Source organism: Bos indicus x Bos taurus, chromosome 5 (assembly GCF_003369695.1).
Source record: "Bos indicus x Bos taurus breed Angus x Brahman F1 hybrid chromosome 5, Bos_hybrid_MaternalHap_v2.0, whole genome shotgun sequence".
In the NCBI taxonomy this organism is placed as follows: domain Eukaryota; kingdom Metazoa; phylum Chordata; class Mammalia; order Artiodactyla; family Bovidae; genus Bos; species Bos indicus x Bos taurus.
In genome coordinates, this window is record NC_040080.1 from 14606603 (window position 1) to 14749965 (window position 143363).

At 47.2% G+C, this 143363-nt stretch overlaps 2 protein-coding genes across 6 annotated transcripts; both read left to right on the plus strand.

Moving 5' to 3' along the window:
• The first annotated feature begins 4455 nt into the window (after positions 1-4455).
• GALNT8 (polypeptide N-acetylgalactosaminyltransferase 8) lies at positions 4456-58319 on the plus strand. The gene is made up of 15 exons (XM_027543393.1): positions 4456-4599; positions 4973-5022; positions 5604-5712; positions 6802-6947; positions 19028-19407; positions 27311-27611; positions 38255-38421; positions 41707-41890; positions 43237-43434; positions 44126-44240; positions 48564-48749; positions 50352-50489; positions 51567-51662; positions 52625-52792; positions 56914-58319. The coding sequence occupies exons 1-15, from the start codon at positions 4456-4458 to the stop codon at positions 57055-57057; spliced, it is 2526 nt and encodes an 841-aa protein (XP_027399194.1). The 3' UTR covers positions 57058-58319.
• Positions 58320-90806: 32487 nt separating this feature from the next.
• Positions 90807-127585, plus strand: KCNA6 (potassium voltage-gated channel subfamily A member 6). 5 transcript variants are annotated; one of them, XM_027541079.1, is made up of 4 exons: positions 90807-95611; positions 114939-115082; positions 115733-115855; positions 127169-127585. In XM_027541079.1, exon 1 carries the CDS (start codon positions 90898-90900, stop codon positions 92482-92484), a length of 1587 nt encoding a protein of 528 aa, XP_027396880.1. In that variant the 5' UTR covers positions 90807-90897; the 3' UTR covers positions 92485-95611; positions 114939-115082; positions 115733-115855; positions 127169-127585. The 5 variants fall into 5 exon arrangements, with proteins under 5 accessions (XP_027396880.1, XP_027396879.1, XP_027396881.1 ...); XM_027541078.1 differs by lacking the exon at positions 115733-115855; XM_027541080.1 differs by lacking the exon at positions 115733-115855 and having other exon boundaries at positions 90807-93559.
• The last annotated feature ends 15778 nt before the right edge of the window (positions 127586-143363 follow it).

Sequence of the window (143363 nt, forward strand, 5' to 3'; positions counted from 1 at the left end):
AAATAGGACAAAATCCCTAATAAAGTTTTTTCAAACATTTCCTTTCCTCCCCCCGCCCGCCCCCTCCCACCAAGAATAATCCCATCATGGCAACATTAAAGATGGCTTAGAGAAATCACAGCAATAGTTAATAATCATTAGCAATAGCTGTCCCAGAAGCACTCCACAGCCAGGCTGCCTCCCACAAGTCGTGGAAACAGTGTTACCAAACCTGGAGTCTCCTCCCCCGCAATGCAGTAAAGTCAATCTACTGACACCAGGTTGGGATGAAGGAAAAATCAGTGTTTACTGTAGGGCACCAAGCAAGCAGAATGGGCAACTCATGCTCAAAAGACCCAAAGTCCCTGATGGCTTTCAGAGGTGGGTTTCTTTTAATCAGTTAGTTTGTTGGGCACACCAGGAGGCATGCGGGATCTTAGTTCTCCGACCAGGGATCAAACTCATGCCCCCTGCCTTTGGAGCGCAGAGTCTTAACCACTGGACCACCAGGGAAGTCCTCAGTGAAGGGTTTTTAAAGGCATTATTTTGGGTGAGCCTTGCAGCTTGCAGTCTTTCTTTTGATTGGTTGCTGGAGAGTTGACAAGGTTATGTTTTGAGAATCTTAATCATCAGACGTCTGGTCCCAGCCAATCTGGGGTCACCGTGCTGGTGGTCCGCATGTGGTCAGCATCTTCCACCTGGGTGGGGGACAGCAGTCTCAGGGCAACTCAAAGATAGGTGTCAAGTGGCTATGTACATCCCTTGGGAAGGCACTAGGGCTCTGTTTTATCCTTGAACTATTGTTTAGGCTCTCATTACTTTTGTTGCTTCACAGCTTTTCCTTTGTTTCTGTGTCCCCTCACTTTCCTAATCAGTAACTGCTTGAGACTGCTCTCTGGAACTCAGAGAAGGCTTAGGAGACTGAAGCCTTTTTCCACAAACAAGAAACGGGACCCAGAGGGGCTTTGGTCCTGCGGAAGGCACCGGAGGGTCCTGCCTGGTTTCAGTAACAATGTCCACTCATTCCATCACACAGGAGGCCACGCACACCACCACCACCACCACCACCACCACCACAAAGCCGTGGAGTCCTTCTGAAGGAGGAAACAGACAGAACAGGTTCCATCTTGAAAGCGGGACTCCATCTTCGGCCGGTCTGTGGACTTTGAGCTATATGCCCTGTATCCATGGAAACGACATACAAACTGGAAAATCAAACCAACCCCGCCATGGAAGAGCCCCAGTGCTCGTTCCTAGACTGTCTGTCGCCTAAAAAAATATCCTAATTATCTGTGTAACCAAATAGAATAATAAATTCTATTTTTCTTATTGGGGTATGACCACAGGCCTATTGATAACTGTCCACTGTTAACTACCTAGGCTTAAGGCGTACGAATCACAGGTTAACTTTGTTTCTTTCTTTTCCTTTGTTCAGACTAGTTTCAGAGAATTTGGGGAGGTGGGTTTGAGCACATAAACTTAGGGTACATAAGGTTTTCACAAATGCTGGTCAGGGTCCTTGGCTAAGAGGAGACTCTGCCTTGGGCCCACGGTGTAATAAACTGCACTCCACTATCTGCATTTTCCTTCTGAGTGAGTTTGTTTCCCGGAACGCGTGGCTACAACATTTGGTGCACGGGCCAGGCAACTCCTCACTTTGAGGAGACAAGTCCCATTTGGGACTCCGAGGCCTTGTGGCTTGAATCTTGTAGAGGTGGGGAGGCTGCTCACCCTTCTGGAAGGATTCTGCTTCTCAACGCCAGACCTTTCATGTTTGCAGGTAGTGGATGGCAGCAGGGGAACTGAGCGCTCAGGTGAGGAAACCCACCGGGCAGTGTAGAAGAGGGGCCCTGATCACCCCTACAGGAGGGACTAGAAGGGGCACAGACTCACAAGAGCCTGGAATAGGCAGGTGGCAGCGATTGCTTGGTACACAGCTTGATGAGCTTGTTAGGGCTTAGGAAGGAAATTTGTGAATGTCATTCAGGAGGTGATGTCCATGCCATCTTGGGGAAAATTATTACCAAGCAATCGCCAGGGGATTTTTAGGAGAAGAAACTTGGTCTTTGTGTGCTCATATTCTGTTCTCTCCAAGGAAGTGTCCCATCTGCTGTGAAATTCTTGACCCCCTTGGAATTGTCAGGCTGGAAAGAGGGGGGATACGTAAGTGAGTACAAATTGGCTTTTCCGGAGATGGCCTGGGATGTGGGATAGTTAAGCCATCTGTGTTTTCATCTGCACCTGATCAAGCCTACCAAGGCAGAACGGACTTTATAAGTTAAGGGAGAAAGAGTCTTGGACCACGTGGTGTTCTGGTTTGGCCATGCTGACCGGCAGGTGAAGACATGCCGATCCCCCTTCTCCCTCTGGGATCTGGCAGGTGAGGCTCTTCTCACCCCAATTAGGAAGGAGGCGGAATGGCAATTTAAGTATTTCATTGAGTGGAAATATCAGAAGTACATAGGGTACTGAGAACTTCATAGACAGAGCAAAAAGGAAAAATAGAAGAAGGTCCAAGAAGGTAAGCAAGATGGGGGCAAGTGAATCTAAGGCAACTGTATTGGAGTGCATGATTAAAAAATTAAAGAAGGGATTTGGAGGAGACTATGGGGTGAAGATAAAGCCTAACAGCCTCCACATACTCTGAGAGGTCGAATGGCCCCCTATGGGAGTAGGATGGCCACCAGAGAACACCATGGACTTAAAAATAGTGGAAGCAGTCTATACAGTAGTCACAGGAGAGCCAGGACACCGGATCAATATCCATATATTGACTCATGGCTAGGGTTAGCTCAAGACCCTTGTACTTGGATAAGGTTCTATATCCAGAAGGTAAAGGGAAAAATATTAATGGCACAAAAATTGACTGATGATAAAAAAGGAAATTCTACAGGATTTGGATGGGGATGACCTGACCCCTCCCTGACTCAGGATAATGATGCACCTGCCTCCCAGTGCTCCACCAGGACCGGAGGCAGCATTAATGCCCAATCCAGGGCCAGGTAAATTTCCTGCAGCAGCCACTGCTCTTCCACCAGCTCTCCCAGAGTTCGTAGAGCCACCATTTCGGCAGGCTCTGATCCCAGCGATGGAGACCTCTGGTCACGCCCCCAGAATTCCACCTCAGCCGGACCTCCTAGATTGTATCCACGGCTCCTGGTGAGTACTGATGGGAAGAGGAGAGAAAACACAGGAATTAGAAGCTGTGCTCTGCCAAGGAAAAGGGGGAAAGAACCCCACTACAGATGCCCCTCAGAGAGCTACAACAGCTGCCAGTTCAGGACGCATGGGGCACTACTGTCCACCCCCTGTAGCCTATTATTACCAGCCATTTCCTCTATGGATATATTAAACTGGCAGAGACACGCTCCACTCTACTTGGGTGAGCCACAAGCCATGATTAGGCTAATGGAGACTATTTTTTGAACATACTTCCCTACATGGGATGACATAATCCAACTACTAGTCTCCCTTTTCATCACTGAGGAAAGATACAGGATCCTAACTGAGGCCAGAAAATGGTTAAGAGAAACGGCACCTTGGGGTACCGCAAACCCACAGCGCTGGGCAGAAATAGCCACCCCCGATGAGAGGCCCAGCTGGGACTGTAACACAGAAGAGAGGGGCCACCTGGAGAGATATCAGGTGGCTATTTTACAAGGTCTCAAGAGGGGGCCCGAAAAGCTATGAGTATCTCAAAACCCTCCCAAGTGATTCAAAGGGAAAGCGAATCACTCTCTGCTGCTGCTGCTGCTGCTAAGTCACTTCAGTTGTGTCCGACTCTGTGTGACCCCATAGATGGCAGCCCACCAGGCTTCCCCATCCCTGGGATTCTCCAGGCAAGAACACTGGAGTGGGTTGCCATTTCCTTCTCCAGTGCATGAAAGGAATCACTCTCTGAGTTCCATGAAAGACTGTTCGAGGCCTGTAGACTTTATATGCCAATAGATCTAGAGGCTGCTGGGTCTCAGATGGTGATAAATGCAGACTTTGTGTCTTAAGCCTACCCTGAAAATGTCAGATGGGGGGACACCAAGTGACTCATGAATTTTTATACATGCCTGAATGCCCAGTGCCTTTGTTGGGAAGAGACTTGCTGTCTAAATTGGAGGCACAAGTGACCTTTCCCCCCAACGAAAGACCTACTCTTTGAGTGGGCTCAACAACCTATTTACTCTTCCTCTCGGTAACCCCTCAAGATGAATGGAGGTTGCACGATTTCCTGGAAGGGAAACCAGACAGGCTAAACAGTCAAGAGAGTTAACTCAACAATTCCCTGAGGTCTGGGCAGAAGACAACCCCCCCAGGCTTGCAAAACAAGTCTCAATGCTAATAGAACTCAAACCCAGTACAATTATGTCAGTACCCGCTTTGGGCCTGCCAGACCTTGCTAAGCTGTTTATTCTTTACGTGACTGAAAAGGCCAAGGTGGCTATGGGAGTGATGTCCCAGACTTTGGGGACATGGGGCAGACCCATGGCTTATCTCCCGAAACGGCTGGACAGTGTTGCCACTGGGTGTCCAGGATGGTTACGGGCAGTTGCTGCAGTTGCCTTCCTGGTCCGGGAGGCAACCAAGCTGACTGTGGGCCAAGATTTGATCGTAGAAGTCCTGGATAAGGTCAACACTCTCCTAAGGGGACAGCCCCATAAATGGCTGTCAACATCCTGGATTACTCAATACCAGGGACGATTATGTGAGAACCCTTATGTTACTACTGAGCCTTGTCAGGCCCTGAATCCAGCCACTCTCCTTCCTGTGGGAGAAGGGGGGCCTTCACATGATTGCAAGGAAATATGCCCGCAGACCTGACTTGAGAGACCAGCCAATCCCAGACCCAGATTTGGTCCTGTACAGCAATGGCACCAGCCTGATGAAACAAGAACAAGGACTGTTGGGATATGCAGTAGTCATGGAAGAAAGCATCGTTGAGGCTAGCTCTCTGCCATCACACTGGTCCGCTCAACAGGCTGATCCATGTGCTCTAATCCAGGCTCTCCAGCTGTCAAAAGGCAAGAAGACAAACACTTACACAGACTCCAGGTATGCTTTTGCCACACTACAGGGCTCTGTATAAGGAGAGAGGCCTTTTGACAGCTAATGAAAATGATATTAAAAATAAGGAAGACATTAAGACCCTACTAGATGCTGCCTGGGAACCAGAAAGTGTTGTAGTCATGCACTGCCAAGGACATCAAAAAGAGGATACCCTCCCCAATTGGGATCGGGGAAACAGCCTGGCAGATAAGACCACTAAACAAGCAGCCGAGGGCTTGGGCTTGACAAGTGAAGCCCCTATTAAAGCTCTCATACTGGCGGAGCTGCCTGAGCTAACGCTGGACTCTCCAAAATACAATGAAGCCCAAAACCAACTAGCCAAAGCATAAGGGGCCATCAAGAGTAAAAAGGGATGGTGGGAATTGCCAAGTGGCAAATTATTGGTACTGGAGGAGCTGGCACCCACTCTGATAAACCAAACACGCCAAGCGACCCACCTAGGCCATGATAAACTGGAAGAGCTAATTCAAAAATATTTCTTGGTTCCCCGCATCTCTTCCCTATGCAGGACAGAATCTTAGAACTGCACTGCCTGCTCATACGATCAGTGCTGCCTCTTGGCACAGACAGAAACCTCCGGGGATTCAGCTGAAAAGCACGCTGCCTTTTGAACACCTGGAAGTGGACTTCACTGAAATGAAACCTCACCGACACTACCGTTACCTGCTGGTCATGGTATGTACATTCTCGGGATGGTTAGAAGCTTTTCCTACCTGGACTGAAAGAGCGTCAGAAGTAGCCCGGTGTCTGCTTAGGGAGATAGTTCCCAGATTTGGATGTCCACCAGCATTGGATCAGACAATGGCCTGGCTTTTGTAGCTGATTTAGTACAACAAGTAAACAAAACTTTAAACAGCAAGTGGAAATTACATACAGCATATAGGCCCCAGAGTTCTGGGAACCAACCGGACACTTAAAAGAGATATTCTCCAACTGGATCATAGAGACTGACTGTGGGGGGACTTGTTTCCAATGGCTCTGCTCAGACTCAGGATGACCCCACGGTCCCATGACTATTCTCCATATGAAACAGTGTATGGGAGGCCCCCTCCCATAATAAAACAGGTGTCAACAAATTTGCCTCAGGTAAGGGAGATGAGATTTCGCAGCAGATGGAACAACTGGGTAAGGTAATAAATCAGGTAACTAACTTTGTATAAGAAAGGGTGCTATTCCCCCTTGGGAACGAATTTGTGCCTGGGGGTCAGGTGTGGGTCGAGGAGTAGAAACATGACTCCTTGGCCCCACGTTGGAAGGGTCCATACACTGTTGTTCTAACCACCCCTATGGCAGTTCAAGTTGCAGCTGTCACTCCCTGGATCCACCACATGAGGATGAAGAGAACGTACCATGCAGACCCAGAAAATGCTGGGTGGACTGAGCAGAGGGACCCCACTGACCCTCAAGAGACTAAGATCATCCTTAAGAAGAAGGAAAAGAAGATCCTGGACGAGCCCCTTCAGGATGAAGCCACATAATCAACTCCTGCTGCTTGGCCTCATCAACGTGATTTTGAATTTAACTTCCATTTCCATTGAGGACAATGTTTTCATCTCATGGGCACATTCCTACGCGGACTTCCACAACACCTCCAACTACTGGGTACATGGGGCTATGCCTCTCTCTGTGACAGACGGACTTCCTTGGTGGGTGTCACCGCTCCACCAATGAGATTTTAAACCACTCTGCTCTTTTCTGGAATGACAAAAAGAGACTTTCCTTTCTCTTGTCAATCATAATCTCTCCTTGCTTTCTTGGTGTAAGCCAGACCTACAGTCAATAGACTTGGATCATTGGGTGACATTTGATGTAAACACCAGTTTCACAGAAGTAACAAAAGCCTATAGCTCATATTTAAAGAACAAAAAGGAAAAAATCTCCCTGACCAGCAAGGGAGGACAGGCCTCTAGGTATGTTGAACAATTTTACCAAGTCTGGGATGAATAGTTCTGGATGACCCCAGAAGAGGGTCAATTAATTACTCCCACCACTCTATTCTGGGAACAAAAAGAACAAACAGTAGGGTTTGGTGACCATGCATTAGACCCAAAAGAACTAAAATATAGGGGGTACCTATCCCCAGAACAATGGAAAAGAACATTTGAGGTCACATACCACCCCAACCAGCCCATCCATTGGCTAGGCTCTGATTGGAAATATAACCCTGGAATCCGCTGGGTGGCGCTCAATGGAACCCAATGGCTTTGTGGGCCTAACCTTTGGCCTTGGTTACCAATTGGCTGGGTAGGCCACTGCACACTGGGATTCACTTTTGCCCATGGCACCATAAAGCCTAACCCACAATAAGCCCTGGTAAATCTACCTTATTTACATGCTAGGTGGATAAGTCTGTGTTTCAATGGTATGAGTATCAGTTCAGTTCAGTTGCTCAGTTGTGTCCGACTCTTTGTGACCCTATGAATCGCAGCACGCCAGGCCTGCCTGTCCATCACCAACTCCCGGAGTTCACTCAGACTCACGTCCATGGACTCAGTGACGCCATCCAGCCATCTCATCCTCTGTCGTCCCCTTCTCCTCCTGCCTCCAATCCCTCCCAGCATCAGCCTCTTCTCCAATGAGTCAACTCTTCGCATGAGGTGGCCAAAGTACTGGAGTTTCAGCTTTAGCATCATTCCTTCCAAAGAAATCCCAGGGCTGATCTCCTTCAGAATGGACTGGTTGGATCTCCTTGCAGTCCAAGGGATTCTCAAGAGTCTTCTCCAACACCACAGTTCAAAAGCATCAATTCTTCGGCGCTCAGCCTTCTTCACAGTCCAACTCTCACATCCATACATGACCACAGGAAAAACCATAGCCTTCACTAGACAGACTTTTGTTGGCAAAGTAATGTCTCTGCTTTTGAATATGCTATCTAGGTTGGTCATAACTTTCCTTCCAAGGAGTAAGCGTCTTTTAATTTCATGGCTGCAGTCACCATCTGCAGTGATTTTGGAGCCCAGAAAAATAAATTCTGCCACTGTTTCCACTGTTTCCCCATCTATTTCCCATGAAGTAATGGGACCGGATGCCATGATCTTCATTTTCTGAATGTTGAGCTTTAAGCCAACTTTTTCACTCTCCACTTTCACTTTCATCAAGAGGCTTTTGAGTTCCTCTTCACTTTCTGCCATAAGGGTGGTGTCATCTGCATATCTGAGGTTATTGATATTTCTCCCGGCAATCTTGATTCCAGCTTGTGTTTCTTCCAGTCCAGCGTATCTCATGATGTAATCTGCATATAAGTTAAATAAGCAGGGTGACAATATACAGCCTTGATGTACTCCTTTTCCTATTTGGAACCAGTCTGTTGTTCCATGTCCAGTTCTAACTGTTGCTTCTTGACCTGCATACAAATTTCTCAAGAGGCAGATCAGGTGTTCTGGTATTCCCATCTCTCTCAGAATTTTCCACAGTTTATTGTGATCCACACAGTCAAAGGCTTTGGCATAGTCAATAAAGCAGAAATAGATGTTTTCTGGAACTCTCTTGCTTTTTCTATGATCCAGTGGATGTTGGCAATTTGATCTCTGGTTCCTCTGCCTTTTCTAAAACCAGCTTGAACATCAGGAAGTTCACGGTTCACATATTGCTGAAGCCTGGCTTGGAGAATTTATGAGTATATTGCTGCCTTATTCGTACCTTCTATAGGGACAACAGATATTACGATTAAAGTAGAGGCCTTGACTAATTTCACAAAACAGGCCCTCCTAGATAGTGATAAAGCCATCCAAATCTTAAATGAAGAACAAATCCAAATGAGAAAAGCCTTCAGTGTGGGAGACCGTAGTTTGATCCCTGAGTGGGGAAGATCCCCTGGAAAAGGAACTGGCAACCCATTCCAATATTCTCACCTGGAGAATCCCATGGACAGAGGAGCCTGGTGGGCTACAGTCTATAGGGTCGCAAAGAATTTGGACATGACTTAATGACTAAACAACAAGCAACAACAACTGGATCAGGAGAATAAGGCAAGGGCCCTGTGTATCATTCAGGCAGGAAAATAATACATGGAATATGCAGTGAAAGATTGAAAGGGGCAATTAAAGAAGGAAGAAAAACCTACAGATGTGGAGGAGAATGATGCCAAGATGTTCTAACAAGCGGTCTCCAGTAGACCAGAAAGCTCTCTGCTGAGCTGGACATTCGAAGGAAAGAGAGACAAGCCAAAGAGATGCGTGAAAGGAAATGAAACAAGGAAGAAGAGACTGCAGCTCAAGAAAATGATTTAAAAATCATTTTTAATCTTTTTTTTCCTTCACATTGGATAATTTCTATTGATAGGTCTGGAAATTTATGATCTTTTTTGTCTGAAGTTGCCAGTCTGCTATTAAGTCCACCTGGTAAATTTTTAATTTCAGATACTTATAAATTTCAATTCTAGGATTCTCATTTGGTTCCTTTTTAGAGTTTCTGCTTTTTTCATTGAGAGTTCACCACCTCTTCATTCATATGCCCATCTCTTTCTTTAAGTTCCTGGACATTTTTTATAATAGCCATTTTTAAGTCCTAATGTTTGAATGACCACATCTGAGTCTTCTTCTGTCGGTTTCTATTGACTTGTGTTTTAATTTTTTCTTCTTCTCCATATGTCCAGTAATCTGCAATTGTATCCTTGACTTTGTGAATGAATCCTTGTAAAGCATCTTGTTTGTGTTGTTTTCCTTTAAAGAATGTTGAGTTTTGTTCTGGCTGTCAATATACTGGAAACTTACCTTGATACTGTTGAGACTTGTTTTGGTCTCTGTTATGACCAACCTAGATAGCATACTGAAAAGCAGAGACATTACTTTGCCAACAAAGGTTCATCTAGTCAAGGCTATGGTTTTTCCAGTAATCATGTATGGATGTGAGAGTTGGACTGTGAAGAAAGCTGAGCGCCAAAGAATTGATGCTTTTGAACTGTGGTGTTGGAGAAGACTCTTGAGAGTCCCTTGGACTGCAAGGAGATCCAACCAGTCCATTCTGAAGGAGATCAACCCTGGGATTTCTTTGGAAGGAATGATGCTAAAGCTGAAACTCCAGTACTTTGGCCACCTCATGCAAAGGGTTGACTCATTGGAAAAGACTGATGCTGGGAGGGATTAGGGGCAAGAGGAGAAGGAGACGACAGAGGATGAGATGGCTGGATGGCGTCACTGAGTCTATGGACGTGAGTCTGAGTGAACTCCGGGAGTTGGTGATGGACAGGCAGGCCTGGCATGCTGCGATTCATGGGGTTGCAAAGAGTCGGACACGACTGAGTGACTGAACTGAACTGAACTGAACTGATAGTGGGTTTTCCAGAGAAAGCAATGGCAACCCACTCCAGTACTCTTGCCTGGAAAATTCCATGGACGGAGGAGCCTGGTAGGCTGCAGTCCATGGGATCCCTAGGAGTCGGACATGACTGAGTGACTTCACTTTCACTTTTCACTTTCACTTTCATGCATTGGAGAAGGAAATGCCAACCGACTCCAATGTTCTTGCCTGGAGAATCCCAGGGACAGGGGAACCTGGTGGGCTGCTGTCTCTGGGGTCACACAGAGTAGGACACGACTGAAGTGACTTAGCAGCAGCGGCAGCAGCATAGTGGGTTTTCAGTTCAGTTCAGTTCAGTTCAGTCACTCAGTCGTGTCTGAAGCTTTGTGACCCCATGAATCACAGCATGCCAGGCCTCCCTGTCCATCACCAACTCCTGGAGTTTACCCAAACTCATGTCCATTGAGTCAGTGATGCCATCCAACCATCTCATCCTCTGTCATCCCCTTCTCGTCCTGCCCTCAATCTTTCCCAGCATCAGGGTCTTTTCAAATGAGTCAGCTCTTTGCATCAGGTGGCCAAAGTATTGAAGTTTCAGCTTCAACATCAGTCCTTCCAATGAACACCCAGGACTGATCTCCTTTAGGTTGGACTGGTTGAATCTCCTTGCAGTCCAAAGGACTCTCAAGAGTCTTCTCCAACACCACAGTTCAAAAGCATCAATTCTTTGGCACTCAGCTTTCTTTACAGTCCAACTCTCACATCCATACATGACTACTGGAAAAACCATAGCCTTGACTAGACAGACCTTTGTTGACAAAGTTATGTCTCTGCTTTTGAATATGCTATCTAGGTTGGTCATAACTTTCCTTCCAAGGAGTAAGCATCTTTTAATTTCATGGCTGCTATCACCATCTGCAGTTATTCTGGAGCCCCCCAAAATAAAGTCAGCCACTGTTTCCACTGTTTTCCCATCTATTTGCCATGAAGTGATGGGATTAGAGTGTCCTATATCCTTGGGCATGGTTGTTACATGTAAGCAGTGGTTTTCCTACTGTCTTAGCAGAATACTCAGGGTGTTTTTACTAAGATGTCTCCTTTGTGACTCAACCAGAATTCCTGTATCTACCAAGGCTGTGTGATCTCTAGTATTTTTGTTATGCCTCACAGCTGTAGCAGTTTCCTAACTAGACCTTGTGGAGTTTCTCCCTGGGCTCATTCCCTTGTCTGGGAATCTGGAGGGACTCCTCAGAAATCTACCTCTTTCTATGTAGCTTCTTGAACTGTTTGGTTCCTTGCCTTGAAATTTAAAGATGCTTTAGTAACTCCCAAACTCTGCTCTCTGATTCTGCTTGGGGCTTACCATCCTGCCCCATGGTTGCAAAATTGTGTCCAGATTGGGAGATGGGGGTAAATGTAGGCCTCATCTCATATTTCCGTTCTTTGAGGGATCACAGTTCACTGGTGCCTACTGCCTGAAAACTGGTGTCTCATATATTTTGTTCAGTTTTATAGTCTTGTCAAGAGGGACAATCTGATTCCAAATACTCCATCATAGCTGGAAGCAGACACCGATTCCAGAATTTTTTTTTTTAAAGCATCATGGTGTTTTCTTATATGTTTTCAACCGCGTGTGTGTGCTCAGCTGGGTCTGACTCTTTGCGACCCTATGGACTGCAGCCCGCCAGACTTCTCTATCCATGGAATTTTCCAGGCAAGAATACTGGAGTGGGTCATCATTTCCTATTCCAGGGAATCTTCCTGACTCAGGGATCAAACACACATGTCTTTGTCTCCTGCATTGGCGGGTGGATGCTTTACCATTGAACCACCTGGGAAGCCCTTGTTTTCAGCTGAATCTTCAGTAAATTCAATGTAAGGTAGAGATACCACTTTCTCAAACCCAACAAACTAACCAGCACTTGTATGAAATTCCTAAATATCTTTTCCTAAGTGCTTCTTCCATTTTTTTTTCCAAATGGCTAGTTTCACCTTGAATTATTTAAAGTCTCACTAGAATGCCTAAATGAAACAGAAGCTGAGCTGTTGCTGGCAGATGGCAGCTGGTAACTAAGATAGTGCTTCAAATATCATCCATCAGATAACATTTGAAGAACTGAGTTTAAAGGTTTATGAAAGTGAATTACAAGGACAAGTCTGGGCTACATAAAACTTACATCTACTCTAGTTCTGATGATAATGGCCAAGACTTTCTTGCTAGGTCTCTGATGACACTCACAACCAGGTGTGATTAAAAAACAAAGAAAAAAGCCAGACATATTTTGGTTGTGAGTACAGATCCTCCCTTCTTGTGTTGCTTTGTTCTGTAATCTATACTGGTCCATTTTTCAGGCTATTTTTTTTTCCTTGGCCCAACTCTATTCTATGATAAGCACTCAGAACTGATGAATTAATTGCAAGGAATCCTGTTGCTCTGCTATTTCTCAAAGTTAAGTGTTTATCAATTGTATTGATTACACTGTTGGCTTTTCCTAATTATGTACAAATGCATTAGATTTTACAGTGCTAATTCTGCAGTGTGATTCTCTTTCCTCTGTTGTTCTGGTGGAAAAACTTGTCTAAGCCTCTTGATTATTGATGGGAAAGACCATCTTTAAAGTGAATTTCTTACTCTACAATTTTGCGCACCTTATGATTTTGAGGGGGGTGTGGAGGGAAGGGAATCATCTTATGATCTTCCAGTCCCACTCCTGGCTAAGCAACTGAAGTGAAAAACTCCTGCCTTGGAACTCTTGTTTCTGCATCACACATACACTTTACCATAATGACAAATATATACGCAACCAGTCCAGGAGGTCAGGAAGGACATTGGAACATGGATATCTGTGCAAAAGAAAAACTCTGCAGTTTATCTGTACTAATCCCCAAAACTACAGCATAAAAAATTGAAAGTGATAGTCCCTCAGTCATGTCCGACTCTTTGCAACCCCATAGACTGTAACAGTCCATGGAATTCTCCAGGCCAGAATACTGGAGTGGGTAGCCTTTCCCTTCTCCAGGGGATCTTCCCAACCCAGGGATCGAACCCAGGTCTCCTACATTGCAGGCGGATTCTTTACCAGCTGAGCCACAAGGGAAGCCCCATAGCGTAAAAAAGTATGATTAAAAAACTGAAACAAATACAACCTGACCTCCTGATTTTGTTTCCTTATCTGGGATATGGAGTAATAGTCCTCCCATCACAGGGTGATTATGAAGACCAGATGAGACCACGTGCATCCAGCGCCTACCACTGGCTGGCCCATAGAAGGTGCTCACAAGATATTTATTTTCTCTTTCCTTCCAACACATGCTCACAAGCCACAAATCAGCTTTTTCTTAGCCACTGTCATAAACCCTATTCCTCGTCAAGTGAATGAATCCTCTGAAATTACGCAGATATTTGTAACTGGTTAAGAAAGGGTACAGTTTAACCTATTGAGGACATACTCTCCTTTAATGATCATAGAATGAGCAGAAATTTTAGTGGTAAAGTATGGAAGGGGGCTGGAATTTCCTTCTAAGAAGTCAGCATTTATGATCGACAAAAGCAACCCGTTCTGAAATGTTTGCTGTCTGGCTGGAGGTTGTATGCAAGGGAAAGAAAAGACAGACATTATTTGTTGGGGGCCAAAGTGAGGCACTCCGCCCGTGGCAAAGGTCATGAGGAAGGAGGCTCGACATACGCAAAGGCGGGATCGAGCCTCAGGAGTCCCCCTGGAAATCCTCGAGCATCTACCCCCATAACCGGAGCCTGCCTACTTTACTACTTTGTGCTCATCTACACCTCTGACTTTACGGGGGGCTGTCCCCCACCACCTCTTTCCAAGAAGGAGTTAACTTAGAGCTCCAGTTAATAAAAAATCCTGGGCATGACAAGAGTGTTTTAACCTACAAACTCCTCTGAAGGTTCTCTAGCCTGCCTGACAGGCTTGACAGGCTTGTCCAGCCACATGTGATTGCTCACAGCCTCCCAACCGTGAGAGGCACGAGATGCTTTAAACCTTCTAAAAACAGGTTCCTTAGAAAAGTTAGAAAACTATTAGAATAAGTATAATGGGCTGATTAGAAATTGTATTGGTGAAGGGTTTTTCATTTGTTGAGCCAATGTTTGTTGCTAAGTCTCCATATCCCCTGCCCTTACACACATTAATGAATATATAGAAGAAATAAGTATTAACTTTTAATATTAATCACGTTAGACCTTAGGCTAAGTAAATTCTTTTCTTAATTAAAACCCATTACACCCTCACCCTATAGGAATGTAACTTTATTTGGGTGGCGTCTGTTTTAAGAATAATCACCCCTGGAGAAATAAGTGTCCTGGTTGACTGACTGCTGTCACAAGGAGAGGGTCATAAATTGTCAGCAGGCCCCCTGGCCAGAAGATGATGTAACACCCCTAAGACCTCTGTATACATTTGTATGAAGCACCTGACTTTAATAAAAGTCAGGACTGCTGACCCTGCGTGATTTTTGCATAACATTTTAGTGTATAAAAGTAGACCATGGAAAATAAAGAATTGGGATCAGTTCCTTGAAAGACTGGTCTCCCCATATCACTCTGGCTGAGTCTCCATCTGGAGCGCAGAACCCACCATGCTTACTAATTATGCCTGGGCTTCTAAGATCCGACCGGGGAGGCCTCAGTGTCTCCTCTCCTTCGGGAGAACGGAAGGACGCCTGTGGCCTACGTAAGTGGTGCAAACTTCTTGTCTTGAAGTTTTATTGGTCTCCCGCGTAAACCAAGCTACTCAGCCTCTTTTCTCCACTGAATTTTCCCACTGAGCTATCCTTATTCTATTACTCTTTATATCTTTAATTAATATCTAATTGAAGCTATTGTATCCTGACCCTCGCCGACGCCGTCCCCGCTTCGAACTCCCTGGATCAGCCGGGGCTGGACCCCGGCAATTATTAATGATTGAATCACCATTTTTTTCCCCAGGAGGATTTAAGACACTGTAATTGAAGGGAATGACAATGCACTCCAGTATTTTTGCCTGGAGAATTCCATGGACAGAGAAGCCTGGCGGGCTACAGTTCATGGGGTTGCAAAGAGTTGAACACGACTGAGCGACTAACAGACAGACAGAAACCATTTAAAATTTTTATTTATTTTACTTTCCAGTTAAAAAATTTCCATCTGGTTCTCCTTTATGTCTTCTATTTCTTTCCTGAGATTTTCTACTTCTTTGCTGAGACTTACTATTTTTTTCGTTTCTTTCAAGCACATTTGTTAACTGCTTGTCAAAGTACTTTTCTAATGGCTGCTTTAAAACCCTCATAAAACAGTTTCAACATCTGTGTCCTACTGCTGTTAATGTCTGTTGATTGCCTTTTCTCATTCAAGTTGAGATTTTCCTGGTTTTTGGTATGGCACATAATTTTTTTTTATTGCATCCTGGACATTTTGGTATTATATCATGAGATTCTGTATCTTGTTTAAATTTTCTGTTTTAGCAGGACTTTCTGACACTGCTCTGGTAGGCAAAGGGAGATGCCACTGCTTTATGACATGTGGGGTGAAAGTCTAGGCTTCCACTTGGCCTCCATTGACACCTGGGGGAGGGAGGCCTCATTATTGTTGTGGGGGAGGGAGGAAGCTCAGTTTCCCCTTGAGTTCTCTGCTGACACCACACTGGCTGAGAGAGGGAGGGGCACTTCAGTGCTGTTCTTACAGACATCACAGGGAACAAGGACAAAAGTTATGGCTCTCTGACACCATCCTGAAGGGGGATGGAAGGCGCCCCTTGTCACAGCTGGAGAAGGGGGTAGAAGTGAAGGCTTCCCGTGTGGTCTTTATTGATGACTGGTCCTGATGCAATGGGTTTTCAGGGGTGTTTGGCTGGAAAATGACAGTTTTTTTGTTGTCGTTGTTTTGGTTTTTTTTAAAAATTTGCTTACTTGGCTGCACTGGGTCTTAGTTGCAGCATGTGGGATCTTTAGTTGCACATCCTGTGGGGTCTAGTTCCCTGACCAGGGATTGAACCCGGGCCCCCTGAACTGGAAGTGCAGAGTCTCAGCCACTGGACCATCAGAGAAGTCCCTGGAGTAGGGCAGTTATTATTTGAAGGTTTTCTATCTTGCTAGACTTCTCCTTTGTGTATAGACAGCAGGCATTTCTCGGTGCTTTCATAGTCTTTGCCTGTTAACATGGACAGGTTGGCAACTTCTCAGTGTTCAGTCTAAGACCTCTCAGCTGAAAAGCGAACCCAGGGAACTCACTGCTGAGTTTTTCCTCAGGTCTCAAGATCTCTAGCTGGTCTGCTCTATTCTCTCCACCTTTTAGAGTCTAATGTACAGTGGCCAGAGCTTTTGGTTGTTCTTAATGGAGAGGACTGGTCCCAAATAGGAAAAGGAGTATGTCAAGGCTGTATATTGTCACCCTGTTTATTTAACTTATATGCAGAGTACATCATGAGAAACGCTGGGCTGGAAGAAGCACAAGCTGGAATCAAGATTGCCGGGAGAAATATCAATAACCTCAGATATGCAGATGACACCACCCTTATGGCAGAAAGTGAAGAGGAACTAAAAAGCCTCTTCATGAAAGTGAAAGAGGAGAGTGAAAAAGGTGGCTTAAAGCTCAACATTCAGAAAACGAAGATCATGGCATCTGGTCCCATCACTTCATGGGAAATAGATGGGGAAACAGTGGAAACAGTGGCAGAGTTTATTTTTTGGGGCTCCAAAATCACTGCAGATGGTGATTGCAGCCATGAAATTAAAAGAGGCTTACTCCTTGGAAGGAAAGTTATGACCAACCTAGATAGCATATTCAAAAGCAGAGACATAACTTTGCCAACAAAGGTCCGTCTAGTCAAGGCTATGGTTTTTCCAGTGGTCGTGTATGGATGTGAGAGTTGGACTGTGAAGAAAGCTGAGGGCCGAAGAGTTGATGCTTTTGAACTGTGGTGTTGGAGAAGACTCCTGAGAGTCCCTTGGACTGCAAGGAGATCCAACCAGTCCATTCTAAAGGAGATCAGTCATGGGTGTTCTTGGAAGGAATGATGCTAAAGCTGAAACTCCAGTACTTTGGCCACCTCATGCAAAGAGTTGACTCATTGGAAAAGACTCTGATGCTGGGAGGGATTGGAGGCAGGAGGAGAAGGGGACGACAGAGGATGAGATGGCTGGACCGCATCACCGACTCAATGGATGTGAATTTGAGTGAACTCCGGGAGTTGGTGATGGACAGGGAGACCTGATGTGCTGCAGTTCATGGAGTCACAAAGAGTCGGACATGGCTGCAACTGAACTGAACTGAATGGAGAGTAATAGAGACAAGTGGGTCCATTCTACGTTGCATCAGAAACGGAAGCAATCAGCCATTTCAAATTTCTTTTGACTCTAATTTGCATGTGAACGCAAGGGAAAAACTGATGAAAACAAAAGAACTGATTACTTTTCATTTGGTTCTTTCTCTTTCCACCTGCGTTTCCTAAAACTGTATGTCTTTGCTGTAATCCACATGTCTGCCTCAGCTCTCATCAGCATGTGCTGTGTCTGGGGACCTGGGACAGAGTGGATGATATTATGAAGCAATTCAACCCTTAATTGAGAATTTTGAACTTTGGGGCTCTGGGTAACTATTTTACTATTATTATTTTTTAAATATTTATTTATTTTATTTTTTTCTCTGCTGGGTCTTCATTGCTGCACGCAGGCTTTCTCTAGTTATGGCCAGCGGGGGCTTCTCATTCCAGTGGCTTCTCTTGTTGGGGAGCACAGACTCTAGGGCACTCAGATTTCAGTAGGTGAGGCTCGTGGGTTCTAGAGAGCAGGCTCAAGAGTAGTTGTGGCACACGGGCTTAATTGCTCTGAAGCTTGTGGGATTGTCCCTGACCGGGGATTGAACCTGTGTCCCCTGCATTCACAGGTGGATTCTTAACCACTGGACCACCAGGGAAGCCCTGGGGAACTATTTTAAATGTTAACCTGTGATGACGATAATCAGGTGATTTGTCCAAAGCATATAGTGGGTGCAAGGTGTGGGGCAGAAGAGTTACCGGAAGCTGAGGGTCAGGGGAGGCTAGCACCTCAGTGTGCAGAGCTGGGCAGTGACTAGTGAAGCAAGTCTGAGCCCTGGGGCTTACCCCAGTGGGCCCCCTCCAGCTCACTCATCTGCTTCTAGGTAGAACTCGCAGGAAGTTTTACAGAACTGACAACTGTTACAGACCTATAATTTTCAAGACTCTATGTGCAAGCGAGCTCAGTCACTCAATCGTGTCCAACTCTTTGTGACCCCATGGACTGTATCCCTCTAGGCTCCTCTGTCCATGTGACTCTCCAGGCAAGAATACTGGAGTGGGTTGCCATTTCCTCCTCCAGGGGATCTTCCCAACCCAGGGATCGAACCTGCATGTCCTGTGTCTCTGGCTATGGCAAGAGTGTTCTTTACCACTGAGCCACCGGCAAAAAAGACATCTCAGACACCATCCTTGCTCTCAAAAAGCACGTGGTCCAGAGACTTCTCACGCACTGGCTTCTTCCCTCCTACTGTTTCTTCTCTGCTACAGTCACAGGTCCAGACCTCACACGCCCTTTCGGAGAGTCTTCTAAGGGCTCCTACCAGAAAGAAGAAACATTCAGAAGCAAAATGAAATCAAACAAAACCAAGAGAGAAGAGCCTCCACTGGCTCCGGGAGCAAGCAGTAACCTGACTTCTGCATAAGGTGTGCCCAGGTGACTTGCCCATCCTTGGGCCGCTGCCATGACACATTCCGCATGCCTGACGCTGCCCGGGGAGAACCAGGCAGCCCGGTACGGCTTTCCTACTCAGAGAACATCTGGCTCAGTGGGCAGGGTATCCTCTATGCAGCCAGCACCGTCAGGGCTCAGCTCACTGTGATCCTCAGCTTGCCTGGGCAGTGACACTACCCTCAGCCCCCAGGGAGCAGCAGAGCCAGGGACAGAATAACATGCTCAGGAGAAATGTCCTCGGAGTCCTCAGCATCGGGCTGCTGCTGGTCTTCGCTCTCAATCTCCTCCTGATATTTTACACTAAGAGGATTGTACAGGAGTTGATCCTGGGGGATCGCCAGAATAAGCTGCATTTTGCTCCGTCTGAACTTAACTGGACAGTGATGGACAGACTCTCTCGACTAGAGGCGAATTTGCAGCATCTGAGTAAGTCGACGGCACTGACATGGAGGGGACAGTGTGTATGCCTGTCTGTGCCTGTGAGTATGTGCTTAGGGGCACAGAATAAAGAGGTGTGGAGGGGAAAAGGAGGGAGAATTAGTGGGAATCAGAGCCAGCAGCTGATGGAGGGAACAGGTTGTGTGTGTGTGTGTGTGTGTGTGTGTGTGTGTGTGTGTACCTCAGGGCGGGCACACACACCCTGGTGAAGTCTGTGCAGAAAGAGCCCCCTGGCTGATGTGCCCTACATGTCAACCTCTTTTTAAAATCGACTTATAGTTGGCATATGCTGCTGCTGCTTATTTGCTCAGTTGTGTCTGACTCTGTGCCACCCCCAAGGACTGTACCCTTCCAGGCTCCTCTGTCCATGGAAGTCTCCAGGCTAGAAGACTAGAGTGGGGTGCCATGCCCTCCTCCAGGGGATCTTCCCGACCCAGGGATAGCACCCATTTCTTCTGAGTCTCCTGCCTTGGCAGGCAGATTCTTTACCACTAGCACCACCTGGGAAGCCCAGTTGATGTTTAGTTTGGTTCAGTACAGTCACTCAGTCGTGCCCAACTCTTTGCGACCCCATGGACTGCAGCGCGCCAGGCCTCCCCGTCCATCACCAGCTCCCAGAGTTTACTCAAACTCATGTCCATTGAGTCAGTGATGCCATTCAACCATCTCATCCTCAGTCATCCCCTTCTCCTCCAGCTTTCAATCTTTCCCAACATCAGGGTCTTTTCAAATAAGTCATAAGATTACATTAATTTCATGTGTAGGACATAAGGGTTCAATATTTGTGTATTTCGCAAAATGATCACAAAATAAATCTGATTAACATTTGCTGTCTCACATAGTTCTACATTTTTTCCTTGGGATGAGGACTTTTGAGATTTACTCTGTCACCAGCTTTTAAACATACAATACAGCATTATTGACTATAGTTGCCACACTGTACATTACATATCCAGGATTTATTTATTTTATAACTGGGAGTGTGTAGCTTTTGCCCTTCTTTACACACTTTGCTCACCCCCCCACCCTGCCTCTAGCAACCACTAATCTGTTCCCTGTATCTTTAAAAAAAAAAAAAAAAAAAAAATATATATATATATATGACTGTACCACACCTTGCTTATGGCATATGAGATCTTTGAGAATCTTCTTTTAGTTGCAGCACGCAAACCTCTTAGTTGCAGTATGTGAAATCTAGCTCCCTGACTAAAGATCAAACCAGGGCCCCTTGCATTGGGAGTGTGGAGTCTTAGCCACCGGACTGCCAGGGAAGTCCCTGTTCTTTGCATCTATGAACTCATTTCCCCCCATTCTTATTCGATTCCACGCATAAGTGAGACCCAATAATATTTGTCTTTGGCTTTTTTCACTTAAGATGATGCCCTCAGGGTCCAGCACATTTTAACCTCTTCCCAGGAATTCTGGGGTTTGTTTTTGAAACTCACCATGAAACTCTACCTCCTGTGAATTTCTTGTATCTTGGCATCTGCTTCCAGTGAAGGCAGGACTCACGGGCTCCCGCTTGATAAGAATCTTGTGCTCATGCCCTGGGGGAGAGGGGTCTGGAATGTGAGAGCAGGGAATTGACTGCTCAGATGTGTGGCTGTGTGCCCGTGGAGCCTGGGTGGTGGGGAGTGTCTTTTTTTTTCGGTTTAATTAAAAAAAAAAAGGATTATTTAATTCTTTGGCTGCATTACGTCCCAGCTGCGGTGTGTAGCATCTCTGATCTACATCGCAGCATGCAAGGCCTTCAGTTACGCCATGTGATACCTTTTAGTCATGGCATGTGGAATCTAGTTTCCAGACTAGCGATCAAACCCAGGCCTCCTGTATTGGGAGTGCAGAGTCTTAGCCACTGGACCACCAGGAAATTTCCTCTTTTTAATTTTTTTAATTTTTAAATTTTTATAGAATTTTAAAGGTTATTTTTCATTTACATTTATTATAAAATATCGGCTATATTCCCCATATTGTACAGTACATACATGAGCTTATGTTACATCCAGTAACAATCTGTGCCTCCCCTTGCCCTACTCCTGTGTTGCTGGCAAACACTGGCAACCACTAGTCAATGGCACCCCACTCCAGTACTCTTGCCTGGAAAATCCCATGGATGGAGAAGCCTGGTGGGCTGCAGTCCATGGGGTTGCTAAGAGTCGGACATGACCGACTTCACTTTCACTTTTCACTTTCATGCATTGGAGAAGGAAATGGCAACCCACTCCAGTGTTCTTGTCTGGAGAATCCCAGGGACGGGGGAGCCAGGGGGCTGCCGTCTATGGGGTCGCACAGAGTTGGACACGACTGAAGCGACTTAGCAGCAGCAGCAGCAGCAGTGTGTTCTCTATATCTGTGAGTCTATTTCTCTTTTCTCTTTTGTTATATTCACTAGTCTATTGTATATATTTTTTCTAGATTCCACATATAAGTGATGTCATACAGTACTTGTCTTTTTCTGTCTGACTTATTTCACTTAACATAATAGCCTTGGGGAGTGTCTTTTTAAAAAAATAATTATGTTTACTAATTTTAGTTATTTTGGCTGCACTGGGTCTTTGTTGTTGCAGTTAGTCTTTCTCTAGTTGCGGAGAGTAGGGGCTACCCACTAGGTGCAGTGCGTAGGCTTTTCGTTGCAGTGGCTTCTCTTGTTGCAGAGCACGGGGTCTAGAACACCCAGGCTTCAGTAGTTTCCGCCCATGGGCTCCGTAGTTGCAGTACCTGGGCTCTAGAGCACAGCCTCAATAGTTGTGGTGCATGCATGGGCTTAGTTGATCCACTCCATGTGGAATCTTCCTGGACCAGGGATCGAACCCATGTCCCCCTGCATTGGCAGGAAGATTCTTAACCACTGGGCCACCAGGAAAGCCTACGGAGTGTCTTTTAAAAAACAAGAACTGAGCCTTGTCAGGGTTCAGGGTGAGACAGAGGGATAGATGGAAGGTCAGACAGGAAGAGGAAAAGGAAGGGTGGAAATCAGAGAAGGGGAGATATGGAGAGGGGACAAGAAAGGAGAAAAGAGATGAGCACAGAAAAGGAGCCCAGAGTGAAAATGTCGAGGACGGAGGGTGGAAGAATTGATACGGAGGAAAAAAGGGAAAATAGATGAGGGGAGAAGGAGGCATGAAGCATGGTTTCCATCCCCCATCACAAGACTCTTATGTTATTGTGGTTCAGATTTCTGGAAGGCAGTTTTCATAAAGTGAAAGTGTTAGTCACTCAGTCGTGTCCAACTCTTTGCAACCCCATAGACTGTAGCCCACAAGGATCCTCTGTCCATGGGATTCTCCAGGCAAGAATACTGGAGTGGGTTGCCATTTCCTTCTTCAAGGGATCTTCCCAACTCAGGGATTGAACCTGGGTCTCCTGCATTGCAGGCAGATTCTTTACCATCTAAGCCACCAGGGAAGCTTTCTTACGGGACGGTTCAGTTGATGAGTGTCTTGTGATGTGCTTTACCACTCTATGCCCTGGGCCTGGCACAGAGAAATTAAATAGATGAGTGAGTGACTGAGTGTAGGAAGGAGAGAACAGAAGACTCTGAGCCTGGGCTGAAGGGATGGGCAGCCAGGGATGAAGAGAAGGGTGATCCAGGGGAAAGAGTTAGAGACAACAGAGAAGATCGTCAGCTCCTGAGGCCCTGGCTTTGAGAGCCCTTGGCTGGTTTGCACGTTGACTGTGCAAACATTCCCAGGGCAATTTCACCACAGGATGTCTGTGTACCTTGGCCATCACTGTCACTCCTTGGCTGAACACGCAGACCACACCAGCTCTCTGGCTCACCCATCCTGTGTCAGCCTCCTCAGGCCTTAAAATAGCAGGAGTTCTGCCAAGAGCCTGGCTAGTCTTTCTTCCGGCTGGGACACAGTGTGCCCCGAGAAGCCATCCAGAGCCGTCAAGTTTATTTCCATCTCTCTGCACAACCGGTTCCTCCTTGGCTTGTTGTTCTCTGTGCTCTACACGTTCTATTCACTCTGAAATGACGTGGTGTCAGGGACTCCCTACCCGCTGAGGTGAATTTCAAAATGCTTTCTGGACCCCGTTTCCAGATCACAAACGCTTTTCTTTCCGGAAGGGCTTGCTGAAATGGAAAGCTGGTTCAATGACCCTCCTTCTGGTTGCTCTTTACCTCCGAAAAGACTGAAGAAAATCATGACAGTGAGGACACCTGAGCAAATAATGAAGTCTGTGAAGAGCCAAAGCAAACACATAATGATAATCATATCCTTATTGTGGGAGGGCTTAATAACTCTAAACCAATTTTCTGGAACTTCCCTGGGGGTTCTTAAAAGGCCCGATCAGAGCGACACACTTGGGTGTGTCCCCTTTGGGTCTTGGAGAGTTTTAGTGTAAGTCATGTGGGTGGTCTAGTAACACAGTCTCCGTCCCGCTGGGTTCTGTGCTTCCATCGTCAAAATTTCCCACTGACAGCAATGAATGAGAGTGGAAGATCAGATAACCCCCAGAGCAGAGTGTGAAAAGAGAAAATGTTAGTTGCTCAGTCATGTGCGACTCTTTTGCCACCCTGTGGACTATAGCTTGCCAGGCTCCTCTGTCCACCGGATCCTCCAGGCAAGAATACTGAAGTGGGCTGCCATTTCCCTCTCTAGGAGATCTTCTAGAACCAGGGACCGAACCCAGGTCTCCTGCATTGCAGGCAGACTCTGTACCATCTGAGCCACCAGGGAATCTCCAAAGAGGAGTATAAGGGAGTTTAAAGGCCCAAGGAATCCAAGGCCATCCTGTGATCCCCGTGCTTAGCATAGAAGAGTTTGAATCAAAATATGGTTTGATTTGGAATACTGTGAAAATCTTGCTCCCATTTTTATTTTCTGCCTGAGCAAATATGAGAGCTAGTCCCCAGGAGTCTTCTCTGAAATATCCTCCATTTATTTTTCTTTCCAGATTTGCTTTGACCATCCTCTTTCCATCTCATAGGCACTTCTGTGGTTGACTCTTCTCATTCACGGGCCAGGTTTAGGTCATCTTCCAAAAATACCCTCCCCCCACTTGTAAGGTTTCCCTGCATCCCTCTTAGGGGCTGGGCACCTAGCTGAAATTCTGCCCACATTTTGTACACCAAACCACACTCTGTGGTGTGGGGCTGCCTCTGCCCAGAGGGGTTCACACAATGGGACCATCCTCTCCTGAAGCTGGTACCCCAGGGTTGCAATCATCTGAAAAAGGGATTCTCTCTTCTAACTTGCAGAATGGTACTACATGAGCTAGAGGTGATCCCATCAATTTGGTTGGAGTTTAATGTGTGTAAGGGAGGACTGGGGCTTCCCTGGTGACTAGGTGATAAAGAATTGCCAACCAGTGCAGGAGACACAGGTTTGATCCCTGGGTTGGAAAGATCCCCTGGAGTAGGAAATGGCAACCCACTCCAGCATTCTTGCCTGGGAAATTTCATGGACAGAGGAGCCTGGTGGGCTATAGTCCATGGGGCTGAAAAGAGTCAAAATCAACTAAAGTGACTGAAAAACAACAAAGGGAGGATTGGTGGGAACTTAAGCAAGCCCCTCTGGTGGAGTGCCTTTGAATTGAAGCCACTGGATGGGTATTTTGGGGGGCTTTGAAGAGCTTTGGTGCTTTATGTCTTAAAGCAGAAAAAATTCTGCATGAGAGAGGCAAAGTGATAGGTAAGGAATTTATTAGAATAGGAATTGAGAGTCCCTTTATTAGAATAGAATTGAGAGTCACTGCAAGGAGATCAAGCCAGTCAATCCTAAAGGAAATCAACCTTGCATATTCATTGGAAGGACTGATGCTGAAGAAGCTCCAATACTTTGGCCACCTGATGTGAAGAATTGACTCATTGGAAAAGACCCTGATGCTGGGAAAGATTGAAGGCAGGAGGAGAAGAGGGTGACCGAGGATGAGATGGTTGGATGGCATCATTGACTCAATTGACACGAGTTTGAGGAAGCTCCGAGAAGCCTGGCATGCTACAATCCATGGGGTCCCAAAGAGTTGGACACGACTGAGCAAATGAAATGAACTGAGCTGAACTGATTAGAATAGGATGCTTGAGAGGCTTAAAGTGGGCAGGCCAGAGGGTGCTTCCGCAAGACCTTAGTGGGCTACAGTTTTATAATCAAAGGAAAAGTGGGGAGGGGGAGAAGACCTTCTTCCTCATTCTTGAGTAGATGTCATGTTTCCATCATCAGCCCCTTCTCCAGGTTGGGTAGCGGAGTTTTCTTGTCCCTCCATGGTCAAGCCAGGACTGTCATGGCACTATGGGAAAATTATTCCAGGTCTCAGCACAGTGAGTGCCTTTCACTTTGAAATGTCACCTTTCCATAAACTGTTGTTTCGATGTGTGGAGAGAGCACGTCCTAAGGATCATTAACTTGTTGAGCTCACTGGGCAGGATGTGGGGCTCATGCCACTGTTTCATCATCTGGGGGCATGTCTCATGCTTCTTTTGCTTGGGTTTGTGGCTAAGGAAGCCTGCTTGCTTCTGTGGTTAAGCAAACCTGCTTTCTTAAGTGACCATTAACTTACAGAGGTCTCCCATATTTTTTTTTCTACTTACACCCCGCTAGTGGGATTAACCATTTAATCACCTTCTTCGGTCCCTTTACTCTGTCCCTATCACCTTGATTAACGTTTTGGGGCTGAATGCTGAGGAGTATCATAGTCAATGTAGGACTGGGGAAATACTAATCAGTCAACTCTAGCCTTCATTCAATCGAAAGTTCCCAAGTATGGCTCCTGCCAGTGTCTCTGTCCCCAAAGTGACAGCACCCCCACCCCCAGGAAACTCTCTAAGACCAATGGGTAGGTCTGCCCAGGCTCCTATTAAATGACTGCTTTTGCTCTGGGTCCTGGTGTGCATGAGATTTTGTGTGTGTGTCCTATAAAAGTGAAATCTCTATTTCTCCCGGCCCTTTGGGACTTCAAAATTAAGCCTTTCTCGTCTTCAAAGCCAAATGCTATTGGGGCTCATTTTCCTGGTGTGGGACCCCTGGGCTGGGAAACCCTACATGCAGCTCAGAACTCTCACTCCTGGAGGAGAACCTCGGCAATATAATCATTCTCCAGTTTGGGGTCCTCCAATTTCTTTCTTTGGGTGTGCTGGGTCTTAGTTGCAGCACGTGGGATCTAGTTTCCTGACCACAGATCGAATCCAGGTCCCCTGGACCACCAGGGAGGTCTGTCCAGTTTTTTGACGCCTTTAGCTGTGGAAGATCTTTTCTGGTCTTTGTCACCCATGGTTGCTCTGCGGATGGTAGTGATGTTGGTGTGCTCGAGAGAGAGAGGGTAATCTCGGGCTCTTTGTATTCCACCATCTAGGGTGATCCCAAACGTCCTTCTGTTCCATTGAAGGAAGGAGTCAGAAGACTGTTGGAACAGCCCTTTACTTATCACGAAAGCCTGACTGTCCTCTTTCCTCAGCTGACACTTCCCTGCCAATCTCAACACACTCTCTCCCTCCTTACAGGCCTTGCCACAGCCATCCATTCACAGTCTCCATCTGACCCAAGTCCTGCTGTCACCTGGGCCCCTGCAGCACCCTGTGGTTAACCGATCCAATCCCTTAGCCTCCCCCTCTGTAAAGTCCTTTACCTGCCTCCTGCCTCACACTTTCACAGTGTGCTCTGGGCTTTGTCATCGTCCCAAACTGCTCCCCTCGAAAATGACAAATGCACACTATCTAGCCCTGACCACAACCTCAGGACCCTGGAGCAAGCTCATTCAACTTCTCCATAATGATACCATCTCTCCAGGTCTTCTCTTGCCAATGTCTACAACTTCTTGCACACTTTTTCTGTTGCACCCTCCTAAAAATCTGGGAAGAAAAACATTTCAAGGAAATGGGGATGAGAAAGTAACGCCCGGGTAGCTAACACCTGGCTGAGATGCTTTCTCCCCTGCCCTTCATTTGCAGAACAAACTATGAAGCTGGCTACAAAACAATCAGAAGATGGGATTTGCACGCTGGCAATGGTGAAAGACGAAAAGCTCTATCCTTTTCCAGATAGAGCTCACGCCAAGGAGGGTGGCTTCTTCAAGGAAAATCCCCACAAGGTTCTCTTCCCAGACTCAGAACTTTTCAAGAAGTGGGGTAGGGACCTTTCTGAGGCTCAGCAGAAAGAGGCTGAGGACCTCTTCCAGAAGTTTGGCTATAACGTGTACCTCAGTGACCGGTTGCCCCTGGATCGTACCCTCCCGGACACTCGCGATTCCAGGTAAGATGGACCAAGGCAGGCTTCCTAGGGACCTCAATGTAGCTTGAAGACAAGCTGTGGGAAGTGGCTTAGATGGTAAAGAATCTGCCTGTGATGCAGGAGACCCAGGTTCAATCCATGGGTCGGGAAGATCCCCTGGTAAAGGGAATGGCTATCCACTCCACTACTCTTGCCTGGAGAATTCCATGGACAGAGGAGCCTGGTGGGTTACTATCCATGGGGGTTGCAAAGAGTAGGATGCAACTGAGTGACTAACATTTTGAGAGCAGCAGAAGTCAAGGGTTGAAAAGAAGGGAGGGAGAGTGAGAAATTCGTGAGGAAGTGGGTCGGGGTGTAGAAAGTTCTGGAAGACTGACAGAGCAGAATTCTTGACTTTAATCCATTTTATAATGGCAGCTCTGAGACGATAACTGACTGATTTAAGTATTTACAGCCCCTCAGAGCTGAGCAGAGGTATCAGAGACACACAGATCCTTGAGAATTCTGATAGGATGGGTCTAACTCATAATTTTACAGATGAAGAAACCGAGGCTGAGAGAGAGAAACTTGGGCAAGTTGAAGGAAGTTAACAGTGCTACTCGTCTCCCTGATGTTTCTCTCCAAGTCTCTGCTTGGACCCGTCTTTATTTATTTAAACAAATATTTATTTATTTGGCTCTGCTGAGTTTTCCTTGTGGCATGCAGGACCTTTAGTTGCAACACGTGTGAACTAGTTCCCTGACCAGGGATCAAACCCCGGGGCCCCGCATTAGATGCACAGAGTCTTAGCCACGGGACCACCAGGGTCTTATTAACTTTAACTTAAAGAAACTTTCCTCTCTCCTTCTGTTTTCCCTTCCTATTTTTTCTTTCATTCTGCCTCTCCTTAGTAAGTTTTTTCTGCCTCCTTAATAAATTTTAAGAATAACAGTTTTTGAAGATAAATTCACATACCATACAATTTACTAAAGTGTATGATTTAATGATTTTTAGTTTATTCATCACCATTATCAATTTCAAAACATTTTCACCTCTTCCGAAAGAAAACCTACCCATCCTAACAGGCCCTCCCCATCTGCCTACAACTTCCTCATCCTTAGGAAACCACTAATCTGCTTTTTGTCCCCATGGACTTGCCTCTTCTGGACATTTTGTATAAATGGAATCGTATAACATGGAGTCTTCTGTATGTAGCATAATGTTTTCAAGTGTCATTCATGTTATAGCATTCATTACTACTTTATTTGTCAGTATTGTTCCTTTTATGGTAAAATAAAATTTCATTGTCCAGTTGTATACCACCTCTTCTCTATCTGTTTACCAGCTGATGGACATTTGGATTATTTCCGCTTTTTGACTACTATGAATAATTTTGGTTTGAACATTTATGTACAAGTTCTTGTGTGGACATGTGTCTTCATTTTTCTTGGTTATACCCCAGGAGTAGAATTGCTGGACCATATGATGACTCTATATTTAAACTTCCAAGGAACTGCCAGACTGTTTTCCAAAGTGGCTGCATCATTTTCTATTCCCTCTAGCAGCATATGAGAGTTTTGATTTTTTTTAACATACTTATCAAGGTTTGTTTTTGTTTTTGATCATAGCCATCCTAGTGAGTGTGAAAGTGCAAAGCACAAGTCACTCAGTCGTGTCTGACTCTTTGCCACCCCATGAATCGCAGCATGCCAGGCCTCCCTGTCCATCACCAACTCCCAGGGTTCACCCAGACTCATGTCCAGCAAGTCAGTGATGCCATCCAGCCATCTCATCCTCTGTCATCCCCTTCTCCTCCTGCCCCCAATCCCTCCCAGAATCAGAGTCTTTTCCAATGAGTCAACTCTTCGCATGAGGTGGCCAAAGTACTGGAGTTTCAGCTTTAGCATCATTCCTTCCAAAGAAATCCCAGGGCTGATCTCCTTCAGAATGGACTGGTTGGATCTCCTTGCAGTCCAAGGGACTCTCAAGAGTTTTCTCCAACACCACAGTTCAAAAGCATCAATTCTTCAGTGCTCAGCCTTCTTCACAGTCCAACTCTCACATCCATACATGACCACAGGAAAAACCATAGCCTTGACTAGACAAACCTTTGTTGGGAAAGTAATGTCTCTGCTTTTGAATATGCTATCTAGGTTGGTCATAACTTTCCTTCCAAGGAGTAAGCGTCTTTTAATTTCATGGCTGCAGTCACCATCTGTAGTGATTTTGGAGCCCCCCAAAATAAAGTCTGACACTGTTTCCACTGTTTCCCCATCTATTTCCCATGAAGTGATGGGACTGGATGCCATGATCTTCGTTTTCTGAATGTTGAGCTTTAAGCCAACTTTTTCACTCTCCTCTTTCACTTTCATCAAGAGGCTTTTTAGTTCCTCTTCACTTTCTGCCATAAGGGTGGTGTTATCTGCATATCTGAGGTTATTGATATTTCTCCCGGCAATCTTGATTCCAGCTTGTGCTTCTTCCAGCCCAGCGTTTCTCATGATGTACTCTGAGTATAAGTTAAATAAGCAGGGTGACAATACACAGCCTTGACATACTCCTTTTCCTATTTGGAACCGGTCTGTTGTTCCATGTCCAGTTCTAACTGTTGCTTCCTGCCTTGCCCCTTTCCAGGGGATTTTCCCAACCCAGGAATCAAATCCAGGTCTCCTGCATTGCAGGCGGATTCTTTACCAGCTGCGCCACAAGGGAAGCCAAGTGGTATACAAGTGTAGTTTTGATTTAAATTTCCCTGTTGTCTAGTTATGCTCAACATTTTTCATGTGTATACAGGCCATTTGTATATTTTCTTTGGAGAAATGCCCATTTAGACACTTTCTACTTTTAAGAAGGCAGTTGTCTTTTCATTATTGAGTTGCAAGTGTTTTTTTAATAGGAATTTGCCAATTTCACCTAAGTTTTTAAATTTGTGGGTGGATAGTTGTTTATAGTATTTCCTATTTCCTAATTTTACTTGTAACTTTTTTCTTTGACCCAATGACTATTTAAGAATGTGTTCTTTAATTTCCACCGATTTGTGAATTTCTAATATCTTTCTGTTTTCATCTCTCGTGCCACTTTGCTGTGATCAGAGAATCACACTTCGTATGAATTTAGTCTTTTAAAATTTATTGAGGGTTATTTTATGCTCTAGCACACAGCCCCTCCTGGAGAACGTTGCATGTACAGTTGAAAGCAACCTGCTGTTGTTGTGTGGACTGTTCTTACGGACACCACTAGGTCTCTCTCATTGGTTGCAATGTTGTTTAAGTCTTACATTTCCTTGTTTGTCCTTTTTTTTTTTAAAGACATTTCTGTATTTTATTTTTTTGGCTGTGGTGGGTCTTTGTTTTTGCACGCAGGCTTTCTCTAGTTGCAGTGAGCGGGGTCTGCTCTTCCTCGTGTTCGGGATTCTCCTTGCGGTGGCTTCCCTTGCTGTGGAGCACAGGCTCCAGGCACACGGGCTTCAGCAGTTGCAGCACGTGGGTTCAATAGTTTCAGCTTATGAGTTCTCGAGTGCTGGTTTCAGTAGTTGTGGCACGTACTTCATTGCTCCAAGGCACGTGAGGTCTTCCTGGAATAGGGATTGAACTGGTGTCCCTTGCATTGCAAGGTGGATTCCTAACCACTGGACTACCAGGAAAGCCCTCCTTGTTGATCTTGTGTTTAGTTGTTCTATGGGGCTTCCCTGGTGGCTCAGACAGTAAAGAATCTGCCTGCAATGCTGGAGACCTGGTCCGATCCCTGGGTCTGGAAGATCCCCTGGAGAAGCAAATGGCAACCCAGTCCAGGATTCTTGCCTGGAGAATCGCATGGACAGAGGACCCTGGCAGGCTGCAGTTCATGGGCTTGAAAAGAGGTGGCCACGACTGAGTGACTAACACTCTCCTTTCTACTCTCCTTGAAAGTAGGGTATTGAAATCGCCAGGGATTGATGCTGACTGGTCTGTTACTCCCTTCAGTCTGTCAGGCTTTGTTTCGTGCTTTTCGGCACTCTGTTGCTTGGAATATATGTTTAAAATTGGCATATCTTCCTGATGGTTATATCCTTTTATGGTTACAAAGTCTCTCCCTTTATAACTAGCAATGTCTTTATTTTACCATCTATTTTGTCTGATATTAGTATAACCTCTTTAACTTTTTATGGTTGCTGCTTGCTGATATATCCTTTACTTTCAACCTACTTGTATCTTTTGATCTAAAATGTTTCCTAAAGACAACATACAGTTGGACCTTTTTTAAAAAATGCAATCGGACAATATTTACCTTTTGACTGGATTGCTTAATTCACCCACAATCATTGTTTTATTGACATAGTCGGATTTACCTCTGGCATTCCATTTTTGTTTTGTAATGTCTCTCATGTTTTCCCTCTGTTCCTCCATTACTGCTTGTTTTTTACATTAAGTGGCTATTTTCTAGTGTAACAGTATAATTCTTTAAATAATTTTTCAGTATATTTTTATAGTTGTTTTCTTAATGGTTGTTCTAGGGCTTGTCACATGCATCTTAACTTATCAGAGTCTATTTAGACTTATTTGAGTGAGATATAGGAAGATTATATTTATAGCTCTATTCCCTCTTCCTCCTTTTTTCCTATTATTTTCATACATATTTCAAATTGTATGGCACAAACTCCAAAATATACTATTATAATTACATTACATAATTTTATGTCTATTAAAGAAGATGAGAAAAAAGGAGAGGAAGTATAAATTTACAGTGTGTTATATTTATCTTATTTACCATGTCTGATTCTCTGCACTTATTCCTGTAGATTCAATTTACCATCTGGTGTTATTTCCTCACTTCAATACAGTTTTTCTCCCATCCATTTCTTTTGTGCTGTTTTGTCAAGTATATTAAATTGCTATATGTTATAGTCCCAATAATACAATTACATACACTTTAAAAATACAATTGCTTTTAAAATTAGTTAAGAGAAGAAATATACTGTCTTTTCTGATTACACAGTTACCTTTACTGGTGCTCTTTGTTTTTGCCTGTGTGTGTATGTATGTGTATTTGCATTATGGCCCCAAATCATTTGCTTTTAGCCTAAAAAGACCCACAGACTTAGAGAATGGACTTAGGGTTACCAGATGGGAAGGAAAGAGGAAGAGAGAGTTAGGAAGTTTGGTCTTAACATGTATGTGCTACTATATTTAACATAGGTAACCAGCAAGGACCTACTGTATAGCACAGGGAATTCTGCTCAATATTATGTAACAATCTAAATGGGAAAATAATTTGAAAAATAAGAGATAACTGAATCACTTTACTGTATACGTGAAGTTATCACAACATTGTTAATCAACTACACTCCAATGTAAAACAAAAAGTTTAAAAATGTTAAAATAATAAAAAAAACAAGTATAAAAAAAAAACCACCTTGTATTTCTTTTAAAGTAGTCTGCTGCTGCTGCTGCTGTTGCTAAGTCGGTTCAGTCACGTCCGACTCTTTGCGACCCCATAGATGGCAGCCTACCAGAATCCCCCGTCCCTGGGATTCTCCAGGCAAGAACTCTGGAGTGGGTTGCCATTTCCTTCTCCAATGCATGAAAGTGAAAAGTGAAAGTGAAGTCGCTCAGTCGTGTCCGACTCTTAGCGACCCCATGGACTGCAGCCTACCGGGCTCCTCCATCCATGGGATTTTCCAGGTAAGAGTACTGGAGTGGGGTGCCAGTGCCTTAAAGAGGAAATAAAAGCAAGTAAACATTGAGAGAATTTGTTGGTAGACTACTTCCAACAAATTCTCTCAATGTTCACTTGCTTTTATTTCCTCTTCACATTTGAAAGGTGTAAGATGCTTTGTTGACAGTCTTTTTTCTTTGGACAATTTCAGTATGTTGTCCCACTACCTTCTATTTTTATTGTATTTGATGAGATGTCAATTCTTAATATTGTTGAGCGTCTCCTTGTATGTGGTGAGTCATTTTTCTCTGACTACTGTCAATATTTTATCTTTGGCTTTCGGTATTTGGACTAAGGTGTGTCTGGGTGTGCATCTCTGCATTTCTCCTACTTTCCTTGGAACCTGCCTCAGATTCATCATTTAAGTCTTTAGGTGTGTGGATAATATGCTGAGATCAGTGGGTAACTGACGCACTTGTGGAGCATTAAGGTTGAATTCTGTAGAGATTAAGTCATGAAACTGCTTGTTAGAAAGTATTAGTGTGGATGCAAACTGTGTCTGATTCAAGTACCCTTCTATTCTTGAATAACATGAGTCATGTCTGCTGCTTACAAATCAAATGAGCGCTCTTCCTTCCTGCTGACCATAAAAAAAATTCATGTGGCTCCGATGGATGGATTCCAGAACTAAGGCATCCTGGAAACCACCACACTTGGAGAACTATAGGAAGACCACTCCCTGGACTTTTAAAATTGTATTTTATTTACTATTTATTTCTGACTGTGCTGGGTCCTCACTGCTGCATGAGGGCTTTCTCTAATTGTGACCAGCTGGGACTATTCTTTGTTGAGCTGCGTGGGTTTCTCATTGCGATGGCTTCTCTTGTTGTGGAGCACAGGCTGCAGAGCACTGGCTCAGTAGCTGTGGCACATGGGCTTAATTGCTCTGCGGCATATAGAATCTTCCCCCATCAGGGATCAGACTGTGTCCCCTGCATTGGCAGATGGATTTCTATCCACTGGATCACCAAGAAAGTCCTCCTTGGATTTTCTCTGAGGAAGAAGTGATTTAGTGATTCAGAGCCATCACATAAATTATAAGATAATATGAGGACGGACCTTCTATGTCTGCTACTGCTGCTGCTAAGTCGCTTAGGTTGTGTCTGACTCTGTGCAAACCCATAGACGGCAGCCCACCAGCAAGATGCAAAGTGGTGGTCACTACTGGTTTCCCCAGTTTTTGGATGGTTGTCTGATACCAGAAACATGCCAGCCCTGGCATTCTCCAAGTGGTCACATCCTCCCTTTAACTTTCAGAGACCAGAGAAAGGCCATTCAGGGGAATCAATAAACTTTATTGAGTTTTAAGTAGATCCTGCATGCTCAGTTGCTTCTTTCGTGTCCAACTCTTTTCAAGTCCATGGACTGTAGCCCACCAAGCTCCTCTGTCCATAGGATTCTCCAGGCAAGAATACTGGAGTGGGTTGCCATTTCCTCTTCCAGGGGATCTTCCTGATCTAGGATCAAACCCATATCTCCTGTGTCTCATGTATTGGCAGGCAGATTCTGTACCACTGAGCCACCTGGGAAGCCCTAAGTACATATTAAGTTCCAATAAACAAACTCATGGAAAGGCAGGCCTTCAATAGTTAATCTTTAATAGGGAGTTCAGAAAAATGCCATGACCAGTTTAGTTAGAAAACTTGCAGGGCCCGGTACAAAATAAAAACGTGGGGCTTGTTATTTAAAAATTACTTAAAAATATTTCAAGATGGTGACAGCAAATTATCGAGTTAATTCACAAGTGTCAGGACCTGTGTGCTTGCACAAGTCACACACCCAGGAATCTGGCCTTGCTGCGCACCTAACTTGCCTCAGGAAATCCCGATGTATCAATAAGAAGATGTTTGGCAATTGTTGCATGGGTGCATATCAGTTTATTTACTTTCCACAACAGCGGTTTCTGGCAAAATTGTGATTTGCATACAACTTATCTTTCTAGTTCTAACATCTGGGATCTGGCTGTGGTAATAGTGGTAAAGAACCTGCCTGCCAGTGCAGGAGACATAAGAGACATGGGTTTGATCCCTAGGTCAGGAAGGTCCCCTGGAGAAGGGCATGGCAACCCACTCCAGTATTCTTTCCTGGAGAATTTCATAGACAGAGGAGCCTGGTGGGCTATAGTCCATAGGGTAGCAAAGAGTCAGACATGACTTAAGCGACTTCGCACACACTTATAGCTCTAACATCTAGAAATCGCTCACCTTATATACTTCTCTCTTTGTATCCTCCTGTTGCTAAGGGTGAGTGAGCACATGTGGATGTGCAGAGCTGTATCTGCCTCTCTGCGACGCCATGGACTGCAGCCTGCCAGGCCCCTCTGTCCATGGGATTCTCCAGGCAAGAATACTGGAGTAGGTTGTCATTTCCTCCTCCAGGGGATCTTTCTGACCCAGGGATTAAACCCACATCCCTTGCCTCTCCTGTTTGACTGGTGGATTCTTTACCACCAGGGAAGCCCACTAAGTGAGGGGCAATTGTAATTCTATACTGGAAGTATTTGCTAAAGATTAATTCTTCCAGCTGTTAACCAACCAATGAATATTTTTTAGTATATTTTACTGCACTATCCAATATGGTAGCGTCAGTCACATGTGGCTATTTAAATTAATTAAAATTGGATTAAATTAAAAAGCAGGTTTTTTTAGTTTACACAGCCTTGTCATAATGCTTACTAGCCACACGTGGCTAGTGTAGATCAGAATGAACAGCATATACAGAACATCTATATCATGGTAGGAACTGGTCAGAACTGGACCAGTTCTACTGGACAGAACTGGTCCACACATGCCAGTCAGGTGCTAGGAAACAAGGAGAAAGGAGAGATCCTTCTTGCAGACTTCTGTATGCTTTTCAGTGTTACTTGAAATTCCTTGCATGGCCTTTTGGAGTCCCTTGATGTGTCTCCAGAGTCAATCTCAATTACTCTGCATTTCATCTATGTTGGAGTGGCAAGAAAAAGGAGGAACTGATTTGGGGAGAAAAGCTTAGACTATGAAATTCCTCTTTTTAATTTTTTTTCCAACTTGTGTTTATTTATGTTTTACTTTTATGTTCTGTTTCCTGATTTCTCAAAGCCTTATAATGTTCCTTTTTGCCTTCCAAGAATTTGTTTTTTTGACAGTTCTGTAATCAGAGGAAATGTGTTCTAATTCTTAAAAAAAATTTTATTGGAGTACAGTTGTCTACAATGTTGTGTTTTGCTCTAGGCAAAGTGAATCAGCCATGAAGTGAAAATTGAAAGTGCTAGTCACTGAGTCATGTCTGAGTTTACCCCATTAGTTATGTTCACACCGTTGGTTATTAGGGAAATGGAAATCAAAGCGATGGTAAGACAATACTTCATACTCTTGGAAGGCTATCGTCCCAATGACAGATAATGCAAATATTGTCCAGAACATGGAGAAAAATTGAAGGCATCATTTATTATTGGTGGGAATGTAAAATGGTGCAGCCACTTTAGAAAACAGTATAGTAGTTCATCAAATTGTTCAATATAGAGTTACCACTTGACTTAACACTTTCACTCTTCAGTTCTGTTCACTTCAGTCACTCAGTCTCGTCCAACTCTTTGCGACCCCATAGACTGCAGCTTGCCAGGCTTCCCTGTCCTTCACCGACTCCTGGAGCTTGCTCAAACTCGCCCATTGAGTCGGTGATGCCATCCAACCATCTCATCCTCTGTTGTCCCCTTCTCCTCCTGCCTTCAGTCTTTCCCAGCATCATCACGGTCTTCTCTAATGAATCAGCTCTTCACATCAGGTGGCCAAAGTATTGGGAGCTTCAGCTTCAGCATCAGTCCTTCCAATGAATATTCAGGGTTGATTTCCTTCAGGATTGACTGATTTGATCTCCTTGCAGTCCAAGGGACTCTCAAGAGGATCCTTCTCCAAGGATCTTCACCTAGGGTTAAGTGTGTGTATAAGTAAAATAAAAACATGCCAACATAAACACTCATTCAAGAATTTTCATAGTGGCATTTTATAACAGCCAAAAAGTAGAAGCATGCTAAATGTCCGATATTGGATGAACAGATAAATATGTGACATATCCATGCAATGTAATATTATTTGACAATAGAAAGAAATGAAGTGCTGACATGTGGTACAACATTGATGAACTTTGAAAACATTATTCTAGGTGAACACAAAAGACCACATATTGTATGTTTCCATTTATACAGAAAGTCCAGAATGGGCAATTCTATAGAGATAAAAAGTAGATTAATCATTGCCTATGGCTGAGGGGGAATGGGACTGGGGAGAAATGAAGAAATACTGCTAGTGGATATGGGGTTTCTTTCTAGCATGATGAAACTGTCCCAAAATTAGATGGTGGTGATGGTTGCCCAACTCTGTGAATATTATTAAAAAACAATGCATTGTGCAGTTTTAAATGGGTGACTTTTATTGTGTGTGAAATATATCTTGATGAGGATGTTAAAAAAAAAAGTAAGCCAGTGCCTCACATATGGTAAGCATTTACTAAATGTAAGCTCTGACATTAAAACTTTATTACACACACACACACACAAAAATAAAAATAAAAAATAAAACGTGTGTCAAGCACACTTCTTCGGACAGTTTGCCACCTCTCTATAGTGGTGAGGTTGAGGCATGTGTCCAAATGATGGGAGGTCTGAGAACATGGGAAAGGGAGGCAGAAAGAGGACTTCTGGCAAAGAAGCTAGTTTGGGGCAGGGGAAGGAACAGGAATTCTTTGTGGGGCAGGTTGACTGTTCAAGGGGAAATGTCTACTGATGATTAATCAAAAAGAAATGAAGTTTATCCCCACAACAGGAGAACTTTGGACAAACAAATGCAAAATCTTTCTACTGTGATAAGCAACTGACAGTTTCCCTACCTAACAAGTTTGAGAGCTGGTGAACTGATTGAATTATTATAACATCCTATATAGTGAAGGGGGACTTCAGAGAACAATGTTTAAGTAATTAAAAGAGTGATATGGTTATTATAAAAGGTCTCTTACAGGTGCCATTGGAAGCAATATCCTTCACAGCTCCCATCTCTCAGCGTCATCCTCATATTCATGGATGAAGCTCTGTCTGTCATCCAGCGAGCCATCACCAGCATCATCCAGAGGACCCCCCCTCGACTGTTGAAGGAGATCATCTTAGTGGATGATTTTAGCTCACATGGTGAGCAACTTGATCAAGCAATAGTATAAAAAATGACTGTATATGGATTGTGCTAGGATAAAGGGGTTTTAGCTTAGCTTCCCAGGTGGCACTGTGGTAAAGAATCTGCCTGCCCACTCAGGAGATGCAGGAGATGCCCATGCAGGAGATGCAGGTTCTATCCCTGAGTCAGGAAGTTCCCCTGGAGGAGGGCATGGCAACCCACTCCAGTATTCTTGCCTGGAGAATCCCATGGACAGAGGAGCCTGGGGGATAACAGTCCATAGGGTTGCAAAGAGTCAGACACAACTGAGCATGCACACACCTACACACACACACACACACACACACACACACACATGAGGACAGAAAGTTGGATTTCTCATGGAGGGAAAAGAGAGGGACTGTTTATTGACTGTGCTGGGCACATTAATCTTCCCATAGTTGAGATAGGGGATGATCCTGTTGGTCACACAGAAGAAGAAACTAAGAGAGGTCACACAATGTGCTCCAATCACGTGGTGAATCTGCAGTCAGTCGGGCCCATGCACCATGAGGGAGACAGCAGGGAGAGAGGCGGGTCCAAAGGAAAACCCCAGATACCAGGAAGAGATTCAGAATCATCCCCTAGGAGGAAACCCCAATCTTCCTGGGTATTTAAGCCTGGAGAGAAGGGAGCTCTGGGTGCTGAGACTCTCCACAGTGGCTGGGTCTCTTGCTCAGGCCCTGCCCTCTCCCCCAACCTGGTCCAGTCCCCCCTGAGATGACACAGGAAGTGGAAGGCAGTGCACTTGAGTCTTCACTTTATGGAATCTCAGTTCCTCCCTAACAAGCTCTATCTCTTGAGTGACTTACTTCTCCACTAGTTTCCTTATCTGCAAAGCACGGATGTTGAGAATAATCATGATCTCATGGACTAGAGTGAGAATTAAAGAGGTAGTAATAGCAGTTAACATCATTTATTCTAAATACCTTATGTTCGTTAACTATTTGAAGCCAAAGAAAGTTCTAGGCTGTTCCAGACCCTATGTATAACACAACCTGCCCACTTGGGTCAGGAACCCATTTGTGTCTTCCAAGGGGATAATTTGTTTGGGAAGGCATGGCAGAGGGAACTGTTGGTCATTCTTTGACTGGTGTCATTAGGGCAGCAATCACCTTCTCTCTCAGTAACCATGGAAACAGCAGCCAGTTTGAGCCTGCACTGAATTATGTATTGTGTTAAAATCTTTTTTGTGTGTGTTAAATTGAGGAAAATGACCAGAAGTCTCTACCACATCAGCCACAGGAGAAGCTCACGTGACTTTAGGTGATGGCGATTCTCTCAGTTACTTCACGTCTCCAGTGTCGCCATCTGTAAAATAATAGTGCTTCCTCACAGGGCTGTTTGGGAATTAACACACGTAGAGTCCTCAGCCCAGGGCTTGTCCCTAGTAAATGTTACCTAGCGTAATTCTCCTTGTCCTCACCATCAATAGTAGTAAGATTGAAATGTTACACATTGACATAAGAGGTGTACCCACTTCCTTTGTCCCCTCTAGATATGAAGCTTAATTTGCATCAAGTTAAATATTTCAAAGGTCAATGGATTTAATCCAAGCTTTTCAAAAATGATAGGAATACATAGACATATTTTTTAAAACAGAGGAGAGAGAGAAGAAGAAACTGTGAACAGTGTGGAATAGTTAATCTTGTTTGTATATTTTGGAGATTGTTGTTCAATCATTCAGTTGTGTCTGACTCTTTGTGACCCCATGGATTGCAGCACACCAGGCTTCCCTGTCCATCACCATCTCCTGGAGCTTGCTCAAACTTTTGTCCATTGAGTTGGTGATGCCATCCAACCATCTCTTCCTCTGTCATCCCCTTCTTTTCCTGTGTTCAATCTTTCCTAGCATCAGAGTCTTTTCCAATGAGTTGGATCTTCACATCAGGTGCCCAAAATATTGTAGCTTCAGCCTCAGCATCAGTCCCTCCAGTAAATATTCAGGACTGATTTCCTTTAGGGTTGACTGGTTTGATCTCCTTGCAGTCCAAGGGACTCTCAAGAGTCTTCTCCATCACCACTGTTCAAAAGCATCAATTCTTTGGCACTCAGCCTTCTTTATTTGGGGGATAAACTTATTAGATAGAAGCTGAAAAGTAGATTCATCTGGGCATTCCATCCCAGTTGAGCCTCAGCAGGTCAAATAGGAATATCTAAAAGAAGATGAAACAATTTCAGTTGTTTATGTGCCCTCCGTAAAATCTTGAGAGTTTAGCGGTGAAGACGATGCTCCAGGCTGTATCTGCAATGTCTGTCCATCAGCAACCCTACGTTAGTTAGGTCAGGTGTGTCCCATTCATTAAAAAAAAACTTTTATTGGAGTATAATTGCTCTACAGTGTTGTGTTGGTTTCTACTGTACAGCAACATAAATCAGCTCTATCCCCTCTTTTTTGAATTTCATTCCCATGTAAGTCACCGCAGAGCACTGAGTTCCCTGACCCAGGGATCAAACTCCTGTCTGCTGCATTGCAGGCAGATTCTTTACTGTCTGAGCCACCAGGGAAGCCCCAGGTTCTCACTAGTTATCCATTTTACACATAGTGTCATAGTGCATATATGTCGATCCCAGTCTCCCAGTCTGTCTCACCCACACTTTCTCTCCTCGGTGTCCATGTGTGTTCTCTATCTGTGTCTCTATTTCTATTTTGCAAATAAGATCATCTATATCATTTTTCTAGATTCCACATTATGTGTTAATATGATATTTATTTTTCTCTTTCTGACTTACTTCATTCTGTGTAACAGTCTCTGGGTGCATCCATGTCTCTGCAAGTGACACAACTTCATTCTTCTTTATGGCTGAGTAATATTCCATTGTATATATGTACCACATCTTCTTTATCCATTCCTGTTGATGGACGTTTAGGTCACTCGCACATTCTGGCTATTGTAAATAGTGCTTCAGTGAACATTGGAGTGCATGTGTCTTTTCAAATTACGGTGTTCTCTGATCCCATTCATTCTTATAGTAATTTCTCAATACACTTAAAGTACCTGTAACAGTGCCCAACACAGCAGTTTTACTGTGCTAAGACAGTTTAACCTCAAGAGAAAGATTAGGAATGGGAACATTAATTCTGAGGATGGAAGGCAGAGGAGAAGTTGGTGTAGAGGAAAGACTATTTTCTCAGTCAAGGCTGTAGAACTGCCCACCCTATGCTGGAGGTAGTCCAACCATTACAGTATCCTAGAATAAAATTTCTGCACCGTGTTGATTATTGCACTCAGAATTTCTACAGGTGTGCCTTTGGTTGGCAGGAGAATTAAAGGCAGACTTGGATGAGAAGATTAAGCTTTACAACCAGAAGTGTCCAGGACTCCTGAAGATAGTACGACACACGGAGAGAAGAGGTCTGGCTGCAGCTCGCAACACCGGCAGGGAGGCGGCCATGGCTGATGTGGTTGCCATCTTGGACGCTCACATTGAAGTGAATGTTGGGTGGTAAGGCTCCAGGGGCTCCATGTGGGGAAGCGGAGAGAGGAGAAATTGTAAATACAATGAGTAGAGACGGGATATTGTGGAAGTAGGGAAAGTCAGAACTTAAGAAAAGGGAAGCTCCAAAAACAGGATGTTTCTATTCAAGGACTTTGGTTGCCTACAAGAAGTAGTCTAGAGAAAAAACAATAGGCTTGGAGTATTGACAACTGAATACAAACCCTGACTATGCCAGATATTTTGTGACTTTGAATGAGTCACAACTTAGGGCTTCCCTGGTGGCTCAGCGGTAAAGAATCTGCCTGCCAATGCTGGAGATGCAGGTTGGGTCCCTGGCTTGGGAAGATATCCTGGAGTAGGAGATGGCAACACACTCCAGTATTCTTGCCTGGATCCCCAAGGACAGAGGAGCCTTGTAGGTTACAGTCCATGGGGTTGCAAAAGAGTCGGACACAACTTAGCAACTAACAAACAAATTACTTTATCTGTAAAATGAAGAGACTCCATTCAGTTCAGTCGCTCAGTCATGTCCAACTCTTTGTGACCCCATGGACTGCAGCATGCCAGGCTTTCCTGTCCATCACCAACTTCCAGAGCTTGCTGAAACTCATGTCCATTGAGTCAGTGATGCCATCCAACCATCTCATCCTCTGTTGTCCCCTTCTCCTCCTGCCTTCAGTCTTTCCCAGCATCAGGGTCTTTTCCAATGAGTCAGTTCTTCACATCAGGTGGCCAAAGTATTGGAGCTTCAGCTTCAGCATCAGTCCTTCTAATGAGTGTTCAGAATTGATTTCCTTTAGGATTGCCTGGTTTGATCTCCTTGCAGTCCAAGGGACTCTCAAAAGTCTTCTCCAGCATCACAATTCAAAAGCATCAATTCTTCAGCACTCAGCTTTCTTTATGGTCCAACTCTTACATCCATGCATGAAGAGACTACCTTTTGGTAATTCTTAAGGTTTTCCCATGAAGTTACATGATACGAAGAGCTGTGTTACTCAAAGAATGTGGGGAATCAGATAGTAAAGAGATGTTATTTTGGAAGCAGGGAGACTCAAGAAGTAAGACAAATTCAGGCAGATACTGATAGCACTGCTCACAGTGGCTTGGGGTTGGTACTTGGGTACCCCAGTTTCAAATGTGCTCTTGACTGGGGTCAGCTGCCAGCAGCCCCAGCTATTTCTCAAACCTGCAGATTCTCAGAACTCTGGAGAGTTCTGCCTACTAGCCAGTGTGGCCTGAGTGAAGAAGGTGGTCAGGGTCAGGACAAGGGGATGGGATGGAGCAGCTTTGTCTGCTCACTTTGACTATTATCCTCAAATCCCACCTGGGTCTGTTACATACCCTTCTTGCAGGGCTGAGCCCATCTTGGCTCGGATTCAGGAAGACCGCACCGTGATCGTATCTCCTGTGTTTGACAACATTCTTTTTGACACCTTTGAACTGATTAAATATGCACTGGCGGTTGACGGGTTTAACTGGGAACTCTGGTGCCGCTATGATGCACTGCCGAAAGCCTGGGTTGATTTCCACGATGTCACTGCTCCTGTGAGGTCAGTCTGCATGAGCTCAGGAAACTTGATTAGTCTGGGGGAAGTCAGGGATGGATGGTCTGGGCTTTGTTTGTCCTTCGTGGTAGTCTTAGGAGTGGGGTGAGAGGAGCAGAGGAGTTGGGGTGAAGGACAGGATATAGAGAAAAAAAGAAGCAGATCTCATAACCGACAAGGACCTATTGTAGAGCACAAGGAACTCTGCTTGATGTTATGTGGAAGCCTGGATGGGAGCGGAGTTTGGGGAAGAATGGGTACATGTCTATGTATGGCTGAGTCCCTTCACTGTTCACGGGAAGCTATCACAATGTTGTTAATTGACTATACCCCAATACAAAATGAAAAGTTAAAAAAAGAGCTGATCCCAGAAAAGAAATCACAGATACTTTGGCTATTTAAGGAATTTTAAGCAAAATAAAGCAAAATGTATAATGTTTTAGAAAACATATCAGCCCCTTTAAGCATTTATCAGGCTATGAAGTAGGGATACCAAGATGGATTTCAATATAATCTGGGACAGGAAGGCTCCATGCACTTAGTTCAGTCTGAGGGTTTGGGGAAAGCCTTCAGGATAAGAAGAAGCTTTGGTAGAGAGAGTTCCAAAGGCTACATCATCACTGAGCTTGCTACCTGTCACCTTCATCCTGATGTTCTGCGTCCAGGGTGAGTGACTCTCTCGCCATGTGCTCCACAGAAGTCCTTCCATCATGGGCATCCTGGCTGCCAACAGGCTCTTCTTGGAAGAAATTGGCTCTCTGGATGGTGGGATGCTGACCTATGGAGGAGAGAATGTGGAACTTAGCCTGAGGGTAGGTATGTTTCCATTCTCATTATGGGACAAAGCAGAAGGGTAAGGTAGAGGACCTCTGGAACCTTGGAACAAGGATGGATGCCACTGGCTCAAGACGTGAACAAATTCTCATGTTTCCAGGTCACTAAGGAGAGGTTGTGGAACTTCTAGAGTGGAGCGTCTTGGTAGAGGTCTGTATAGTCTGGGAGATATTGCTGGAAAGATGGTGTCCCTATTTTCTTGAGGACTTCAGGCATTTTCCAAACATCCCCTGACATACACCAACTTTGGGGTGGGTGGTTCTCTGCAAGACCAGTCAGAAACTGGAATGGGCAGAGAGACCAGAGGATAAAGATGTGTGGGCAGCCAATCTGTCCCCCTGTGGACAGTCAAGCAGCTGACAGGATGACATGAGTTCATGTCCATTTTTTTTCATGGTCTGTTCCCCAGTTTTGTTGTTTAGTCCCTAAGTCAGGTCCAACTCTTTTGCACCTCCATGGACTGTAGCAACTAAACACTTGAGTGGACTGTAGCCCTTCTGGATCTTTTGTCCATGGGATTTTCCCAGGCAAGGATCCTGGAATGTGTTGCCATTTTCTTCTCCAGGAGATCTTCCTGACCCAGGGATCGAACCCTCATCTCCTGCATTGCAGGCAATTCGTTTCCCATGAGCCACCAGGGAAGCTCCAGTTTATTTCCCTCCTAAGGATGACAGTGCAGGTCAAACGTGATAAATAACTTGAAATGATTTATAAACGTGTGAGAATTAGAATCCTTGTTTGATTTCTGTGACAGAGGCCAAAATAACAGAGATTTAAATGAGATATAAATTAATTCCTGTAACAATTTGAACATGAGCAGTCTAGGATTCAGATGACAGTTCCAGTTTTCCCTGGTGGCCCAGCGGTAAAGAATCTACCTACAACCCAGGAGACCGCCTACAACGCAGGAGACGTGGGTTTGATCCCTGGGTTGGGAAGATCCCTGGAGTAGGAAGTGGCAACCCGCTCCAGTATTCTTGCCTGGGAAATCCTAAGGACAGAGGAGCCTGGCTAGCTACAGTCCATGGGGTCACATGAGTTGGACATGACTTAGTGACTAAATTACCACCAGCAGGGTGTTGGGAACCAAGTCTCCTCCATCTTATTGTTCTGATACACTCAACACCACATCTGTATTCTCATCGGTATGAAGAGAACAGCTTCTCAGGTGGCTCAGTGATAAAGAACTTGCCTACCAAAGCAGGAGATGTAAGAGACGCAGATTTGATCCCTGGGTCAGGAAGATCCCCTGGAGGAGAGCATGGCAACCCACTCCACTCATTCCAGGCTCCTTTGTCCATGGCATTCTCCAGGCAAGAATACTAGAGTGAGTTGCCGTACCCTCTGAAGAGTCATTCTTCCCCTTTCTTGATAAAACAGTTTACCTGCATTCAGCTTCCGTGGTTTGTGCGTGTGGCCATTTGTCCTTTCAAACCTCTAAGCATTTGCTAGGATGTACATTTCTCTAGGAACAGACCTTGGAGAACATCAGAGCTGCATGTGATGTTTTATTCTGACACCTAGAGGCCACAGCAGTGATGGTGCACCTGGATGTGTATAAATACAGAAGAGTTTTGGTCTGATGGGAGAGAAAGTACACCCACTCTGGTTCAGCACCCTGTGTATCCCTGGCACTGTGCCACAGCATCACAGAATCCTTCTGGCTTTGTCATTTCTTAGCTGGTAAGGTTGGGCCCATTACCTTAATAGGAATAATCATAATACCTATGTGGTGAGGGCTAACTTCCTGAAAAATGTCAGGATGGTTTGTGATGCAAAGTAAGCTACTATAATCAGAAACTTCCTGTTCCTTTTCGTGTGTTTCAGAGAAAGAGTGAGGGGGTGGAGGGTGGGTGTGTGGGGGGACATCTGGCAAGTGGGAATAAATTGAGACAGAAAAATCTGAAAGCTGTTGGTCTAGGATAACCCCTCCCAAGGTGTTTTAACTGAGCCACTGGACCTGTGATGTTCAGGGATTTGCAGACATGAGTGCGGTAGGTTGCTAACCGCTGCTGGAAGGGCTTCCCTGGAAGCTCAGACAGTAAAGAATCCTGCAATGCTGGAGACCTGTGCACAATTGCTGGATCGGGAAGATCCCCTAGAGGAGGGCATGGCAACCCACTCCAGTATTCTTGCCTGAATCCTCATGGACAGAGGTGCCTGGTGGTCTGCAGTCCATGGAGTCACCAAGAGCTGGACACGACTGAGCGACTAAGCATAGTAACTGGACCGGCTAGTGCTGGGGTCCAGCCCTGGCTGATCCAGGGTATTTGAAGGGGAGACGGCTTAGGCGACTATTTAAATATTCATCAAAGATATAAAGAGTAATAGAATAAGGATAGCTCAGTAGGAAAATTCAGTGGAGAAAAGAGGCTGAGTAGCTTGGTTTATGCGGGAGACCAATAAAACTTCAAGACAAGAAGCTTGCACCACTTACGTAGGCCGCAGGCGTCCTTCCATTCTCCCGAAGGAGAGGAGACACTGAGGCCTCCCGGGTCGGATCTTAGAAGCCCAGGCATAATTAGTAAGCATGGCGGGTTCTGTGCTCCAGATGGAGACTCAGCCAGAGTGAGAGAGAGAGAGAGAGAGACATGGGGAGACCAGTCTTTCGAGGAACTGATCCCAATTCTTTATTTTCCAGAGTCTGTTTTTATACACTGAGATGTTATACAAAAGTCACGCGGGGACAGCAGTCCTGACTTTTATTAAAGTCAGGTGCTTCATACAAATGTATACAGAGGTCTTAGGGGTGTTACATCATCTTCTGGCCAGGGGGGGGCCTGCTGACAATTTATGACCCTCTCCTTGTGACAGCGGTCAGTCAACCAGAACACTTTTTTCTCCAAGGGGGATTATTCTTAAAACAGACGCCACCCAAATAAAGTTACATTCCTATAGGGTGAGGGTGTAGTGGGTTTTAGTTAAGGAAAGAATTTACTTAGCCTAAGGTCTAACGTGATTAATATCAAAGGTTAATACTTATTTCTTCTATATATTCATTAATGTGTGTAAGGGCAGGGGATATGGAGACCTAGCAACAAACATTGGCTCAACAAATGAAAAACCCTTCACCAATACAATTTCTAATCAGCCCATTATACTTATACTAATAGTTTTCTAACTTTTCTAAGGAACCTGTTTTTAGAAGGTTTAAAGCATCTCGTGCCTCTCACGGTTGGGAGGCTGTGAGCAATCACATGTGGCTGGACAAGCCCATCAGGCAGGCTAGAGAACCTTCAGAGGAGTTTGTAGGTTGAAACACTCCTATCATGCCCAGGAATTATTGTTAACTGGAGCTCTAAGTTAACTCCCTCTCCGAAAGAGGTGGTGGGAGACAGCCCCCCATAAAATCAGAGGTGTAGGTGAGAGCACAAAGTAGTAAAGTAGGCAGGCTCTGGTTATGGGGGTAGATGCTCAAGGATTTCCAGGGGGACTCCTGAGGCTCGATCCCACCTTTGCGTATGTTGAGCCTCCTTCCTCATGACCTCTGCCATGGGCGGAGTACCTCACTCTGGCCCCCAACAGGCTAGTGTTTCCCAGAAAATGCAGCTCACTTGGACATCCATGAAGAGAACACACTCATCATTAGATGTATCTTCTACAGGGATGAAGTAGTAAATCTACATCTACTAGTTCTATCGTCTACTGGGACAAAGGCAGTATTTTTAAATATTTTAAGCCACATATTAGAATGTATGGACTGACAAGTATGTGTGTTTCCATCAGGATAAGAAGAAAGAATGTTAACGACTAGATCATAAGTCAGGGTATCTCTTGGTCAAGAATTACCTGTATTAGTTATCAATTGCAGTGTAACAAAATTATCACAAACTTAGTGGCTCAAAGCAAGATCCATTGATTATCTCACAGTTCCTGTGGGCCAGAGCCTACACCTGGTGGGATTCTGGAGCTTCTGAGCGATAAGGAGAGGAGCACTATTTTTTCAATGAATAGGTTGGGAGGCTCATAGAGACAGGTAGAAGGACTGAATTTACACTCTATTAAAAATTTTTTTTTTAATGTGGACCATTTTCTGTCTTTATTGAACTTTTTACAATATTGCTTCTGGTTTATGTTCTGGATTTTTGGTTACCAGGCATCTGGGATCTTAGTTCCCCGACCAGGGATCAAACCGTCACCCCCTGCAGTGGAAGCGTGGAGTCTTAACCACTGGACTGCCGGGGAAGTCCCTACACTCTTTAAAAAGTGGTTCTGAAGAGTGGTGTTCCCATCAACAGGCTGTGCTCTTACGTCTGTGTGTCCAGCTTGCCCGGGTGATTTTGTTTTTCCTTCCCTTGCAGGTGTGGCAATGTGGAGGTAAGATTGAGGTCTTGCCCTGCTCCCGAGTCGCCCACCTGGAGAGACACCACAAGCCCTACTCTTTAGACCTGAGAATTCCCTTGAAGCGGAACGCCCTGAGAGTGGCTGAAATCTGGATGGACGAGTACAAAGACATGGTCTACATGGCCTGGAACATACCTCTCCAGGTTCGTCCTGGATGGGACAGAAGCTGAGAAGGATGGAGGAGGAGGAAAGGGAGGTGGTCCTGGTGGGAATGGGAAGGGACAAGAGCCCAAGCTTAGGCTGCTCACGGCACGATGGGCCAATGAATCCAAGAGATGAGGCGTTGAGGCAAGGAATATGACTTTATTCACCAGAAGACGGCAAAGGAATGTCTCAAAGTAGCCATCTTATGCCGTCTGGATGTCCCGTTCTTTTATAGATCCGAGATGGAGGGGAGGAAGGTGAGGAAACAAAGTAAAGAGGCCATCAATCTTGCAAACATCTCCTAGGACTGCAAGCCTTAGGCAAGGAGTGTGTTAATTTCTTCCTTCCTGCCATCCACGGGTGGACAGGTTTCTCAACAGACGCACTTTAAGAGTCAGGCAGAGGGGCAGGATTCTCTGAGGCAGCCCATCAGGTGTGATTACAACCAGAGCAAGGGAAAGCAAGTCAAAGAAGCAGTTTCAGCCTGGAGTCAGAATTGGCTTCTCTCTGCAACAGGGCCACTCCAGCCCTAAAGACCTGAAGTCACGTCCTCCCTGTGAGGGCAATGGCATTCGCGTTTGTGTCCCAGGACTAAGTTTCTGGCACGCGTGGCTATCATCACGTAGCTCTGGCATAAGGTTTATTTTTTATTATTCTAAGTTTATCAATGAAGAGACGGACACACAGAGAATGGAAGGGGAAAAGCCGGTTAAAGTAAGAAGGTCCTAAGAGCAGAGATGGGATTCAAACCAAGGAAACTTCTAGATTCTGTGCTCTTCATCCATCATCTATACCAGGGGATTCCTCGTGGGGCAGGAGTGGACAAGGATTCACTGTCTTAAGAGAAAACGAACATGGCGGTGGGGTGAGGAATGGTGGTAGAAGGCCGTGTAATTCTACTGGACACACGTGAACAAGGAAAGCCTCCTTGGCTAAGGTCGCATGGTAGTCCCTGAGGCTGATGTGACATGCTGTCTCTGTCCCTGAGCTGCGGCTCTGGGTTCAAGCATCCTTCCACTTTGATTCCCCACAGATACCACTTCTAGGACATCTCCTTTAACCTCCCAGTCTTGCGGCCAGCATGCTCCTTTTGGGAGCCTTTCCTGGCCATCATGAGAACCATTTTGTGCCTGATTGATGTGCATATCATCTCAAACAGGAGCAGTCTGCATCAGCTTGCTACTGATGAGACATAAACCTGGATACGCAAGCCTTGAAAGTGCCTCTGAGACCAGCAGAAATTCCTAGGGGTCAAGCTTCTTCCAATTTCCCTGGAAAACTATACATGAGAAAGGTTATCTTACAGGGAATCAGGAAAATACTTGCTTCCCTCCTGCACTATCTGTTTCCCTGATGCCTTAGTGGTAAAGAACTTGCTGGCTAATGCAGGAGACACAGGTTCGATTCCTGGGTCAGGAAGATTCCCTGGAGGAGGAAATGGCAACCCACTCCAGTATTCTTGCCTGGGAAATCCTATAGACAGAGGAGCCTGGCGGGCTACAGTCCATGGGGTTGCACAGAGTCAGACACATCTGAGCACACCCACATGGTGGAGTCCAGGGTGTTACAGAGTGCAACCATGTTCCATGTTTTCTTTGCAGAACTCTGGAATCGATTTTGGAGACATTTCTTCCAGAATGGCACTCCGGAAGAAACTAAAATGCAAAACTTTTGACTGGTATCTGAAAAATATTTATCCTCTCCTGAAACCAGTCCGCAGCGTTGTGGCCTATGGAAGAGTACGTTTTATGAAACTGCATTGCAGGTTTTAAACATTTGCCTGTAAAAGATGAAGAGATCTGAGTCTCATGACTTTCCGAACAAGGGTTTTCAAAACCCATTCCCCCCATTCTCTTCCTACCCCCAACTCTCTCCTCCAACCCTCTTGGTTTTCTTTCCTCTCTCACTCTCCAGTCTCCTTTTCCTTCCCTCTGTCTCTGGTTCCTTAGCTTGTAAACATCAGCCCTTGCTCTGACCCTCACAGTTCCTCGATCCACCAGGGTGTGTGGCCTCACCCCTCTCAATGCGGATATAAGAGCCCTTCCTTTACCTCTGCTATAACGGTCTGAGGAGTGGATGTTCCTGTTGTAGCTACGAGTTCTGGGAAACAAACTCACTCAGAAGGACAATGCAGATAGTGGAGTGCAGTTTATTACACCGTGGGCCCAAGGCAGAGTCTCCTCTTAGCCAAGGACCCTGACCAGTTTTTGTGAAAACCTTACATACCCTAAGTGTATGTGCCCAAACCCCCCTCCCCAAATTCCCTGAAACTAGTCTGAACAAAGGAAAAGAAAGATACAATCAAAGTTAATCCGTGATCCGTATGCCTTAAGCCTAGGTAGCTAACAGTGGACAATTATCAATAAGCCTGTGGTCATACTCCAATAAGCATAATAGAATTTATGATTCTATTTGGTTACACAGATAATTAGGGTATTTTTTTTAGGCAATGGGGAGTCTAGGTACAAGCCGTGGGTCTCTTCCATCCGGGGGGTCTGGTTTTCCAGTTGGTATGTTGTTTCCATAGATACTGGGCATATAGCTCATATAAGTCCACAGTCTGGCCCAAGATGGAGTCCTGCTTTCAAGATGGAGCCTGTTCTGTCTCTTTCCTGCTTCATTCCCAGGAAGCGCATCACAGCAGAGTTTCGCTTTGGCATTTGTCTAGTGCTTAGAAAGTGGCTGCCAGGATCTCAAACCCTTGCCCCTTTTGGGTACTCTTGGAGTACTGGCAAAGGTGCAGGGCCCTGGGAGGGTCGGGGAACCTCCTTCTCTGGCTCTTTCCAACCGTGTTGCTGTGTGCTTTGCTCCCTCAGATGAAAAACACGTTGGATGAACGCGTCTGCCTGGACCAGGGAGCTGTTCCAGGCAACACCCCCATCATGCATTACTGCCATCAATACAATTCCCAGGTATCGTCCTGCTCCGGCCCCCTGGTCAGTCTGTTGTAGCTCAGCCCCTGGCAGGTTTGGACTTGGTGTTAGGTGATGGGGAGACAGGAGCTGAGTGGCCTGGGTAGTGGGTCAAGGAGAAGCCCAAACTTGTGCTTGTAACTCAGCCCTTCCGAGCTCACCTGAGAGGTCATTCCATCTCAGGTACAGGAAGCGTGCTTAGAAAGACTGCACTCTCTATGGCAATACCTTCACTGAAAACAACCTCCAATCCCTTCCCTTCCTCCTCCTCCCCTGCCCCCTGCCATCCTCTTGCTGCCCCTTGTATGTCTTGGAAGGTGGACAGGTGATGCTCCCTGTGGCTTCTTCCACAGAGAAGGAAACAGAGGGTTAGGGAAGAGAGAAGCTGAGTGGAAGCCCCTCCGTGGGGTAGGAGAGATCGGGGACCACGTGGAGGGCGCACCCAGGGGACTTTTTCCAGCTCTCATGTTACTTTGCATGTTGCCCTCACGGGAACCTTTTGAGGTCTGCAGGGTAGATAACATTGGGGAAAAAAAAAAAAACAAACCAGAGACACGAAAACAACCAGTTTGTCCAAGTTCACAGAGCAAGGTAGGGAGTGATTGAGCATTTGAAAGGTTTTCTGACAAGTCCTTAGCTGGGGTTTATAATGACCGCTTCTGAAGTTGAGTTGTGTTGCTTCTATTTTCCAAGATAAGCTCCCTCGTCCAGTAGGAAATGATTCTATTGGAGCCCTGTGGAAGGAAGCAGGCTAGTGTCTTTTTGTCATGCCTGGTCTTCTTTCTCGAATCAGCTGGGGATGGGGAAGAGAACAGAGGAGACTCCTTGTTACCCAGGAATGCTCAAGGATTCCTCCATGGTGACTGGGTGTCTAAGGGACCCAAGGCAGTCTTTATGTCCTCTGTGAGGTCAAGGGCATCCCTGACTGAGTGTCCATGGCAAATCCCTTTGTTCTCTTGCAGAACGTCTACTATCACGTAACTGGGGAATTCTATGTGGGACCACTGATTGCACAGAGAGACGCTGATGATCGCTGTCTGACAGACCCCGGTAAAGGGGAGAAGCCCACTTTAGAGCCATGTTCCAAGGCAGTCAAAGACAGACTGAACATACATTGGGATTTTAAACCGGTGAGTCACATGTTTTTGTTTCTTTTTAAGATAAATATATTAATGTATAGTCTGAGAGCTGGACCATAAAGAAGGCTGAGCGCTGAAGAATAGATACTTTTGAATTGTGATGCTGGAGAAGATAGCATCACTGATTCAGTAAGCATGAATTTGAGCAAACTCTGGGAGATAGTGGAGGACAGAGGAGCCTGATGTATTTCATTCTGTAGTCGCAACAACAACAACAACAAGGATGAAAAACAATATAGTCTGAGAAGTTCAGGTTTGATCTGGTAGTGTTTTTGAAAGACTAGTTTTGTGGCAGTGTGTAGGGAAAAGCCTAGAAATTTTTCTAGTCTGAGCATGAAACACTGGGCATAAAATACTGAGTGTGTTGACCCAAGTGGCATGGCCAAGGTAAAAAATATTGGAATCTGTTGTAACTTAATTCAGAGTTTGCCTTCTAATCCTAATTCGGTCTTCTTTAGCTATTCTGCTATCCTTTTTTGAGACTCAGTTTCTTCATCTTGATGATAATTTCTACTTTACAAATCTGTGGAGATGACTTAATGAGATGATGTGTGTAAATCAATTATGGTTCGTGGCTCATATAGAGGGTTCAACAATATTAGCTTTTGTGATCATCAGAGAGTCTGGGCTGAAAATCAACAGGAACTGAAGTAAAAGCTCTGATTTAACCTCATCGTCAGTTGACTAAGAACAGGGTAGAGGGAATGCTGCAGGAGTCACGTTGCAGTGGCTTGAGGGATGCGCCTGACCACGATCTATGTGTGAATCTACTATGTGGGGAGGCTACGTTCTTAAGCCACATTGACAGGAATGGGATGTCCTGAGGGAGGAGGGTAGGCAATGTTTTGTCGTGAGAGTATCTTTGAGCATCTTAGTGCTGTGTTAGGTTCACAGACATGGAGACATGAGACATGAGACAAGAGACAAGGACTTATCTAGCAATGAGTCTTAAAGCTAATAACCCCTTGAGGAATGCTATGGACTGTCTCCAGGAAAACATACATACATACCTAAAGCAGAGACATTACTTTGCCAACAAAGGTCCATATAGTCAAAGCTACGGTTTTTCCAGTAGTCATGTATGGATGTGAGAGTTGGACCATAAAGAAAGCTGAGCACCGAAGAATTGATGCTTTTGAAATGTGGTGTTGGAGAAGACTCTTGAGAGTCCCTTGGACTGCAAGGAGATCCAACCAGGCCATCCTAAAGGAAATTCTGAACGATGATGAAGCTGAAGCTCCAATACTTTGGCCACCTGATGTGAAGAGCTGATTCATTGGAAAAGACCCTGATGCTTTGAAAGATTGAAGGCAGGAGGAGAAGGGGAGCACGGAGGATGAGATGGATGGATGGCATCACCGATGTGATGGACACGAGTTTGAGCAAGCTCTGGAAATTGGTGATGGACAGGGAAGCCTGGTGTGTTGCAATCCATGGAGTCACAAAGAGTCGGACACAACTGAGCAACTCAACTGAACTGAACGTGCACAGTTTTTCAAGTATTTTGTTGAAGTCTTTTTTTTTTTTTTTTGGTCTGAGTTCATTAGAGATAATGGTCTGTATCAGGGTGATTTTTGTTGTTGTTTGGTCACCAAGTCATGTTTGACTCTTTTGAGACCCCCATGGAATGTAGCCCGTCAGGCTTCTGTGTCCTTGGGATTTCCCAGGCAAGAATACCGGAGTGTGTTGCCATTTCCTCCTCTAAGGGATCTTCCAAATCCAGGGTTCAAATCCACACCTCTTGCATTGGCAGATGGTTTCTTACACACTGAGCCTCCAAGGAAGCCTATACATTGTAATAACCAAGATTTATTGAGTATATATTTAAGTACCAAACATTGGAATAAACACTACCTAATTTAATTCTTACCCAAATCTTATAAGAGATGTATTACCATTTGCTCAACTTTATCTGTGAAGTAACTAAAGCACAAAGAAGTCAAACAACATCCCCCAGGTCACACAGCGTATCCAGGATTCAAACACAGAATCATATCCATTGTTTTTGCCTCACTGCTTGGGAAGTTTGATTCTTAAAGGGAGAAAAATACTGAGTGTTGGTTGAAAAAGATGGTAGAGTTAGGAGCTTTTTTTTCCTTCTCGAATATTAGAACATTTGGATATATTTAAAGTCAGTAGGAAAGGAATCTGCCAAGAGGGAGAAATAAGAGAAGGATGTTAGACAGGAAGGGTGTTTCTTCAGCATTAGGGATGGCTGGGCTCTGAGCACAGGGAGGCTGACAGCAGAGACAGAGACAGGGCAGTCCTCTGAGACCACCCCTGAGATTGCTCATGGCACTTGGGGTGGGGCTAGATTGGCTGGAAGCAAGGTCTTTTGACAAAGGAACAAATAAAGGCGTTTAGTGAAGGTGGTTGAGGGGTAAAAGTGTGTTGAGGAGGCCTGGGCGAGGAGCCCGCAGGAGTCAGCCAAGCTCTGAGGCCAGGCTGCTACAGGCACTTCTGGGGACAGGCTACTCGGTTAATGGACCCTCTCCAGGAGCACTCTGTGGTCCAGGAATGGGGCCCAGAGAATGGAGCGATGGGAGTGATGGAGGCAGTTGAAGAACGGGAGGGCAGCCCTGAATGACCGATGCTGGATGGATACACCCAGGGAGGTGTGGAGGTGGCCGAGAGAGACCCAGGTGGTGAGGGAGCAGTCAGGTGAGACTGGGGGAGCAGGGTCATTGGGGGCAGCCTGTGGTTGGAAGAGATGAGAGGCACGAATGCGGGGGTCAGAGAGGGAGCAGAGATTTGGACGTTCAGTTCAGTCCAGTTCAGTCGCTCAGTCGTGTCCAACTCTTTGCGACCCCATGAATCGCAGCATGCCAGGCCTCCCTATTCATCACCAACTCCTAGAGTCCACTCAAACCCATGTCCATTGAGTCAGTGATGCCATCCAACCATCTTATCCTCTGCCGTCCCCTTCTCCTCCTGCCCTAAATCTTTCCCAGCATAAGGGTCTTTTCCAATGAGTCAGCTCTTGGCATCGTAGAGAGCAGCAACCCATTCCAGGATTCTTGCCTGGAGAATCCTATGGACGGAGGAGCCTAGCGGGCTATAGTCCATAGGGTTGCAAAGAGTCAGACACGACTGAGCGACTAAACAGCAGCAGCTCTGCTTGGTGTCAAGGAAATACATGGGGAGGGGTAGGTCATGGATGGGGAGCAGTGAACTTCTCACCAGACATCTGCCTGGATGCTGTGAACTCTGAGGCTATAGGGAACTGTTTGACCCAGGCACTGAGGCAGATTCCTGCAAAGCAGTGGAGAGTGGGGTGGGGAGTAGAAAAGCTAGGAGAGGGGGACAGGACCAGGAGAGATGGCATGACCCTCAGTGTCAAGGTGAGCAGGTAAGGAGCAAAGAGGTTGGGGGTGATGAAGGTGGCACAAGGGGGCACAGAGTAGGACGCCGTCCCTCCCTCGGCCCCGTGAGGATGGGGAAAGCAACAGAGCTAAGATCTGTTGCACGTCTTCCCTGTCAGGCAGAGTTCAGTCAGTGTCAACCCTGGAATTGTCATCTGCCCACATCTCTCTCTCCATTAACGGAGCAAGCATTCAACCCAGACTCTTTGACTTTAAAGCCCTCAGTGTTTCCAGCAGTAAACCCTGGTGAAGCCCCCATAACAAGGGGGCAGAAACGGCCCCTCGGAGAAAGCAGGTGGAGAAAACAGGCTGAGATTCTTGAATGGGGCTTTTGCTCCTGTCCCACCAGAGAGCCTTGCTGGTGGGAGGGAGGGCCCGGATGAGTTTCATGAGCTCAGTGGTGAAGATGTAGAAAGGAGACCTAATAGAGGACCGTGGTTCTCCAGGCTGCAGGCTGCCTTGCCAGCTGTGCTGACCTGATGCTTCCAGCTCAGGAGGGGTGGAGGAGAACAGAGGAAACAGCCCGGCACTGTTCACTCCCGGGTCTGGGGTTAGCTCACTCGGGGGGGGAGGAGAGAAGGTTTTGGGTGATCTAACTCTGCGCTTGGCTTCCTGTCTCCTCTGGATGACTTGCCGAGGACTGAGGGAGCCCTCGGACTTGTATCGGAGCATGGCAGGCAGACTGGGAGCAGGCGAAGGGATGTTCTTCCAAGGTGTGTTTGTAATTTCACTCTTTCTCCTTCCATCCAGGGAAGAGCTGTTATCAACAGAATCACCAAGCGATGTTTGGAGATGAAGAAAGACATCTGGGGTGGCTACACGCTTGTTCTCCAGGCCTGCACCACGCAAGTGTGGACAATCCAGTACGCTGTCCGAAACTGGGGGTCAGACTGAGGTCCAGTGATGCTCAGAGAGCCTGGGTTCTTGCCACAGCTCCCAATGCTGCTCAAAACAGAGAAGGGGGAGAGAAAGTGCGTGTGTGTGTGTGTGTGTTTACACTGTAATTTCAGCTAGGACTATCCTGAAAGGTGCAAATCGACCAGTAATTTTTTTTTTAAAAGCCCTCCATCCATCCAGCCCCACACCCCATAGCAGGTTTCTTTGGATTACCCCGTCTCTGCCACAGGGGCTGAGGGTATGAGGGGACACATATAACTAGCCAGTCCTGCTCTGCTCAGTGCGTGAATATAGTGGAAAAATATCGAAGCCCTTAAGGGTCTTTCTCTAAGGAGCTTATCACATTTAATAGGCTTGATTACCTGCTTCCTGCTACTATCCCTGAAAATTACGGAGAAAATGAGGCTTGAAACAGAGGGGCGTCACTTATTGGGACACAAAGAAGGGATTGTAGGTAAATAACTAAAACCAGGGGGTCCTTCCTGCTGCCTGTTGGATAAATCCTTTCCTATAGGTGGTGAGTTAGGCGGATCCGTCTAGGGGTGTCAGCTTCCATGAGGACTTAGAAGCTGGTAGGAGTGGGCATCAGGGTGGGAGAGGAAGCAGAACGTGTGTGTGCTGTGTTGCTGGGTTTGCCTTTTAGGACATCCTTTCATCTTTTCACATCAGGGTTACTTGGGTGTGATTCTGGGAATCATCAGGCTTCCTTTAAGCATCGGGCAGACGAGACACTCATAATTTAGCACAGAATTAAGTCAGCTCAGGGTTTTTCAAGTAACTTTTTAGAAATGTACAAGTCATACATGTACAGCTTGATAAAATGTTTTCAGTGACCATACCCATATCAAGGACTAAAATGTTACCGCAATTAGAGAATTTACAATGAGAAATATGAAGAGGATACATGTTAAGCAAATGTATAACTTCCAGCTTCTGCCCAGCATTTTGAAAGGAAAATGCAATTCATAGCCAATCTTTTTCTTTTTTTTTTAAAGCATGTGCCCAATAGAAAAATGGGCAAAATTCACAATATTCTTAAAAGAAAAACTGTTTAACCTCACGCATAGGGCAATGCAACTTAAAACTGTACTGAAATCATTTTTCACTTAATGGTGAAAATTTTAAAGTATAATGGCACATTCTGGTTAGCGGGACTGGAAAAGCAGGCAATCTCATGCTTTGATGGTAGGGATGAAAACTGGTACAACGCTTTTCGGGGGGCTACCCTGGTGGCTCAGACGGTAAAGCGTCTGCCTGCAATGCAGGAGATCCGGGTTCGATTCCTGGGTCGGGAAGATCCCCTGGAGAAGGAAATGGAAATCCACTCCAGCACTCTTGCCTGGAAAATCCCATGGACAGAGGAGCCTGATAGGCTACAGTCCATGGGGTTGCAAAGAGTCGGACATGACTGAGTGAAGAAGCTTTGGCATTATCTAAAAATATTATATATGTATTTTCTATTTGTGCCACTAATTCCACCTGTAGAAATTCATAGCTCCAAAAACAAGAAAATATTTACATACAAAATAATTTCTTGCAGTGTTAATTGAAATCACAAAATGTTGGGGAAAAAACCCCATATACTCAAACATCGGAGAGTGGTCTACCCACTGGGGTGCAGCTATAAAAAAGTGTGAGGACCGGGTTTTGAATGGATAGTGATTTCCACTGCAAAAGGGGAAAAAGTGAAAGTGAAAGTCGCTCAGTCGTGTCCAACTCTTTGCAACCCCATGGACTATACAGTCCATGGAATTCAGCCTCTGAAGTTATGTGCCTTTTAGGCCAAGCTCCCCTGTCCTTCACTAACTCCCGGAGTTTGCTCAAACTCATTCCCATTGAGTTAATGGTGCCATCCATACATTTCATTCTCTATTGCCCCCTTCTTCGCCTGCCCTCAGTCTTTTGCAGTATCAGGGCCTTGGTCTTCTTCCCAAAACACAGAGCCTGATTCTATAATCTTGAGGGAATATCACTTAAACCCAAGCTGAGGGACATTCTTCAAAATAAATGGTCTTTATATTTTGTGCGTCAGTCATAAAAAACAATGACTGACTGAGGAACTGCCCCAGAGTAAAGGAGATTAAAGAGACAGGACAGGCCTCTCTTGTTTGCACCTCTTGCTGCTCTTGGATTCTGACACTTTTCCAAAGAGAGACGGGCCTGAGACTGTGGTCAGGTGTCCGGGCCTGATGGTCCCTTTTCTCCAGGTCCCAGGTGTCATCCACAGCAGCCTTGAGCATCCGGTGGTCTTTAGGACAAGCACCTTCCTCATCTGTGCAAAACCTGAGATAAAGGGCCGAGGGCTGGATCATAACAAACTGAGATTCTAGCAGTTCCAAAGTCAATCTCCTCCACAGTCCCTTTATTTTCCTTGCAATCCATTTTTTACAATAGGAAATGTGCTTTTAGCTAATTTCCTAATTATCTTTGGTGTGCTGGGTCCTCCTGCTGCCTGTGGGCTTTGCTCTCTAACTGCTGTGCGTACGCCTCTCGTCGCAGTAGCTTCTCTTGTTGCGGTTCGTGGTCTCCAGAGGGCAGGCTCAGTAGCTGTGGTGTACAGGCTTCGTTGCCCTGTGACATGTGGGATCTTCCCGACCCAGGGATTGAACCGGTGTTCCCTGCATTGCAAGGCAAATTCTTAACCATTAGACCACAAGGGAAGCCCCATAAAGTCCTTTTATAAAGATTAAGTGGAATAGAGTTAGGCCAGTAACGTCCTGGCAAAGACTGAAGGCGGGAGGAGAAGGGGACGACAGAGGATGAGATGGTTGGATGGCATCACTGACTCAATGGACATGAGTTTGAGTAAGCTCCGGAAGTCTGGCGGGCTCCCTGGGGTCACAAAGAGTCAGATACAACTGAGCAACTGAACTGAACTGAGTAACGTTCTGGTGAAAAATTATCACTAGAACTTGTGAATAAATCAACTTCTCCTGACTTTAAGTTGTTATAATTTAACAAACACAGTCCCCCCCAGCCCCCACAAACATTTTGACAAGTGTAGTTTCAAAGAGCAAACCTGTGTCAGGATTTCAAGTCTACTGTCCTTGAAACTATAAAAATCAAATCTCTCAATATTACCAGAAAGTTGTTTGGCCTTCCAAACAAAGAGCCTTAGGCAGAAACTCAGCTTTATGACAAGGAAGAAATAGGTGTAGTTTTCATTTTAATTGATATAAACCGTTGTGTCAGTATTTCCCTAATATTTTCCTTCTTTCTTTGACAAGTCATCACAGTTAAGTCAGGACATGTCTTTTCCAAGCACCTTGTCAGTTTTCTTCATTCTTTAAAGTTTCTTCACTGGCTACTAAATGAGGCTGGGGGCTGCTGTTTCCAATGTGTTTTCTATTGTTTAGTCGATAAGTTGTGTCCGACTCTATGTGGCCCCATGAACTATAGCCCATCAGGCTCCTCTGTCCATGGGATTCTCCAGGCAAGAATACTGGAGTCGGTTGCCATTTCCTTCTCAGAGGATCTTCCTGACCCAGGGATTGAACCTGGGTCTCCTGCATTGGCAGGCAGATTCTTTACCACGGAGCCACCAGGAAAGCCAATATGTTTTCTAGCCAAGGCTAAATTGAAGAAGACAGGCTTATGGGCTCCTGTTTTCACAGGTGATTTGTCCTGAGGTTGGACTGCAGCCCCAAGTCCCAGTTCCTCCCCCACCCCATCAAGCTACCTACTTCCCTTCCAGGGCCCTGCTGATGGCCCATCCCCACCAGACCTGCAGCTTATTTTGAGCTGCATGTGAGAATTCTTTACTTGAAAGAATTGCTTGGGAAATTTCTGTGTTTTTCCAAATTTCAAATTTCGAGGAAAACCAGTGGAGAAGTCAGGAAAACAAGAAAAAACTCTATTATTCTCCTTCAAGAATGAAAGCTTTGCAAGTAACACAGAGATGTTACTGATCTGAAGGAATCCACTGAAGTGCAGTGGAACATGAGTTCAGGAGACGCTGACACACAGAGTCCAAGGTCAAGGGTGATAGTTTTGGAAACCAGACAGGAACACCCAGAAGAGCAGTGATGATTAACCAGTCGATCTTCTAAGATATAGCTATAGCCATGTTGTAAGTGTGTGTCTGTGACCTGCCTGTCTCTAATGGTGAGTGATTGTTGTAGTAGTTATTATAAAATAGTTATTAAAAGTAGTTATTATAAAATAATAACTAATAAATTTTATTAATTTATTAATACATTTTGTATATTGTATGCTTTCCACAAATCTTATGAATGGTGTTCCAAGAAATAATAAATTTTGGAAGCAAAATTTAAATGGAAGTTTTAAAAAGAGCAATTTCAATGTATGATTCTGACTAGTGCTGTTAACTATTAATGTCTCACTGGGAAATCTGAATGTTACATTATAATACACCGTGATGTTTCCTGGTGTTTATTTTAAAGATTTTTTTTATATTGGACCATTTTTAAAGTCTTCATTGAATTTGTTACAATACTGCTTCTGTTTTATGTGTTTTGGCCAGAGGCATGTGGGCTCTTAGCTCTCCAATCACGGATCAAACCTGTACCCCATGCATTGGAAGGAGAAGTTCCAACTTACCAGGGCATCCTGCTGGTGTTTTCTAGTGTTTGAATATTTGCTATAGACTATAGTTTTCATAAATGCAACTAAAATTAATATTTCTTTGTATACAATTTTTTAGATATCCATGAGTAAATAATATAATTAATTTTAGAAATAATTAAAGAATAACTTGGGCTTCCCTGGTGGCTCAGATGGTAAAGAATCTGCCTGCAGTACAGGAGACTCAGGTTCCATGCCTGGGTCAGGAAGATCCCCCAGAGAAAGGCATGGCAACCCACTCCAGTATTCTTGTCTGGAGAATTCCATGGACAGAGGAACACGGTGGGCTGCAGCCCATGGGATTGCAAAGAGCAACTAACATGACTGAGGCACTAACAAACAATAACTTAAGATTTGGGGTGTTACTGAAAATTCCGCAAATTCTAATTTTTGTTCCTGAACCCTAAAGATAACACCTGTTGATAAACTATTGGGAATAATACCTTAACAGCGCTGGAGCCTCCCAGGTGGTTGCCCCTAATTTATTGTCCAGGGTTTCCATTAAATAGTCAATCAAATCACGTTTCTCAGGATTTCCTCTTACTAAATTGTCCTTTTTCTTTTTCACCAAATTTTTTTGGCCACATTTTTTAAAAAACCACTTCACTGAGGAGTGACTGATATGTACACATTTAATGCACACAGTTTAACGAGTCTGGGGACAATTGTCACCCGGGAACCCCTCCTTACTATCAAGAGCACAGATATCCATCACCTCCTAAAGTTTCCTTTGGCCATTATTATCATTATTAGCACACACACTGTAAGTGTTATCCTCTCAGGAAAATTTTAAGTGTAAAATATAGAATTATTGGTACTTCACTGGTGGTCCAGCAGTTAGGAATGGGTTTAATCCCTCGTGGAGGAACTAAGATCCCACATGCCCCCCAGAGTTTTTAAAAATGCAGAATGATTAGCCATAGACACTAAACTGTAGAGGAGATCCCCAGAGCTCACTCATCTTGCATCTTTACACCCATTGACCATCCTCTCCCTGTGTCCTCCTTCCTTGACCCATGGCACCCACCATTCTACTCTCTACCTCTATAAATTTAGTTAGTTTTAGAAAACTAACCTATGACATCTGAAACTAACTAACCTTCTATGACAGAGGATGAAGTGGTTGGATGGCATCACCGACTTGATGGACATGAGTCTAAACAAGCTTCAGAAGTTGGTGATGGACAGGGAAGCCTGGCGTGCTGCCGTCCATGGGGTCGCAGAGAATTGGACATGGCTGATGACCTAACAGCAGCAGCAGATTCTACATATAAATGAGATGATACAGTATTTGTCTTTTTGAGTCTGGCTTATCTCAGTTAGCATCATGTCCTCTAGGTCTAGCCATGTTGTCACACGTTTGCCAAACTTTCCAAAATGCCTTTGACAAAGCTACTTTCCCAGAAGCCTTTTCTTCTCGTGTCCATGTATCCCTGTGCTGTGGGCGGCCAGGGGAGCCATGACCCCATGGGGAGCAGCCTGGATATGGTGTCTGGTGGCTTCCCACGGGTGCACAGTGGTTCTCACAATTGTAACCATCTTAAGCAATTGGTTCCCTGTGACTTTTTAATCTTCCAGGGCTTCTCTCCAGGGCAGGAGAGTTTTGCTGAAGGCTGAATAAAGTCAAATGTATTTATACTTCCCCAGTTTCCTCTGATCCATGCGGGAAAGGGGAAAAATTTAGAAATATGGGTTACAACGACAGTGGCAAAAAAGGGGACTCTACATAAAGCTCTAGTATCATAATTTGGGGAACCCCTTTCTTCCAAAAGTCCCAGCCCCGGCCTTATGGAGGGATGCCTTCAATGGCTGCTGGAGTTTTTTGTCACTGACTGGTAGAAGGTGCAGGGGACATGTTATGGATTCTGTGAAGATGCCTCAGGATGGATGCTCCGCACTCTAAGCCATAAGTGTTAGTCACTTAGTCATGTCCAACTCTTTGAGATCCCATGGACTGTAGTCTGCCAGACTCCTCTGTCCATGGCATTCTCCAGTCAAGAATACTGGAGTGGGTAGCCATCCCCTTCTCCAGGGGATCTTCCTGACCCAGAGATCGAGCCCAAGTTTCCTGCATTGCAGGCAGATTCTTTACCATCTTAGCCACCAAGGAAGCCCACTCTAAGCATGGGTCCTGCCATCCTGATGATGGCTTATCTTCCACAACTGTAACCAGTTGCTGGTCCTGGGAGGGCTGCTGCTCTGGCAGCTGGCTACCTGCTGAGCCTGCCTTGCTCTGCTGGACTGGAACACTGCATCACTGGGAATTGCCCAGCATGGCTTAGGGAACAGGAGGATGGACTGAGGGGGCAGAAAAGAATTGACTTGGGGGCAAAAGGCATGGCCACTGCAAAGCCAGTTTGGGTGATGGAGGACCTGCGGGATGGATGTGGCTGTGTGGGCATCAACGGTACCTGCACGTCCTAGGGCAGCAGATCCTGTGGGGTGATGGAAGGTGCAGGGTGGGCAGGGACTAGTCTTGCCTCTAGTAGCTGCTGCAGGAGCCCCCACGGTGCTGAACAGCCCCAGGGAGCTCTGGCAGTGGCAGGTAGTAAAACACTGATAGCTAAGCCTGGGGATTGGCCAAGCAGGCACGTGTGAAAGTACCGGAAGAAGGGGGCCTCTGTGTGGCTGCCGCTGCTTCTGGTCCATTTCCTGCAGGGCAGCTCTGGCTTTCTCACTGTGCCTGAGGTTTCCCAATCTCCATCCTCAAATCTTAGGACCTTTGCTTCTGGGATGAACTCAGTTCTAGAGGAGCAGGAACTGGCTCAATTCATCAGTGGTGAATTTGCCCTTGTGCATCTTTCTGTTCAGTCTGGAGGGAGCAAGAGGGGACACTTTGCCCAACAGAACTTTAATCAGACAGGTTGTTTTCCGTAGAGGAGTTCTTTTTTTTTTTTTTTTTTTTCAGATCCTACCCCAGCCCTTAGGAGACTGAGAAGAGGTCTGCAAGGGGTAAGACCCCCAGCTATGAGACTCATGACTTTATGGCAAATAGATGGGGAAAAAATGGAAGCAGTGACAGATTTTATTTTCTTGGGCTTCAGACTCCCAGCAGATGGTGACTGCAGCCATGAAAGTAAAAGATGCGTGTTCCTTGGAAGGAAAGCTATGACATACCTAGACAGCATGGTAAAAAGCAGAGATATCACTTTGCTGACAAAAGTCCCTATAGTCAAAACTATGGTTTTTCCAATAGTCACGTATGGATGTGAGAGTTGGTCCATAAAGAAGGCTGAGCACCAAAAAACTGATGCTTTCAAATTATGGTGCTAGAGAAGACTTTTCAAAGTCCCCTGAACTGCAAAGAGAGCAAAGTCCTAAAGGAAATCAAGCCAGAATATTCATTGGAAGGACTGATGCTGAAGTTGAAGCGCCAATACTTTGGCCACCTGATGTGAGGAACTGACTCATTAGAAAAGACCCTGATGCTGGGAAAGATTGAGAAAGTGGCCACAGAGGATGGGATGGTTGGACGGCATCATCAACTCAATGCACACGAATCTGAGCAAACTCTGGGAGATAATGGAGGACAGAGGACCTGGTGTGCTGCAGTCCATGAAGCTGCAATGAGCTGGACAGGACTTAGTGAACAAACAACAGCAAAATGAGACTTACTTTCTCCCTTGAACTTTCTGGGATTGGGAAAGATTTCTTAAAAGTCTAATAAGAAAAATCCTTAAAAAGGGAAGGCATATCTTCTACCTCACCCTGTAGAACTCCCTGTAGCCAAGTTCTCTCAGGGAGAGAGAGAGAGAGAGACAGAGAGAGAGAGAGAAAGAGAGAGAGAGGTTCAGGAGTCCTGGGCTCTATCCAAAGCCTTAGCAGAAGTAGATCCACTGATATTGATCAGAACTATTTTCCAAGTGGGGACCAGTGGCCAACACCGCAGACCCCTGGCCATCTTGAGCTTTTCTAAACATCCCGCTTATGTCTGGAGGGAGGGCAGGGGTGTTGAAAAAATAAAAACAGTCCAGAATCTGTTCTGTCCAGAAGGCAAGGAAGGGAGGTTCTTAAAGAATCAGCCAAGTTCTCTGTGGGGTGGTGGCTGTGGTTGGGTTGGGCCTCTTTGGGCAAATAGACCAGCTGGCTGGTCACCAACTGAGTGCGATGTGGTCGAAACAGCAACCGTTCTGAAGTCCAGCTTGCCCGGGCCTGAGGTGGGAGTGGCCTGGCCGGTCCAGCAATGGAGAGACTTTGTCTCAGACATGCTTGGAATAAGTGCACCCCGTCGAGTTCTTTGCCAGGACTCTCATCTCTCTCCACTCCATCCTTGGATCCTTTTGGCTCCAGAGGTTCCTGCTTTTCTTGGCCAGAGGCCTCAGAGAGAGAGAGAGAGAGAGACAGAGAGAAAGAGAGGTGGGGGTTTGTAGGAGTCTTTTTATTATGGGCTCCTGGTTACAGGAATTCAAAAATCTGGCTGTGAATGCTTATTCCTGGCCAACTGTTGGCACCAACGTTATAACAAGGATCAACTTCAACCCTCCACCCGCTTTGAGTCAAATATGGAAAAACTCCATTTGGCAGTGCTTTCCCCTGACATAGCGGCACGAAGAGAGACAAACATCCCAAGTTTAAAAGGGGGAAGCTTTGGAGTCAATCAGGGGTTCTCTGGGACTCTTATTCTGATAAGTAAGACTTTCAACTCTGTCATCACTCCTGATATTTGTGATCAAAAATGACTTCTAGACTAGGAATGCAAATCAGCTCTGAAGCCACAGCTGGAATAAAAGAAAACAGTGTATTAAAAGTCCTTTTACAAGGCTTCCCCAGTGGCTCAGTGGCAAAGAATCCGCCTGCCAATGCAGGAGATGCAGGTTCGATCCCTGGGTAGGGAAGATCCCCAGGAGGAGGAAATGGTAACCCACTGCAGTAAGTCAGAAAGGGAGAGACAAATACCATATGATAACACTTATAGGTGGAATCTAAAATATGACACAAACAAACCTATCTATGAAACAGAAACAGATTCGCAGACAGAGAGAACAGACTCCTGGCTGTCAAGGGGGAGGGGAGCAGGAAGAGGGCTGGACTGGGGGTTTGTAATTAGCAGATGCAAAGTGTCGCATTCAGGACGGCCGGACAGGGTCCTACCGTATAGCACAGGGAACTGTATTCCAACCTCCTGGGGTAAGCCATAGTGGAAAAGAAGATTGATGAAAAAGAATGTATATAAAAGAGAAAAAGAAAAGAAACATCCTCCACCCTGCCTTCTCCTTCAGGGATGCATAGAGAAGCAAAAGGATAAATAATGCTGCTGATGCTGCTAAGTCGCTTCAGTCGTGTCTGACTCTGTGTGACCCCATAGACGGCAGCCCACCAGGCTCCCCCGTCCCTGGGATTCTCCAGGCAAGAACACTGGAGTGGGTTGCCATTGCCTTCTCCGAGGGATAAATAATACTCAGGTCTTATTTTTCATTGTAAGTATTTCCAAAACACACAAAGGAAAAACAAACAAACAAACAAGCCTACATCATTCAACCACTTTCAGGTAATAATTATACATTTCTCCTTATTTCCTTCTTGTCTTTTTTCTTTGAATCTATGTGTCTGAAGATATACATTTTCTAAAATTAGGATCATACTTTATACACAGGTGTAGCTTGAATTTTTAAATTTAATACTTTAAAGAAATCCAGACTTTTTCACTAGTTCATTATTTCTGAATATAGAGGAGACACTTGCTGAAAGACAGACATTTCTAGTACAGGCTTTAGAAGATGACTCTGTGGAATGATGGTGTGGGCGAATCTTTCAGATACAAGTTGTAGGTGGGACAGAGCACTTCCTCCGTCAACCAGGCCAGCACCGGAGCTGCTGCTCCAAGAGGAAGAAGGCAGAGGCAGGTGCGTTAGAAAGAAAGTTCTGTTCTCCTAGGTGTGTGTTCTCCTAGGACTGTTCTCGAGTGACTATAGACCCACAGGACTAAGTCTGGTCTGTAATGATGGAGTCAGCACCTCCCAGTTCAGTTCAGTTCAGTTGCTCAGTTGTGTCCGACTCTGCGACCCCATGAATCGCAGCATGCCAGGCCTCCCTGTCCATCACCAACTCCCGGAGTTCACTCAAACTCACGTCCACCGAGTCAGTGATGCCATCCAGCCATCTCATCCTCTGTCATCCCCTTCTCCTCCTGCCCCCAATCCCTCCCAGCATCAGGGTCCTTTCCAATGAGTCAACTCTTCGCATGAGGTGGCCAAAGTACTGGAGTTTCAGCTTTAGCATCATTCCTTCCAAAGAACACCCAGGGCTGATCTCCTTTAGAATGGACTGGTTGGATCTCCTTGCAGTCCAAGGGACTCTCAAGAGTCTTCTCCAACACCACAGTTCAAAAGTATCAATTCTTCGGCGCTCAGCTTTCTTCACAGTCCAACTCTCACATCCATACGTGACTACTGGAAAAACCATAGCCTTGACTAGATGGACTTTTGTTGACAAATGTCTCTGCTTTTGAATATGCCGTCTAGGTTGGTCATAACTTTCCTTCCAAGGAGTAAGCATCTTTTAATTTCATGGCTGCAATCACCATCTGCAGTGATTTTGGAGCCCCAAAAAATAAAGTCTGACATTGTTTCCACTGTTTCCCCATCTATTTCCCATGAAGTGATGGGACTGGATGCCATGATCTTCATTTTCTGAATGTTGAGCTTTAAGCCAACTTTTTCACTCTCCTCTTTCGCTTTCATCAAGAGGCTTTTTCATTCCTCTTTACTTTCTGCCATAAGGGTGGTATTATCTGCATATCTGAGGTTATTGATATTTCTCCCGGCAATCTTGATTCCAGCTTGTGCTTCTTCCAGCCCAGCATTTCTCATGATGTACTCTGCACAGAAGTTAAATAAGCAGGATGACAATATATAGCCTTGATGTACTCCTTTTCCTATTTGGAACCAGTCTGTTGTTCCATGTCCAGTTCTAACTGTTGCTTTCTGACCTGCACACAGATTTCTCAAGAGGCATGTCAGGTGGTCTGGTATTCCCATTTCTTTCAGAATTTTCCACAGTTTATTGTGATCCACACAGTCAAAGGCTTTGGCATAGTTAATAAAGCAGAAATAGATGTTTTTGTGGAACTCTCTTGCTTTTTCGATGATCCAGCAGATGTTGGCAATTTGATCTCTGGTTCCTCTGCCTTTTCTAAAACTAGCTTGAACATCTGGAAGTTCACAGTTCACGTATTGCTGAAGCGTGGCTTGGAGAATTTTGAGCATTATAGCGTGTGAGATGAGTGCAATTGTGAGGTAGTTTGAGCATTCTTTGGCATTGCCTTTCTTTGCACCTCCCAGCCGAGAGCAAAAGGAGCCCCCCACCTTGGAATATGCTCCTCAACCGAGATGACATTTATTGATCACCTACTAGGTGCTGGGCTCTGGGGGCTGTGCAAATGCTGTTCGTCATCCTCCAAACAACCTGACCACGTAAGCATTATGCCCACACTCTACAAAGGCAGAAAGTAAGTCTCTCAGAGATTAATATACCAGTTCATGATCACACAACTGGTGAATGGTCAGATGAGGACCATAAATGAGTTTCCAGGGTGTACCAGGATTGAAAACTATAGCCTTTGAAATAAACAAAAAACATAACTTCAAATCACTTTTGTTAAAACACACCTTTCCTCCAGACTCTATAAATGATATGTATTTATTGAAGAAACATTGCTACCAATCTCTTTCTTTTCTTTGGTCCCTTGGTTTGGAAAGTCTCTGCTTATCTGATTTTCCTTTCTGGGATTTATTTATTTTTTTTTTGAAGATTTTTTATTTTGATGTGTACCATTTTTAAAGTCTCTATTGAATTTGTTACAATGCTGCTTCTGATTAAGGTTTTGTTTTTCTGGCCATGAAGTATGTGGGATCTTAGTGCCCTGGCCAGGAATCAAACTTGTGTCCCCTGCATTGGAAGGTGGATTTTTAACCACTGGAACACCAGGGAAGTCGCCAGGATTATTTGTCTTAAGGTCCATTGATCACCTTAATTGTACTGTGCTGAGTAACATATCTTAGTGACTGGTTACAGGCATCAGGATGTGGAGACCACTGGAGGGGCCGTTATTCTACCTACTACCATGCCAAGTGGATTTATGTCAAGATTCTGCTTATTCAGCCATCTACTGTAATCTGACATGTGGGTGTGCAAAGACTGCTGTGAAGCACAAAACAGGAGCATCCCCCCAGACTGGAGAAAGAGAAGGCAGCTGGCCTGAGATTTAAGGGGGTGGGACGGGGCTGGGGGTCCATGCAAAACAAACAGAGTTTGCAAAGACCTGGGTGGGATGGTAGTTAAGACCGTCTACATTGCTGGAGCATAAGGTACTTCTCCATGCTCTGCCTGTGTTGTCCTTGAGGAGGGGGCCTGAGATGGACAGGTAAGAACGGGCAGATCTCGGGGGACCTTGGGTGCAGTTAAGGTGCTGGACTTCATGCTGTAGCCACGAGTAAGCCACTGAAGGGTTTCTGAGCAGAGCAGCAGTGGTGCTGATGTCCTGGCCAGGTATCACTACATTCCAGGGATTCTTCTGTGTGTGCTTGGGGCTTCCTTGGGTTCCTCCTGGGGCCCACACACACTCTACCTGTTTCTAAAATGAGCACAGTGCAGCCCTTTAGGACCCTCTTAACCCACATTCTGGGGCATTCCGGGTGGTGCTAGTGGTAAAGTGCCAAGGCAGGAGACAGAAGAGATGTGGGTTTGATCCCTAAATTGGGAAGATTACCTGGAGAAGGAAATGGCAACCCACTCCAGTACTCTTGCATGGAAAATCACATGGACAGAGGAGCCTGGCAAGCTATGGTCCATGGGGCCACAAAGAGCTGGACATGAATGAGGGATTGAGCACAACCCACCCTCTGGGTTAACCCTGGTGCCTGCTGTTGCTAAGGCTGCCACAAGGTCCTCAAAGGTGACTCTGCAGAATCTCTTCCCATATTATGTCCAGGACGAGGCTCTGATTACCTCCCTGCTTCCAGTGTCTTCCCCACCTCCCCCCACCCCAAGGGGCCATCTTCATTAAGGTCCTAATTAGGACAGCATCAATGAGCTGTAAATGCAGCTGTAGGAGACGATCGCTTGTCTCAGCAGATTTGTTGTTTCTCTGAGAGCAGGAGCAGAAGCGATGATGGAGCAGCTGTGGGATGGGGTGAAAGCACCAGTGTTAGTCAGAAAATCTGCCTGTGAATCCCAGCTCTGCCACTGAACAGCATCCGACAGTGAGCAAGTCACAGAAAGTCAGCTATAATTCAATTGCATAATCTTTAGAATGGGGGATGTATTAGCCCGTCAGGCCCCTCTGTTAATGGAATTCTCCAGGCAAGAATACTGGAGTGGGTAGCCATTTCCTTCTCCAGGGGATCTTCCCGACCCAGGGATCGAACCCACACCTCCTGCATTGCAGGCAGACTCTTTACTGTCTGAGCCACCAGGGAAGCCCTGTATTAGCCAGGGTAGGCTAACTGTGGTAACCAATGTTTACCTAGTAGTTTAACTCGATAAAAGTTTATGAATTACTCACACAACACCCACACAGGTGTTCTGCTTAGCTCTCCTCCACCTTGTGACTCAGGGACTCAGCCAGCCTCTACATTATGGCTCCCTCAACCCCTCCACCCTGCAGTCCTCGGCATCCTCCTTATCTGGTCAATAGATACGGGAAGGCGAGAGAGTGTTCAGGTTTGTGTGGTTCCATGGGCCAGCCTGGGAAGTGACCCACATCCTTTTTATCCACATTCCACTGGGCTGAACCCAGTCACATGGGTGTATCCACATAATTGCGAAGGAAGCTGGGAAATGTAGTCCAGTCGTGAACCTAGGATGAGAAGGAAACGGTTCACCGCACACTGGGTGAGTCTTTCCCCCATCTGACTCTATGGGCAAAATGTTCTAGAGTTAAATTGTTGATAGATCAGTGCCTCTAGCAGTGCCTTGGGCAGGTAAGGGTTGAATGTGGGGTTTTCCCCCATGAATTTTTATTGGAGTCTAGTTGTTTTACAATGTAGTTAGTTTGTGCTATAGTATACACTACTGTATAGTGAATTAGCTCTGCGTATACATACATGTGGGCTTCCCTGGTGGCTCAGAGGTTAGAGCGTCTGCCTGCAATGTGGGAGACCTGGGTTTGATCCCTGGGTCAGGAAGATCCCCTGGAGAATGAAATGGCAACCCACTCCAGTATTCTTGCCTGGAGAATCCCATGGACGGAGGAGTCTGGTGGTCTACAGTCCATGGGGTCGCAAAAGAGTCAGACACGACTGAGCGACTTCACTTTCACACACATACATTGGGGCTTCCCTGGTGGCTCAGTGGTAAAGAGTCCACCTGCCAGTGCAGAAGACACAGGTTCAATTCTTGGGTCAGGAAGCTCCCCTGGAGAAGGAAATGGCAACCCACTCCAGTATTCTTGCCTGGGAAACCCATGGACAGAGGAGCCTGGTGGGCTACAATCCACAGGGTTGCACAGAGTCAGACACAACTGAAGCGACTTAGCATGCACGCATGCATGAGTAGTGTATATATGTCAATCCCAATCTCCCAAGTCATCCTACTCCTCCACACTGTTACCTCCTGGCTGTCCATACGTTTGTTCTCTACGTCTGCGTCTCTATTTTTGCTTTGCAAATAAGATCACCTGTACCATTTTTCTAGATTCCACATATATGCATTAATGTATGCTATTTGTTTTTCTGAATGTGGTTTTTGTGCCCAGAAAAGTGTGTCTCTGAAGAAAACAAACACCCCAGGAAGGAAATGTAAACTGTGGGTTGTGAGAGCTCTCCTCCTTCATGGTTGCTTTAAATGTACCAGGAAACAAGATTCAGTAAGAAACAGTCCATTAGCAGCAGTAAAACATCCTTCAAAGGAAAACTGCATTAGCCTTGGCACCCTTAGGACAGAGATGCTGTCTGCCAGGAGATGCTTCTTCCTGTCTGCTCTGATGGCGTCAGAGTCCCTAGGCTTCTTCGGCTTCCTTTGCTGCTGCTTCTTCAATGACTTGCCCCCTTTCCCATCCTCAGACCGCTCCCCGACACCCACACTACTTCCCCTCATGGAGGATTAATAGGGGCTGACTCAGGAGTGATATACAGGAGATGGGTGGGTTACACTGGACCAAATAATTTAGAGGAATAAATAAGGCAACCTCAGTCATCAATGGCTCAGCAGGTAAGGAATCTGCCTGCAATGCAGGAAACACAGGAGACACACATTCAATTCCTGGGTGGGGAAGATATCCTGGAGAAGGAAACGGCATTGTATTCCAGTATTCTTGCCTGAGAAACCTCATGGACCGAGGAGCCTGGTGGGCTACAGTCCATGGGGTCACAAAGAGCTGGACATGACTGAGCGACTAAGCACTCAGTTATCAAAAGGAGAATGAAGTGGCATTTGGCCTAAGAGAAAGGTCCAGACTAATTCAGACGCTTGTGCAAGGGAATATGCACATCACTTGAACAGAAAGCAGAGGGACAGCTCATCCTAACGTCTTATAACAAAGTAAGACTGTTTCTTCCAAGTGCTAGGGCCCTAATGCCTTTCCAATCCCCCATCCTACTCAGCTCCCATGTCAGGATGGAAACTTAATTAGGAATGGAGGACCTTCCATCTCCCTTCCTGCCTATTTCAGGACTGCTGATTTTATTAGGGCAAGGATTTATTTTCTTAAGACATAAGGTGGAGATTATTTCCTCTCCCTTTCGTCAGTTCAAGCCCTACCTTGGAAAAAGCATCAGGAAGCAACCAAAAAGCGAGCATGCTGCTTTTACAGCCATCCCGGGGGACAGACGCGCCTCTACCAAGCGTCTGGTTGTTGAGAGCTGCAGCGAGCTCGGTAATGAACCCTGTGATCCGAAGGCTGGGGGCTGGCTGGGAGGGGCCTTCTAAGGATGCCTTGGGAAGCAAGTCTGTCTCTGAAGATGCCCAAGAAGAAGCCATCCAAAGAGAACTGCTGAGGGCTGTGGGGCAGGCTGTAGAGAGTGATGAATGCCTGTCGTTGGAAAGAAAGGACACGATGAGTTAAAGTGAAATGAGGCTTGTGGCTCAGGACTCAGAGCTCTTATCCAGCCTCGAGCTATTCTTGCTCTGCTGGGGGTGGGGAGAGGGCTGGAGGCTGCTTTTGCTTTAGAGGGAGGATGTGAAAGAGAAGAGAGGGTGCTGGGCTGGGGCTCAGGGGGCAGACTGGAGGTTAAGGCTCGCTCTGCCCAGGAGCCAGAGGAGAGCGGAGGAGGAGGAGCTGAAGAAGGCACCTGGTGGTGAGTAGAGAACCCAGGACTCAGGATTTCTCTCCTAGAGGCCCCAGGGTCCCTGTTCTAGGGGTGAGGACCAAAGAGAGATGATGGGTGAAGACACTGGGTGAAAGATCTCTGTCTGCTCTTCCCTTTGACTCTTCTCCTGGTGGTGGATCTCCTCTGGAAAGGGGGTCCCCATGTGTGTTGTTAAAAGCCTGGATTTGGGGACTTCTTTGGTGGTCCAGTGGGGTTTCGATGGGATCTCAGTGATAAAGAATCCACCTGCAAGGCAGGAGACACAGGAGACACAGGTTCGATCCCTGGGTTGGGAAGATCCCCTGGAGGAGGAAATGGCAATCCACTTCAGAATTCTTGCTTGGAGAATCCCATGGACAAGAGGGGCCTGATGGGCTACAGTTCATGCGGTTGCAAAGAATCAGGCATGACTGAGCATGCACACAGGTATTACACACTGGTGGTCCAGTGGCTAAGATTCCACTGCAGGGACTCTTAGTACTCTTGCCTGGCAAATCCCGTGGACAGGGGAGCCTGGTGGGCTGCAGTCCATCAGGTAGCTGGGAGTCGGACATGACTGAGCGACTTAACTTTTACTTTTCACGTTCATGCATTGGAGAAGGAAATGGAAACCCACTCCAGTGTTCTTGCCTGGAGAATCCCAGGGACGGGGGAGCCCGGTGGACTGCCATCTCTGGGGTTGCACAAAGTCGGACATGACTGAGGCGACTTAGCAGCAGCAGCAGGGAACTAGATCCTACATGCTACAGCTAAAAGATCCCTCGTGCTGTGACTTAAAAAAAAATCCTGCAACAAAGACCCGGTGCAGCCAAATAAATAAATAAATATTAAAATTTTTTTTTCTTAAAAAAGCCTAGGTTTAAATTCCAACTCAACCATTTGTCAACTTGGTGAACTTGGAGAAGTTTGTTAAACTCTCAGAACTTCAAAGAACAGTGAGGATTAAAAGAATAATGTATGTAAAACCCTGACAGTGTCTGGTTCTTAGCAATCACTTGTCAAAGTTAACTGATGGTGTGAAAAATTCTTAGTTTAATCAAGGAGATGAATATGGGAAAGACATCTCAGACAGTGTGATAGAGCTGTCCTCATGCAAATGGAAATCTGAAGGCATTTTTCATGAGGTTTGTCCCCATTTGGAGTTCAGAGACCTGGGTTCTAGTTATGGTGCGGCCACTGACAAGCTGTGCCACCTGGAGCCTTTCAAGAACAGGCCTTCTTGTTAGAAATCAGGAAGATGCTGAGGGTTTTCTTGGCTGCATGGGGTTCCATGGGAGTCATCAGAAAAACTGGAGACAACTCATGAAAGGCAAGCGTCTAGTCAAACATGAGGGGTCACAGGTGGGTGAGCTGGGAGCAGAGACAAGACGACTCGTGAGTGAGAGATGGAGGAGGAGAGAGAGAATGTACTAGAAGCTCGGGTAACCATAAGATTGTTCTGAGTCAGTCCTAGTGAGGTGGAGGAACCTAGAGCCTGTTACACAGAGTGAAGTAAGTCAGAAAGAGAACATCAAATATCGTATATTAACACACACATATATATAGAATCTAGAAAAATGGTATTGACAAACTTACTTACAGGGAAGGAATGGAAGCACAGATGCGGAGAAGAAACTTGTGGACACAGTAGGGGAGGGAGAGAGTGAGATGAATGCAGAAAGTAGCATCAACAAAGATACTGTATTAGGTTTAAGATGGATAGCTGGTGAGAAGTTGCTGTGCAGCACAGGGGGCCCAGCCTGGCATTCTATGATGACCTGGAAGGATAGGATGCAGGGAAGGGAGGGAGGTTCCAGAGGGAAGGGATATATGTACAATTATGGCTGATTCCCTTTTTTGTATTGGAGAAGGAAATGGCACCCCACTCCAGGATTCTTGCCTGGAGAATCCCATGGACAGAGGAATCTGGTGGGCTACAGTCCATAGGGTTGCAAACAGTCAGACACGACTGAGTGACTAACACCCTTTTTTTGTATGGCAGAAACCAACACAACACTGTAAACACTTTTTTAAAAAAGCAAAGAAAAAAAAGGATTTTTTTTTTTATGTCTGTGAGTCTGTTTCTGTTTTCTAGGTAAGTTCATTTTTTCCCTTTTTGAGATTCCACATATAAGCGATATCATATATTTGTCTGTCTCTGTTTGACTTATTTCACTTAGTGTGATAATCTCTAGGTCCATCCACGTTGCTGCAAGTGGCATTGTTTCATATTTTGTATGGCTGAGTCCTATTCCATTGTATATATGCACCTCATCTTTCTCCAGTCATCTGTGGATGGACACCTGAGTTGCTAGCAGTTGACATTTGTGAATCAGTATGAGTACCAGCACATTGCTGGCAGGAGGCCAGTGGAGAAACTCCTAGAGCTCTAAAGGGGTGAGAAAAAGTCATCAGATTTGGGGCATATTTTTAAAGCTTCCTCCTGTAATGAACTAGGGTGAGTGACCTTCTTGCTCTATCTCATTTCATCCTCACACTAGCTCAGAGCCAGCTTTAGCCCATAGAGAACATCATGCGCATTAGAGAAAGATGCCCCTTTCTCTGGAAGTGAGCAGCCAGGTCAGGGTGCCCCATAGGATGCCAGTTCATGACGATGTCCTTTTAACGCCATTGACACGGGTACTGTCAGGACTCCTAGTTCATAGATGAGAAGTAGGCAGTCCCTATTAGTTGAGTAACTTCCCTGGAGTGGGGGAGATGAGATTTAAACCCAATATACAACCTCACACCCCAAACAGAATCTTCATATCTGGGCTGTAATGTACCCAGACTGCAAGGGCAAGGAGGTAGAAGGAAGATGAAGAAACGAGGGCTACAGACTTCCATGGTAACGTTTATTCCTTGTGCCAACAGAAGGTAAGGTGAAAGGAACTACAGTTATGAAGTTTCTACTTGATGAAAAGTATCCCGTATGTCTTCACATTCATTAATTTGGGGGGGAAAAGACATTTTAGCTTCATTTTTTCCCCTTTGGTCAATGTTTCTTAAAAATTTTTTTTTATCTTTAGTTGGAGGACAATTGCTTTACAATGTTGTGCTAGTTTCTGGTGTACAACAAAGTGGATCAGCTGGAGGTGCACACCTACTCCCTCCCTCCCACCACACCCATCTCACCGCTCCAGCTGAGTACCGAGCTGCGCTCCCTGGGCTATACAGCACTTTGCACTGGTTCTCTACTTTCTACATGGTAGAGTATATATGTCAATGCTAATCCCCCAACACGTCTGCATGTCCATTCTCTATGTCTGCGTTGGTATACCTGCCCTGCCCCGGCTTATCAGTACCAATTTTCCAGACTCCATATATATGCATTAGCATGAGATTTTTCTCTTTCTGACTGACTTCACTCTGTAAAACAGGCTCTAGTTTCATCCATCTCAATTCAACTGACTCAAATTTGTTCCCTTTTACGGCCAAGTAATATTCCTCTCTATATAAGTACCACGTATAGATGAGAACACAGAGGCTCAGAGAGGCTGGGAAACGCATCCAGGGTCACACACTTGGAGGATGGCGTCTGGCCTGTGCTCCTTCCTCGTTATCTCCCTTGAGCTTGGGCCCTGCCAGTGGGCAAAGGAGCCTCCCCTCTTTCTCAGAAGATCAGAGGGCATCTGAATGGGGAGCAGGCCGCCCACTTCCTAATATTCTAGGGACTTGACATCAGGGCAGTTGTATGGAGATCATTTCTTTTTCCACTCATTCAATAAAGTATGAATGTCTATTATTTAGACAGTGACGTATGGGGGCTGCAGTCAGATCACGAAGGCTTCTCTCTGACCTTGTAAATTAGTCCACACCCTGCCTGGTTCCCCTTTACAATTCAGGGTGCAGGCCCCATATGCTCAGTCCCCACCCACCCAGGGTTCCAGGGGAATCTGGGGATGCCCGTGTGGTTTGATATTTCCCCAAGTGGGAATAGAATCTGGACATATGGAAGGTGGGCTTCCCTGGCAGTTCAGTGGTAAAGAATCCACCTGCCAAGCAGGAGATGCAGGTTTGATCCCTGGGTTGGGAAGATCCCCTGGAAAAGGAAATGGCAACCCACCTGAGTATTCTTACCTGGAGAACCCCAAGGGCAGTGGAGCCTGGCGGGCTTTAGTCCATGCGGTCATAGAGTCAGAAAGGACTTAGTAACTAAGCAACAAAATATGATAAGTATCAAAAGTTGCAACTTCCCTTTCCTGTTTCCATAATGTTGCTTTGCCCCTTCCTCTGCCAATTCCTGAGCAAATGACACTGAGAATACCTGAGAAATACACTGAGAAATTCTGAAAGCAGAATTTCCAGACAGTGGGGGCCCACCCTCCACCTCCCCTGCCCCCTCTGCATCCCCCATTCTCAACCTCCTTGTTTTTGACAAGAGAGCAGGAACCTGTTTTGTAAGGATGCAAGGCTCTTTCCTAGCCCGGGGCCCCTTCCTGGCTTAGGGAAGGACCAGAGGATTCTGCTGGACGTGTTTTTCATGGAAATGGAATTCAAATTGGAACCTTATGTGTTGCAGAGCAGGGCTAGAGTGTGGCCTGCACCAGCCAGACTCGGATTCCACAGGTCTGCTGACTCGGCTTAGCTGATCTGCAGCTTTCTCTCTAAAGGAGGGGCTTTCTGCCGGTGCTTTTCCTGCATGGACTCCCTTCTGGTGATGAGATGGTGAAATGTGATGCCTAGGGGTGAGTGAGTACGTGTGTGTGTGTGCGTGTGTGTGCATGTGCACACGTGTGCATGTGTGTGCAAGTGTGTGCCTACGTATGTTTGTGTGTGCGTGTGTGTTTGTGTGCATGCGTGTGTGTGTGTGTGTGTGACGAGAAAGTGCAGAGGGCTAGTCCCACGTTGAGGAAAGTTCTGGGCTCCCCTGGACTCTACCACCCCCCCTCACTCCCCAGGAGGTAATCTATTGTCACAACTCAGCTGGGTTGGAACCTCCGCTGTAAAACCTAATAGCTGAGCAACTCTCTGCAGGTTACGTGGCCTCTCTGAGGGGTTCAGTTATCTCTGTCTGCATGACAAGGCAGCTGACACCTAGTGTCTTCAAATATTGATTTGTTGTCATTATAGCTCATGATGCTGGGGCTCAGGAATCCAGAAAAGTCAGAGTGGCGTTGTTCTGTATCTGTTCTGTGGTGTCTGGGGTCTCAGCTGGGATGATGTGAATTACCGAGTCCCGAAACAGCTAGGGCTGCTTGAGGAGTCTCTCAGTCTCTTTAAACGTGTATGTGTGTGTGTATGTGTGTGTGTGAGGGTGTGTGTACACCTGTGTCTATACACCTATGTCTGTACATGCATGCGTGCTCAGTTGCTAAGTCGTGTCCAACTCTTTGCGACCCCATGGACTGCAGCATGCCAGGCTTCCTCTGTCCATGAGATTCTCCAGGCAAGAATACTGGACTGGGTTGCCATGCCCTCCTCCAGGGGATCTTCCTGATCCAAGAATCTAACTGGTGACTCCTGCATCTGCTGCATTGCTTCTCATTTACCCCCTGAGCCACCTGGGAAGCCTGTACACCTGTATGTATATACTTCCCCCTCCCCAGTTAGGTCGACTGTCCTGGGGGTTAGAGTCATGCTTATGACTATTTCATTCAACACTCTCAACCCAGCATGTAACACAGTACTGGTATACAGGAGACGCTCAATGATTATTTGTTGAATAGATGAATGACTGCCTCTTGGGTTACCAATGTGTATGACCAAGACAGGGGGCAATGACAAGATGAGTGAGCATGGTGACAGCCCTCTCAAGGAGCCACTTGTGCCCTCCCCACACAGAAACACTGCTCAGGTCACTCTGGACTAGGAGAATTCTATTTGACAGCTAATACAGCTTGAGGAGTCCAGGACTCACACATTCTCATCCATACTCTGTCTCATATAATTGAAAATGTGCACATTAACTAATCTAGTCTTTTTACATGAACAGGTTCTGGGAATAACTGAGAGACACAGAGTACTTTGAGATCTCGAGATGACAAATTAGTTGGGAAAATCCTCTACTGTAATTTGCTGTTAGTGTCAGATCCTTCTTCTTGTCCTCATGAGCATGTCCCCATGCGGAGTGGACCAGGCTTGCTCAGGAAGATGGGGGGAAGTGGCCTCTGGGTGTTGGGGGTGTCTGCCTTTTCTCTCACTGGCTCTGTGCACTGCAGCTGGTGATAAACATTCTCCTGGGCACCACCTCCGAGAATCAGGTCCCTGGCCAGCTGGGAGGGGTGCCTAGAGTCCACCTCTCCCCCCACTAAGGGAAGGACCTAGTGGGTGATGCCAGGGATCACGATGTGAGACTGGCATTGGGAAACCTCTCTCTACTGATGCTGTTGCTTTGGAAGAAAATGGAGTTCTTTCTACCTTCAGTGAACAAATGCCCAGAGACCCTCTAAAATGGTAACAGCCTAGGATTAGGAGCTCACAAGACAGAGAGTGAGGGTTGTAGAACCAGGGTTAGAATTTACCTTAGACCCCAAAGACCTCTCATATAAACCTCTCACTGTGCAAGCGAGGAAACTGAGGCCCGGTAAAGTGCAATGATGTGGGCTGAACACAGACACCCCGGATCTGGAAGTCAAGCTCCCCAACTTTGACTTCAGGGCTCAAGGCTCTGAATGTGACTGTTCTTTGCCAACTGTAAAGCACTGTGAGCAAGTGAGGGCCTTATTCATGATATTATGAACACGTGTTCCTTGGTCATTGGATGGGAAACATACATGGAGAGAAAGCAGCCATCACCCCTCCCTTTTCTCCCCTAAACTCCCTCTGCCACCTCCCACCAGCCTCCCCTCACCCCTTCTCTGGACTCTGACCCCCTTGCTGGTGTCCTGGCCTTGGGCCTGGGTGGGAGCAACACGTACATTTTAGAAAAGAGGGCGTGGAGGACGAAGGACATGCGTGAAGGCTGCTTGGCTGGCCTTCCAGGTCTTCAGAAGAAATTCATGAATCGTGGAGAAACCAGGCGAGCAGCATGACTCCCCTTCACTCTCCTCTCGTATGGCCCTTGAGGCCCCCAAGGCCCCCAACCTCCAGGTGTCCCGGAAGACCAGCACTATGGAGCGGGATTCTGGAATCCCTGCTCCCAGCCTGGCAGCCAGCATCCTGCCTCCACTGTGGTCAGAGCCTGGCTGCCTCTGGGAACTGTATATGGGTGGAAATGAGGTCCTCCCTACCCCAGGCCATCTCCAGGCTTCCTGAACCACTGAGAGCAGTGGGAGGAGGGATGAATAATTTAGTAAAAGGCTATCAAATATAATTTGTTCCTGGGAGTGAATTAGAGGCTGTAGTTAAAAAAAGAGAGAGGCTGCCATCGGTAGACTGAGAGTGTTGCATTATTCAGCCCCAGCTATTTCATTCCCTCGGGGAAGCGGACGAGCCAGAACATGAAAATCACACTCTTAGCTCCTCAGGAAAGGAAGCAGCACCTTGGAGGCCCAACTACATCTAACTGAGACTCACTGGGCAAGGGACAGTGGCTCTCTGCCTGCAGGGCGCTTGGGGGCTTTGTTGTTCATTCGCTAAGTTGCATCCGACTCTTTTCTACCCCATGGACTGCAGCACACGAGGCTTCCCTGTCCTTTACCTTCTCCCAGAGTGTGCTCAAATTCATGTCCATCGAGTCAGAGGTGCCATCCAACCATCTCATCCTCTGTCACTCTCTTCTCCTCCTGCCTTCAATCTTTCCTAGCATCAGGGTCTTTTCCAATGAGTTAGTTCTTCGCATCAGGTGGCCAAAGTATTGGAGCTTCAGCTTCAGCATCAGTCCTTCCAATGAATATTCAGAGTTGATTTCCTTTAGGATTGACTGGTTTGATCTCCTTGCAGTCCATGGGACTCTCAAGAGTCTTTTCCAGGACAATTCAAAAGCATCAATGCTTTGGCACTCTTTGGCACTCAGCCTTCTTTATGGTCCAGCTCTCACATCCATATATCCTTACACTTGGGGGGTGGGAGGCATATGTGCTTTGGAAGGAACCAGGCACCAGCCATCTGGCCTCCCCTACTGCTCCCATCTATCTGTTTGTATCTGAAAGAGAGAGAGGGGAGTGGTGGATGTTAGTGGGGTCTCCTCTTTCTGTAGAGTCCTCCCTAACTTCCTCCATCTCTTTCTCCAAAGCAGCTCTGTCGTTATCCAAGGGGAAGCCAAGCCCAGAAGAGAAAACAGGCTAAAAGTGCACACCGGACATTTCTGTTTCAATCTCTGTGTCCGACAGGCTGCCTTACAAAGTCTTTGTGACCTTGCCTCCCCACCCTGTTTTGGGACCTGTCCTCCTTGATAGACAGCCTTCTCTAATTTCTTCCTTTTTATTTTTTTATTCTCTTTCTTTCTTCCTTTACAAATTTTTTTTTGGTGGTGCTGCATAGTTTGTGGAATCTTAGTTCTCCGACCAAGGATCAAAACCATGCCCTGGGCAATGAAAGTGCTGAATCCTAACCACTAGACTGACAGGGAAGTCCCAATTTGTTCCTTTTTAGCTTCCTGCAAGTTCCTGACCCTGGGAAGACAATCAAAAATCATTTTACTTCTGTTTTGATGCAAAGCAATAGAATTTCCTTTGCCTTAAGCTCCCATCACAAACCGGCTCAGTTTCACCACTCTTAATTATAAAAATCCTTTCATTTGTCATTGGAACTAAAAGAACTTTTTACTCCATGGAGTCCCCAGTTAGCAAAATCAACTAGACAAACAACTCCTTTAACTGTGTCAAAGCTTCCAGATCTATCTCTTCAGGAACTTGAACCTCACTCCAGTGGAGGAAGAAGCAGGGAAATGTTTTCTCCATCTTTTCTGAGCATCCCCTCTGCAGGATGATATGGTGGAGGAAGAAATAGCTAACAACAAGAACACCAAGAACAAAAGGTTGGCCAAAATTAAGCTTTTGAAATGAATTTCATGATTTATGTTCAATGTTTTTCTTGTGGCCATAGAAAATAGAACATTAATGATCTCTGTTGGGCTTCCCTGGTGGCTCAGTGGTGAAGAATCCACCTGCCAATGCCGGGGACATAGGTTTGGTCCCTGGTCCAAGAGGATTTCACATGCCATGGGACAACTGAGCCCAGGTGCTCCGACTATTAAGCCTGTGCTCTGGAGCTCAGGAACCAGAACTACTGAGCCCACAAGCCACAGCTACTGAAGTCTGCTTGCCCTAGATCCCCTGCTTTGCAACAAAAGATACCACCACGATGAGAAGCTGGTGAACCATGGCTAGAGAAAAGCCTGTGTAGCAATGAAGACCCAGCGCAGCCAAAAAATAAAAATGATGTCTGTTGTATGTATCTCCAAGAAGGAAAACAGGTAGGTGAATGAGTCAGGAGAGGCTACGTTAAGCTGTAGTGATCAACATCCCACACCTCTCAGTGGGTTCCACTGAAGGATTACTTATTTCTCAGACTATGCACACTTCATTGGCATTCTCGGGGCCCAGGTTGATGGAGTGGCCACCTTCTCAAGCACTCAGGATTGTTATGGCAGAGGAGAAGACTCTCGGTATTTCAGTGCTGCAGGCCAGATAGGACATAGTCGGTCAGTTCAGTCGCTCAGTCATGTCCGACTCTGCGACCCCATGGACTGCAGCATGCCAGGCCTCCCTGTCCATCACCTACTCCTGGAGTTTACTCAAACTCATGTTCATTGAGTCAGTGATGCCATAGATGGAACACAAGTCACAGTGAATTGGCTGGAACTAGTCACGTGACCCCACCCTGCTGACCATGGACCAGGAAGGACACAACCCTACCATGCACTCAGAAGGTAAGAAGATGGAAATATTTGGTAAATAGCAGCAATGACTACCATTGTCTGCACTCCTGATAAAAAATGTTTGACCATCACAGGTGAAACACACGTACTTTCTAAGGGAGACAACGCAAAAGTCCTATCCAGTTCAGATATCAAGCTCAAAGTACAGGACCTCCAGTGATGGGCAGTAGTATTTGTGTTCAAAGGGACATGTTTGATATTAGCACATATATATGGAATCTAGAAAGATGAAACTGCTGAACCTATTTTCAGGGCAGCAATGGAGATGCAGACATAGAGAACAGACTTGTGAACACAGCGGGGGATGGAGAAAGAGGGACAAATTGAGAGAGAAGCATAAAACATATATATTCCCATATGTAAAATAGATAGCCAGTGGGAATTTGCTGCATGATGCAGGGCGCTCAAAGTAGGTGCCCTGTGACAACCCAGAGGGATGGGAGATGGGGTGGGAGGTGGGAGGGAGGTTCAGTAGGGAGGGGACATATGTATACTTATGTCTGATTCATGTTGATGTATGGCAGAGACCAACAGAATATTGTAAAGCAATTATCTTCCAATTAAAAATAAATGCATTTAGAAAAGGGACATGTTCTGGTCTCTAAATCAGATATGGACGTGGCTCCTCCTAGTTCAAAACTTCAGGGAAACAAAAAGATAGATTATCTTTCCCTCGTCTACAGCACAACAGACAAAGATTGATTTGGGGCTTCCCTGGTGGCTCAGATGGTAAAGAATCTGCCTGTAGTGCAGGAGACCTGGGTTGGATTCCCTGGGTAGGGAAGATCCCCTGGAGAAGGAAATGGCAACTCACTCCAGTATTTTATCAGGGAAATGCTATGGACAGAGGAGCCTGACGAGCTATAGTCAAGGGGGTCGCAAGGAGTCAGACACGACTGAGTGACTAACACACACACACACACACACGCACACACACAACCTTAATAAATATTCCCATTCAGAAAGGGGAGAGATGGAAGCAGTGCAGCCATCCCTGGACTGTGGTCGTGATGGTTCTAAACAGCTCTTCACAGAATGAGGTCCTCATGTGGCTGCTTGGGAGGGATTCCCAGGTCACTGTTCTTTGTCCCCCGACTTCTCCCCCCCTTTTCTCTGTCATCTTCCTTGGCCCTACCTGAGATGGGTGTTGCAAGTGATATGCCCCTTGGAGACAGAGCAGCTTTCTCTGCCTGCTTCTTGAACATAAAGATTTAGGACACTAAAGATTGTTGCACATCAATCAATTAAAAATAAATAAATATAATTTAAAAAAAAAGGCTGTTGCAAGTCTTGAACAGTCCTGCATAGGTTAGTCCAGATGGTGCTTCCCTTGGTGGCATGACTGGTGTAAATCATCTTAGACTTTCTCCTACCTGTCCAGGCAGCTCTCTGGAAATACAGCCATACATCCTGGGGCCAATAACCACATCCACAGTTCTTCTTGAAATGAACCTAACAGTGGATAATTTGAGCCTATTAGTTTCCTTTTTTTTAACAATTAAAAAAATTAAGTCTTTATTGAATTTGTTACAATATTGCTTATGTTGTTTATGTCCTGGTTTCTTGGCCATAGGGCATATGGGATCTTAGCTCCCAGACCAGGGATCGAACTTGCATCCTCTGCATTGGAAGGTGAAGTGTTAACCACTGGACCAGCAGGGAAGTCCCAGGTTTATCGGTTTTCAGTTGGAGCTTATACACCTCTAGCTTCTCCCCTTTACCCCACAAGTCACTTTGTCTAATTCAAATACTTATCTTTTGAAAGCCACAACTTTAATTAGACTTCTGTAAAACACCTTATTTTCTTCAGAGGTATTAGCAAGGGGCATAATTGTCTTATGCTTGATTTGTTCCATGAAGCAAGCCGGAATCCTAGTCAGCCCTTCTGGCACAGAAGTCTTTTAATTTTTATTTATTTCTGATTGACAAGCAGTTGCCTCCACCAACCCTGAAAATCCCCATGTTTCAGGACTCTTCTCTTGTCCGTCTCATCTCTGCTGGCCAATAGTAGCCACCATGTGATACTAACAATCTGGTTTCTAACTTCTTCACAGACATGCGAGTTTTTAGGTACATTATCTGCCTTCTAAGTTATCACCAGCAACGATTTTTCAAATATTTTTCCACTCATAACATAAATGGCCCATAACAGCCTCCAGTAAAGTGTCTTTATTGCCCATAACTTGGCCCCTGATTGTTATTGTGGCAGTTGTTCAGTTGTGTCCAATTCTTTGTGATACCATGGATTATAGCCCGCTGGGCTCCTCTGTCCATGGGATTCTCCAGGCAAGAATACTGGAGTGGATAGTCATTCTGTTCTCCAGGGGATCTTCCTGACCCAGGGATCAAACCAGGGTCTCCTGGATTGCAGACAATTTCTTTACTGTCTAAACCACCTCTGCTGCTGCTAAGTCACTTCAGTCGTGTCCGACTCTGTGCGACCCCATAGACGGCAGCCCACCAGGCTCCGCTGTCCCTGGGATTCTCCAGACAAGAACACTGGAGTGGGTTGCCATTTCCTTCTCCAATGCATGAAAGTGAAAAGTCAAAGTGAAGTTGCTCAGTCGTGTTCGACCCTTTGCGACCCCATGGACTGCAGCCTACCAGGCTTCTCTGTCCATGGGATTTTCCAGGCAACGTACCAGGCCATGAATTTTAGGTTTTGGTTATAGTAGTTTCTCAATTCTGGGTATTACAGTGAGTAAGTGTGGGTAGACCACATTAGGCCATGGTAACAAGTCCATCCCCAGATATCAGAGATCAGAACAACAAAAGATTTTTTCTTACGCTTCATCCCTGTTGCTTTGTCTGGGGGCCCTGTCTCAGGTCACCTCACTCTGGGACTCATCTCACTCTGCCAGAGCAGTCACCATCATGGATGATGCCAACCACGTGGCTATGATAAAGAAAGCTCTGGAACCTTTAATTAAATATTTTGGTTCAGAAATGGCACACATCGCTTCTGCTTACAGCTCATTGGTTAGAACTACTGGCCTGGTCCAACCATAAGTGAGGTAGAGTGTACAATTCCCCACCTTCCTGAAATGGAGAGAGTTGGAGACATTTGGAAAATATCACTGATGATGCCACAGTAGGGAAATGGGATGAAAAAGCAGGCTGCAAACTTGCAGAACTAACAAGTGCTCTTGGGATCCTCCCTGCATGATAAAATGCTCTTTATAGATTTATTTCTTGGCAGGGTTAGTCATCTCCTAGGGCTGTTGATTTGCACGACTCAGATGTCTAATGCATTCCTTTTCCAATATATAGCTTCACTCAGCTGAAAACTGTTAGATTTTTCTCTGGTGGATTCTGGAGCATCATTATCTCCATCACCAGTCTGTAGCTGATATCATCACCATCATCGTCAAAAACTTCACCTAAGCAGCTAATTATAAATGATCCTTATCTATAAGATGTATTTGCGTTTGTCCTTCCTCTTGTCACTTTGGTCCCAGGGAAAGCCCAGAGGGAGGGAAATGGTCATGGGACATGGTGTTAGACTTATTATTCCTGTCCTCAACAATCTACGGTGAAAAGCTACAGAGAGAGGTGATTCTTCTTAGGGAGAGTGTGTGTATACACACCTATAGACAGGTAGGAACTGAGGGAGCTGACCCCTTACCACTCTCCTTTCACGGAGGTCTGTGGCTGAAAGGGCAGTGGAGAGGCCCATTCATAGAGATTACTCAGAGAAGCAAGGCTAAGTCTCCCCAGAGGAAAACCATGAAGATCCCACTGCTGGGGTAACGACAGGCGCACATGTTCCTACACACACGCACACACACACACACCCATGACCTGTCTAGCTCACAGCTTTGGAACTTGTCTGCCCAGAATGATCTTCCCTGCTTGTAGCAAGTCTGGTTCTTTCTCTTCTTTGAATTCTCAGTTAAATCACTACCTCTTCAGAAGGAACTTTCCCAACCACCTGATGCTTCAAAGCAGAATTCCCAGGTTCGTGCCTAACTCAGCATCCAGTTTATTTTCTTCAGAGCCTTCAGTACAATATATAAATATCTTCTTTATTGTTTACTGTGAAAATTTTCTATCTAGAATGTCATATATTTATTGCAAGAAATAAAAGCAGACGGTCTGTCCAGGCTGCTCCTAAAACCCCAGCACCTGGCACATGATGAGCACCCAATAACTTCTCAATGCAAGATTAAATAAATGAATGATAGCGACCATCAGTGAAAACGTCTGGCTTTAGACAGAGTTAGGAAAGCCTATGCTGTCGTGAAATTGGGGCTCCGTGAATTCTGGAGAAATGTTCACTTGTGCAGTCTGAGGATGGGGTTATTCCTCTTGTCTTCCTTCACGTGGGAACTGGCACTTCTAAAGGTGTGATTTTACTCACCCTTTAATATCGGCTTGAGAGGAATGATCTAGAGAAAAGGGCTTTTCTGTGGCTAAGAAATGAGTCTCTTTCACACAAGAACTAAAAACAGAACTCTGATTCATGAACTTGCTAATGGGTTTTCCCTCGGGGGGAAACTTTCTGTGCACAGTGAAACCTCTCTTGGGGCAGAGCCTTCTGCCGCGTGTCAAGGGAACTATGGAGCTTCTCTCTGCCTGTAGCTTGGAAGCCTTAACCCAGGCGATACTCAAAGGTCTGTTCCCATCGCCATTTTAGACAGAATTCAGGTTCCTCCCCACATTTCTCCAAGGTTTGCTTGGAAGAGTGACTGACCTAGTGGACAACCTCGTGTGTAAAAATGGCAGTGATGAAAACAAACACACCAATGACTACTTCATGGTAAAAACTGATCACCAAAAACAAAGGGAATCGTGAGTAAGTCAGTTTACCACTCAGGAAAGAACTACAGATAATTGGACAGGGGTAAAAACAAGCAAAAAACCCCAGTACTTTCTGTGTTATACTTGTAGGTTTCCTTTTCTTTCTTGAAAGAAAAAAAAAAATTTAATGGAGCAACCTACTAGTGCAAAGTTTAAATTGATTAATGACAATAGCTTGTGAAAAAGAAAGATACTGACTGGGTGATATAATTGCGTTCTCGCCATTCACTGAAACACGCACGTTGGGAGAAGGGAGCAGAAACAACCAGGAATGAAATGGAAACACCTACCTGGAAGACGTGGTGAGCGACCAGACTAGAGAACTAAGACGCAGTGGTGCGGCCATCTGTCTCCTACTCTCTCATCACTTGACCTCTGCCCTACACATCTAGCACACTTGGTTCCCTACTCACCTTCCTCCCCAGCACCCTGCTGGGAATGAACCACTGTGGTTTTACAACACCGCGCTTTATGCAAAGAACTCTCACGCGAGTTTTGTGGTTTGAGAGTAGCTCCATGTACCCTTCCCATCATGATCATCCATGAACTCATACCAGTGCTCTAAGAGCACCAGGAGGTACTAAAAAAAAACCTTCTTGTTCTGGTTGTCAGCCAACTTACTTTTGGCGGTAGCCACCCCAAAAGGGGAAAACTGAGGCAGTGAGAAGCCAGCCATCAACCCTGCTGGGTAGGTAGGCAGTGTGAAATGATCAGACCCTAACCTGTCTGATCTAGTGATGGTCTCTGACTGAAATGGGTGGAAAACCATTCTTACCTCCTCCCTCCTGGAAACTCCCTACAACCAAATGGGGTCCCTCCCCAAATACTGCCAGGTGGGTCTTCCTTGTAACATTGCCCAGGAGCAGAGGCCATCTTTCTCACAAGATTGTGGGGGAGTGAATGAGATGGTGCAGGTGAGGTACCCAGAAGATGGTTGGCACATATTAGGTGCCCAGGAAGCACAGCTATTAGTTTAACTAACACGCCCTTCTCAGACACTCCAGATTCGTTCCCAGGGAGGCTGGGAGCTTATGAATTCCAGGATGTATAACGCTTCCTTAGATTATGCTACCTGTGAGATGCCAGCATCTTCTGGTTCTTTTTCCCCTGGGATTGCTGCCCAAGCTCCTTTGGAAAACCTCTGTTGGGAAAGGCAACAGGGGACCTCCCATCCTTTTCACTTTGCAATCCTAGAAGAAGGGCAGCCTCACCCGCCTTCCTCGGTTTGCAAAAAGACCCATGGGATTCTCTGGGGAGTAACACTCGAGTACAGTTTAAATTGGGAGCTCTCAGGACATCAAAACGTGCTTCCTTTATTTTTTAAGTAGAGACTGGAAAAAACTGGCAAATGGGTCTTTGTAAATTCAGAAGGAGAAAAGATGATTTGATTTTTTTTTTTTTTTTTTTGGTCATTCAGTTTCGGGGTGAGTGGAGGCACGGAGCTCTGCGCCGGATGGCGGGGCGGGGTGTTTTCTTATTGATGAAATGCACTGCGCAGGTCAACTCCGCAAACCGAAAAGGGAGAATCGGTTTGCGGGGGCGGGGGGGTGTGGCAGGGGGATAAGCGCCTGTTCAGAGGGCCGTGGATGCGGACGCGCTTAAGGGAGAGGCGTGCCAGGAGAGCGCGGGAAAGACTGCCGGAGAGGCTAGGGTGCTTCTGCTCGCCGCGCCCGGGCTCGCGCAGCCCCTGGCCGGGCGAGGGGTGTCATGCGGGAGTGGGGTGGGAGGGGGCAGCAGGCGGGGCCTGCCACGTCACTTGGAGAGAGTGTGTTGGGAAGGAAGGGCAGAGCGGAGAGCCGAGCCGCTGCAGTTGCGGCGGCTGCAGCGAAGGCTTGAGCGCTGGGGAGGTGGGTCCGCGCGCCCCGGCCTCCGGGGCGGCCCCAGGGCCCCTCTCGCAGGCCGGCGGCGCGGCTCGGAGGGAGGCGGTGGCGGCCGTGGCGGCGGGAACGGCGACCTTGGCCAGCGGAACGCGCAGTGGCCGTTGGGCGGAGGCCGAGCCCCGCCGGGCGTCTTGGCCGAGTCGGAGGGAGGCACATCTGGGGCACGAGTCCCAGCGGCGGCAGGGGGTCTGGAGCCGTGGGAGCTGGGACGTGTTGACACCCAGGGCGGACCCCCGCGTCGCGGAGCCCAGTCTGGGGCGGGGCGAGAGGGGCCAAGCCACGCGTCTTTTTCGGGCGTCCAGCTGCACACGCGCCAGGCTGCGGTTCCAGGTACTCCAAGCTCCATCTGGCATCCGGCGCGGATACCTGGAGGCGCGGGGCCGAACCCTCCACGCCCTGGTCGCCTCCCCAGACCTAGCCCGGCAGAGACCAGGGCTTCGGAACTCAGGGACCCGCCGCCGGGTCGGACTGCGAGCCCCACCCTACAAAGAGGGCGCCGCCGAGAGCTGGGAGGCGCCGCGGCGCCCGGGTGGTGGTCGTGTAGTGGGCGCCGTCCTAGCGGCGGGGAGCGCAGCGCGGAGGGGACATGCGATCGGAGAAATCCCTGACGCTGGCGGCGCCGGGGGAGGTCCGCGGGCCGGAGGGCGAGCAACAGGATGCGGGAGACTTCCCGGAGGCCGGCGGCGGTGGCGGCGGCTGCTGTAGTAGCGAGCGGCTGGTCATCAACATCTCGGGGCTGCGCTTCGAGACGCAGCTGCGCACCCTGTCGCTGTTCCCGGACACGCTCCTGGGGGACCCCGGCCGCCGCGTCCGCTTCTTCGACCCGCTGAGGAACGAGTACTTCTTCGACCGCAACCGGCCCAGCTTCGACGCCATCCTCTACTACTACCAGTCCGGGGGCCGGCTGCGCCGGCCGGTCAACGTCCCGCTGGACATTTTCCTGGAGGAGATCCGCTTCTACCAGCTGGGGGACGAGGCCCTGGCGGCCTTCCGCGAGGATGAGGGCTGCCTGCCCGAGGGTGGCGTGGACGAGAAGCCGCTGCCCTCCCAGCCCTTCCAGCGCCAGGTGTGGCTGCTCTTCGAGTACCCGGAGAGCTCGGGGCCCGCCCGGGGCATCGCCATCGTTTCCGTCCTGGTCATCCTCATCTCCATCGTCATCTTCTGCCTGGAGACGCTGCCCCAGTTCCGTGCAGACGGTCGAGGTGGAAGCAACGGTGGCGGCGTCTCCCCAGGGTCCAGGGGCAGTCAGGAGGAAGAGGAGGATGAAGGTGACTCCTATACCTTCCATCCTGGCATCGCCCCCGGGGGAATGGTGGCAGGGGGCTCATCCTCACTAAGTACTCTCGGGGGCTCCTTCTTTACCGACCCCTTCTTTCTGGTGGAGACGCTGTGCATCGTCTGGTTCACCTTCGAGCTGCTGGTGCGCTTCTCCGCCTGCCCTAGCAAGCCAGCCTTCTTCCGGAACATCATGAACATCATCGACCTGGTGGCCATCTTCCCCTACTTCATCACCCTGGGCACCGAGCTGGTGCAGCAGCAGGAGCAGCAGTCGGCCACTGGTGGGGGCGGCCAGAACGGGCAGCAGGCCATGTCCCTGGCCATCCTCAGAGTGATCCGCCTGGTCCGCGTGTTCCGCATCTTCAAGCTGTCACGCCACTCCAAGGGGCTGCAGATCCTGGGCAAGACGCTGCAGGCCTCCATGCGGGAGCTGGGCCTGCTCATCTTCTTCCTCTTCATCGGGGTCATCCTCTTCTCCAGCGCCGTCTATTTCGCGGAGGCTGACGACGACGATTCGCTCTTCCCCAGCATCCCAGATGCCTTCTGGTGGGCGGTGGTCACCATGACCACCGTAGGTTATGGGGACATGTACCCCATGACGGTGGGGGGCAAGATCGTGGGCTCGCTATGTGCCATCGCTGGGGTCCTCACCATCGCCCTGCCCGTGCCCGTCATCGTCTCTAACTTCAACTACTTCTACCACCGAGAGACAGAGCAGGAGGAGCAAGGGCAGTATACCCACGTCACTTGTGGGCAGCCTGCCCCGGACCTGAAGGCAGCTGACAGCGGACTTGGCAAGCCTGAATTCTCAGAGGCCACCCGGGAGCGGAGACCCAGCTACCTTCCCACACCACATCGAGGGTATGCAGAGAAAAGGATGCTCACTGAGGTTTGATGGATGCGGGCAGTGCCTGCATGGAAGGAAGACACCAAACACACCCTTCTGTAGGGACCCTTCTTATCCTCCACTACTCGCACCCCAGCTCCAGGTGACCTCCTGACTCCCTCACCCCACAGTGGTTGGTGCCAGGACCATACACCTGGACTGTCAGCCTTGTTACTTGACCCCTGCAGCATCCCAGGTTTCTCCATCTAAGTGACATTTTTGAAATTCTAATGGTGCCACCCATTCGTGCCCATCTTATGTCACGTGGATGAGATTTCCATCTGACCTTCCCTCGAGACTCTGATTTTTCACGTTTGGGACTTGTGATGTCTCTAGGAAGAGTGACGTCGACAGGCTGGAAACCAGGCATACCTGGGTCTTGTTTCTCCTTAGCATCCTTGGCTTTGGGGCATGCACCCTCCCATCGTAGCTTCTGGCCACATGCTAACTAGCCGAAGCCGGTGGACAGAAACAGTACTCATCCTGTTGTTTTCCTCCAGTGCCCTGTAAGGTCGGCTGGTCATTCTGCAGAGAAGCCTTAGGAGAGCCTTCAGTTGCACAGCCTGAACATATGTTATCTGTCTCTAATCTTGGATGCAATTAGAGAAACTACGATGACACTTGGCCATTTGGAGGACGTGAGAGGTCAGTCCTGGACCAAAAGGGCCAGTGGATTCTTCTAGCGTGACCTGGCACGACAGACGTTAGTCTCTGGTCTCCACTTAGCTTTCTCGACTCTGATTCCCCTGACTCTCTGGCTTCCAGGAAGGCTCCTCCTTCTCAGAGCCAAATACTCTGTCTGTTCAGGTGCCTTCCTGTGCAGAGGAACTGACAAAGGGGAACCACGGAGCTGCAAGAAATGGCCGAACGGAACCAAGTACCTGGCCTGACCACTTCTTAGAGAAGCAGTGTCCCTTAGACAGTGCCATCTCAGAGCGGTGGAGGAGTCTTTTTGCTGACAGCAAATTCCTTTCCCTCACTTCCCCCAGCCCTCTCTAGCCTTCCATCCTTCTTCCTGGGAATCTGACTTAGGTTTGCAGCTGAAGGCTTGCTAAAGCAGACTCCAGCTTAAATCTGCCGCCAGGTAAAAGCACACATTGGATGCTAGCGTGGGTTTCTGTTTGCATTTTGCGGGCAATGAGACAGGCGGTTTAGAGTAAGGAAGAAGCATTGTTCTTTTGCTGACAGCCTCACCGGTAGAGGGTTGTTTTTTTTTTTTTTTGCTGAGTCAGGTAAACATTGTCCTGCTCCAGCCCTGGAGATGCAGCTGTTGGCTGTCACCGGGGAGATGCCCGGTGGTGCCCCCACCTGGTCTGAGCCATCTTCTTCCATGGTGAACTGAATTGCTCTTCCTGTACCACCTGCCCACGTCCCCTTTTTCTCCTCTTTGCACTGCCATTCATTTGCTGCCTTGATCAACTGTGATGTACTGTTCTGAGCTCTCCTGGGTGCAGTTCAGAAACCGAAAGGACTGTTAACATGTTTTTAGTTTTATAATCTAGGCTTTAAGACTCCTTGATGAGATTTTTTTTTTTCTAAAGCTTTTCTCGAAGAGCCAACTTACGAGGTACAGCCTCTTGAGGGTTTTCTTGAGAGACACTGTGTCTGGATGTTGCCGCACTTTACAGGGTAACTTGGGGGCCACAGTTCCACTTTGTGCCTCGGTGTCCCCACCCATTTGATGGGAACATTGATGTCTGTCCCCCCACCCCCACTTCTTGGGGAATGGCCCAGGAACTCAGCTTGGATCCTGGGGGTGATGCTATGCAAATGCGTGAACTTCTGTAATGATTTCTAGCTCGTTACCCTGCTTCCCCCTGTCCTATAGGCCAAGCCTCCTCCCAGGGTTCCCGCTTTGGGTCCAAAGCCCACATCCAGGCCATTCTGGGTCCTTAGCTTTTTAAATCCCTCCCTCGCCTCTTGAACTGGGCCTTATTCTTTGCTTCTTCCCCTTCAGCAAGGAAGATGCTCTTTGGAGCGATTCAGTGGCATCCTTTTAGGGCCAGCACCATCTTGATTGGGAGTTTGGCTTCTCCAAATCTGAAATGCAGTAGAAAATGCTCATGATTCACACACCTGCTCTGAGGCTATGAAGTGCCAGTTTTCCACATCTGTTCTGGAATATTACTCCTGACAGTTCAGGGGGAGGGGGGAAGAGAAGGCCCACCCAGAGGCAAAAGGGATGCTCATGTTGAGAGTGAATGTTGAAACATGGATGTGTCATTCTCAGAATGGGAGTGTGTGTGTTTTCATCGTCCTCACCATTTCAAGTCAGAGCATGCCCGAGTGGAAAGGGTTTATGAAGAGCTGGGCTCTCCGGGGATTCTGGTTGCCGTAGCAACCTTCCAGACTGTTCTATCTTCTGATTTGGGCAGCCAGGGAGAACGAGAGACGATGTAGTCCCAGCTTCTGAAATGGGGACGCCTCTCACATAACGTTGTTTAGGGGCTGGCAGGGCTGGGACAGGGATGTGTGGCCTTTGGAAAATGAGGGTAAGCAGATCCCCAAAGCTTCCTATCTGGACCTTTCTTCCTGGTTTCCCCAGCCCATCACTGGAGCTATCTCATCTCACTCGAGTCTTCAGAAACTTGAATGCTAGGCAACTGCCAGTTAGACCATATTCTCTCTTTCGAAATGGCCTTGGAGGGGACTAGCTTCTCAAGAGGCAGCTGCTACTAGTTTTAGTCCATAATAGCACCATGGAGCACTCACGTCGGCCCCTCCCAGCTCTAAGACAGAGAGATGATGCTTCTTCCCAAGGAAATGTCTAGCTCCTGGGAGGGACCTCATAGATGGTTCTTCTTAAAGACATCCAAGACAAACTGGGAGGCTGTGACCTGACCTACTTCCTCTGATGGATTTCGCCAAGTGACCCCCTTTGACTCTGAGCCTCTTGATGTGGATTTTGTTCCCTGAGCACCGAGGGAATCTGTGCCCCATGTCGCCGTGACAGCTGGGGTGGCGTTTTCACAGCTGTCAGCAGAGGGGTTCAGGTCTTTGTTACACCTGACTTGGGCCGGCAGGAGCTCCCAGAGGTCTTCCTGGATCTGTCAGGCTCAGCTGAGACGTGGGGGGATTCCTTCTGCCTGAGAAGCCCCAGGAGAGAAGGGGACAGCTGGCCGTCTTTGCACCCGAGGTAGGTTCTGCTGCTGGGGAATTTCGTTCTGGCTCAGTCTTTCAGGTCAAATGAGAACAGGAGTGGGGAGGGGCAGAAAGGGGGCGGGAGAGCGTGCATCTGGGGAGAGTGAAGCCTTTGACTGTCTTTCCTAAGCAGCCTCCTCGCTCTCTCTCTTTCCGTGTGTTTCTGTCTCCATCTATATTACTCTCCTCTGTTTCTGCTTGCACACTGCTATCTCCCTTCACTCCCCCTTCTAAATCACCCCCCCTTTTCCTCTGCATTTTCCCCCCCTTCCTTCTTCTCTGCAGTCTCACTTGCTCTGCCTTGCTTTCTTCTCACCTTTCTGGCTTTCCCTCATCTGCCATTTGAACCTCTTCTTCCTTCTTTGTGCATCTTTCTCTCACTTTCTCGGGAGCTGGGAGCACCTTGGGGCATTTCAGTGGGGCTCACTCTTTGCATTCGAGGATGGCTGTGACCTTGGGTGTTTGCTCAGAAGGTTGTTCTCCAGCTGGTGGACTCTCTGTTTTCCTGCCAGTACAGCATCCTGTCCTAGTGTGCTCACCTCTGGGGGCAGAGTCCTGAGTTTCTGAAGCAAGATGAGATTGCTGTGGGTTTAGAAAACATCTCTGATGAAATTTCCTGAATCTGCAAGTAGAAAATAGAGAAGGCGGGTTGGAGAGAAGAAAGAGAACCTCATATATTTCAGATAAATATTTCGCTTGTGTAGCACTGGACTCTGCTCACTCTGGGTCCCCAACCTTGAGAAGCTTGCAGAAGAGTTCCGGACAATGCACTATAGATACAGTGAAATAAACACAGGAAAGAGGATGTAGGAGGAAAGCATAGAGTGGAATTAACCTAGAAAAAGCCTTAATTTAAGGCTGGCCTTCTGAATGCCCTGAATTCACTCAAAGGTTCTCAGAGCTGTCTCTCTCAAATCCTGAAAACAGAACAAAAGCAGAGTTCATAAATCCTAGTGGTGTGAAGTTCAGGGGACGACTCTCCTTAGAAAGATGGCTTGAGATTCACCAACCGGTCTATAAGGAGGCTTTTTCTTTGTGCATCTCTTTGCTGGAGGTCATGTAGACTGAGTCCCACGTGTATCAGGATATTAGGTTTTTGGAGGGTTGTTCAGTTGTGTCCGACCCTTTGCAACCCCATGAACTGCAGCATGCCAGGTCTCCCTGTCCTTCTCCGTCTCCTGGAATTTGCTCAAACTCATGCCCATGGAGTTGGTCATGCCATCCAACCATCTCATCTTCTGCTGCCCCCTTCTCCTTCTGCCTTCAGTCTTTCCCAGCATCAGGGTCTTTTCCAATGAGGGTAATGGACATTTTCTAAAAGAGGATTGCAGTGACAGTTGTACTTCATAAGTTAACTCACAAAAGTCACTGAATTGTTTTTTTTTTTTTTTTTGAGTGACATGAGGCTAATAACCCCAGAGTTTCATGTCTTGTCTGGGAGATGGTTTGGTTTTATGAATCTAGACGTTAAGCCTCTCTAAAGATGGACCAGATTGCATATTCGAGAAGGATGACAGTTTTTTTCTCTGCCGCATGGGGACACTTGAGAGCTTTCATGTTGCTCCCATCCAGTGCTAGGAACCATTTGTTTTGTTTTGAATTTTGACAATGAGACCATTGTGGGATTGACGTGCTCCTTTCTTTTGGCTCTGAAGACAGACTAAGCCATTTCTAGTCCATGTAGAGCCTGGGCAGCTTGTCTTGAACTAGGATAAACACGTTGGATGTGACTTGTGACAGCACAAAGACAATGAACTTGCCCCCGCCCCCCGCCCCCGCTCCTCCCCACCCACCCAAAGCTAAGGGGTTTATACTTCACTGGCAAAACCTCACAAACAAATGCAGAAAATTCCACCTCATCTCTGTTTCCCTGGAAACTCAGAGTTCCTTGAGAAATTACACAGGGGCCAAGGTGTTATTCTCCTGATCTGCTCCCCACCCTCCAGTGGCTGATCGGGTGTCGCAGGCTTATGGCTCATTCAGAAAACAGGAGAAGCGGGGGTGAGGGTCTTCCCTTAGCCAGTCCTCCTCTTGGAGTGCTCATCAGATGCCATTGCTCTCTGCTCTCACTTGCCTTCCCCTCACTGATCCCTTCCTTCCCCTCCCCGCCCTTGGTGCTTTTCCTTACGTGACACCTTCCAGTCCTGCTATTTATCATGCCTTCTCTCGGCTGGCAATGTTTTGTCCCCCGGCATCTCTCCATAAATGCCAAGATAGATTTCCAAGGAACGCGGTCCTCCTGGGACAATCTGGCTGGAACCTGCCGGGCCGGCTCTGATTGGTTCTGACTGTGAGTTATTGCCTGGGGAAGCAAAGTTTGGTCTAATTCTAGCTTGTCAGGGTCACTTAGGGAAGGAAAAGAAACCCATTCTTTAAACTGAAGGATTTCCTCTCTCACTCCCACTTGACGCCGGGCTGCCCCAGGGTACGAGGCTCTCTTGGGGCAGAATTGGGCTGGAGCTTGGGGCTTCTCCTGAGAGAGAGCCTCTAGATGCAAGCCACTGGGAATGAAGACAGATGGGCTCCTAGTTCCTGTGTTATCATGTCTCGTGATGAACCACTTTCCTGATCTGGGCCTGAGGTCCCTGCGGGGCTGGAGACGGTCATTTCTTTCCCCTCCCTTTGCTCTGAACTCCTAGAGAAGGGCATTCTTGCCACCTCTTTGTTCCATATATTAAAAAAACCTTTTTGTTGGAGACTACTTGATTTACAGTGTTGTGTTAATTTCAGGTGTACAGCAAAGTGACTCAGCTATGCCTATATGTATATCTACTCATTTTTTAAGATTCTTTTCCCACATAGGTCATTACGGAGTATTGAGCAGAGTGCCCTGTGCTATAAGTAGGTCCTTGTGAGTTATCTTGGTGCTCATCCCTAGGAAGGAGATGAAAACCTATCAGTGAGTACCTTGGAAAGGTTTTCTAGAATGAGTGACTGCTTCTTTTAGAACAAGAAAGAAAAAGAGGCAGACACCTCAATACTGGTATCTCACCTTGGCCATCCATACTGGTCTAACCTTGGCTATCAGCATTAGCTATTGGAGGCCTAGCCCTGGTGGAATTTATGACAATTAAAAAAATTATTTTATTGAAGTATAGTTGATTTACAGTGTGTTAATTTCTGCTGTACAGCAAAATGATCAGTTATACATATATAGACATCCTTTTTAATATTCTTTTTCATCATGGTTTATCTATGACTTTTTTTTTTTGAGCACGGCTCTGACCTCATCCTTGTTGCTATGGAGAGGGTTTTCCTTTCGTCTGTCACGCGCCCGGCGGACACTCTTTGCCTGGCCCTAGAAAATGTCTTGGAGCCTTAAGTGGCCTTCATCACAGGTGCAGGGAATGCAGACAGACCCTGTCTCTTTGGCGAGAGTGAAACCACCATCTCCAAGGAGCCTGCAGCCGAGCTGTCTACGGCGCTGCTATTTTTGACATGCCTGCTTGCTCCCAGGACCTGACAACCGCTGTCTCCAGGAGACAGACAAACCCTGCTTTTGGCAGCAGACATTTTCCTTTGGAAAAGAATACGGGAAGACAGTCCTGCAGCCGGGAGTGGTCGGTGCTGTGCCTTCCCGCTCCTCCAGGAGGCTGGCACCCGACCAGTGGGGTGGTGGGTCTGAGGCTGGGGCGGCACCGCCATCTGGGAATCCATCCTGCCCCGTGGGAGTAGTCCTAACAGGGATGAGAATGGCATCTTTCATTTAAGAAAGCATCTCAGTTCAGTGCTTTCAGACATCATGTCTTATAACAGAGGTTAGGAGCCTGGACTCTGGAGCCAGTTGGCTGGGTTCAGATCCCACCTCTGCCGCTCACCAGTTGGGTGATGTAAACCAAGTTCTGGAACCTTCTGTGCCTCAGTTTCCTTCTCTATAAAATAGAGGCATAAAGGGGACAATCTCATAGGGCTGTTTCGAGGATTAGATGAGTTGATATGAGTACCCTATTTATGTAACACCAAGTAACACTATGCACACAGTGTGATGTAAGCAAGCACCACACAGAGGTTGATATTATCAGTGCTGTTATCCTTCAACAACCAAATGCAATGGGAAGGCTAGGCATTGTTTTCCTCTTTGGCAGAGAAGGCAGTTGAGGCTCAGTGGGCAAGTTCAAGGGCACCTGGCTACTGAGTGGTCCACCGCCCTCAGGTGAGACGTGATGAGCAGAACCTAGGAAAAGTCCAATGGATATTCAGCAAGAAGAGAGAATGAATCATGGTTCCTGAATGTGCACATAGCTTTTTGTTTGGCCGCATCTCGAAGCATCCCTAGTTCCCCATCCAGGGATCAAACTTGCTCTTCCTGCATTGCAAGCATGGAATCTTAACCACTGGACCACCAGGGAAGTCCCAGGTTTTGTTTTTTAAACAAAATTTTTGGCTTCGCTGTGCAGTATGCAGGATCCCAGTTCTCTGACCAGGGATCAAAACCGAGCCCCGTGCATCACAAGGCAGATTTTTAACCACTGGACCATCAGGGAAGTTCCCGATAGGCTTTTATTTACTTGCCAGTTTGTCTTTTGACTGAAAATCCACAGGCTTCCCATGCTGTTTTCCTTCTGGGGCTCTGAAGGCGCAGAATTGCTCATGCATCTTTCTAGAGGGTCTTTCCTCACCCATCACTGTTCTCTTCCCCTCGTGTGTTAGCAGCCTGGGAGGGTGGGAGTGGCTCTCTTCTAGAGCCTTCCTCTAACACTTCCTTTGAATCCTCTTCTTTGGGACAAATGCAGGGTCTCACAGGTGACCCTCAGGACAGAACCCATAAGCTGGACCCTGGCTCAGAGTTTTTGTCTACACTTCTAGCGGCTTTCAAAATCCCACTTCCCTGGTCCTCACCCTCAGCGTCCTTTTTTGTCCCACCGTGTCCTTTCTCCTTTGCAGTGGAGTACTTGCTGACATTCCTTAGTTGTTTTCCACTGTTTTTTCCTCCTTTCAAGGGCTTCCGCAGTGGTGCTAGTGATAAAGAATCTGCCTACCAATGCCGGAGATGCAGGAGATATGGTTTCCATCCCTAGGTCGGGGAGATCCCCTGGAGAAGGGCGTGGCATCCCACTCCAGTATTCTTACCTGGAGAATCCCATGAACAGAGGAGCCTGGCGGGTTACAGCCAATGGGGTCACAAAGAGTTGGACATTACTGAGTGTCTGAGCAATTTCCTCCTTTCAGAGGGTACAGGAGACCCTAGGGTCGAAAGAAGCTGCTCCCCACCTCCTTTGGTTTTCTGGTCTTCTTCCACTGCGACTGAAGGGCAGCTGCTGGCTTGGGGGTCTCAGTTCCGGGCCAACAGCTGTACACATCCTTAGCTCATTCCTGAGGCCACTGCAGTGTCCCGCGGGGGACCTGGCCCCAGGCAGGAAATGGGACTGCCCTCCCCATCCTGAATTCAGAACTTCCTGGCTTCCTTGCTTTCAGAGTCAGAGAACTTAGGTCTGAACCATCTGTTAGCTGTACCTTGTTTAAATCTCTCCATGCTTCTGTTTACCATCTGCAAAATAAGGAAGCAAATTCCACTCAGCCCACCTGGTGGTTGCGAGGTTGCAAGCGAAAACATTTCCCAGGCCACACACTCTCAAGAGAGCCTGGCTCCCCACTCTGCCAGGCAGCCGATGGGGATTCAGTGACACTGATCGGCCACCCAGAGTGACCAGCCACCTGCACCTCAAAGAAAGGGCATCCCAGGTGATTTCATTTTCGTTCTCTGAAACCAACATTGAAATGAAATACAGCATAAAAAATAGACTCAGGATATAAACTTTTAAGCTTGAAGGCTCTTTTCTTAAAGGATTCATTGCAGAATCTCTAAATAAATTGTGCGTAAGACATGATTTAATATAGAGAGATTAAAAGATGCTTGCTCCTTGGAAGAAAAGCTGTGACAAACCTAGACAGTGTATTAAAGAGCAGAGACATCACCTTGCCAACAAAGGTCCTCATAGTCAAAGCCATGGTTTTTCCAATAGTCACGTACGGATGTGAGAATCGGACCATAAAGAAGGCTGAGTGCCAAAGAATGGTTGCTTTTGAACTGTAGTGCTGGAGAAGACTCTTGAGAGTCCTTTGGACAGGAAGGCGATCAAAGCAGCCAATCCTAAAGGAGATCAACCCTGAATATTCAATGGAAGGACTGATGCTGAAGCTGAAGCTCCAGTACTTTGGCCACCTGATGCAAAGAGCAGACTCACTGGAAAAGACCCTGATGCTGGGAAAGACTGAGGGCAGGAGGAGAAGGGAGTGACAGAGGATGAGATGGTTGAATGGCATCACCGATTCAATGGACATGAGTTTGAGCAAACTCAGGGAGATGATGAAGGACAGAGAAGCCTGGAGTGCTGCAGTCCATGGGGTCACAAAGGGTCAGACGTGGCTTAGCGACTGAACAAACAACAAAAATCACAGGACCAGAGTCAGACAGAGTAAAGTTTCCAGAGGCCATGGTAGCTGAGTCATAAATCAGACAGACACTCATCGGCTGCTTTAAGGCAATTTGGTATCCCTGGGAAGAGAGAAAAGTCTGGTGTGCTTGGGAAAAATCGTGTGGGCTATGAGGTTTGCTCTCTGCTGTAGGGGATGTGTCAGGCTTTTCAGGAGCTACATTGTGTGTGGTGAGCCCAGCTTCTCGTTCACTCCTAGACCTCAGGCAGTTGCCCTCTGCTCATTTGGAAGGGTGTTCCTTTACTGTTTTATTTTGTTTTTTAAAAGTTTTTTTTTTTTTTTGGATGTAGACCATTTTTAAAGTCTTTGCTGAATTTGTTACAATGTCGCTTCTGTTTTATGTTTTGGTATTTTGCCTTCATGGCATGTGAGATCTTAGTTCCCCGACCAGGGATTGAACCCGCGTCCCGCTGCACGAGAAGGTGAAATCTTAACCACTGGACTGCCAAGAAGTCCCCGTCTGAAGTCTGGGGGTGAATGGGAACCTGGGCTCCTCATGTACATGCCTTACTTTTTATTTTACTTTCAGTTCAGTTCAGTCGCTCAGTTGTGTCTGACTCTTTGCAACCCCGTGGACTGCAGTACGCCAGGCTTACCTGTCCATCACCAATTCCTGGAGCTTGCTCTAATTCATGTCCATCAAGTTGGTGGTGCCATCCAACCATCTCATCCTCTGTCACTCCCTTCACCTCCTGCCCTCAGTCTTTCCCAGCATCAAGGTCAGTTCTTCACATCAGGTGGCCAAAATATTGGAGTTTCAGCTTCAGCATCAGTCCTTCCAATGAATATTCAGGACTGATTTCCTTTAGGATGGACTGGTTTGATCTCCTTGCAGTCCAAGGGACTCTCAAGAGTCTTCTCCAACACCACAGTTCAAAAGCATCAATTCTTCGGCATTCAGCTTTCTTTATAGTCCAATGCTCATGTCCATATGTGACTACCGGAAAATCCATAGCTTTAACTAGATGGACCTTTACATCACTAGACATGGCAAAGTAATGTTTCTGCTATGCTGTCCAGGTTGGTCAGAGCTTTTCTTCCAAAGAGCAAGTGTCTTTTAATTTCATGGCTGCAATCACCATCTGCAGTGATTTTGGACCCCCCAAAATAAAATCTCTCACTGTTTCCACTGTTTCCCCAACTTTTTGCCATGAAGTGATGGGACTGGAGGCCACGATCTTTGTTTTTTGAATGTTGAGTTTTAAGCCAACTTTTTCACTCTCCCCTTTCACTTTCATCATGAGGCTCTTTAGTTCTTTGCTTTCTGCCATAAGGATGCTATCATCTGCATATCTGAGGTTATTGATATTTCTCACAGCAATCTTGATTCCAGCTTGTGCTTCATCTAGCCTGGGATTTCACGTGATGTACTCTGCATAGAAGTTAAATAAGCAGGGTGACAATACACAGCCTTGATGTACTCCTTTCCCAATTTGGAACCAGTCTGTTGTTCCATGTCCAGTTCTGTTGCTTCTTAACCTGCATACAGATTTCTCAGGAGGCAGGTAATATGGTCTGATGTTCCCATCTCTTGAGGAATTTTCCAGTTTTTTGCACACAGTCAAAGGCTTTGGCATAGTCAGTAAACAGAGGTAGATGTTTTCTGGAACTCTCTTGCTTTTTGGATGATCCAGCAGATGTTGGCAGTTTGATCTCTGGTTCCTCTGCTTTTTCTAAATCCAGCTTGAACATTTAGAATTTCATGGTTTACTTACTGTTGAAGCCTGGCTTGGAGAACTTTGAACATTGCTTTGCTAGCGTGTGAGATGAGTGCAATTGTGCGGTAGTTTAAGCATTCTTTGGCATTGCCTTTCTTTGGGATTGGAATGAAAACTGACCTTTTCCAGTCCTGTGGCCACTGCTGAGTTTTCCAAATTTGCTGGCATATTGAGTGCAGCACTTTCACAGCATCATCTTTTAGGATTTGGAATAGCTCAACTGGAATTCCATCACCTCCACTAGCTTTGTTCATAGTGATGCTTCCTAAGGCCCACTTCATTTTGCATTCCAGGATGTCTGGCTCTAGGTGAGTGATCACACCATCGTGGTTATCTGGGTCGTGAAGATCTTTTTTGTATTTTACTTTACTCTTTATTTTTTCTTTCCGCATCTGCACTGCCCTGGTACATGGTTTTACATATATGCAGGATTCCAAACAGCTGTCACAAAGCGCCTAACCTGAGATTTCACAGCTACTTCTGACCACATGTCCTAAATCAAAGATGATGGGACACTAAGAAATACTGGACACGACAGTTATGTCTTGGTAAAGCTGGAAAGAATAGAAATAAATAAACAAAACAGAAGAAATGTTGGAAGAGTTCACATGCAGTGTTGGATTTTTGTTTTCTTCTGAAGAATAATAGGTCTGGTCTCCTTGGGCTTGTGTTTCAGTTTTCTAACATTGGTCAGAAGCACTGAACACAGTCACTGCTTCAGAAGGGCGGAGTGATCCCTTTTTTTAAAAAAAATTATTATTTATTTGGCTGCACTGGGTCTTAGTTACGGCACGCAGGATCTTCAGTCTTTGTTGCAGCATGCAGTGTCTTGAGTTGAGGCATGTGGGATCTAGTTCCCTGACCAGGGATTGAACCCAGGCCCCCTGCACTGGGGGTGTGGAGTCTTAGTCACTGGACTAAGGCGCTCTTGCCCGGTGCCCATGGAGGCACTGTGCCTGTAGTGTTGGGCTTCTCTTGGGAGGAAGACCTCTTCCTACGTGTGCATTTGAACCCCGGGCTGGAACATCAGAGACTGAACCATGGTGCCCTGGCCTCCTCCATCTGGTGTGGCCGCTCTTGGGAGCCTTCCTGCGGGATCATGTTGGACTGAGTCACAGCAGACTGTAAGATCGGGGTGGGAGGAGGGTAGTTATCAGACACAGACAGTGGGAGGGAGTAGAAGTGAGGGCTGGCAGCTGGGGAGGAGACAGTCACAACTCCAGACGAGAGGTGTGGCTGCAGGGGAGCAGGGACCTCCCAGCAATCAAGAACACGCTCAGTTAATGTGCAAATATAATGTACAAATGTAACACCCTGGGGCTCTCTGCCATCACCTTTGTGTAGGTTCTCAGCACCCAATGTTAGAATTATTGCAATGTTAGTCGCTCAGTCATGTCTGAGTCCTTGTGACTCCATGGACTGTAGCCCACCAGGCTCCTCTGTCCATGGAATTCTCTAGGCCAAAATACTGGAGTGGGTAGCCATTTTCTTCCCTAGGGAATCTTCCCGACTTAGGGATCGAACCCAGGTCTCCTGCATTGCAGGCAGATTCTTTACCATCTAAGCCACAAGGGAAGCCTAGAATTATCGCAATAAGACCATTCAATTTGGGGAAAAAAGAACACCCTAAGTTACATGTTCTGTTCAATTATGTGGGCAAGGAGACAGCAATAAAGGGTTTCCATCAAAATGACTAGAATGAGAAAAAAGGAAAACTGTGGTGTTGGGATATTTCCCATTTGAGGATGACCTCCTGCATCTCTGATGTCAGATCACTAGGTGTCCCCCATGCCTGCCGGCTGGGAGCGGGAGAAAATTGAGAGAGGGCATTCCTAAAGTGGGACCATATGGCTTTCTTGGGTCATCACTTGTTCGCAGCCCGGACTCTGCATTTGTTGGCTGTCTGGAACATCATGACCCCGCTGTCAGCCCCAGACCCCTTCTTGTCCTTCTGAGATTATTCCCAGTGAGTTTTGGCTCCCAGGGGAACTCTTGTGTTTGTGAGATTTACTGGCCGAAAGTTAAATCATTGTAGAATTGGATCCATGTCCAACATATCGCCTTGGGAGGCAGATAAGAAAGTCTCCCTTTTTTCAGTGCTTTACGGGTAATTTCATTGCGATATTTCAGGGCTAGAATTCAAATGGAAAGTCTCAAAAGCAATTTGAGCTGCAATCAGCTCAAATTCCTCCGGATTCCAAGAGAGGTGAGGTCATCCCTTACCAGGGACAGCTTTCACTGCAGAAAACCCAAGTTGAAAAGAATTCTATAACCCTTCCTTCCATTCCCCCTAAAATATCTGCTGTTTCCAGGAGTGTGGAAAAAATGAAATCAGGTTGGACTTAAAGGAAATCCATCATGGGCCTTCCATCTTAATGCTTCTCTGCCTCACTTTTTCCAATAGGTGCACTTCTAAAAAGTTGCTGTTTTTGTTGTGTGAGTGTGTGTGTGTGTGTGTGTATAAAAATAATAAGATTCACTTTCTGTCAGAGGTGTTTTCAATGGTAAGGAGCCTTTTCGCATTAAAAAAATCACAGTATAGCTAAACTTACATGAGACTATTTGGTCTATAGAGAAAGGAACCTGGACTAGTTCGTGGCACGCTTTCTATGAATACCATCCTGATTTCCTTTCTCTAATGGCGGGTAAAGGGATACTCTCATATTAGAAAGATTTGAGAAAGAAAGAGCATCTCTATTTGTTGGCAGAAGCAGGGGATAGTTTTCAAAATGCATCTTCAAAAGTGGAAACTTGAGGAGACTCTGACCATTTTCATGTCTTTCTTACTGCATTTTGACTCTAGGTGCTGAACCTGCCAGGATTCCGACGTGTGCGAGTTTCGTCACTCAGTCCTGTCCGACTCTTTGTGACCTCATGAGCCTGCCAGGCTCAGGAAATGGCATTGCCATTTCCTCCTCCAGGGAACCTTCCTGATTCAGGGATTGAACCCACATCTCTTGGGTCTCGTGCGTTGGCAGACGGATTCTTTACCGCTGCGCCACCTGCAGCATTGCATTTTCCGTCCCTGAGGCAGTGTCAGGTGAGGCAGGATGGGAGATTTGAGGACACAGTTCTGAGCCCCTAGTTCCTCTGTAAGCCCAGTCGGAAGAGGTGATCTCAGCCAAGCCGGGAGTCAGCGCCCAGTGCTGCCACCCTCTGGCTCTGCCGCTGTGTGGCCTTGGGTGTGTTGGGAACCTCTCTGAGCCTTTTCTTCCCTGTAAAAACATCCCTCATGGTGGCCAGTGGAATGCACTGAGGCAGAGCTGACCCATGTGTCACACGGCCTGGCAAGCATCCAATCAGAGAGCAGTATTGTTTCCATGGTCTCTCTTTTCTTTCCCTGGTTCAGTGGGGTGTTGAGGCTTCAATCGGCAAGCGTCTGAAAACTGTCCAACCTTTCGGAATGGTGGAAACCACTCGGAGCTCTCATAAATTAGTCTTTTGGGAGATATGAGTATATATAATAGTTTCTCTCGCTGTGTAGATTTAGATTGGCTGACCACGATCCAGCTATTCAATCATCAGATACTTGACTGTCACAGAGGAGACTCATGGAAAGTGGTTTAATGCCCTTTTTGACTTGAAAACTACTTCCGGGCTAAAAATGCCAGCAGAAGAGAGTATCCAAGGATTCTAGTAAATCCCTTTGAAAAGGATGTAAGCAATGAGGCAACATATCCCCGGGAGCAGTGAGAGCCTCCAGCTCACTTAGGAATTAACTGAGCGTGAGAGTAAGCGAGTGTAGACAGATCTGGGGCTCAGCTGGTTACCTGCCTGGCTAGTGGGTCCAGGTGGGGTGCTACCTGGGGTGCCCAGCAGCTCATTGACGTGCCTTTTGTTATGTGTTTGGAGTCGATGTTCTTTGAAATTACAACACAAACTGGTGGAAAATATGATTCAATTTACAGAGAACGTATTTCTTTATATGCAGCATTTCAGGAATGTGTTTCATTTGCATGGAAGTCAGTTGAGCTCCATGGTAAATACGTAGAAAATAAGACAAAATGACGTGGAATAATTGAATAAGAAGAGACTTCCAGAAGTCAGGGAATCCAGTACTCCGCCTTGCACTTGAGTAAGCTCCTAATTATCCCAGGCCTCTTCTTCTTCTTTTTCATATTTATTTATTCGGTTGCACCTGGTCTTAGTTGCGGCACGTGGGATCTAGTTCCCTGACCAGGGATCGAACCTGGGCCCCCTGTATTGGGAGCCCAGAGTCTTAGCCACTGGACCACCAGGCAAGTCCCCCAGGCCTCTTCTGAGACTTCCCCAATGAGAATCCGTATCCTACACCCCTTCAAGGACGTGCATTTGGGCTTCACAGCCTTTGTTTTCGGGACTTTTCCCTCCTATGTCAGTTACACATCTCCTGTGGTATTTTAACTTCCTTGTGTTTTTTTCTTCTGCTGCAATGTATACTCAGCTGACCGCATTACCTAGAATAGCTCCTTCTGTCAGTTCCTCAAGGTGATCTGCAGAGCACCAGTCCAACATTCCCACGGGAACAGAATCTCTGGGCATGATGCCCGTTTCAGAAATGATGGTCCCAGTGGTTAAGAATCTGCCATGTGATGCAGGGAATGCAGGTCTGATCCCTGGTCAGAGAACTAAGATTCCACATGCCAAGAGACAGCTAAGCCTGCACGCCACGACTACTGAGCCTGAGTGCTCCGGCACCCACGAGCAGCAACTGGAGAGTTTGTGGGCCGCAACAAAAGATCCTTCACAAAACAAGGAAGATCCCAAGTGCTGCAACTAAGACCCAACCCAGCCAAATAAATTAAAAAAAAAAAAAGAAAAGAAAACAAGCACTGCCTCTGAGAGATACAGAGGCATATGTGCAGAAGATTAAAGCCTCTGAGAAGTCCTGCAACAAGTAAAGCTATTTCACTTCTCAAGTCAGTGCTGTTCAAAGTATTTTTTATTTTTAACTGCAGAAGCTCCACCTCTTTTTGGAGGGAACTTCTATTCATGTCCCACAAAAAAACCCTGCAATCCAAGGAATATTAATATATTTCGAGAAAGTCAAAGAGATCTGAAACTCACGGCAATGGATTTGAGTCCGTGAAACCTCAGCCCTTTAAATAAGGTCTTCTCAAATGGATCGTTGTAGACCTCCTTAGCAACCCTCTTCAAGTTTTCCACACTCCTCTTAAGTTTGTGCAGAGGCTTACAGAATCAGTGAGTTGATAAGGCTCTGAATAATGTGAAAGGAGACATTCCCTCCCCTGGTGACCTTTCTCTTAAGTAGAAGTCCTTGAGAAAAAGAACTGTAAGCGCTGTTCTTTGTTAGAGGTGAAGTTTATGTTCTGCTTTGCTTACAAGTGGACATACTTCAGATACACTTCGCCAGTGGATGACTGACTTCAGGGGTTGCCTTACGGTGCTAGCAGTTTGATTTCCATGCATGTTGTTAACCGAATCAGAGATTGCACGCATGTGTGCTAAGTCGCTTCAGTCGTGCCTGACTCTGTGCAACCTCACGGACTGTAGCCTGCCAGGCTCTTCTGTCCATGGGATTCTCCAGGCAGGAATACCAGAGTGGGTTGTCATTTCCTTCTCCAGGGAATCTTCCCGACCCAGGGATTGAACCCAGGCCTCCTGGGTCTCCTGAATTGCAGGCAGATTCTTTACCGCTGAGCCACTGGGGAAGTCCCTTTTGTGCTTGGAGACAAAAGGAGAGGATGTGGTTGCTCTTGACCTGCTGTTGCCTTTGTCTCGGCTCCTCTTCTGAACATCCTGGACCGTGAGGAGGAGCTTCTGATAACTGATGGTTTCATCTTTAAATCCACCAAGAGTCAGAACAAGTAGACTGTGGAAAAAGTGAGAATCACATTTAATTCTGGGTGTGTCACTGGCTTGCTGTGACCCTGAGCAGGTCGCCTGCCTGGCACTGGGCAGGTATTAACTGTCAGTATGATTCTGTCCCAGAATTTTCATCTGTACAGTGAGGTGGTTGCATTAGACAATTTTTGAGCTTTTGCTGGAAAATTCTGTGGGCGCTCAAGCCTATTCATTAAATGTACAGTTGGTTCCCTCGATCACTTGGCCAACTTTATTGCTTGACTTTTGCCACTAGATTGATCTTTTAAAGAGAGAGTGGGCGTTAACTTACAATTTCAACTTTACATAGAATCATTCAGTTTCAGAGGTTATCTACTCCAGTCTCTTATTTTACAAAGATCAGAACTTAACACTTAAAAAATACACTGAGTTGGTTATAGCAAAGTCTTGGAAGCGGTCATAGCTTTTTATATGATACCAAGTATGATAAATCCCTTTCCTCTGTTTCTCAGTTACTTTCCCTCTCTCTCCATCTTCCCTCCTCCCCCCTCCTCTCCATCTTTCCTCCTTCCCTCCCTCCCTTCCTTCTTGTTTTCTTAGATGAAGTCTTTCTTAGTCATTAAGTGATTTCCAGATCTTTTAAATCTCAGAGTAGCAAAATAAGCGTTCCTTGGTGTTGTCTGTGTCAGAACCTTGGCTTTATGACTGGAAAGACATGGGGTGTGGACGGACGCTTCTGTGTTAAGGAGAAGCAGGGAATGCAGACCAGCAGAGATGCTGATCTAGTATCCTCTTGGGTCTCTGGCTCCCCACTTGCAGAGGGAACCTGTAGAAAAGACAAAGCCAAGTAGGTACAGCTCTTTGGTGTCTTCAAAGTAGGGCTGACTCTTTCTGTTTCTGGGTAACCCCGAGGTCGGGTGTTGGCGTGTTTGCTGGGATGTTCCCGCTGGCCATGCAGTTTCTCTGATAGGAAGGTCTGTCCAGCTCTGCCCTTTCAGCTCAGTCCTGGGAGCTGGGGCTGCACTTCGGGACCAGGGTCCCTGTTGAGCTGGCTCCCAGTCCTGCCCAGCTCCCAGTCCTGGTGCTTCCTGGTGTTTGTGCATCATCTTTATCCCATTTTGCCTCGCTTCCTACTGCTGGTGCAGCCCGACAAGCAGCAGAGGCCTGGCCAGAGATAGAGAAAGCCCATGTGGACTCCGAGCACACTGAGCAAACGGCTTGAAACAAACAGTTTTATTTACTGACTTTAAAAGTTGTATCTGCTCATTATGAAAAACTAGTGCAATTTAGAAAAGCATAAGGAAGAAAATAAAAGTTCCCACAGTCCCATAACCAGAGACTTTCAGTGTTGGTATTTTGCTGGTGTTCCTTCCAGACCAGCTTTGTCTCTGCGTCTCTCTCCATTGAGACTCATTTTGTATTTCATTAAAAAAATAAGCTCCGTATTTTGTCTCTCATTTTCTCATGCAATTATCCCATAGATCCACCATCATTCTGGTAACCTACCGCTTACTGTGGGTCATTCTGGTTGTTTGCTGGCTTTTTGTTCTAAGTGATGCTACAGTGGACATTTTCCTCTATATAAGTGTTCACATTTATGATTCTCTCCTTAGGTTGTGCTCCTCCAAGAGTCAAGTACCATAGATAAATTGAGCAAATTATTTTCTATACCTCAGCTTCCTCACCTATCATAAAGCAGCAACAGAAACAACAACGAGTAAGAGCAGGAGACACTGCACCAGCGTGGCGGGTGCAGCCACATTTCTAAGAGCTTCGCCTGCACTGACTTGTTTGCTTTCCCAGCAGCACTGTGAGAATCTCCACCCCAGAGGACCACTGGTCCAAGTCTCACGGTCCAGGCATTCTAGCTGTAGCATCCTTGCTCTTAACTTCCCCGTGAGATGGGGAACAGTCCCCAGGTCTCTATCCAGTCCTAAGGTCATCTACCTCATTTATTTCTACATTAGCCGTGTTCCCAAGTAACATGGTTGCCTGGTGTGAGTTCCTGACTCCTTAAATCCTTGAATCCTCTTCACCCTGGCATTTGTGTGTTTAGTGGGATTGGTGTGTGTGTGTGTGTGTGTGTGTGTGTGTGCACGTACACACACTTACGTAATCTTAGGAATGGAGCAGAGCCAACAGAGAGAGTATGGGGCAGAAAAGCCTGGATATCTGTTGACAAAATAATGAAACACGGTTATTCGGTGTTATTCGTCAAGGATAACTCATCTCAGCCTCTATGGCTGGGAAACTGGTCACGTTAGAATTGGGCTGTCAGTCCAGTGGAGCAGGAATGGGGTGGGGAGCGCTGTCTAGCGCCACCCCGTCCCCAAAGCACATGTCTGTGTGTATTCCCTGAAGAGGGCACGTCCCCTCCCCGAGCGGCTCTGCCCAGAGCAAGGTGATGCCCGCAGGTGTGACTGTTCATCCTGCAAGGAAGAGGGGATCACAGACACGTCACAGAATGACGGTCCGGGCTGCCTCATCATGGTGTTCAACACAGAGACCCCTTGGCCTCCCAGAAACCCCGACGCAGGAGGTCTGGGGGAAGCTGAGGGTCTGCTTCTCTAAGACGTGTGTGCCGCATGACTGTCTTCAGGAAACCTGAGGAGATCTGAGGTGGTGGGTCTCCACCTTTCCAGTGCTTCAGAATCACCCTGAAGTGTTAGTCACTTCAGTCATGACCGACTCTTTTCGACCCCGTTGACTGTAGCCCGCCAGGCTCCTCTGTCCATGGGGATTCTCCAGGCAAGACTACTAGAGTGGGTTGCCATGCCCTCCTCCAGGGGATCTTCCCAACCCAGGGATTGAACCCAGGTCTCCCACGTTGCAGGCAGATTCTTTACCTTCTGAGCCACCAGGGAAGCCTGAATCACCCTGGGAGCTTTATTTTTAAAAGTACCGCTTTCTGCCCGCTTTGCTGTCTTAACACCTTCTCGCTTCTCCAGTTTGAACCACCGATCTAGGATGCAGTCAAGAAGCAACACTTAAAAAAACAGCTTCTCGAGAGACTGTAGGGTACAGCCGCATTTGGGGACCACTGGTCTGGGAGGTTCTGGCGCTCATGCTTTTATACCTTCACCTTTAAGTGCCCTTCACATTTTACAAAGCTCTATCGCAACAGGACATCACAACAGTTCACCGAGACCAGCAGAGCAGGCATTTTTATGACTTTCCTCGGCCCAGAGAGGTTGACTGAGTTGCCCGAAGTGGCACAGCTTCCCCACCAGTCAGAGCAGAGATTCCCTGCCCAGCCCCGGCCAGCCCCGCCCGACCCTTTGGGAAGGGGCAGCCTCTCTTCCCCTGAAGATCTTGCAGGATGGAATTATCTCAGCCCCCTTCTTGTGGAGCTTCCTTCTTTGCCTTCTCACCCACATCCCTTCTACCGCAGCCCTGCCTCCTCCTCAGAGAGCTCCTCGTGAAATGGTGCCAGACACCTCTTTTCCCCAAGCTCCACCCCCACGTAACAGATGGTGGCCCCAAGGACAAAAGGGTCTGACCCCCAGCCCCAGACCTAGCCATTCATGGCTGATCCTCTGCATTAGTGCCTGGCAGGAGCCAGCAGAGCCGCATCCAGCAGCAGCTGCCCGGGACTCCCTCTGCTTTTCCCCTGCTGTCACCTCCCATCTGAATTCTCCTTCCACCACCAAAGCTTCTCTCCTGCACCTACTCCCCTCCCACCACCCCCCGCCCCCAGGATAGCCTTCAGGCCCACCTGAGTCCTTCCTGTGAGCCCCTGCAGTGGCGGGTCTCCTCTCTGGACATCTGGGACAGACTGGTGCTTGACAACGTGGACCAGGTTGAGGAGGACAGAAGCAGGTACCTGTATACGCTCTTCTCTATCCATCCTCCACCCAGGAACCAGCTATTGGCTCACACTCTCCCCCGACTCAAAGCGACGACTTCTGCTTCTCTTTCCTCTTCCTTCCCTTGTTCAAACCTTTCCCCTCATGCAGGCAGGATCCTGGACCAGCTCCCAGGGACTGCAGGCTCCGTGTCAGAACCCTGCATCCTTGGTCCCTGGGATGCTGAGAGGGCGGAGGGGGTAGGGAGGAGGCGGGGTTTTGCGCTGCAGGCTGCGGAGCTGTCCCGGGAGGAGGTGCAGGTGCAGAGGCCCTGCTTCCCTTTACTTGCTCAGCATCCTTGTGACAGGTGACGGCACCCCCTGGCAGATACCAGCAGCGGCTGCAGCATCAGAGCAAGTTCCAACCCTGCCTCTCTGACTCGCGAGCCTTGAGGCCTTCTTTCTTCTTTGATGCTTTGTGTTCCTCAGCTATAACATGGAGAGCATCGTGCTTAAAAACTTGAACAAAACTGACTTTCTGGGCACAGAGAAGCAGGGCAGGGGATGGCAGCAGTCCTGGGAATCGGTAGGATGGAGGAAATGCCTTATTCAGTGTCTGGTACCCACTCATTCTTTTTTAACAGACATTTATAATGGGCCCACATGAGCCAAACCCTGGAGAATCAGGTGAGCAGGGCTTTAATATCTTGAGGAAGGAGTACGTGGCAGACATGAGTAGATAGCTGGCCACAGCACAGTGTGCTCAGCGGTGGAAGCTAGGGGGACAGGCTTTCCATGAAGCCCAGGTCCTGCCCTGTCGTTCCCTCTCATCACCCCTGAGCTCTGACTGTGTGTTGCTGTTGTTGTTCACTCAGTAGTGTCTGACTCTCTGCGACCCCATGGACTGCAGCACGCCAGGCTCCCCTGGCCTTCACCATCTTCCGGAGCCTGCTCAGACTCATGTCCACTGGTCGGTGACGCACAGGCAAACACTGATGCAGGAATCAAGGAACAACTTTATTAGCACCAAAGCAGCACTCAGATCCTGCAGCTCGGGGCGCCGGGGTAAAAGGCTGACTTGAAACTTGCCTGGGACTGCAGGCCAAGTGGGGAGGGACTCTTACTCCTTTCTACCTTGGAAGAAGCTTCCAGATCACATTGCAAAGGACAGAGAAGGAAGTTTGAACCACTTTTGCCCATGACCGTGATGGAGGGCTTCCCTTGTAGCTCAGCTGATAAAGAATCCGCCTGCAATGCAGGAGATCCTGGTTTGATTCCTGGGTTGGGAAGATCTGCTGGAGAAGGGATAAGCTACCCACTCCAGTATTCTTGTCCTTCCCTGGTGGCTCAGCTGGTAAAGAATCTTCCTGCAATGTGGGAGACCTGGGTTTGATCCCTGGGTTGGGAAGATCTCCTGGAGAAGGAGAAGGCTACCCACTCCAGGATTCTGGCCTGGAGAATTCCATAGACTGTATAGTCCATGGGGTCGCAAAGAGTTAGACACAACTGAATAATTTTCACTTTCATTTCATGATGCAAGGCTCAGGGGGTCCTGCTCTCTGGGGCTCACTTGGCCCCCCCGCCTTACCTCATGTCCACAGAAGGCTGCAGTGGTTCCAGAAATCATGACCTCATACCAGCATGTCCAAAAGCAGAAAGAGAAGAATGAGGAAACCAGAATCTGACCAGCTCTCTTAGAGGTGACTTGCAGAAGGAGGAGAGAGAGCAAGACTCTGAAAATTGCAGTAAGTCTACATTCCCAGCTGGTTTAATCCTTCCTTGGAAATCATATGCAAGATGCTTCTGGTAAGAAAGGTAGAGAATTCTCCCGGAGGCTGGAGGGAGTCAGGGGAGGTTTCCCAAAGAAATCAGTATATCAGCTGGGCCTTGCAAAATGAATAGGAGTTTTCAGGATTGAAAATTCTCAATAGAAGGAATAACTTGAGCAAAGGTTGTTTAGACTCTGCACAGGTTTGATCCCTGAGCTGGAAACTAAGATCTCACATGTTGCAAAAAAAAAAAAAAAAAAAAAGGTTCGGGAGAAAGAAAAGGAGGATGTGTTCAAGGAACTGGGAGCTAGGGACACATAGGGTGGGACAGAGTGTGCAGCAGAGGCTGGAGAGATAGGGTGGACTCAGGTGGTGACGAGCCGTGACACTGTTAGGGGCTGGATTCATTCTGACACCCGTGGGAGCAGCAGGAGCTGTCAGTCAGAGACAGGACCTGCTGAGATGCCTTTTGGGAATGATCCCTCTGGCTGAAGTGAGGACGGGAGTGGAAATGAGGCTCGAGACCCAGTGCTATGCAGTGGCCGGCATGGCACATTGTGAGGAAGGGTGGTGGGAGTGGTCCGCCAAGGTTTCATCACTGACATTGTTCATCATTGCTGGCACAGGTGACCTCTGGCCAGGTTCATTACTGTGGACAGGGCAGGCCTGTATTGCCCGTGCGAGGGCAGACTTGTCTTAATGCACTGCTCCTGGTGTGCCCCCGAAGGAAGGCTCCTCCAGGAATCCAGGTACATAGAGGAGGTTCTGGTCATGTGTGCCGGGAGCTCTTGGATGGACAGGCTGGGCACTGGCTCTGCGGTTCGGAGGTGGATTTGAAAAGAGCCTTTGTACTTGGGGTGCTGCGGCGCCAGGCTGCAGAAGCTGTCTGCCTCCAAGAGTTTCTTGAAGGTGGAAGCTGCCCATGTGTGTGTGCTTGGAGGGTGTGGAGTGGGAGTGGGGTGGGGGGAGTTGTCACCATCCTGCTGACCTCAGGGGCACAGGTCTCACAAACCCCATCTCCTCTGGCCATCCTGGCTCCCCTGGACCCTCTTTGGGAGCCCGAGAAGCCCTCCCTCCACTGCTGAGAGCCAGTGGGAAGGAACAGCCACTCTTTTGTCCCTGGAACTTTCTCCCTAAAAGAGTCAGGGCTGCCAGGAAATCATCAAGGGGAGGTGTTTGACAAGCAGGGTTATTCAGAAGGAAAAGCTTTGCCTGCCAGCCTCCATTCCCCAAGGCTTCCATAGGCGCCGACTCCCACCTTTGCTGCCTGGGGAGCTGTAGCATCATGCCATCCATGCCCGGGGTAGGGGGTGGGCGGCAGGGATTAATGTGAGTGCTCTCAGTGGGGAACTGAACCCGAGGAAAGCAAGACTGCTTCCCTTGACCTCCAATGGCTCTGTAGCCTAAATAAAATGTGATTCAATGTACCAGGTGACTTAGTTGCCTCTGAAAAGTGAAGAAATCTCCCTGCAATGCAGGAGACCTAGGTTCGATCCCTGGGTTGGGAAGATCCCCTGTAGAGAGGCATGACAACCAATCCACTCCAGTATTGTTGCCTGGAGAATTCCATGGACAGAGGAGCCTGGCGGTATACAGTCCATGGGGTCACAAAGAGTCGGACACAACTTAGCAGCTAACACCATGAAAAGCAGGGTACTTTATGTGTTTGCTCCTGGCCTGTCTGACTGTGAACACTCTATCTTTATGGATCTGTTGTACCTCAGTTTCTTGGAGTGAAGTTGGGTTACTGTGAGAAATAACAAACTAGATGGGATGCCATGTCCCTGGTAAATGCGCATGAACCATTTTGCTACATTTTCATATAATTATATGAAACAGAAGTGACTTATTGGAAATCTGGTGATAGCTCACGTCCAGCTTAGACAGTGTCCTTATAAAGTGGAAAATCTGCAGCTTTCCAGCTAATTTCACCAATGGAGTCAGCTTTGACTAATGCTTCAGAGGTTCAGTTCAGTTCAACTCAGTTCAGTCACTCAGTCATGTCCAACGCTTTGTGACCCCATGAATCGCAGCACGCCAGGCCTCCCTGTCCATCACCAACTCCCGGAGTTTACTCAAACTCATGTCCATTGAATCCGTGATGCTATCCAGCCTCTCATCCTCTGTCGTCCCCTTCTCCTTCTGCCCCCAATCCCTCCCAGCATCAGAGTCTTTTCCAGTGAGTCAACTCTTCTCATGAGGTGGCCAAAGTACTGGAGTTTCAGCTTTAGCATCAGTCCTTCCAATGAACACCCAGGGCTGATCTCCTTTAGGATGGACTGGTTGGATCTCCTTGCAGTCCAAGGGACTCTCAAGAGTCTCCTCCAACACCACAGTTCAAAAGCATCAATTCTTCAGCACTCAGCTTTCTTCACAGTCCAACTCTCACAGCCATACATGACCACAGGAAAAACCATAGCCTTGACTAGAAGGACCTTTGTTGGCAAAGTAATGTCTCTGCTTTTGAATATGCTATCTAGGTTGGTCATAACCTTCCTTCCAAGGAGTAAGCGTCTTTTAATTTCATGGCTGCAGTCACCGTCTGCAGTGATTTTGGAGCCTCCCGAAATAAAGTCTGACGCTTCGGAGGTTACACGATGCTAATGGGCATTTGGCATGACTCACGTGAGCCCCGAACCTGCTCTCAGATCTTGATTGCTGCTTGGAAATCAGAGGAACATGGTGGCACTGAGGGGACTTCCTCCATCCACTTTAGTTTTTAATTTTTTAAGCGTTTATTTTATTTTTGGCTGTGCTGGGTCGTCACTGCTGTGTGCTGCTTCCTCTAGTTGCAGAGAGTGGGGTCTGCTCTCTGTTGAGTTCACAGGCTTCTCATTGCGGTGGCTTCTCTTGTTGAAGAGCATGGGCCCTACGTGCGCGGGCTTCCGTAGTTGCAGAGCCTGCTGAGTGCAGGCTCAGTAGTTGTGGCTAACGAGCTGCGTTGCTTTGAGGTCTGCAGAATCGTCTCAGACCAGGGATGCAACCCACATACATTGCAAGGCAGATTCTTAACCGCTGGACCACTCGTGAAGCCTCTCCTCCCACTTTAAACAAGGCTCTGTTTGTGTGCTGTTCCTATGCTTGGCTTCTGTCAGGGCTATTTGTGGGAAGTAAGTTTCTCTTTTATTTTTTTTTTCTTTCTTTCTTTTTTTTTTTTTAACTCAACTGGTAGTACACCCAAGCCCAATAAAAGAATTATGTCTCTAGTGCGAGACTGGAATTTAGAATTCTAAGTCTAGACGGGATGGTAGCGTGGCATAGTGGTGGAATGTGGGGCCGGTGTTTCCTATTCTGTCCATCTAGCGGGGTGATTTGAGGGTAATTATCTAGCCTTGTCATGCCTCAGATTCTTCATCTGTGAAACAGAGAAAATAATGTCTATCTCAAAGGACGAGTGGGCTTATTCATGAGATAATGTATTTAAAATATCTTGAACACACCAAGTGATGAGCAAAGAATAGCTATTATTTTAATTGGGCTGCAGAACGTAGGTGTTAGTGATTCTATAATTAAATGGGTCCAGTTAGCTTTCTTTGGGTTACAAGAGACTAAAATGTCTGGCTCAAACTAGTTTATTCCAAAAGGGAAATCTACTACTCATAAATTCATTTAAAGTTGGGCTTTGGTTAGCAGAGATACCGTAGAATAGGCCAAAGCATGGACAGCTGTAGGGGTTGAATGACTCTGTTGGTGCTTTAGTCGCTAAGTCCTGTCCGACTCTTGTGACCCCATGGACTGTAGCCTCCCATGCTCTGCAGTTTATGGGATTTGCCAAGCAATAATGCTTATGTTCATGGGATTTCCACTTGTGTTCATGGGACTTCCTAGGCAAGGAGTGGGTTCCCATTTCCTTCTGTAGGAGATCTTCCCAACTCAGGGATCGAACCTGCGACTCTTGCATCTCCTGCATTGCAGGCGGATTCTTTCTGCTGAGCCTCCAGGGAAGCCTGAATGTAAGGCTTAGAGAGGACTTCTTTAGTAAGGCTCAAATTTTAACAAAATGAAAGTGCCAGAATGCCTAGATAATGTAATGCATAGCTCTAACTGCTGAAGTTTTGTAATGTATTGAAAAAAGCTGACTATGAGATATTTAGGCTGTCCTGAGGAGGCCAAAGCAAGAAGCAGGACAAAGTCATTAAATACAAGACACATCCTGTGTGTGCTGATGCATGTCAGCCTCCTCTTTAGGCTCAGGGTATATCTACCCATGAGATTCTATCTGTACCTATAAATGATGTTTTCAGTTAGTGCTATTAGACTCAATTAATTTCATTCTCGAAGGCAATGGCACCCCACTCCAGTACTCTTGCCTGGAAAATCCCATGGGCGGAGGAGCCTGGTAGGCTGCAGTCCATGGGGTCGTTAGGTGTCGGACATGACTGAACAACTTCACTTTCACTTTTAATTTTCATGCACTGGAGAAAGCAATGGCAATCCACTCCAGTGTTCTTGCCTGGGGAATCCTAGGGACAGGGCAGCCTGGTGGACTGCCGTCTTTGGGGTTGCACAGAGTCGGACACGACTGAAGCGACTTAGCAGCAGCAGCAGCATATCCATTAAGTTAACCAGAGCCTGTGCTGGAACATTCAAAATAAGTCTAAGGTCCATCGTATGTTAGTTGAAAATAATACAATTCTTTTGAAAAAAAGTGGGCTTCAGGTACAGTGTGATCCAGGAGACAGAGTTTTGTTTTTTTTTTTTTTTCATTTCTCTTAATGCAATTCTGCTGTTCATATGGACTGCAGATGGTGATATGATGGCCAGTAGCTCTAGGCATATATCCTTCCAGGTTCTAGTCCCATAAATAGAGTCTTTTATGGATCAGAAAAAAAATCCATGATCTGATTTTCATTGGTCAGAATTTCAACTCATTTTCTTATCTAATTGGACGTATCTGGGTCATATGCACACTCTTGGAGCCAAGGTTGGGGTCAGTTTTATTCAAAGCACATGGACTGAGTATACAGTGTGGAGACTGTTTTTCTAGAGGAAAGTTGGTGCTCCATGAGGAAGAGAAGGGATAACATAGATGTTGGGTAACTAAAAATATAAGCACCATCCTCCCCAAACAAACAAAAATAGTGACTATCTACTACATCCAGGTTCTTCTGTGCCTCTTTTAGGAAGAGAAAAATATCATAGCTTAGGTAAATCAACGCCAAAATGGGACAAGGAACAACCACGCACATGGGCTTGCTGCTTTAGCTTTTTAGATGATCAAAGAATGCTTTTGCATAATTCTTTTTTTAAAAGTTACTGGTACATTTCCCCCCAACTTGTAATAGCTTTACTATTTTATTCTGATTGTTAAGATAACATAGTTGACTCTTGAATGGACTTGAATGAAATGGGTCCACTTTTATGCAGATATTTTTTCAATAAATATGTGTACTCCAGTACACAGTTCGGGGCTGGTTGAATCTGAGAATACAGAGGGCTGACTGTAATGTTATAGTCAGATTTTTGATTTTGTGGAGAGTGGACACCCCACATTTCTTTGTTGTTCAAAGTTCGACTGTATATGCAAAGAGGTGTATATCGCAAAATAAAGGTCACCAATAATCCCACAGTCCAGAGGTAATTCCTGTCATCGTAGTATAATTATTCCAGATGATTTGTGTGTGTGTGTGTTTATATGTGTCTTGTACATGTAAAACACTTAGCTAAAAATAAAAAATGCTTTATTACCTTTTAAATTCAATTATATATTCTGGGCTTCCCTGGTGGCTCAGATGGTAAAGACTCTGCCTGCCAATGCAGGAGACCTGGATTCAATCCCTGGGTTTTGAAGACCCCCGGAGAAGGAAATGGCAACCCACTCCAGTATTCTTGCCTGGGAAATCCCATGGATGGAGGAGCCTGGTGGGCTACAGTCCATGGTGTCGCAAAGACTTGGATGTGACAACGACTAAACAACAACAATACATTCATGCATCTTTTTAAAAAATTAAAAAAAAATTTTTTTGGTCATGCTGTGCAGCATGTGGGATCTTAGTTCCCCAACCAGGGATGGAACCAGCACCCACTGACCTGGAAGGGTGAAGTCTTAACCACTGGACCACCAGGGAAGTCCTCTATAACATGTATCTTTAAAGATGCTTTCCTCTTACTGCTTTCAAAGTCTAAAGGAGTTCAGGCTTTTGAAAAACAACACAGGCAGCCTCTGCTTATGAATAGAATAGTACAGTTTGTCTGCTGAGCTCAAAAGCTTCAGAAAGAACTCAATTTAAAGATATATACCCTTCATAAATTGAATACTTATCTCTCAAAGCACCAGATCTCCTAAATCATCTTTTTGGCACACAAAAGCACCTTGTGGGGACATAAAGTGTGCACGTGGACATTTATGCACATGTACGTGTGCATAGAAAGCAGACTGGAGGTGTATTAACAGCAATAATAGTCATAGCTACCAGTTACTGAACACTGTGCTGAACAAAAATATTATCGTAAATCTTCACACTGTAAGGCAGCCTCCATGATTATTATTGCCACCCATCAGATGAGGCCACCACGTGAGTAACTGGGCTCAACCTGGATCTGTGTGACTCCAAAGGCAAAATGATTGTCTTAGTGGAAGGGATGTATGTGAAGTTGTTTCCTTTTATAATTTTCCTTTGTAGTTCCTCCATTGTTTAAAATGAGTATGTACGTTTTAGGATCAGAAAGGTTATTTCCACCTTGAAACATTATAGTGCGTGGTCAATGGATAGAGACTGGGACAAACAGAAGGAATCGCCAGCTCTATATGAGACTGTTTATGTCACCAACCAGCTTTGAGTTGGGGAGGGTGGCTGTTCACTAGATGGGGATTAAATGGGATCTTGTGTAGTTTGTATTTTGTTGCTAGTTATAATGTTCACATGCTCTTTAAAAAAAAAAAAAAAAAAACTTCTAAATTTATATTGGAGTATACTTGATTTAGGGCTTCCCCAGTGGTTCAGCCATAAAGAATCTGTCTGCAATGCAGGAGCCTCAGATGTGGGTTCGATTCCTGGGTCGGGAAGATCCCCTGGAGGAGGGCATGGCAACCCACTCTGGTATTCTTGCCTGGAGAATCCTGTGGTCAGAGGACCTGGTGAGCTACAGTCCATGGGGTCGCAGAGAGTCAGACACGACTGAAGCGACTTAGCATGCATGCACTGTTGATTTAAAAGCTGGTGATAGTTTCAGATGTACAGCAGAGTGATTCGGTTTTAGATTTTCCTGCTTAGGTTGTTACATAATACTGAACAGAGTTCCTTGTGCTATATATACAGTAGGTCCTTGTTGGTTTTCCATTTAAAACATACCAGTGTGTACATGTCAGTCCCAAACTCCCTAACTCTCCCTTCCCCCTACCCTTCCCTTCTGTAACTGCAAGTTCTCTAAGTCTGTGAGACTGTTTCTGTTTTGTCAATAAATTCATTTGTATCATTCCCTTTTAGCTTCCACATAGAAGCATTATCATAGGGTATTTCTCTTTCTCTGTCTGACTGGCTTCACTCAGGATAGCAAACTCTAGGTCCCTCTGGGTTGCTGCAAATGGCATTATTTCATTCTTTTTCATGGCTGACATATATATATATATATATCACATCTTCTTTATCCATTCCTCTGTCGATGGCCATTTAGGTTGCTTCCATGTCCTGGCCACACACTCTTAAAAATAATGGTGAACTCTAAGCCCTGGGGGAGTCCAGCAATCTCCTGGTCGGTGTCTGGAGGATGACGGAGCCCTCACTTTGCTGCAAGCCACATCTCTATCTCTCTGGGGATGCACAGGGTTTGGTGACATATCCCAGAGGAGCAGAAACTTTGATCAAGCTCAAAGTTTGAAGGGATGCCAAATTCCACATCACTCACAGATAGGCTGAGTGGTTGGAAGACAGTTGGTGAGTCTACCTCTGAAAACAAGTGATAAGACCAGTGAGTGTAGACATGAGATTGAAGTGGTCAGTGGTTCACACTGGGTCCAGCAAGAAGCTGAATCGTCCAGATTCTGGTCCTTGCCTTCCCCTGCCCATGTGGCATGGTCCATGTTCTTGAGAGTGCAGCCCGTTTGAAGATGTGACCCCCTCCCTGCCAACAGAAATTGCCAAGAGTTGATTTTAGGGGCAAAGGAAGGGGTGTTTGAAAAATACACGCATGAGAATTCTCAGATTTAGTTGTTCAACTGTGCTACATTGGAAACACAAGAATTTAAGACTCCCCTTGATTATTTTAGCTTGTGTCTGAAGGGGAGTTAAACCTGACAGCCTCACTCTTTAAAAGGAACTTTAAAGAATGTTTGATTTTTCATACAATTCTGAATAAGTAGGAAGAAATGGATGAATTAAAACTTGCTTTACTCAGCAAAGGGTTAAATTAATACTGAATTACCAGATAGTCCCTAATTGCACAGGAAGTGTGCGCAAATGGTGCTCAGCATTAGGTGTTCAAATTTAGAACCCTCAATGTTGGATCTTATGTTGGATTTGGAATTTTGTGTGTTAGCTGCAACGAACGGTCATTCTCACGGTGGCCTGGCTGTTGGCCAGTGTCACCGTCTTTTCTGTGTAGTCGTGTGCATGCAATAGTTCAGAACATGCCATTGCACGTTCTTCCTCTGTTTTAGAAAAATGAGGGGAACGCAGAAAAATTAAGAGCACCAAGCAAGGATGTTAGTAGAGCTGAGACAAGATAAGAATCATTAGATGTGCCGGAAGTGCTGTATCTTTAGCTTCAATCAGTGGTTCGCTGGGATGCAGCCCGTTGAATCTGTTGGATTATGAAGGGAGGAAGCATATTGAAAAGTCATGTGTGAACTGCTGCAAATAGACCTGGATGATTGTATCCGCCCGGCAGAGCGTGAGGAAGGATTTCATCAGACCTTAGCACTCCGGGACAGAAACCCCACACAACATATAATCTTCTGCACATTTTACATCAATACACATTTCCAGAAATTATGCGTGAAGATGGGAACTGCAAGTTTAGAGAGGTGTGAGCGGAAGGGCTTTAAAAAAAGCGTGCAGTCTCCATATCCTAGAGTTTTAAGGCAGAGAGGAATGTTATGCGCCCCCAAGCAATACATATTGATTGTTGCTGTAGCGAAAGGTAGTGGTTCAACAGAGTCAGCATTTATTCATTGGGCTCCTGTATGTGCTTGGCAGTGGGGATAGAACGATACATGAGAATGATAAATAAAATGATACGTGAAATCATGAAAAATGATTTCTTCCTTTAACGAAATTGATGGCAATCATGAGGTGTGCGTGCGGTGATGGGGCATATGGAAGCAGATGTTAATCTAGTAAACCCCAACATAAAACTACAACCATGACAAGTGTTACAGATCACAGATATCCACATACCTGAGCTACAAGGGCCTGAAATGGGGGGATTTGACTTCACGATATTTGAATGATGAGAAGGGAATTAAATAGGTAAAGGTTCCAGAAACAGCATCCCAGGCAGAGTGAACCGTATCCAAAGGCCCTGAGAAGGGATTAACACAGTGAGTGCAGAGATGGGGTTGCCAAGGGAACAGGGGAAGGGTACCCACGGAGCAAGTTGGTCTCACCACAGTGCAGTGGGTTGGATGCTCTGTATGGATAAGGTGGACTGGTCACAGAATTTTTGCCGGCATCCAGGTGGATGAGGGCACTAGAGCCCTAATGATAGAGACAGGGGGAGGTGAATGGATTTGACAGCAATGGAGGAGGTGAGCGCTTCCAGCCTCGGGGTGAATCAGAGATGTGGTGGGTTAGAGAGAAAGAGGTGGAAGAGAGGAAGGAGGTGATTTTTTAGGATTAATAATACAAAAGAATAGGAAATCCAGTACTCACTTCTTTAGTATTGTGACGAAGTATGATTAGAGCTGGGGGAGGTGCAAACAGCATATTTAAAACATTTTCATTTTTATTCAAGACACACACACACAATTTGAAAAGCCACATAATGCTGTAAGGCTTTTAAGGAAACCCGGCAGGCTTCACCTCTCTTCTCACCGTGAATCCAAGTCCTCAGAGGCTAGCGCTTTCAATTATTTTAAGTTACTTTCTGTCATTTCCCTTCATTTTTCTCTGTAATACTTACATTATTTCCTAATTTGTCTTTTCAGCTAATAAATATTTATAAAGCACCTGAGCACAGTATGCATAGTAAAGAAAAATATACACGGTAAACAAAAACACACGCCATACAAATACACCTGGGGAACAAAACCCCCGCCTCACGAAGCCATCACGCCAGTGTGGAGGACGCGTAAAGGTTTAAATAAAAGGCTGTCAGCCTCTCTCTATATAGAGGCAGGGCTCTGTAGGGACGCAAGTGCTAGTCGCTCAGTCGTGTCCAACTCTTTGCGGTCCCATGGACTGTAGCCCGCCAGGCTCTTATGGTTATAGGTAATATGGTGAAGAATAGGCATCCATGGGTGTCCTGTGGGCACTGTTGGGGGGGAATGTAGAGGTCAGTAAGGGAAGGGGGGAAAGGGATGACCCATCCGAGAAACAGCATCTGAGCAAAGACTGGAAGGATTGAGGGGAGAGCCCTGTGGGTGTCTGGGGAGAAGGCATTCCAGGCCAGGGCAACAGCGACTGCAGAGGTCCTGAGGTTGGAGGAGGTTGGGGGTCACTGAGGGTCCAAACAGCAGAGAGGCCCTTGCTGCTGGAGCGAGGTGAGTAGGGAGGGCCCTGGGGGTGAGGTTGGCTTAGTAGGGGTGGGGAAGCCCAATGGGTAGGGTTTTGTGGGCTGCTGGAATGACCTCAGCTTCTACCCTGAGTGATGGGACGGCACCTCATGTCTCAACTGGAAACCATATTCCCACTTTCCCTGCTTCCAGCATACTTTTTGGTTAAATCAGTCTTCAGGGTTCATACCATGATCACTATCAAATATTATTTCCTGCATTGCCAGCATCATTTTTTTTAGATTCCACATATAGGTGATATCATATGATATTTGTCTTTCTCTGTCTTTCTTCACTTAGTATGATCATCTCTAGGTCCGTCCTCTTGATGCAAGAGGCATTATTGCATTCTTTTGTATGGTTGAGTGGTATTCCATTGTACACGTGTACTACATCTTTATCCATTCATCTGTTGATGGACTCAGATTGCTTCCATGTCTTGGCTATTGAGAATAGTCCTGCTATAAACATAGGGGTGCCAGTACCTCTTCAAATCAGATAAACTTCCCCTCTTCTGACTGAGTGGCAGAGGGGTAGGGGCTTGGTTTTGTGGGAGTGGGCAGGATACCTGGAGGAATTGGTCTAAGGCAACCCTGGCCTATTCTTGAAGGGCTTTGTGGGAGTTACAGGGACATGCCGGCACATCCAGATGGCTTTTTCAGCCCAGGGCACAGTAGACACAAACCTTGAACATGGAACACTGGGCTCCCAATCTCGCATGCTTTCCAGTCGAAAACAGTGATGTCTGATATCACATGGGACAGACTGCAAAGGCTTCAGCAATCAGAGAAGAGAAAGACCCATTGTGTTGATGTGGCCAGGGAGGCTCCAGGAGGCTCTGGGGCTTGGCTGGGCCAGGAGGGATGGGGAGAAGATGGAGGGAGGTTGGGGCGAGAAGCAGGAGATTCTGGTGGGCCAAGGGTGGGTAGTCAGGCTGTGGCAAGAACGCTTTCAGGGAAGGATGGTGTGCCTGATGGATGCCGAGGGTCACGACGAGCCCTGGAACCCAGGAGAACGGTGTCAGCGTCCAAAAGAAGGGAGCTCAGCTGATAAGTTGTATGAAGCTTCATCTTCCTGGGCCTGGGAGTTGAATGAATTGCTTGGACTTGAGTTTGGAGACTGAGGGGCCGTTACAGGTGGAGTATTTGTGGCCATGTATAAAGGCACCTTCTGCAGGAGCCCTTCAGGGCTCAGCAGTTACTGATGGGCTGTGGGGACTCTTGTGGAGCCGGTGGGGTGGGAGTGAGTGAACCAAAGAGTCCAGGGATGGGGCAGGCGGGGGACCAGCATGCAGAGAAACCAAGAAAGAGGCTGGAGCTCCATCCCAGGTCTCCTGGGGCTGCTCCTCATGCAGCCAAGCAAGCCTCCCATCACTAACTCACCTCCTTTTCTTCTGATTTGTCCCTGGCAGGGAACTAAGGAAGAGGCTGGCCCAGAGTTCCAAACCAGGAGAACTACACCTGTATTTCTGATAGCGGCTGGACAAAGATGACCGGGACCCTCAACTTCTCCAGAAGACGAGACACCCCCCGCCCCTGCTCCTAGGGTGGACAGGCCTGACGCTCCTCCAGTGGCCTCCCATGAGCCATGACCAGGCTGGAAAAAACTGGGATGGGACCCATGGGCATTTAAAGATGGGACTTGGGATACTGGGCTGAGGCTGGGGCAGGGAGGTGAGACAGAAGAACTGAGGGTGCAGACAGAAGAAACCAGGTGTGGAGGGGTCAGGGGTCGAGTGACGCCGGCAAGTGCATGGCTGCGCTGCAGGACCGTCCAGGAAAAGGGTGGCCATGGAGGACTCACAATAAATACAGCCGGAGTCTCGGAGGCTGCGTGTTTCACTGTGTGAAACACCCACAGCTAAGTTGAGCAGATGCGTCAAGTAGTCGTGACAAAGGCAGGCAGGTACCCGAGGTGCCAGGACACTTGGCCAGCATCCCAGGGGCCACCCACAAAAAGTGGGTGGCATCAGGAAAAGTGGTTGAGTCCCCTCCGCGGTGATCCCACCCTGGACAGGGGACGTTCTCCAAGGAGGCCAGGTGTGCCACCCGTGGTCAAGGAGTGGTCTGCCTGCAGGCGGATGTCAAGGCCAGGTGATGAAGCCGTGCACGGGGTCTCCCAGGAAGGCAGGAGCTTCTTTCTCGTGTGTGACCCACTCCACTCCTGACCTGTGCCCTGAGGAAGGAGAGCGATTCCACTTCCGGGACGTCCCTCCTCCTCACCTCCCTCCCTCCTGGCAGCGTCCGTCCAGGGTGCTCTAGGGGGACATTCCCATGGGCGCCCACTCATCCAAGTGTCCTGTCCTCTTGGTGACAAAACCCATGAGGCTGATTTTCTTGCCTTGGGCTTACTTTTCTAATTAGGCGTTGCCAGGGTTACCGTCTGCTTTAATGCTGGGCCCTCCCAGATCTGAGTGCTGCGTCACCAAACTGCAGGTGTCTTGGCAGCAGGGACCATCTTCTCAGCCACATGGCCACCTGATGTCTAGTAAAGCCCCAGACGTGGACTCGTCACTCACAAAGGATCCGGTGAATGAGTAAGGTCGTGAATGAATGAATGTAGACTCTGGTTAATATACTCAGTTAGCACTTGTTTAGTTGCTAAGTCGTATCCGACTCTTTGTGACTCCATGGACTGTAGCCCACCAGGCTCCTCTGTCCATGGGATATCCCAGGCAAGAATACTGAGTGGGTTGCCATTCCCTTCTCCAAGGATCTTCCAGACCCAGGGATCGAATCCGTGTCTCCTGCATTGGCAGGCAGATTCTTTACCACTGAGCCACCTGGGAAGCCAGAGTAGGGGAGTGGAGACCAGGTTAATGTAGGGAGACAGGAGAAGGCTGACCTGGAAGGGGATGTTCGAGTGGAGAACAGAAGTGGTCAAGGAATGAGGGAGGTGATCTGGGTGAAAAGGCCTGGGGGTGGGAGACTGGCCGGCGTGTTCTAGGAGCGCAAGGGGGCCAGCGTGGCCGGAGGGCAGTGAGCCGCAAGACACAAGGTCAAGGTGAGCTGAGCGCTGAGGCTGGGCCAGCCAGGCAGGGCCTTGGAGGCACTGAAAGGACTTTGCCTGGACTTGGACTTGGAGGGGAAGCCATTCCTCCAAGGTTCTGAGTGGAGAAGGGATGTGATCAGACTTAAAATTGAACAGACTTTATAGTTGGGAAGCTGGTGGGATAACCTAGGTGAGAGCGGTGGTTGAATTCTGCTGTCTGCAGTCGGAGGGGAGTGATGAGAAGCAGAGATTCTGCATAACTTTGAAAAGAGAACCCACAGGAGGGATTGGGTGTGGGGTTAAGAGAAAGAGTGAAGGCAAGGATGACTTCCAGCCTGTGGGGGAGAGACGAAACACCAGAGGCTGGACTGTGCTGGAGGATTCTGTGGCTGTGCTGGAGACCCCGCAACCCCCTCCCGGAAGCCGGGATGAGGGGTGACCTTACCCTCCAGACTCTGCCCCCATCACAGCCTGACTTTGCCCCCAGCCCCACTGCCCCCGCTGGTGGATGGGTGAGGGTCAGCTGCTTCTGCCCCCACCATCTGTCTCCCTGACCCCATGTCCAGGACAGATTGCGTCTGCATTTCTGTGATTCATTCTAGTCTCTCCCTGCTGGGAAGGCTGGGGACCTGGCTGGCCTTGGCCTTGGCAGTCAAGGTATTGTTGCCTCCCAGGGCAGCCAAGCTGGAGTGGATACATGGGAGACCAGAACTGCCTGAGGCTGAGACCCTGGGGAAGGAAATGGTGGGATGGTTGGGGCGCTCCAGTAGGAGAACCAGAAATCGATCTGAGAAAAGAAGAAACAGCAGAGAGAGGCTGAGAACACCTCTCTCCTGGCTCCTGGAAGGGCCATGGAGGCCTCGTCCAGCGTGGAGAAATGGACAGCAGGTCGCCCTCAGACTGCCCTGCTCTCTGCCATTGGTCTGCACTTGGGATGCACCATTTCCTGGAGTGGCTCTTGTCTTCATTTTTTTTTAATTTATTTATCTTAATTGGAGGATAATTACCATGTTATGATGGCTTTTTGCCATATATCAACGTGAACTGGCCAGAGGCATGCATGTGTCCCCTCCATCCTGAATCCCTCCCACTCCCCTCCCCACCCATCTGCTCAGGTTGTCACAGAGCACCAGCTTTGGGTGCCCAGCATCATACATCAAACTCTTGTCTTTGTTCTGAGGTGAGATAGCAGGAATCTGATTTACGAAGCCACTTGCAGGCGCTGGGGCTGGTGTCAGGAGGAACGCTGCTTCCTGAGCTCAGCTGTGCTGGCTGGTGTCTGGGGAGCCCACTGTGCCATGCAAGGTGAAGGGTCTTGGGGCTGCCCTCCAGCTCAGCTTAGCTTCCTCAACACAGCGGAGCGGCAGGTGCTGAAGGCCGAGAGTCCGGAGACCTGGGACCCAGTTCCCGCTCTGCCACTAAACTCACTGCATGACACATGTTGAGACTTTGCATGTCCTTATCACCTGAGAAATGCGGAACCGGACCCAGCCATCTCCCACGTCTCTTCCCACTTAGAATTCTGAGATGTTTAACTCCATCACTTGAGTAACTGAGAGCAAATTGATTTCCGGATACCTAACAGCAGACGAAAGCCCTCTCATCTTGCTTAGGGAGATCATATGTATTCAATTCTTATTAAGCATCTATACCTGCAAGGTCCATATATTCAAAGCTACGATTTTCCAGTAGTCATGTACAGACGTGAGAGCTGGACCATAAAGAAGGCTGAGCACCAAAGAACTGATGTTTTCAAATTGTGGTGCTGGAGAAGACTCTTGAGAGTCCTTTGGACTGCAAGGAAATCATCCCTGAATATTCATTGGAAGGACTGATGCTGAAGCTCTAATACTATGGCCATCTGATGTGAAGAGCCAACTCATTGGAAAAGACCCTGATGCTGGGAAAGACTGAGGGCAGGAGGAGAAGGGAACGACAGAGGATGAGATGGTTGGATGGCATCACCGACTTGATGGACATGAGTTTGAGCAAGCTCCGGAGTTAGTGATGGGCAGGGGAGCCTGGCGTGCTGCAGTCCATGGGGTCACAGACACTTGAACGCTACTTAGTGACAGAACCACAAATACCCACAGGCATTGTGATAACGAGGCAATGGGCTGTGTCTGTTCTGGGATCCAGGCAGGAATGGCTTGTTAATGGATCGCCTGCAACACAGGGTTGTCCTGATCACATGAGTTAACGCAGAAGCAGAGCCTGGATGCTATCAGCACATGTGTGAATGTTAGTGAAAGTTAGTCACTGTCGTGACTGTTATGGGCTGGCCACATAGACATCTTCTCCTGCTCAGTTCAGTTCAGTCACTCAGTCGTGTCCAGCTCTTTGTGACCCCATGGACTGCAGCACACCAGGATTCCCTGTCCATCACCAACTCCCAGAAATTGCTCAAACCCATGTCCATCGAGTCGGTGATGCCATCCAACCATCTTGTCCTCTGTCATTCCCTTCTCCTGCCTTCAATCTTTCCCAGCAGCAGGGTCTTTTCCAATGAGTCAGTTCCTTGTATCAGGTGGCCAAAGTACTGGAGCTTCAGTGTCAGCATCAGTCCTTCCAATGAATATCTAGGTCTAATTTCCTTTTGGATTGACTAGTTTGATCTTCTAAGGAGGAGAATTCCTGGGTCTCGTTTTCTTAGGCTTCCAAGTGCAAACCCTGATTGACTCCTTAGCCTGGAATGCTTGGCCCTGCGGGTGGCAGAAGGGCCTCCTCCATCTCTCAGCTCAACCTCAGACTATGATGCTGGGCTGGTGGTGGGAGAGGTGAGGCCGAGGTGCATCAGACTGTCATCATGCTCTTCCTGGAAGTGCTGGGTGACTGTCAGGCTCCCTCCAAGCGTAGGAGATTATGAGCAACGCTGTGCTTCCTCGTAGGTGAGTGGTAGACCGTGGGCTCATCAGAGAGTCGGGGCATCTCAGAGCATCTCAGGGATGGGCGATCAGCTGGTTGACAAGCACGCACTGCTCCCCACAAACATGTGGAGGGAGACAACCCCAGAAAAGTGACAGGGGTTTGTCCGCGGTGGGCCGTGAGTGGCTGGAAGAGACGTTCTGAGTGGGAGGTTAGGGCTCAGGGCCCTTGTGCTTGTTGCTGATTCTGAGGCCTGAAGTCACAGTCTCCTGTTCTGGAGGTGAAAACAACTTCCTCCAAAATCTACTACTTGAGATGACTTGTGAGAATCTGGACTGCGCTCACCAGCTCCATTCCTACCCTGCAGGTCCTTGCTGCTCCCTTTCTGGTCCCCAGTAACCTGCCATTGCAGACAGCGCCACTAGAGGGAGCCACTAGTTCTCCCAAGTGGCCACTGCTTCTGTTTCTCCCATCCATGGGATGGGACACCCTGGGGCTGCCCTGGGAGCTGGACACCTCCTGGCTCTCGGTCACTCTGAGGGGTCCCTGCGTGTCTAGCCACACCTGCTGATTGAGTCCATTCAGGGCTGAGAGTCTGCACTGCTTTCCCGGGGCCGCCAGGGTTTCTACCCAGCAGTCCTGATGTTGCTGGATGTCCAGGGAGTGGGGATGACCCCCTCCCCACCGCCCCTTTGTCCATCCATGCAAGAGCGCAAGGCAGTGCTTCTCAGAGAGCCAGGGCAGATGCAGGGAGAGCACAGGCTCCAAAGGCCCCCAGATCCCTGGCCTGGGAAGTCCAGTGGGCAACTTGAGGGGTCCCCTGCCTGGGAGTGTCCCCTACCTCCTGGAAGAGGCAACAGAGCAGCCACAAACTGCCCTGAAAACTGCACTCAGAGACCTGACATCCCAGGGACTTCTGCCTGAGTTGCTGTCAGTGATGGGAAATTATCCACAGGGGCCAGGAGATGACGTGGCAAAGAGATCAGCTGTCTTTAGGAAAAGTGATTTTCCAGTTCAGATACCACTTGGTCATAGAGATTGTCTGGAATCCCACCAGGCTGAATTCTCCAGAATGCCTACCTGCCATCAGGGTTAGGAGGGGAAGTATGGATAAGTGACCTTGCGCATAACCTTGTATGCTCCAGGGCAAGTCTTCACCTCTGGGCCTCAGTTTCCATCTTGGTCAAACAGGGGTTTATATTTCTTTCTGAAGTTGTTTCAGGTGTAAGTTTAGGTTGTTAGGTTTGTGTTTCGATGCCCTATACGGTCTCTCCCGCAAGGGACAGCAGTCTATTCAGTTTGCCTTCTTGCACTGTGGTTCATTTGCCACCAACTCTCTGCTTTCTGTGGTTTAAAGGCTGTTAAAAGTCATTGTCCTTCCCCATGTGAGCTTCTTTTAAAAATCCCACTAAAAATAAAATTAAACTGACCTCCTAGAACCAGTGAACTCATCAAAAATGATTCTGAGCCCTCTGCGCTTAGATGTCGACAGTAATTGATCATTTCACGGCAATAGGCTGGAAAGGCTCAACAGCAGGGGCCGGGGTTTCCATTTTCTGCGTCAACAATCACTTGCCTGCTGTCTAGTTTCTTCCCTGGTCCTGCTGATTTCTGAGGGGCTGGGACCAGCTCGTCTGGGCTCTGTGATGCTGCCTCACAGCTTGGTGACAGGATCCTCATTTCTCTGGATTTCCAGGCACTGCTTTGTCTCTTAAAGATGCCTCAGTGACCAAGACTCCATCCCAGACTTGGTTGTGGTGCAAAAGAAAGTGGATGACAATGGAAGGGGGTTGAAGAGGTTTCCTTAGAGGCAAGGAGAAGAAATTCCTTCCAATTAATACATTGTTCTGTGCAACGCATGATTGATTGGAATAAGGAAGACGTGCTTTTTCAGTTTTCTTTTTGTCTAGTGCTTTTAAAATGTTTTTGTTTTTTAATTATTTCTTTATTTGGCTGCATTGGGTCTTTGTTTCAGTGCCCGGGCTCAGTAGTTGCAATGCAAGGGCTTAGTTGCCCTGAGGTACAGGGGATCTAAGTTCCCCATCTAGGGATTGAACCTGCGCCTCCAGCATTGGAAGGTGGATTCTTAACCACCAGACCATCAGGGACGTCCCTGTCTAGTGCCTGAATAGTCAAGAAAGGCTCCAGACATTAATGGGAGCAGGATACCAGGGGCATGCGTGATCCAGGGTAGGCCTCCTCACCCTTCACTGTGGATCCAGATCATCCGGGTACCTTGTTAAAGTGCAGATTCCTGGGCTCCAACTCCTAGAGTTACTGAAACAGTAGGTCTGAGAAGGGGCCCAGGAACTTGCATTTCTCTCAGGCTCTGGGTAACACCAAGGCTGCAGGTCAGGACACCAAGCTGGGGGATGGCACTGGCCTAGGACACAATGACGCGTCATCTACCCCCAGGGTGGCGAGCCCTGTGAAGATCCTAACCCGGGATTGTCGCACTCATAGGGAACAGTCACTGCCGTGGATGCTAGCACAGCTAAATCTCCAAGGAAACGGAAGGTCCCCACTGCCCTCCCGTTGTTGTTCACAAGGCTCTGGTGCTAACTAAGCAGAAGTGAAAGTGCCAGTCTCACAGTCATGTTCGACTCTTTGCGACCTCATGGACTGTAGCCCTCCAGACTCTTCTGTCTATGGGATTCTCCAGGCAAGAATACTGGAGTGGGTTGCCCTGCCCTCCTCCAGGGCCTCTTCTTGACCCAGGGATCCAACCTGGGTCTCCTGCATTGCAGGCAGATTCTTTACTGTCTGAGCCATCAGGGAAGGCCAAAACTCCTGGCTAATTACCATGTTGCCAGGAAGCATCCCAGGCCCATGCTCTGAGCTTCTGGCCCCTGCTGGCCACCAGGTGGGGCAGGGTGATTTCTTTCCAGGCCCGAGGGGCTGACAAGAGGAAAAGTACCGAGGAGACGGGAGCAGAGATGTCCAGGCAGCCCTCTGTGTGTGCCAGGCTCCGCCGTACTGCTGCCATCTCCGTGTGAACCTACTCCATCCACATCCAGGGTGTGGTGGGAGGGGGGGCTGTTGGCTTTTCAGGTTGCTTGTTTCTCTTCCCAAGTGCATCCTCATTCACCCCCTGTGCGGTCAGTGACTGCGGCTTGAGATGAAAGGGAGATGGCTCCTCCTGTACCAAAGCTGGAATGACAGGAGAAGGAGAGGGACCAGAATGTCATGAATGGAGGGACCAGAAGCCTCTCTTCTCTGGCTGGGGCCTGAAATTTTGCTCCAGCTCCCTGTGATAGCATTTTGATCTGCGCAGATGAGCAGACTCCCTTTTTGTGGCTAGAAACAAAAAGGTGTGTGTCTGTGTGTATGTATGTTTGTGTGTCTGAGTGTTTAGACTACAAGCTCCCACACCACATATACCCCTTAAAGTGTCTTTGGGTAAGAGAGGTGGCTCACCTGGTAAAGAACCTGCCTGCCGAGGCACAAGATGCAAGAGACATGGGTTTGATCCCTGGGTTGGGAAAGAGTCCCTAGAGGAGGGCATGGAAGCCCACTCCAGTATTCTTGCCTGGAAAATTTCATGGACAGAGGAGCCTGGCGGGCTACAGTCCGAGGGACCACAAAGAGTCGGACGTGACTGAACACGCACACACACACACACACACACACACACAGCACCCTTAGTGAGCAGAGCCGCGTCCCTGCGCTGTCTGCTCATTCCCTAGATAGCTCTACTGCCAGCTGCCCAGATCATCTTAAACCAAAGACCACGGGGTCCCCCTTCCCCTGCACTTAAGTCTGGGATATAAATTCTGACTTTCCTAGTGACAGAGCCCCAAAGGGCTTCTTTGTCCCTTGTTGACTGCGGAGGCAGTCGCTCTCCAAGACGGAGCATCGGCCTCACCTCCCCTGCAGCTCTTTGGATGGCAGGGACTCTCAGCATGGGATTCGAGGCTGCCCTACAGCTGCCCCTGAACTTGCATCTTTGGGGACACTGCAGGGCCTGTCCCCTCTGGCACCTGCCCACCTCCACGGCGGACTCCGGCCGCTGCTGCTTCCAGTGCAGCCTGCCGGCTGGGACCAGGCAGGGGTCCGGCGGCCGGCAGTCAGGAAGCCCGAGTGGTCCAGGGCCCTTCTCCGTGGAGTGAGATGCTGATGCGGGTCCTTGAAGGACCCCGCCCCGCCCCCGCCCACTCCGCAGTCCCCAGCGCTGTAACTGACCCGGAACGTCAGAGGCAGGAAAGTCGCTGCTCCAGTTGAATTTTGCTGCAGTTTCTTTTTTTTCCTTCCTTAGATGCTGAGAGCTATTTTTAGCCACAGATTTTTTTTTTTTTTTGCAGGGGATCCACAGTCTATTTTTAAAGCCCTTACGGAGGCTAAAGCATCCAGTGTCCCCCAAGAGAACTTTTGGAGTTAGGTGGGAGAGGCCTTCCTGAAGATGAGAGGGTGGTCCGGGAAGGCCTAGGGAGTGCTGGCAGAGTCTGGGCCCCAGGCGGTGGTGGGGGTCTATGGAGACCCCACCCTGCTTCTCCCTCCATCGAGAAGCCTGGGAGTCAGGACAGTCTGCTCTGGCAGTTGCAACGCCACGGCTTCATATGTGTCACTGGTTTATGTACTGAGTTTCCTTCTCTGTGTCTTGAATTTCTACACTCATGTGTCTCCCCATCCCCTCCTTCCATGGCCCCCCTGGCAGAGGAGAGCTTGATTGTGGAAGGTTTTGGGCAGTGAGTCCAGTAGGAGGCCAGCCCTGGGTAAGGAGAGAGGCTGAGGGGGCCCCAGGAGGTGGCTGGAGGTAGAGAAGTGGCCAGGCAGGGATCCGTTGACCGAAGGTTCCACAGGAGGGGCAGAAAGAGGAGGAACCAGGGACCCAGGGCAAGGCTGCTTCTAGGAAAACTCAGGTTCCATTCCGAGCTGCCTGGACAGAGGCGTTGATGGGTAGAGGTGCTGAGGGGGCCAACAGACCTGCCCTCCAGCTCCCTTAGGCTTTCCCACCACGGCCTGTGGGACTGGATGGGGCAGGTGGGGACAGGAGCTGGGCTGGAAAATTCCAGACAGAGTTGGTGAAAATGTTCTGCAGCTGAACGGAAGTCTGCTCTCTCTCTCTCTGCTCTGCACCTAGGGAAGGACAGAGGACAACTCGCAGGAGGTCCAGGTCCTTCCGCACCTCTCCTTTCTCCCTCCTCCTGGAACCGAATCCACTGGGCTGCTTTGAAAATGACCAGGGCCTTGGTGCCCCCTGGTCCCGCCCCCGCCCTTCCCCACCACCTCTGGCTGCACCTGGAGGATAGGAGGAGGGAGGCAGGGATGGAGGGAGTCCTGGATTCCAGCTCATTAGCTGACCATCGCCTGGCCACCTGGCCAAGTGCTCTGAGGATGCTGCTGTGGGTCCATTGGGGTTGGCAGCACTACCCTCCCTGGACTCTGCCAGCACTGCAGACCATCCAGGTTGGCCTGGCCTCCCTGCTGTGGGAGGGCAAGGGGCCCAGTCCTGGGTGCCCCAAAGAGATGCCCACACTCTGCAGCTTCCCCACCGTGATCCACCTGGAATCAGGCCAATCTCAGCATGCCCTCCTCGCCTGGTATGTCGTGATCAGGCTTCACAGAGCCCAGGGCCCCCTCTTTCTGGAGTGTCTGCTCCATCACTCTGACTTTATCAGTGGGGCTCCCCTGCCCACTTCCATGTGAGATCGTCATCCCCTCCTCTTACCCGTGTGCCCCTCCTGCTCACCATCACACACACACACATCCTTCCATCTCCTATTCATGATCTGCCTCCAGTAACATAAGTCCCATCAGGACAGGAATTTCCTTTCCTCTGTTCATGACAAGTCCCTCAACGCCCAGGGCAGCACTGGCATATTTTAAGCACTGAATGTGTATTTGCTGAATGAATTAATAAAAAAAAATCAAAATGTGCCGTGGTGGAGGCACCCCTAAGGAGGCTTTCTTTCTGACTCCCTCTCCCTCAAGCAGAGCATTCAGGGAGGTGACCAAATGGGGACACCTCCCTTCCCAGCACACACAGATGAGATCAGTTTTGGCCCCAGAATAAAAAGCAGTTCAGAAGCTCAGCAGGAAGGGACTGAAGAGGTCCTCAGAACTAAGCCCCACATTTGTGCAGAAGAAGGGATCGAAGCCCAGAGAGGTGAGGCCACCTGCCCAGAGTCACACAGCCTGTGAGAGACAGGCAGCAGAACCTGGGTCCCCTGCTCCAGGGTTATGATTCTGGGAGTCCCAGGGACCATCCACCTGCTCTGCCTCAAAATGAGAGGAAAGCATTATATTCCCTCCCAGGCCAGGGAGCAAGTGCTTTCCTGACCCTGAGGGGTAAGTGTTAGTCTCTCAATCATGCCCGACTCTTTGCAACCCCATGGACTGTAGCCCACCAGACTCCTCTGTCCATAGCATTTTCCAGGCAAGTATATTGGAGTGGGTTGCCTCCAGGGGATCTTCCCAACCCAGGGATCGAACCTGGGTCTCCTGCACTGCAGGCAGATTCTTTACAATCTGAGCTACCAGGGAAGATTTCCCCCAAACGCGGGGTGGACAGATCAGCAAACAACATCCCAGACTCCCGGCCAGCTGGAAGGCTCATTGCCTGTGAAGATGTTGGCTCTCAGCAGGACCCAGACCAGGAGCAGTAAAGAACCCACTTGACAAAAAGAGACACTTTGCATCTCCAGGAGGCGACTGATGGCTGCGTCCCCTTGTTCCCAGTGGAGCCAAAGCCCTTACCAGGGCTCATCGGCAGGAGGACAGATCTGATGCCAGAGCATCAGTCACCCTAACTCCCACCTGCACTGAACACCCAGTTACCCTGGAGAAACAGGGCAAGGGGAGTGTTCCATGCAGAGGGGCACTGCAGTGAGCTGAGCACTGAACTGGGTGAGCTCAGTGAACTGGGGTACGTGGCATGGGGGACAGCTGCTGGGACTGCCAGACGCTGAACCAACGCTGTGAATGTGGATACCACAATCATGTGCCTGGGGCTCCCTGTGAACTAGATCCCAGTCGTTGACACAGGCCCCTGAAACCCTGGGACAACCTTATGGGTGGGTATTAGTGATGGGTCAGATAAAGAATCTGCCTGCAATGCAGGAAACCTGGGTTCAATCCCTGGGTTGGGAAGATGCCCTGAAGAAGGGAATGGCAACCCACTCCAATATACTTGCCTGGAAAATGCTATGGACAGAGGAGTTTGGCAGGCTACAGTCCATGGGGTCTCAAAGAGTTGGACATGACTGAGTGACTTACACTTTCACCTTCACTTCACTTAAAGAGGCACAGAGGAGTTAAAGTCCCCAACATCTCACTGTTGATTAGGTGGGTGGGGCTGGGAGTCCAACCCTGACTCAAGAAGACCCTCATGCCGGTCTTCTTCTCTTTGATGTTGATGAAAGTGGTGGATGCTACTCTTAGGGAGCACTTACTTGTGTGCTGTGCTGTGCCAAGTCTCTTCAATCATGTCCAACTCTGTGTGACCCCAAGGACTGTACCCGCCAGGCTCCTCTGTCCATGGGATTCTCCAGGCAAGAACACTGGAGTGGATTGCCATTCCCTTCTCCAGGGGATATTCCTGATCCAGGGATCCAACCAGCGTGTCTTACGTCTTACCTGCATTGGCCGGGGGTTCTTAACCACTAGTACCACCTGGGAAGCCAAAGCACTTGACCTGTATTAATCCACTTACTGCCCATTTAACTGCCCTGGAGACAGGTTCTATTGTGGATGAAGAAGTGGGGACATTCACTCGGGTAAATTGCAAACTGCCTGCCGGTAGTAAAGAGCGAAGCAGGATTTGCAGAACGGGACAGTGTGGAATTGCTGCTGTTTAGTCACTAAGTCGTGTCTGACTCTTTGAATCCCATGGACTATAGTCTGCAAGGCTCTTCTGTCCATGGGATATCCCAGGAAAGAATACTGGAGTGGGTTGCCTTCTCCTCCTCCAGGGGATCTTTCTGACCCAGGGATGGATCAAACCTGTGTCTTCTGAATTGGCAGGCGATTTCTTTACCACTGAGCCACCCATGCGGAAGCCCAACGTGGAGCTGAACATGGTCCTATTTCTCTAGGACTGGGGACCGACCTGGTTACATGTCAGATCACAGTTAGAGACAAACGCGTGTATTTCCTTTGTCCATTCTAAGAAGAAACTCTGTTCCTTGAAGATTCTTCCCACGTGGTTTTGAGTGTCCCCAAAGCGCCTCAGATCCTCTAAGACTGTTCCGGCAGCAATTACGAGGTCCCATCATTGTTTTGCTCTCATGCCGTGATTATCCCTCATTCTCCTCCATCATCTGCTGCAGCTCCTGCCTTGAAATGTTTCCCACGTGAGCCTGAACAGAAGAGCAGCTTCACCACCCCAGGCTGCTCTGTGTAGCCCATACGTCACAGATTGTAGGGGAAAAAACTCTCAGTTTCACTGCTTATCTAATCCATCCCCATCACTTCTCCCCAGCCCCCAGCCAGGATTCAGGTACAGGTCCTGGGAGCGGGGTGACCTGAGTGATACTCAGAACCATACGCCTCCTCTCTACCCCACTGATGCTACCATTGGTGCTATTCTAGAATTTTTTCCTCCCCAGCAGACAAGCTTCCTAATGTCTATCGCCTGCTCTGTCAGATTCTCCTTGATGGTCCTTCAGATGTGCAGATGGCCTGAATACAAGGTGAAGGAACTCCTCTTCTCCAGCCTTTGTTTTTAAATGAGTCAGGTGGGGAGAGGCTGGTAAGCTGGGGACCTTCAACACTCATAAGGGCCCCTGAAGTCTGTGGCACTGCAGCAGAGAACATGGGGAGTAACTTCTAATTTTCACAGCACTTTCGCTTTCCCTGGGTCATCCTCTCCCCTTTCAAGTCATCTGTGATGAACCACCAGATCTCCAGGGCACTTCTGCTTCCCTGGCAATTTCCAGAGCAGCACAGTTCCAGCACTGAGCTTCTGGTCAAAGATGCAGCTTCTGGGAGGATATGGTCTGCTAAGGGCTCTGGCTGAGCTAACACTGAAATGTGCAGGGTGGGAGAGCCCTGGGCCAAATTCCATTTGTAGGAACCATCCTGTGCCTCTGTGCATTTTAAAATAAAGGTTCCTGTTTGTCTACTAGGTTATCTATCTGACCGTAGTGTGGGTTTTTATAAGGAACGTGGGAGGTTCACACTGTTAACTTGGTCCCAGGAGTCTCCAAAGTCTGTCCTTGCCCATGTAGCAGGAAGGGAGTGAAGGCCACTGAACTATGTCCTTCCCTGAGATGTTTCTGGTCCAAAGATGTTCCACCTGAGGACAGAAATCAGAAGACTGCATGGGCAGAGACTGACTTACAGTCTTAAGGTGCTGCTTCTGGGAATAACAGTGATGATGACGATCTGAGGCTAATAATAACAGTGATGTGGATGGTGATGACGGTCAGGATGGTGGTGATGTTAATGATGATGGTGGTGATGGTGATGATGTTGGTGATGATGGTCATGATTGTAATGGTGATGTTGATGGTGGTGATGGTGGTGATGATAGTCATGATGTTGATGATGATGCAGTGATGGTGATGATGCTGGTGATGGTGATGATGGTGGTGGTGATCGTGATGATGTTGATATCAGCTAATGCTTCAGTTCAGTTCAGTTCATTTGCTCAGTCATGTCCGACTCTTCGCAACCCCATGAACTGCAGCACGCCAGGCCTCCCTGTCCATCACCAACCCCCGGAGTTCACCCAGACTCATGTCCATCGAGTCAGTGATGCCATTCAGCCATCTCATCCTCTGTCATCCCCTTCTCCTCCTGCCCCCAATCCTTCCCAGCATCAGGGTCTTTTCAAATGGTGGCCAAAGCATTGGAGTTTCAGCTTTAACATCAGTCCTTCCAATGAACACCCAGGACTGATCTCCTTTAGGATGGACTGGTTGGATCTCCTTGCAGTCCAAGGGACTCTCAAGAGTCTTCTCCAACACCACAGTTCAAAAGCATCAATTCTTCAGCACTCAGCTTTCTTTATAGCCCAACTCTCAAATCCATACGTGACCACTGGAAAAACCATAGCCTTGACTAGACGGACCTTTGTTGACAAAGTAATGGCGCTGCTTTTTAATATGCTGTCTACGTTGGTCATAACTTTCCTTCCAAGGAGTAAACATCTTTTAATTTCATGGCTGCAATCACCATCTGCAGTGATTTTGGATCCCAAAAAGACAAAGTCAGCCACTGTTTCCACTGTATCCATATTTATTTGCCATGAAGTCATGGGTCTGGATGCCATGATCTTAGTTTTCTGAATGTTGAGTTTTAAGCCAACTTTTTCACTCTCCTCTTTCACTTTCATCAAGAAGCTCTTTAATTCTTTTTCACTTTCTGCATAAGGGTGGTGTCATCTGCGTATCTGAGGTTCTTGATTCCAGATTGTGCCTCATCCAGCGCAGCGTTTCTCATGATGTACTCTGCATAGAAGTTAAATAAGCAGGGTGACAATATACAGCCTTGACATACTCCTTTTCCTATTTGGAACCAGTCTGTTGTTCCATGTCCAGTTCTAACTGTTGCTTCCTGACCTGCATACAGATTTCTCAAGAGGCAGGTCAGGTGGTCTGGTATTCCCATCTCTTGAAGAATTTTCCACAGTTTATTGTGATCCACACAGTCAAAGGCTTTGGCATAGTCAATAAAGCAGAAATGGATGTTTTTCTGGAACCCTCTTGCTTTTTTGATGATCCAGTGGATGTTGGCAATTTGATCTCTGGTTCCTCTGCCTTTTCTAAAACCGGCTTGAACATCTGGAAGTTCACAGTTCACGTATTGCTGAAGCCTGGCTTGGAGAATTTTGAGCATTACTTTACTAGTGTGTAAGATCAGTGCAATTGTGTGGTAGTTTGAGCATTCTGTGGCATTGCCTTTCTTTGGGATTGGAATGAAAACTGACTTTTTCCAGTCCTGTGGCCACTGCTGAATTTTCCAAATTTGTTGGCGTATTGAGTGCAGCACTTTCACAGCATCATCTTTTAGGATTTTAAATAGCTCAACTGGAGTTCCATCACCTCCACTAGCTTTGTTTGTAGTGATGCTTCCTAAGGCCCACTTGACTTCTCCCTCCACGATGTATGACTCTAGGTGAGTGATCACACCATCGTGTTTATCTGGGTCATGAAGATCTTTTTTGTATATTTTTTCTGTGTATTCTTGCCATCTCTTCTTAATATCTTCTGCCTCTGTTAGATCCATACCATTTCTGTCCTTTATTGAGCCCATCTTTGCATGAAATGTTCCCTTGGTATCTCTAATTTTCTTGAAGAGATCTCTAGTCTTTTCCATTCCATTGCTTTCCTCTATTTCTTTGCACTGATCACTGAGGAAGTCTTATCTCTCCTTGTTGTTCTTTGGAACTCTGCAATCAAATGGGTATATCTTTCCTTTTCTCCTTTGCTTTTTGCTTCTCTTCTTTTCACAGCTATTTGTAAGGCCTCCTCAGACAGCCATTTTGCTTTTTTGTATTTTTTTTTTTTCTTGGGGATGGTCTTGATCCCTGTCTCCTATACAATGTCACGATCCTCCGTCCATAGTTCATCAGGCACTCTGTCTATCAGATCCAGCCCCTTAAATCTATGTCTCACTTCCACTGTATAGTCATAAGGGATTTGATTTAGGTCATACCTGAATGGTCTAGTGGTTTTCCCCACTTTCTTCAATTTAAGTCTGAATTTGGCAATAAGGAGTTCATGATCTGAGCCACAGTCAGCTCCTGGTCTTGTTTTTGCTGACTGTATAGAGCTTCTCCATCTTTGGCTGCAAAGAATATAATCAAT

Excerpts from the sequence above, each read along its gene's own strand:
- GALNT8 (XM_027543393.1), top strand. The coding sequence starts at position 4,456 with ATGGCTTATCTCCCGAAACGGCTGGACAGTGTTGCCACTGGGTGTCCA. Across the intron at positions 19,408-27,310 it reads GGCGAATTTGCAGCATCTGA|AACAAACTATGAAGCTGGCT; the intron begins GTAAGTCGACGG and ends CTTCATTTGCAG. Across the intron at positions 52,793-56,913 it reads TACATTGGGATTTTAAACCG|GGAAGAGCTGTTATCAACAG; the intron begins GTGAGTCACATG and ends CCTTCCATCCAG.
- KCNA6 (XM_027541079.1), top strand. The coding sequence starts at position 90,898 with ATGCGATCGGAGAAATCCCTGACGCTGGCGGCGCCGGGGGAGGTCCGC.